Source organism: Channa argus, chromosome 3 (genome assembly GCF_033026475.1).
Source record: "Channa argus isolate prfri chromosome 3, Channa argus male v1.0, whole genome shotgun sequence".
In the NCBI taxonomy this organism is placed as follows: domain Eukaryota; kingdom Metazoa; phylum Chordata; class Actinopteri; order Anabantiformes; family Channidae; genus Channa; species Channa argus.
In genome coordinates, this window is record NC_090199.1 from 22,505,037 (window position 1) to 22,640,895 (window position 135,859).

The 135,859-nt window shown below is 39.7% G+C and overlaps 10 protein-coding genes across 13 annotated transcripts; 5 read left to right on the forward strand and 5 right to left on the reverse strand.

The window, feature by feature from the left end:
• Positions 1-2,499: 2,499 nt before the first annotated feature.
• On the forward strand, positions 2,500-21,148 carry hap1 (huntingtin associated protein 1; the record flags this gene model as incomplete). Its single annotated transcript, XM_067498016.1, has 15 exons — positions 2,500-2,812; positions 3,144-3,332; positions 11,403-11,479; positions 11,718-11,834; positions 11,913-12,007; positions 12,847-12,955; positions 13,187-13,265; positions 13,347-13,477; positions 13,663-13,737; positions 14,132-14,343; positions 16,636-16,854; positions 17,115-17,452; positions 17,758-17,946; positions 18,511-18,613; positions 19,473-21,148. Coding segments are annotated over 15 exons (2,661 nt in total), but the record flags the coding sequence as incomplete, so codon positions are not given.
• Positions 21,149-21,221: 73 nt separating this feature from the next.
• On the reverse strand, positions 21,222-22,466 carry LOC137123799 (uncharacterized). Its single transcript, XM_067498026.1, has 3 exons — positions 21,894-22,466; positions 21,555-21,816; positions 21,222-21,407 (listed from the first exon to the last, which is right to left on the reverse strand). The coding sequence occupies exons 2-3, from the start codon at positions 21,808-21,810 to the stop codon at positions 21,331-21,333; spliced, it is 333 nt and encodes a 110-aa protein (XP_067354127.1). The 5' UTR covers positions 21,811-21,816; positions 21,894-22,466; the 3' UTR covers positions 21,222-21,330.
• A 2,061-nt stretch (positions 22,467-24,527) lies between these two features.
• LOC137123795 (keratin, type I cytoskeletal 20-like) lies at positions 24,528-32,640 on the forward strand. Of its 3 annotated transcripts, none has more exons than XM_067498019.1 (9): positions 24,560-25,314; positions 25,892-26,020; positions 26,284-26,366; positions 26,597-26,753; positions 26,866-27,027; positions 27,146-27,271; positions 27,434-27,573; positions 27,669-27,730; positions 27,824-32,633. In XM_067498019.1, exons 1-9 carry the CDS (start codon positions 25,066-25,068, stop codon positions 27,952-27,954), a joined length of 1,239 nt encoding a protein of 412 aa, XP_067354120.1. In that variant the 5' UTR covers positions 24,560-25,065; the 3' UTR covers positions 27,955-32,633. The 3 variants fall into 3 exon arrangements, with proteins under 3 accessions (XP_067354122.1, XP_067354120.1, XP_067354119.1); XM_067498018.1 differs by having other exon boundaries at positions 24,586-25,314; positions 27,347-27,573; positions 27,824-32,627; XM_067498021.1 differs by lacking the exon at positions 27,146-27,271 and having other exon boundaries at positions 24,528-25,314; positions 27,824-32,640.
• Positions 32,641-33,711: 1,071 nt separating this feature from the next.
• On the forward strand, positions 33,712-35,929 carry krt15 (keratin 15). The gene is made up of 7 exons (XM_067498017.1): positions 33,712-34,274; positions 34,475-34,557; positions 34,667-34,823; positions 34,919-35,080; positions 35,185-35,310; positions 35,414-35,631; positions 35,715-35,929. The coding sequence occupies exons 1-7, from the start codon at positions 33,777-33,779 to the stop codon at positions 35,821-35,823; spliced, it is 1,353 nt and encodes a 450-aa protein (XP_067354118.1). The 5' UTR covers positions 33,712-33,776; the 3' UTR covers positions 35,824-35,929.
• A 1,509-nt stretch (positions 35,930-37,438) lies between these two features.
• krt98 (keratin 98) lies at positions 37,439-40,716 on the reverse strand. Its single transcript, XM_067498022.1, has 7 exons — positions 40,265-40,716; positions 39,774-39,856; positions 39,489-39,645; positions 38,771-38,932; positions 38,543-38,668; positions 37,769-38,300; positions 37,439-37,581 (listed from the first exon to the last, which is right to left on the reverse strand). The coding sequence occupies exons 1-6, from the start codon at positions 40,601-40,603 to the stop codon at positions 38,076-38,078; spliced, it is 1,092 nt and encodes a 363-aa protein (XP_067354123.1). The 5' UTR covers positions 40,604-40,716; the 3' UTR covers positions 37,439-37,581; positions 37,769-38,075.
• An 11,515-nt stretch (positions 40,717-52,231) lies between these two features.
• krt94 (keratin 94) lies at positions 52,232-55,434 on the forward strand. Its single transcript, XM_067498023.1, has 8 exons — positions 52,232-52,831; positions 53,173-53,255; positions 53,344-53,500; positions 53,632-53,793; positions 53,915-54,040; positions 54,704-54,924; positions 55,035-55,048; positions 55,157-55,434. Exons 1-8 carry the CDS (start codon positions 52,409-52,411, stop codon positions 55,204-55,206), a joined length of 1,236 nt encoding a protein of 411 aa, XP_067354124.1. The 5' UTR covers positions 52,232-52,408; the 3' UTR covers positions 55,207-55,434.
• A 5,283-nt stretch (positions 55,435-60,717) lies between these two features.
• LOC137123800 (stromal membrane-associated protein 1-like) lies at positions 60,718-69,242 on the reverse strand. 2 transcript variants are annotated; one of them, XM_067498028.1, is made up of 10 exons: positions 68,958-69,242; positions 68,356-68,489; positions 67,624-67,709; positions 67,437-67,512; positions 67,256-67,318; positions 67,064-67,139; positions 65,198-65,325; positions 63,908-64,145; positions 62,939-63,276; positions 60,718-61,397 (listed from the first exon to the last, which is right to left on the reverse strand). In XM_067498028.1, the coding sequence occupies exons 1-10, from the start codon at positions 69,073-69,075 to the stop codon at positions 61,263-61,265; spliced, it is 1,392 nt and encodes a 463-aa protein (XP_067354129.1). In that variant the 5' UTR covers positions 69,076-69,242; the 3' UTR covers positions 60,718-61,262. The 2 variants fall into 2 exon arrangements, with proteins under 2 accessions (XP_067354129.1, XP_067354128.1); XM_067498027.1 differs by having other exon boundaries at positions 67,419-67,512.
• A 209-nt stretch (positions 69,243-69,451) lies between these two features.
• Positions 69,452-74,146, reverse strand: cenpk (centromere protein K). Its single transcript, XM_067498029.1, has 10 exons — positions 74,065-74,146; positions 73,702-73,803; positions 73,552-73,608; positions 72,955-73,018; positions 72,386-72,432; positions 72,200-72,282; positions 71,956-72,054; positions 71,601-71,736; positions 71,431-71,484; positions 69,452-70,144 (listed from the first exon to the last, which is right to left on the reverse strand). Exons 1-10 carry the CDS (start codon positions 74,065-74,067, stop codon positions 69,989-69,991), a joined length of 801 nt encoding a protein of 266 aa, XP_067354130.1. The 5' UTR covers positions 74,068-74,146; the 3' UTR covers positions 69,452-69,988.
• Positions 74,147-78,798: 4,652 nt separating this feature from the next.
• On the reverse strand, positions 78,799-81,554 carry lbx1b (ladybird homeobox 1b). The gene is made up of 2 exons (XM_067499711.1): positions 80,766-81,554; positions 78,799-80,261 (listed from the first exon to the last, which is right to left on the reverse strand). The coding sequence occupies exons 1-2, from the start codon at positions 81,091-81,093 to the stop codon at positions 79,774-79,776; spliced, it is 816 nt and encodes a 271-aa protein (XP_067355812.1). The 5' UTR covers positions 81,094-81,554; the 3' UTR covers positions 78,799-79,773.
• Positions 81,555-118,695: 37,141 nt separating this feature from the next.
• Positions 118,696-131,318, forward strand: slc2a15b (solute carrier family 2 member 15b). Its single transcript, XM_067499637.1, has 12 exons — positions 118,696-118,788; positions 120,064-120,192; positions 121,373-121,533; positions 121,675-121,799; positions 122,229-122,374; positions 122,889-123,021; positions 123,198-123,385; positions 126,201-126,311; positions 126,821-126,922; positions 127,259-127,334; positions 128,540-128,667; positions 129,996-131,318. The coding sequence occupies exons 1-12, from the start codon at positions 118,744-118,746 to the stop codon at positions 130,221-130,223; spliced, it is 1,572 nt and encodes a 523-aa protein (XP_067355738.1). The 5' UTR covers positions 118,696-118,743; the 3' UTR covers positions 130,224-131,318.
• Positions 131,319-135,859: the final 4,541 nt, after the last annotated feature.

The following is a 135,859-nucleotide window of genomic DNA, read 5'->3' on the forward strand; positions in this document are numbered from 1 at the left end:
CATTTCACCTATATAACTCCTGGTTTTCTGCATAAATTGGTCAATATTATAAGGTCTTAAACGAAGTTTAAAATCTACAAACAATATTTCTAACTAATACAGTACAAACAATCATGATCATTTATGTCTTAATTTGACACACCCAGTAAACATACAGAGTGGTGCTGGAAAAAGAAATGGCAACAGTGTTTTAATAACTGGTTGAACCACCTTTGGCAGCAATAATCTTAAACATGCAGTTCCTGTAGCTGTGGATTACGTTTAGGATGAATTTTGGATCACTCTTTCTTGTAGAACTTCTTCAGCTCATCCATATTTGTATGATGTCTGGTGTACACAGCTCTCTTGAGGACATCTCTATTTGGTTGTTCTGTGCTCTGCCTGGGCTCTGCCAAACGATGGATTTTGTGTTTGAAGCCATTCAGTAGTAAATTTGCTTCAGTGGTTAGGGTAAATGTCTAGCTGCATCACCCTGCATCTTCTGAGCTTCAGCTTCCATTCTGTAAGATAATTTGATAAACATGGGAATGAATTTTCCTCTCCACATTGACAGTCAGTCCAGGGACCGCAAAGCAGCCCCAAATCACGAAGCTAGCTCTGCTGTTCCTCACTGTTGGGATGATGATGACGGATTATGGATGATGTTTATATGTTTGTACATTTTACTCTTTTTACACCATACGTTTTCTTCCCAAACAATTTAAACAATGTATTTTAGTATTATGTCCATTAGTATTGTGGAGCATCAAGGTGGTCTTTGCTGCTCCAATGCTACAATATTGTTTTTGGAGAGTATAGCTTCTTGGTTTCCTTCCATGGATACCATACCTGTTCATTGTTTTATCATATGGTTGACTCATGACTAGAGATGTTAACACTTCGACATATAGCCAGGATCGAACCACTGACCCTGTGGTCCATGGATGACTGGCTTACCAACTGAACGCCTTACCACCCCTGTTACCCTAACTGTGGACTAATAAATTCTGTAACGATTTCCTGCTAGTAATGACAAGCAGTTCACACTGCAGTTCACGCTGCTTGTGATTACCAAAGTGACACTGTTTGAGGGTTTTTATAAGTGACATCAAAAGTTTAGTGCTTTGCATTACTCTTTCCAGCATCTCTTTGTATTGATAAAAATTTAGTTTGATTGATGGCTTTATTAAAGACTTGAAAGATTAGAACCGTTTGTGTTTTATCGGCTTAGAAGTGTGTGTTTGCAGATAATAATGAGATTGGATCTTTAGATAACATTTCATCACCAACCTATGCAGAAAACCAGGAAACTGCAAACAGTGCAATAACTTTTTCTTGTAACTGTAGATGACTCACACTTAATGTTACATTATGTAAAACACTGTGTGAAACTGAATCAACTGAGCAGTGCAAGTCTTGACTGACATTCTGCATTATACAGAATAAAATAAAACATGCTCCTGCTGGCTATGGCTACTAGTGCTAACATTTCTGTTTGTAAATCACATAGCTAATGCTGCTGCACACTGTGTGTTTTATAAAGTGTTACAATAATGCCAAGGAACCTGATCGTGTGTGGCTGTGCAACTCTATCTTTGTGACCCTAAAACACAGAAAGACTACCAAGCCCAGCATTGTTTATAGTGAAAGGCTCTTTGAACAGACAAAAGGTTTGATGACGGGAGAGTTCAGATCCTTTGAAAAATAAATGAATCTAATTCACTTACATAATTAGATCTAGAAACGACTACTGGGTAAAAAGTTTGTTATTTTAAAAGTTAATTTTGTTATTTTAAATTTAATTTTAGGCATATACAGTTTAATGTGTTGTGAGGGCCGCTTCCAAACTTCCTGATTTTTTTTGCAAACATAAATTCAAAAACCGAGACGTGTTTTCTTTACGAATATAATGGACGTTTTCTTACAGTAAAATACTACAACAGTACACAAAACAGATCTGTTATTTATATAAAATACTAACGTTTTTTTTTTTTTTTGAGGCAGAATATAAAGCACAAGATATGTTTTTATCAGAGTACAAACATAGGTTTCACAAATAATTGAAAAATATTTGATGTATCACACAGTGAGCAATGTCAATTTTCAAATCAGCTGATAAAAGCGATATATAAGCGGCTATTTACCATTTATCAGTTGAGCTTGCAGCTCATATCAGTTTTATATACTTTATTTTCTGACCAGTGGTAGCTTTAATAAGTTGTCCATGTAAAAAAAATTCTAAGAGCTAACATTTGTACATTCTGATTGTCTGTGTTTATAACATTGGAAAAAGATTGGAAACTGCCCTTCTATTAAAGTTATAGAATATGAAACAAATTCCAGTACTTAGCAAAATAACTGGATTATGGTTATCAGAGACCCAGCACCTATAGTTTCTTAACAATTTTTGTTTCTTGTCTCTTTCTTCCACTATCACCCTTTTTATTTGTTCCCTTTTCTAGCTATAAACTCTTCAGCAGTCAGATCCAGATGCCCTGGAAGCCTGTAATTCCTCCCTGAGCCACCAGGGGGCCTCATTCCTACAGTGGGAGACACAGCCTTGAGTTTGCCTTCACCCTAAAACCTCCAGCCCTAGTCAAACTGTCCAACCCTGACTACCATCCTTCCTCATCTCCTCCTCCTGCTTTTCTTTCTCCTCCCTCCTGGCTCCCACAGGCCCACCTGGACACCCAGTCAGCCTTCTCCCTCCATGAGGGGTGGGGGGATGTGCCGGGGGCCCTGGATGTGGACCCCCAGCCTCTTCAGGTTGCTTCTCCTGAGAATCTCAGGGTTGTGGGACAACGTCCATGCCATGATGTGTCAACTTTAACAGGCAAGTCACAAAGGAGGAATACATTTTAACATACAAATAATAACTTCAATATAATAAAATAAGTTCACTTTATTCATTCTGCCTATGATTGTGTATAATATACATTTTGTTCACATTTATATTCACTTATAAGGCGAGAGAACCATGCAGGTTCATACACTTATCAGCAGAGGGCATTGCAACATTTTAGGTGAAATGTCCATCAAGTTGTGGTTGTTAAAGTGCTGCTTCCTTTCTTCCCCTTTTCTTTCCTCATACACTGACACATGCACCAAAACTATATACAAACACACAAAACACACATGTACATGCAAACCCTCCCACTGCTCAGACCTTTGCTCAGACCTGCCAGAGTTGGAGATTGTGAGCCTCCTATCTGAGGGTAAGCCCAACTACACTCTTCGAGCAGACAGCGTGTTTGGGTACGACTATGACGACTGGCTGCATGCTCCGTTATTGCCACCAGAAGTCGCTCTGGGACTTACAAATGAGCAGATTGAAGAGACGTTCAAGTACTTCTGTAAGTACTGTTTTATTTCAACTCACTGTAAAGTATTGCTTGTATTGATGGAATTACCAATGTCTAGAAATGAGCCCCTACTGAGTTTTGGTAAACCCTGGTAAGACTAAAATCAAATAGTTTCACCTCATGTAAGAACAAGTGCAAATTCAAATACTTGCTCACTCGTTCATATATTGATTTATTTATGCTGTATAGTTGTCTTTCTGCTGGTCTTCATGTTTTATAGCTGAGGAAAGATTACAGATATAACTCTTTGTTTTCATTTTCATCTATTGGGTTTAGGCTAACACCAGTGTATATTCACAGGGAAGTAAATATGTCCATGTAAGGATTGTCCCATTAGCTCACCTTATGGGCTTTATGTTTAGTCTTCCTTTGGCAAGTTATGCTTTTGCATGACGGAAGTTTGATGAAAGTAATATGTCACTTAAGATGGCTGCCCATGATCTTTGGTAAATACTTGAACACATTTCAAAACAAGGCATAAACAAGCTTCAAAGGTATTGTCCATGATTCTGGTGAATACCTGGTGATGTTTGAACTCAACAGCCAAATAAATACACCCCTCCTTTCAGTGCTCCTTCAGTAGCTATGCCTTCCAAATATGCACGCTCAGTGCCTTGGCAAAGTTAGTTGTGAGTTAATGAGACAGATTTAGATAACAGAGCTAACGCTTTCAAGGACACCCCACCCAGAAACTCCATTATTCCAGTACTGTAACCTTCTACATATCAACTACATCACTGTTTGTTGTGCAGATACTGTCGGACAGTTGGTGTAACATGAAGAAAACATATTGCTGAGTTTAAAAAGTTTGTGGACAATACCTTTTATTTTCTTTCCACATTTCACCAGAGCCTTTAGAGCAACTCTTCTCTAGAATCAATGGTCAATATTACAGTGCATTAATAACTAAAATATAGACTGTAATATCTATGGCTTTCTGCTGAAATTATTACATCCTGAACTATTCCCAGTTGACCCAATTTTTATATTTATAATTTGTTAATTTAAAAGTAATTTATCTAGCCAAAAAACCAAGTAATTCCACCATCTGAACTTTTAAAATTATAAATTATAATTTTACTTTTAGGTATGAAATTTTGTTTAGGAAAACAAGACAGTAGACAGTGTCACTTTGGGTATTACAAAACTGTAGTTGACATTTTACATTATTTCTGACATTTTCTACACTAAGGATTAATGCATCCATCTCTAAGCTTAACTACTTGTCCTATAGAGGGTATTCTGGACACGTTTGGCAGTTCAAATAATAATGAAAGTAATTGTTATTTAAAACCCTTATGATAACTAGTTTGTTTAATCAGTGGATAATTTTGCCTTTTTCTTCATTCTCATTTTTTTACACAAATTAACATGTATTGCGTGTGTGTGTTTATGTGTGTGCATGTGTGTGCTTGTGTGTGTGTCCCTTATGCCTAATCTTTCCTTATCTTTATCCTTCAAACATTTTTCCACATTTGTGAGCCACAGATGTCAAATGTCAGCAAGCTGATCAACCTGTTGTCAATTGGCTTACAAAGCAGTTTCCGCTTGAATGCCACAGATGGCACATCCCATTGGTCGATCTGACCTCCGATGACATTGTTGGCATGTCAGTTGCTGCAGCAACCCAGAAAGGGTTTATCATTAGATCCATAGCTTGTCTAGACTTGTAGGATAATTGGGAGGTTGTGTCATCCACATGTGAACTAATATAGATTTCCTTTTTAATCTGTACATGAGTAATCAATGTTTATTATTTTTAAGCAACTTCTCTAAACTGTATGGTCTGCTCTGAGCTTTAAAATGTTAATATGGGAGTGTTACTATAGTACTGTAGTATAAATACTGTACTGCGTCTCTTGTAATCATTAAGTCTATTAAATGTGTCTCTTTAGTATCAAACCAGGAAATTACTGTCGATCGGTAACATTGAACACACAGTGTGAGCGTCTGATTAAATTTTAAGCCTTATCTAAAATAACATTAAAGACGTGCAAAACCACCAATCCACAGCGATCAGTAAATGGAAGCTATCTACTCATCAAGGAAGCTCATGTGACTGGACGGTGACCATTGTTCTGCAGTATGTTTTGCTGTCTCTGTGGAGTAGATCCAATCTTTGATAAGTAATCTTGTTTTATGTATTAGATAAGAAATATGAGCAGTCCGTTCCGTTGTTGTGCAGTGCTGTATATTTGTAGATTTTGTAGATATTGTAACCTGAAATGACATTAGGTGGCTAGTGACCTTTCAGGGTGTTTCCTTAAACAAATATTTGCCAGTTTTCAGTTTGCACATTTGTACAACTTACATAGTTTCCATTATTGCCTCACATTGAGTTGGGTCAGTTGTTATTGAGATAAATTATGATTTTGTTAAAACTGTACTTTATTAACTGTGTTTTTCTAACAAATGGCCACTGCTAAATATGTTAGTGTTATGTACAAAAACTTTTGATTTAATAATTAAAGTAGCATTATTTCTAGAGAATATTGAAGGCAGTACTCCCTTATAACCTCTAATCCCTTGTGTGGCATGTTTATGTTGTTTTAGTACTACCCTGTTAACTTACAGGGGTTCTGCCATTAATCTAGAAGTGAGATTAAACAGTGTTTCAGGTGCTGCTTCAAAGATCGTTTTCCAAATGAACAGCACATGCAAAGCCACAGTGCAGGAAGAAATAGTATAGCACAGATGGCGTAAGTTGTGTCACCACTGTCTCTTGCTTGTGGCATTTGACTTGAAAATCAGTTTGTAGGTGAAAAAGTAATGAAGAGATTAACATTTAATTAGTAGAAAGTCCTCGGTCTGCTGTGCCAGCTGCAAGCACATGCAATATGGTGTAGAGTGACATGGCTCTGAAAACATTACTGGAAAATTCATTAGAAATGTATTTCTCATGACTGGATCTTGATTAGAATCAAAACAAAAGATGAAACACAGTGTTGTTTAAACCACAATATTCATTTATGTTTGCTTACAAAATAATACAATTATTGTTAAAATTTTCTAGAAACTGTGCAGGAATTGGACCCATTAAAGGAATTATTTGGACTTAATTATTCGTTTTAATTTTCACTCATATTTTCAGTATTACACAAAAGCAACTGTTTTTATAAAATGTGGACATATACAATCCTCATAATAATACCCAGTCAAAACACATACAGCCACACAGTATTTTGACTCCATCATCATCCATCCATCATTCATATCCATCAGACCCCTGTAATGTGGGTGTGGCTTTGCCTGCACCAGTATTACGCAGAGCCCTCTCCGTTTCTTGTGTGTATGTGGAGAATAAGAGCAACTATTGGCATGAGCAGAAGCTACCATCCCCCTCATTTCACAGGGGTAGGTGGGCTTTGTGCAGCATCTTCTCAAATTGCATCTGATTCTTAATTCTTTTTTATTTTTAATTATTGCCATAAGACACATAATACTGATGACAAATAAGGTCAACGTGATCAGTGTTAGCTTGCTTGGCTTGTGGTTTAGATTTGTGTTCCTCCTTCACCCCTCCTCCTCTTCGTTCCCTTCTCTTTTACCAAGTAGTCCAATGTGGCCAGGTGAATGGAGGCAGGCATGACGACAGATGGCCCTTCCAGTCTGAGGGATTATATATTAACACCAAGCAGCTCAGATTCTCTTGCACACATAAACATAGGCATACACACCCACTCACGTAGGCTGGCGGACCATTTTATCACATACACAGACCAGCAGAATGGTGCCAGAGACACAGATTGTGTGCCTCCGCATTGCTGACACTCAGTAAAAGCAGAAGGACACAGGATTTAACTGCTGGACGGAGAGATGGACGGCAGTTTTTCTGCAGTCGCCATGGAGGTTTGGAGCTCCTCAGCATCTGAGGAGGAGGAGGAAAAGACCATTTCCAGTCTTGTGGGTGAAGTAGTGGACGAAGAGAAGATATACCACAACAATTCCAAAAGCAATAATAATAACGACAGCCTTTGCAGTGAAGTGACACAAGGTGAGATATGCCTGATGAGGCAGATAAGAAAAGGCAGGTAGCATGTTGAGATGGATTACTTCTCTAAAGTGAGATGAAGTATGAAAGTATGAGGAAATATGAAATATTAAGGGAGTCTTCTGTTTAATAATATGTTGTTAAATGTTATATAGCTGTGTTTGCTTTGTTCTGTTTCGCATTGTCACAGGCTCTGTTATCTAAATGCTTTAATACTTTATAGCACAGTGCATGTACTGAAGGCATGGTCCTGTAAAGACACTCAGGGTACATCATGCATGATGACTAACAGGCAACAAAATGTTGCAGCTCATTTCATTAGACTCCCTCCTAATGAAAGTTCCCTGAGACACGTAACGTTTTTTAAATATATGAAGCTTGCAAGTTTCATCTTGGCTTGGTGGCCAAGGTGTCACTAAGCCTGTGTATTTGTCTGTGTGTGTGTGTGCCTGCGTGCATGCATGTGTAATCATAATAGGCAGTAGCACAATCACACCCTGTGTGCATGTAAGCAGTTGACATTGGCAGCATTTCACATTTGTTTTTTCTTGTACGGTGGATACTTTATGAAGGTCAGAGTTTTATGTTTTGGATATGCTTCCTTGCACTGCCTAACCCAATTAATTATGTTTTTAAATTTGAGTTGAACTAGGCTTTTATGCTTTTGCTTTTTTTTTTTTTTTTTTGGTTCAGAAGGATAAATCTGCAGGTACATGAACTTAGCGATTGGCCTAGTTTCAGTCCAGTGTCTTTATTATTAATGAATTGCATAGTACATTTTAATCAGTACGTGATAAATCCTGGAGGATCCAAATATGTTCCTTGGGTTTAGTACAGAGCATTTTGTATTGGCACAATTTAATCTTTTTTACATTATTTTTCAGAGTGATTCATGCTCCTGTAGTAATAATAATAATAATAGTGTTATTTATAAAGTACAAAGAGCTGTATGTAAAAAATCAGGTCAATATAAAATTGAAGAAAAGCACAAAGTAAATTACATAGATAGAATATACTATTTATACTAAAACAAGGATCTCACATCTCAGGAAAGGAAATTCGATAAAAATGTGTTTTCAGACGCGACTTAAAAGATGACACTGAGTCAGAGAGCCTGATTTCCTAAGGCAGGTTATTCCACATAGTGGAAAATACTCTATCCCACTTGGTTTTTAACCTTGAAGTCAGAACAGACAAGCCCTTCCTGACGCAACCCTCCCCAGTTTCTACCGGGCTTGGACTGGCACTGCATAGCTGGGGAATGATGGGAACGGGCTTTTAGGGTTCAGTCTGTTCAGTCTGTGCAACAGAATAATATGATCCACTCTGTCACATGCAGCACTTAAATCCAACAGCACTAGGATAGAGCAAAAGCCAGAGTCAGCATTAATTAGAAGGTCATTGATGATTATGTATGTGCATTTAACATTATAAAGGAGCTTACACTGAGCTGTTGCTTTAAAAGAGTAGTTAATGTGAGCAGGGAGTCTCCTCTGCTTGATGGAGTATACTTTGTTGGACATGTAGCTGATAATGCCATGGCTACTGTGACATTGATCCATTTTCACATATGCCTTAGCTGGATGTGGATGTCCATTGTGTTAATACCTTAATCGAGCCCTAATCAGTCATTTTAAGTTCTTGCCTAGCTACAAGTGAAGTGCGCACCTTCAGAACAATAAAGATCAATATTTTGCTTGGAGCTCATCCATGCCTGTCTAACCCCCACAACACAACAGACGTCATAAGTCAGCAATGTTTATCTATAGGAACAGTATTAGGCTAACAGTTGAGGATATCTGTCTGAATTTAGCTTAACCTAAACCCTAACACCTGTAGCTGGCATAGCCTCATCTCTTAATTTGATCTGATCTGTGCTCAGGCAATCAGGTCAAGAAGAAATAGAACAGGGATTTTGGCCTCTGACACTGGATGTACAATCTAGGTTCTTGCAGGTGGATATACAACAACACAATGTTATTTACTATACATGAGAAACACCCAGGAACTTATGAAACTATCCTTAAATGACAATGATAATTACAATATCATAAGACACAACCACTTGAACATCTACAGTACTATATTATTATTTTGTGTGTGTTCACATCATTGCTCACTCACAGGATATTGAAATCTTTTGACAGTCCTGTTCTTGACTTTGCTTTTAGCACATGTGCCACAATCTCTTTATGGTACAATAGGATTTGCTGAAGTTTAACTATTTTCTTATTATCCTTTGTTAAATAGATTGTTGATAATCGCACTAGCAGTCATTAGTTCTTAAGAAAACTTAAACTTAGGGATGTTCAAGATAGATGATTACTTCTATTAGAGATTATAACTCTTATTATAACCTTTTATACTGTAATATTTTAACAATGTCATAAAAAATGCTTTCAGAGTTGGGCTAATTCCTGAATTTGGAAATCAAGGCTTTTTATAAACACATGATGTTCGTCAGAAGATAGAGTTTGAGTTGTTGTTTTCACATGGTATGTTTTTGAGAACCTTTAGAGCTTGAGATGGTGTGAGAGTTAATTTTATGACTAAAAATCTAATTGGAATGACAGTATTGATGATCTGCAGTTTGAAAGCAAGGCTGGCCAACAGTGCTAGAGCAGATTCATTCTTCTATTGGAGAGTCAGTGTTCAAGTTTATTTAAGGGGAAAAAGAGATCTTTGGTACATAATTCCCATTGCTGTTTCCTGTTCTTTTTGATATTTGTCTGACATTCTCTAATGCTATTAATTTATTCACTATTATTTTATTTTCTCCTATCACTGTGTTTCCAGGCCAAATTCATGGACCTTAAACTTATTAATCTGCTATATGGCAACTTACCATCTTATTAGTCCAGCTAAGATTTCTAATGAAGTGGGGTTATACACTGATTTTGGTTTACAAGTATACATAATTGCAAGTGTATATATATATTCTGGATATCTAGCAACACGGAGGAATGTGGTGTTAAAACACATCTAAAAGCCAAGTATTCTACGTCAAAAGTACCTGTAGCAAACAAAATAATCATCACAATAATAATAATAATAATAATGAAAACAAGTATTTTACTTGTAAATAAAACTGTTGGCTGATAGAGGTATCAGTATCTTTGAATTCCGGCTCATATTTGGATAATTATCAAATAACAATAGTGTTTACGTTGTAATATTTGGCTCATATATAGTGCAGCAATGGCTTCAGATAAAAATCTGTCCATGTCACTATTAGATCAATCTGACTTGAGTACATGGTTAATTAATCCTTCACACCCTCTCCCCCTTATTGACTTCAAAGTGGACATGAAAAAAAATATTGTCCAGGATGTAAACAAATGTGTTATTGGCAGTCAGTGTTATCGCTTCCATGCTTTGTATATCCTGCTGGTGTCAGGTTAGCCTTGGCAGTACCACCTGTTGGAGCTATATTGGTATTTAGGAGAATGATGTCTTTATTGGTCTGGTTATCGGGGCTAAAAAGGATCAAGTTAAGAAGATTAGATCTGACTGACCACATGAAGACAATGTAATCGGTAGCTCTTGAAAACTTAAAGTGGAAATAAGACAATTAGAAGTCTGAAGGCTCTCATTCATGAAAAGGCTGCTATTTTTGGTCTGCTTATATTGTTAGTGTAGATAAAGATACATTGTTTACATGGTTTACATTATTATGTGATTTGAGTTTAAATTAGTTTTAAATATATAAAATTAATTTTATTAGACAAGAACATTTACAGAATAGCTAGCCTTTGTAGACAATCAGCAGTTCTGAATAAGTGATTGCTACATTAAGTCTTGGAACTGCACTAAGTGCTGAATTTTCTTTCTCTTATCTTTAGTATATGTAAAACTAGTTATCAAATGTAGTAGGCTGGTTTATTTAGTTTTTGGTTTTAAAATAAGCCACACTATTAAAAACTGAACCCATGACTATTTATTTTTTCTCATTACCTCTGTGTAATTCTAACCAGTTTGCGAGGCTTTGTTGTTCCAGGAATTATTTCTGAGCCATCTTCAGCTCTATCTGTTCCTCCATTCACTAAATGAGTCTCTCCCTCCTACCCTAGTGTTGTGCTCTGACAGAGTGGGCCAGGTCACCAAGACATATCACGACATTAAGGCTGTCACCCACCTGCTGGAGGAGGTAAGAGAGACACACAGCAGATGACCAGGATTAGAGGAGATTAAATTTATCTGCCTCAGTGACCATCACTGTGACCGTCACCCTCATTCAGTTCCTTTATTACAAATCAACATTGAAAATTTTTCAAAAACCATTCCTAGGATAAACCATAATTATATTACTACAAAACTTGAATTATAAATGTGTTATATTTTCACTGTTGAAAAAACACTAAATATTTGTAAAATATTTTTTGCAGAAAGAGCGGGATCTGGAGTTAGCAGCGCGGATTGGTCAGTCCCTCCTGAAGCAAAACCAAGAACTAACAGCACGCAATGAAATGCTGGATGAACAGCTTGAAATTGCAAAGGAGGAGGTATAAAAAGACCCCAATAAAAGACCATCGGTGTCATGTTCCAGTCCAGAATTCAAGGGATATTGTCTTCTTTTCTAGATCGCTCAACTTCGTCATGAGCTCTCAATGCGAGACGACCTCCTTCAGTTTTATGCGAGCACTGAGGAGATCGAGAATGCTGATTCAACCTCAGCGTGAGTGAAGCTCACACATTCACGTACATAGAGGGCAATAAATTTCCACTGGAAATATTGAGCCTAATGAAAATACAAAGTATGTAATTAGTTTTAAAAGCACAAAAAATAGAAATAGTCACTCAAAGAATATGATTACCTTCTGATAGTCAGCTGGTGGAGTAAATTCTGTCAGTATTTGCTTAATGAACTTTTTTCAACTGCAAGATCTGAAATTACCAGTGTAGTAAAATCTAATCTTCTGCCATAAAATGTAAAGAAATATGGAAATGGGTCATTTGTGCTGCAGTCTAACAAAAACCTTTGATTAAAGAGTAGACATTATGTATTTCATATTGATAAAATAAAAGCAATACCTAGCTGCTCTCACAGAGCCATGCTTTGATTTGCGCTACGGCTCAGTTCACTGAGTCTACAGTGTGTGTAATGTTATGTGCGTCAGAACCTCTCCACTGATCCTATCAGCATTTCCAGCTAAGCTTTCTGGTAAATTCCTTCCCTCCAGCAGTTAATCATTATAACATTACCAGTCAATATTCATTGTTTTTGCCACTTAAGCATACGTGTATTTATTATTTTTCTAGTGGCCATCTTTTTCCATCAGAATAAAGTCAGTTATTTATTCCAACTGTGCTGACCATTAGAATCAGAAAGAAGTTATTGTTATAGTTTAGACAATTTTCACATGTTGTTTTGAGTCAAACATAAGAGCCCTGGGAATTTATTTGTACAAGTGTATGAAATTAATTGATTTGTACTGTCAGCATATGTTGGAATATTTAGGACTAAATACAGTGTCAGGCTATGTCTAACACAGACACACTTTTTTGTCTTTTCAGAATAAAAAGGAATGAATCATGCAGTTCCATTAGCAACTTTGTCCAGTATGACTTCCTGCAGCAGAAACTGAAGGGTTTAGAGGAGGAAAACCACAAACTAAGACTAGAGGTTTGCAACGTTACACAGTTCTTTTACATAATAAAAGGAAAGGAAATCTTCATACAAGATATTAACTACTGAATATTTTTATGTTTCATCACAAACAAGTTAGGTTTATAAAGTCACACATAATGGAATAACTTACAGGACACCCATCAAATGTATTCTCCAGTATAACACAATGTAAAAGTTGAGTTTGTATCTTAGCCTTGCAATAAAATTTTGACATCAACACTGTAGGCCAGTGAGCTCACAGCAGAGACAACCAACTACGAGGAGCAAGAACAGGAGCTGATGATGGTGTGTGTGGAGGAGCTCTGTAAGTTTTAAACTCGTGTTGCGATATTAGTGAATAATGTAGCTTTAATTCAGGTGCATTTATAAGAGTTGTGTGTTTCAGCATCGGTCAATAAGCAGGTGGTTGACCTGTCAGAGGACCTGGCACGGAAACTAGAGGACTCTCTTCGACAGCAGGAGGAGATCAGTTCACTGCTTGCTCAGATTGTTGACCTGCAGGCCCGATGTAAAGTGGTGAGGGTCACGCACAAATTTTCCAGGCTAGGTATCTTTAGAGAAGTTATTGACTTTGCATAGAGTTCTGTAATAAATACCATTAAATACCTACCTTTTATTTAAAATGTTTCATGTTATTTCATTTTTGCCTGATGTCAAACCGTAGAACCACACTTTTAAGTTTACTGCCTCTGTCCCTCCAGCTCACCCATGAGAATGAGGAGCTGAACCAACACCTGACTGCCTCCCGTGAGAGCCAGCTAAAACTTAAATCAGAGGTAAGACACTTTCCGTTAAATATTCTCTGGGACTTTCACAGGAAGCTTGTGGAAGTGGATTTAAATCTTTGCATTATCGAACCTGCTTCATTTTCCTACCGAAAGACAGTCACCTGCAAAGCTGTTTCAAAGTACTTTCCTGGAATTAATTTGTGTGCATTTTTAAACCACAATATCCAGAAAGCAAAGAAATTGTAGAAACTGAAATGTGTAGTTTTTATTTTGTTTATGTTCATTGCCACCATATGATTTCTATTAACCTCTGCAAGCTGATACTGTACAGTACTTTGGCAAAAATATATATAACCTTGAAATAACTCTGTACAATTTTAGTGACAAATTCTACTGTATATGTTTTGCTTAGCAGTGACAATTTGTCTCCCACTGTACACAGTTCAAGGACCTGCAGGACAAATACTCAGAGTGTGAGGACATGCTCTGCGAGGCCCGAGAGGACATTAAAAACCTGCGAAACAAGTCCCTCCCCAACAGCACAGTGCAGCGCTACACTGCACTTGCCTCTGTGCTTCCAATGGACTCATTGGCTGCTGAGATAGAAGGCACCTTCCGCAAAGGCCTGGACACCCCAGCTCCCTCTGAATACAAGTGAGTCTGTGTGTGTGTGTGTGTGGGTGTGAGAGAGTGTGTTTAGGCTTGGGCTTGAATTTGTACACATGAATTTCAGGATTCAAAGTGCAACAAAATGAGCGCCAGAATATTTTTGTATATCAAATGTTTTTTCATGCTTAAATGCCGAGCTGGTTCTACCAGAGGACCATGTCATATTTTGTGATAATATTTGTTTGTATCACAATAAGCATGCACACAGACAGCAGAACATTGGCTATGCTGCAGCACTGCTTTGAGGTGTTTCATCTTGTCTACCTTGAACTGGCAAATATCCAAGTTGTCTACAGCTGTTTTATGCAAAGGAAAATTCATTCAATTCAGAAAGTTCACAGGACACAATGTTAATATTTCATTTAAGGTAATCCAAAGGTTAAACAAATGCTTTGAGGTAAAATAGGCTGCATATTCATTGGCCCAGGCAGTTCTTACTGTACTTCCATTAACTACTCATGTATGGTTATGATTTATGTTTTTCCAAATGTTTATACCAAGATTTAAGTTAAATGTGCTATTTGTTAGTGAGAAGGTTTTTAGGATCTCTATGTCCTTCAAACCATGGAACATTCTACTGCTGCAGAGTGGAGTAGCAGATAACAGATATCTTTCACAAAAAAAGCTAAATTATAAGATAAAGGGAAAAATCTTACGTTGATTATGTGCTTTTTTGCTCCAACTCAGTTTGATTGTCTTGGCTAAATTGTCCTTTGCAAGAGCCAACAGTTCCCTGGTGTATAGTGATCAGCTTTTACTTGTTGGTTGTCACTACGTCTTGCTTCTGGCACTTCTCTTGCATATCTTAATGCTCAGCTGTTCTTTTTTCTTTTCTAATTACCTTGAATTCATTCAAAATGTTTTTAAAAGCACCTTGGAGGTTTTTATTTTCTGTCTTGCTATGAGCGATATGGGATTCAGCAGCCTCCAAAACATTCTCCAGCCTTTTGATCTCATATCGACTGTGGCCGTGTGTCCTCTTTGAGCACAATGTGCAAACTTTTGTTTTCATACTCAAGTTTATGCTTTGGTGTTCCAAGCTCATGTCCACATGCTTGAATGTCTCAACCTGCCTTCGTAGAGTTGCTCATGGTCAGCTTCTGATTGGTTATGTTAGCTGATCCCAGCTCTTGTCTAAATGCGATTACTTCAGCATTTGCAGTTGGCCTGTATCCATGTTGATTGTGCTGTTTGGCAGTGCTTAGAGTATTGCTCCTATTGATAAATCTAAATATACGAGCAGTGTTAGTATTAGATTGAAAACCCAACGCACACTTGCAGTAATTGTATCTTAGTATTTTTCCAACTTGTTTTTGCCCCCTCATTTATTTATAATAGGGTGGTCAAAACATTAGAAACATCTGGTAATAAAATTCACTCCAGTCTGTCTGTGTTGAATTGCTTGTACAGATTGTACAGGTGTACCTAATGAAGTGAACAGGGCATTTCTCAGTGTTTTCTGGCTGGATACTCGGCTGTAATTGTGTTGAGTTTGCATACAGATTTATCTTAGTCAGATGACAAAATCTGACATTGTTTTTTTTTTTCTAGTTGGTCTTTTCGCCATGTTGACTGAGCAAAGAGGTTGTAGTTTATCATGTCAAAAAGCTAATGGGCAATTTTTATAGTTTGAATTGATTTGTTTTGGGGGCGATGGGTGCCCCCATTGATCTAAAAAACACAGACCCATGTTTTAAAGTGTTCAAAGTTAAAATCACAAAAGGAGCTAGCATACAGTGGGTTAATTGTAATCAGGGTGGGTGGACGTGAACTTTTAGCTAATAAACTTACTGTAATCTAACTCTACTTTGGATTGTACTTACAACTGGAGGGTGTGCGTCCCAATGAACACAGTGGCCACAGCACCCTTGCAAAGGCCCCTTTCTAAAAGCTACTGTACCACTTTCCTACTGTGGGTAAAAAAATGTACATCAGGTTAGTGTCTGTAGTCAGAAGATGGTACAAATTTGTCTATGTAACATATCTACAGTATGTGGTAGCTGACTGCGGGATGACTGTGGCAGAAGAAGAGCAGTCGCCAACTCCACGATCGCTGTGTCGGACAATGAGAAGCAGTGTAAAGTGCTTTGGATATCATTAAGGTAGAAAAGAGCTGGAAGGGTCTGTTTACCATTTAGTCTGACATAGCATCTCTGCATATAAGACAACACTCGATTAGGGATCACACTGTGAGTGATTGTTTTCTTCTAGAGACGCTAATAGTTAATTCATTTATACTGTGGTTTATTGACCACTCCAATTCCAATTTCTGGACAGGAATCACCCATGGCATGTGTTTGAAACAGTGAAGGTGGTGAACAAAACCGGGAGGCTGCGGTCTTTGTGCCACTCCCCGCAGCTGCCAGGTTCCAGTCCTGTGTCTGTCCGCTCCAGTTGTACCAGTACTCCTCAAACCAGCTACTATGGCTCTGACAATGCCAGCCTTACTCTGGAGGACAAGCCCAGCTCCAATAATGCTCAGAAGGATGACAATAGGTGTGTTCAAGTGTACGTGTATATATGTGTGTGTGTGTGTAAGTATGTGTGTGTATGTATATTTATATGTCAAACAGATTATTCATGTCACTTTTAAACCTCTCTGCATACAACATGGTATATTTGATGGCTTTAGAAACCTTAAGATCTACATGTAAAAATCTGGTTCTTGTGTGTTGATTCATGCATGTTTTATGACTGTATCTACTAAAAGTTCCGTGGGTGTAAAGCATTTGAAACATTGTCCATTCCCTTTACAGTGTTAGTGGGCCGAAGCGTCTAGGCCAGCCAGGGACACCGGGAGGCCAGGACCTTGAAGCTGCTCTGCGCAGCCTGTCGGTCCGTCAGCAGAACCACTCTTCTGAGCGGCCTTTCTTTGATGTGGAGCGTGAGCGTAAACTCCGTGCCTTGACTGCAAACTGTGAGGAGGATGAGGGCTCCAGTGGCTTTCTGACACCAAATGACAGCCTGGTCTCCAGCCTGTCAGCATCAACAGGCACCAACTACTCCAATGGCAGCTCACGGCATTCCTGTGGCTCCTCGAGAGGATCCAGGTCCTACCTGCCCGACCGTCTACGCATTGTCAAACCTCTGGAAGGTAAAATCTTTAGCACATCATTATTATTTTCTCGCAAAAGTAAAAAAACAACTTACAGTGTAACAGTCTATGTAAACCAAACTTTGTTACAAAATAATAAAATGTACCATATAAACATATGCAAAAGCAACTACCATTATGACTTTCCACATTAGACTTCACTCCTGGGTCACATACATACACAATTATTCACAGTTTGAATAATTGTTAAGGTTTAGATGAGAACAATAAGAAAGAAATCATAGTTATTTCTAATGTTACAGCGTTGTGTGACTATAGTTCTCTCCTAACTCTCAAACCATTAGGCTCGGTGACTCTGCACCAGTGGCAGCAGCTGGCCAAACCAAATCTTGGAGGCATCCTACATCCACGTCCGGGAGTTCTGACTAAAGACTTCAGGGAGCTTGAAGTTGATATCCAGCATGTCTACAGCCTGAACGACCTGGAGGAGGATGAACCTGACCTGTCTGGGCTCTCTGGAACACATGGCATGGGTAGGATACTTGTCGATACACTTGATACATGATGACCTCAAATACTGTAATTCCACTTTATTTCTTATACCTGTTTACTTCCCTTGGAAATCCATGTCTCCAAGCTTTAAAGAACACCTTCACTGATATCCGACTTGTTTCTTTTGGTTCTAGTTTGCCATTAAACTTCCCTCTGGCCTCCCTATATTAAATTATCCCTCTACGAAAAAACACCTCCAGATGACATCACTTGGAGGAACCTTCAGTACAGATTATGTCATCTTTTTGCTCACACTATGGAGTTTGTCATCATAGTCAACCTACTTTTCCAGTTATCCTCCAGATGGCATCATCTGAACTCCTAATGATGAAAAACTCCTCCAGGTGATGTCATGTGGAGGAATTTTTCAGCTAGAAGCAGAGAAATATTTTAACACAGGGAAGTCAGAGGGAAGTTTATTATCATATTGAAAATTGAAATTTTCAGGGTTGCATTTGCTTCATTAGCTCATAATTTCTCTTTGTATGTGTGTATTTTCCTTCATGCGTTGTTTAATGTGCTTTTCTCCCTCCATGACCTCACAGTCTCTCCATCCGGCTTCAACCTCCCTCAGACCTCTCCCACACATACCATAACCACCTGCCAAGTCCTCCAACCCTCCCTTCTCATCCCTTCCATCCCCTCTAGGTAAGAACTGTACCTACTGCACATACTGTAAATGTGAAATCTGCCACTGCCCTTGTATGTTTTCACAGCCCTGTCCAAATTGCATGTGATGGAACTGGAGTTATTGTAAACTGAACACCAAACCTGTGAGAAAGTATCTTTTGTTCATTAATCCACACCTTTCTTCTGCAGGGCCTCTTTGATTCCATAAAGGTAGATTTTCCAGATTTCCTCTTCTCCACCTTGCTGCTCTTCCCTTTTAAATTTCTGCTCCTTACTTCCACAGAAAACACCCATCAAGGCTCTTTCTTCAACTCTAGAAGAAGCCTTCAGGGCAAAGTAAGAGTTAGGGCTTGTGGATGCACTCTGAATGTTCAAGTATCATCTTTGCTATTGACAACAGAGGCATAGCAGTGTTACTGTTTAATTACATCTTTGTTTTTTGACTAAATGATCAAAAAGAAGAAGGTTGAGATGTGAAATATTAGTTAAGAACTATCTAAATTGGCTATAGCGTCCTCGTGGGAAAATCATGCTTGGTTCTTTTGTTAAATACAGTATATATCCTTCATTTTCTACTAACCCTTTATTTAAAGGTGTTGAGCTGGTGCATTTCCTCTTAGTTGTTTGTTGTGCCACCATATTCTAAGCTCACCATACTACATGTTTTAATGCCTCGTTTTCTTTTTAGGTTTTCATTTCAGCAAACCACCACCACAGATCTTGCACTGTTGCATCATCCACACTAACATCCTGTTTATCCATCTTACAGCAACGCTAACAACTGAACTAACTGAAACTTGTTTGCTGTTATTTGTGAACAAACCCGTTGCATGTGTGCTAAAAATAAAGCAGATCTGTTTTTATTTCCTGTTTGCAGCCTTCACTCTTTCAGCCTGCCATCTTGTCGGAACTGTGAGCACGTGAGCACTTCATCTCCATCCCACCAGCATCACTTTGGCGTTGGAGGCCAGACCAGCACCCCCACCACCACAAACACAACCACTTCATCACTGGGACTCCTGAAGCGGCTGCAAGAGTGCGGCATCTCAGCTTCTCCTTATCCCCACCACAACTTGCATTACAGCTGTAGTACAAAACCTTCATTTTTTACAGAAAAAGACAAAATTGGAGGCTCATCAGCAGACAAAGACGGAAGAGAAAGAAGGAATATTTTCAGTCTGAACTTGGTGGGGAAGCTTCAGAGGTTAGGGTTGCACAGAGTGGCAGCCTGGGGGATGCTGGGTCGTAATGGGAGAGAAAGAGAAACAGGAAGACATGCTTCGAAAGTCTGATGAGGGCTGGTCCACTACTTAACTCTTCTCTCTCATTCACCTTAGTGACTTTGCATCAAGCCATTTGATTCCCACTGTGCAGTTTAGGGCACACAGCACTTGTGGGCTAGACCCAAACATGGAGTCAGCATGCAGTACTATTGTTTTTTATGTCATCTACACTAGATATATTGTTGTTTTTGTGTCATCTTCATCTCAGGACTATCACCTGACCACCCGTCTGTTTGACTGACATGTTGCTTCTTTTTACATAAAAAAGAAATATTTTGAAGAAAGTAGTTTTTATACAGTTTGTTTTGAATGTCATTTTAGAGTTTCCCCTACAACTGGTTTAAAGAACCTCATCACCTGTCATTTTTTTATTTTAAAGTAGTTAAGTGAAACATCACTTATATGTATATTAGCAAATCATTTGAGAAAGTTAAAAGAAGACTATGTGCATTATAGTATTATTAGTTAAAACCACAAACCAAAACAATGTCACACTGAAATCTTTGAAATGCACTAAAAATGCCTGGGCTTCCTGCTCATTAGCTGCTACTCTGAGAAAAGCATGTACCATATATATAATAGGACTTGAGAAATCCACCAAGAAGCACTGCAATAACAATCTGCTCCAAATAAGGACAGATAATAAGCTAACTGAACTGAAAAATGTCAATATTGTTGACACCCTTAAGCTCACTGCCCCACAGATCACCACCTGCTTCCACACAGCACTAGCTGCTTATAGCTGCTTACATCATCTGTGACATGTCTGTCTTTGTGGACATTGTTATCTTCAGCCAAACCTCACCAAAAACAAATCAGGTTTTCTATGCTGCATTAAAGACAGTGAATCGGATTTTCAGAAGAAACATCTGTATTTACTGTTTTTGTGGACTGAAATTTTTGCTTGTACAAATCTGCTCTTATTTCATATTATCAGGAAATTTAAAACTGCTGGGATATAAATGAAATCAAAGTAATTTTGGAGGCATTGAGTGTGTGTTCGCCATGGTGGCGAGGGGATCTGTATTTAAAAACAAGTAGGGAGTAATAGTGGTCATAATAATTTTAACATCTGATCAATCAGCTGTAGCAAAATGGCATAGGATACCGTGGATTCAAAAGGGATGAAATCATAGACGGGTTATAATAATTTGTGTTAAATCAGCATTTCTCTGCACTACTGTTTGCTGTTGTCTGTTAGCACCACAGCTATGTTTGTCAGTGACTGTGTATAAATTGTACCACCTGTGAATAAATCTTTGCATTTTCATCCAGAACACTTTTGAATGTCTCACGGTGCACAACATATTATGAATGGAATAAAACAAATGTGACAGTTGGGATAAATCTGCAAAAAGTTTATTTATAAAGTTTCAGGAATTGTTAAACGTTGTGTATAAAATCAGAACACAATGCAGTAAAGTGTGAGCTCTCAGGCCGCTTATTCTCCTCTCATTCTGCATCCCGGCGCCCGAAGTCCACCCAGCCCTGGTAGTCCCGCGATGACATGCAATCTGAGTTCATCATCTCTGTGAACAAACCATTCCTAAATGAATCACACACAAGGGTTCAGTGCACCTCTCGGAGCATTTTTTTTTCACTCACTCACTCATTTATCAGATACTAAAGAAAATGAAAAAGCAACTTACAACTTAATACCCCAGCACGCGTCATACCTGAAATAGCTTGCATTATCTGTTTGGTCATAATTTCTCGGTTGTCCTCCGATATGTGAGTCTGTCTCTCCATTCGTGCAGAAACACTCTGAGGTGCCAGCTCCTGTCTGACAGATGGGTCTCTCGCCCTCTGCATCTTGCCCAGAAGCTGCTGCAATGTCCTTGTATTTTTGGCCTCTCCAGCTGCAGAGGATACAGGTGAGGAGGCTGCACTGGACACTAGCAGCGCAAACACCACAAGAACTTTCCCTGACATGTTAATCTATAAGGAAAAAGAAAGAATTTAGGGAAAATCAGGTGTACAAGTAATTACAACAATTCAAAAAGACATCACTGTACCTGTGAAGATGGGATGAGATGCGTTCACAACAAAGTCTGAGAGGCGTGATGCTTCTGGTGCAAATCTGGTGATTGTGAGCAGACTGGCTCTTTTATACCACATGTTTGCTGATAGAAATATGACCTTAAATCAAAGACTGATAACAATGTTCACTGTGGAGCATTTGATTGATTGAGAGACGGATGCATTGGGAGGATGTGCGTAAAGGAAACGACAGATCACCACATGGACAAACCCATTATTTTTGCTTTTTACTAACTGGGAAAGCGTTTTTTGTGCTCCAGTATCAATAAAACAAGTCAATGAATTTACATAAGAAATCCGATACTCTATTTTAGAGCCCTTTTAAACCAATACAAAAGATCTGATGTTCTGTGCAGCGACTGGATGAAAGACTTGGATTTACAGGCTGGTTTTCTGATGTTCTCAGTATATCGGGTGGCATCCTGTTCTTAAATCTCCACTCAAGCATTAACAGTTACAATCAAACAATTTACAGGCTTGGGAACAAGACAAAGCAAGCAAAGCATGTATGTTTTATTCCAAAACCAAAAAACATTGCAGTACGTACTGGACCATAGATACTCTATGGCGCTGATAACAACTGCTAATGGCCGTAGATGAATTGATGGCACTTGAAGGGGCTGCATTCAAGCTGATTTGGATCACACCATCTGCCAAATGACTAATTGTAAATTTGCATGCCTTTAACACTGAATGTGCGGTAGACACCTCTCACGTTGAAGAAATAGAATCTCATCTGAAAAAGACAGCATGTGTGTAATGTTGTGGTGAGGGTGACTAAAGCCTCCATTAAGGTCATACCTGTGAGCTGAACTTTCCAAGTGACGTACATGCTACCCTTTTAGTACAACATTAGAGCTATTTACATACTGTATGGATTTTCTACAGACGGTCCACTTCTTGTGTATCCTGGTCGACAAACTGTGACATGTGGCTCCTATGAAGCAGAAACACACCCTTTAAATATTTTCTACCAGGCTGTGTAAGGATCATGTGTCAACTGGGGCAATGATAGAGTTATGACGTGCCGCATTTTTTTGATTTGTGTAACAAATATGTGCGACAGCAACACAATGCAGAACAGACAATGTGCATATAGATGTCCATGTGCAGACTGTACATCAGGATGTTTAGACTAATGGTTAAAACTCTGCGGTCCTACAGAAAGTTTGTCTGTGCACCTGAGACCTGATCCTGCAGGCCACTGTAATGTTACAACTCATTCATTATATCTACAATAATAATCTAACAGTGTAAAGACAGTCACGTGTCTGATGATTTGACAATCATGCTCTCACTAAACTGACAAAACGCACTCATCAGGGAAATCTGGTAAACACTCCACACGACACACATTGTATACTACACTTTATCAGGACAAGCTTTCATTCCTGTTTTTTTGGTCTATTTTCACTGATGTTCACTTGTCTTTGATCCTGGACACTAACTTTTTAAGAGTTTTCTTTTATATGTAGGATGCTGAACCTGGAAGGCTGGTGAAAGGGTTCATCCTCATTGTTGTTTCTGCACCTGCTGTACAGGTCTTGATTGAGGTCTTGTGTCCAAAATGTAGACAGTAAAGGGACTTTTAAACACAAAAAAATGAAGTTTTACTGCAAGTCGCAGGACAAGTTAAAACAATATCAATATCAATTCTACTGGCATTAAAACTAAAACAATTGAGGAACGAAATTACTCCCTTGATTGTAATTCTAAACACAAATTTCTATTTTCAATATAGTTCTTATTCAGAGTAATGCTCTAAAAATTGATGTAATTTAACGCCCCTGACACACAAAATAGTGGCGTGCAAAGTTTTATCTTTCACTTTCCCCTGATGAGTGTGTGCTTCATGAAATTGGGATGTTTTTATCTGTATTTTAATCTTGTGTCAATCACTTTTAATTGTTTTCTTTGATTGCATGTTGGATAAAGCACAGGTGTGACATTGTATGTGTGTTTGTTTTGGTGGGGGTTGGGTATTGAATTTCTCTATCCTACAGAGACACATTTCCTAATTGACCCGTGAAAAACCCATAGCTCATTGGTTTAATCACTTTGCTTCACAGGAAAGACAGAAATATCTTCAGCTGTTCAAACAAGGCCGAGGGGAAGAACCAGTTTATAGTGGTTAGAAACATATTTTTCTTGCTGTTGCAGCTCTCTTTATGAGATCACTTTTACATCAGATTATACCTAAACAAGTGTATGAACGTGTTTTGGTGCAGTTTGATGCTGAGAGTTAATGGAGGTCTACTTAACACGATGCTAATGGTGGTACAGTGCAGCGACAGTGTGTCTGCTGTGCTCCTATTGAATCTCCATTGTATTAAAAAGTTGTTGATGGTGATGCACGCTGAGGACCAGGAAGCTGTGCACACTTGTCCTGTAGTTGCAGTGTGCAAACTGCAGAATTTACATCGATGGAGCGGAACAATATGTGCTATTTAATGCAATCCAATACATGGCTCTGCAGTAAGTTCTACTTTTACAGGGTTATAATTTCTTCTTAGGTTGAAACTGTAAGAAAGGTGTTGTGTTTGTGTTTACGGCTGAGGTCAAAGTGGTTAGTGGAGTCATACTGAAGGGCATCATAAGGAGAGTTGGTTCTAAGTTTCTGGCCAGTTCATTTATTTTAAATAGGGAGACAAAACATAAACCACCTCCATTACATAAGCCACTATTATTATTCATGCCAGGCTGAATAAGGCCGTAGTGGGACAAACCATGAGAAATTCTTTTGGATGAATCTTTTTACTTGTTAGTTGAGGGTTGTTTTACAGTATATCTTCTATTAGTGACATGTAATCACATGTAAAGAAATTTATGCTACGACTAAACATAAGTGACAATGAGAAAAAACTATTATCCGTGGGCTGTAGCCTATATAGTCTGGTTATCACAGCCAAACAACAAGCTGCCCAACTAGATATTCAACCTGTCTTCCACTGAACTAATTCTTCTGTACACACCTTTGTTGTGAAGAAAACTATTATCTGCATACCATACATTGTTCTGGCATAGGACCCAACAACTTTGGAGTCCTATAAAATGCCCAGCTGTGTCAGGCAGAGAAACTCCTCGTAGACTCTCCAGCTACGGTCAGCACCTGTAGGTCAGCTTCCATCTGCACACCCTTCTCTCGCCATGCTCAACCGTCAGAACAGTAGAGGCAGCTTCAGCACCCGGAGCATCTCCAGCACCAGCCCTGTCTCCCTCATTGAAAGAATGCGGTATGGAGGCCACGCACCCAGCGTGTACGGAGGTGCAGGAGGTTTCGGGACCCGCATCTCTCAGTCCCCCTCTGCATTCCTGCCATACCAGGATACTTCAATTATCGATGAGAAGCTGACCATGCAGAAACTGAATGACCGCCTGGCCTCCTATCTGGAAACGGTAGGTGCAGATGAACACAACAGTGCAGCTCTCCAACATTTTTGAGTAATATTGTAAATTTCTGCTTTTACATGGCTTTGTAGTCAAACATTGCTCCAGATACAGTTAAGAAAACTTGTCAATCATAAAAATTACTGTAGTAAAATTAATGAAACATATCACAAATAAAAACACACAGTACACAGCTTATAATAACTGTGCACACTGTGAATGAAGGACTGTATTCAAAATGTTACTGCATTCAAAACGCTGCAGGACTAGAGTCATTTTACATTTTGACTATGCCACTTTGTGATTTGCCACTGAATGCAACACAGAGTGTATGACCCCCTATTGTCTTAACAAAAAACTTGACATGAACTTCAGAGGTTGAGAAAATTATAGAAATTATTCAAATATATATATTTTTTAATTCACCAGAATTTGGCACCGCCTGTATAGATATACTTTGAATTAAGAAATCCAGGGGAAAAAATGACTTCTAAATAGCACCCACAGTTTATGAGCCAGAACTAAAGAGCTTCATATCTGGCAACATGTATCGTGGGCTGACGTCACCCTCTCCTTGTTTGTGCAGGTGCGCACCCTGGAGGAAGCCAACAGGAAGCTGGAGCTGCAGATCAGAGAGTTTTTTGAAAAGAAAACATCCATTGTTTCCAAGGACTTCAGCAGCTACTACAGCATCATCAGTGAGCTCCAGGATCAGGTACCTCACACATCTATCTTCTCCCCGTGCTTTGGTGCAGTTTGAGCTAAAGTACAGTATGTTTATGACAATATGACAATTCTAGACATAAACTACCAGCATTTACCATGTGCATGTCCCATGACAACTATGATGACAATGACAAAGTGTGAATTAACTGAAAGAGACTCTGAAACATTAACAAAGGACATCAAAGGAACAACATTAATACTGCAGAATACATGAATCCACTAAACACTCCTCCTCCTTTTGCTACTCTGTAGATCAAACACAGAACCTTAGAGAAGGAGAGGACACTCGTTCAGATTGCCAGTGCTCAAATGATTGCCGTTGACTTCTCGATGAAGTAGGTTCACAAACTTCTGCCTGGTGTTACAATTTCACGCCCAGAGCAATTAATTACAAAAAAGAACCACATTTAAATAAAGTATTGTTATATTTTTGTCGTGTATATCTTTGCGTGCCAAATCAACATGCAGACCCTGTGGCGACCCTGAACTCGCGGGATAAACCGAAAGAACAAAAAAAGTCCATAATGAGCACATGTAGTAACATTACTCATCACTTTTTTCGTAGATATGAGAACGAGCTGAACCAACATTTGATGCTGGAGGCTGATATGACTAATTACCGGAAGTTCCGGGACTCACTGACTCTCGAGATCAGTGACTTGGAGATACAGATAGAGGAACTGAATGAGGAGCGGCTGCTCTTGAAGAAGAAACAAGAGGAGGTGAGAGCGTCTGCAGGTTTCTACAGCACAAAAGTGATGGTGTTTGTCCAATGGCGCCATCTGTTGGTGATGGGAGCTATAACACTGTGCGTTGTCCATGTTCATGTTACAGGATATGGATAGCTTGAGGATCCAGAAGACTGGTAGTGTGAACGTAGAAGTGGAAAGTGCAAATTCTGTTGACCTGTCAAAGGTTCTGGCGGAAACGAGGGAGCAATACGAAGCTCTGCTGAAGAAGAACCAGACGGAGGCCGAAAAATGGTTCAAGTCTAAGGTGAGGAAGGACAGAAGGGTGCCTGAAATGTCCACGATAGCTCAGAACAAAAAATTAAAAGATTTAAAAATCTCAAATCAGTGCATTTAATAAAATTTCTGAGCATTCGTGTAAACAGGAGGAAACTCTGGAAACAAAACCCAGTACTGAAACATCAGAGGTGCAGACGTTTTATGCACAGCGGACAGACCTGAAAAGGACACTCCAGAATCGGAACATTGATTGGAACAGTGTCAACAGTGAGGTAGACCAAGTAACAGGATTAAAAACCATTATTCTGTAAGATTTCGCTTCAACGTCGTTCCCGCGTGTCCTGCAGATTCAGTGCCTGAAGAAGAATATGTACGAGGTTACCGCTCGAAACAGTGAAACGCTCAGTAAGCTGCAGGTTACTATCACCATGCAGGAGATGGAGCTGCAGAAACTGAAAAGCGCCATTGAGGACCAGCAAGCCGAGTACATCATGCTGCTGGACGTCAAGATGAGGCTGGAGCTGGAGATCGCAGAGTACAGGAGGCTGCTGAATGAGGAACATGTAGAAAAAAAGTGAGAGATGCAGTACTTCATGTATAAGCTGTAGACCGACACTTGCAGGAATTAAATATGTTTAAAATAATGTTCTGTTTCTCTGTGGTCACCAGAGAGGTGGTGCAGGAACAAGTGCAGCTATTGGAACAAGTGGAACAAGTGGAAGTAGTGGAAGGTAGAATCCCATTCACTCACCAACATACTGTAACGTGATATAATGTTGTCATTGTGCTCTGTGATGCATTGTGTTTGTCTTCCACCTGCACAGAGGTCAAACACAACGTGGAGAAACGAACCAAGATCATCTTTGAGGAGCTTGTTGATGGTGTGGTGGTGTCCCGCAATGTTGAAGTTAAAGTGGAGAATGTGAGCAACCACAATCAACTTAGTCTCATTTAATCATTCGCTGGAATCATGGTTGAGCTGGCTTAAAGGACGCCTTCACTGATTTTGAACGTGCCTCTTTCTGTTTTAGTGTTGGTAGGACATAAATGTACATAAATGCCATTAAACTTCCCACTGACTTTCCTATAATAAAATATCTCTCTAATAATCAACACAGTAGATGTGTAGTAAAAATCTAATAGCAGGATTAAGTATTACTTTAAGTACATTACTGTTTGCTCAAATAACACAGCTGTAAAAGGGACCAGATTGAGGTCAGTTTATGATCAGAACAAATGGTAAAAACAGGTTAGGAGCTCCTGTGTGTGAAAATCTTATAAAGCAAAATAAACTTTCTGCAGTAAGTGAGTAATTTAACTCATGACCACCAGGTGTCACCCGTTCTCTCTAAAAGTGCTGTGAGTCGTTTTGCAACTTACCTTATTTGACCTTAGTTAAGTGGAAACACACTGATGCAGCTCAGAAATGTTTAAACATGATTACTTTAACTTGGTCACATGTCAGTAAACACTGATCTGCAAACAGCACACGATACGGAAACGACAATGATGCTATTTTTAAACTTTGTATTAAAGAAAAAACCCTGGATGAGCTCTGCAAAGGCACATGCAGATACTAAACACTTGCACAGAGAGAATGCATGTAAATGTTCCAAAAGAACTCTTTGTGAAGTGAAGACTTGCCTCGGTGAGGTTCACAGGTCCATCTTGAGTCACCAAAGGCGTCTTCGTTTGGGTGGGGTGGATTCAGGCAAAGACGAGAGCTTCACTCATCCACACATCACTGACTCAGCAATGAGACTTTTTACAGCTTTTGTATTTGCTGCTATTAAATACTGTGAATCACAATGTTTCAGCAGCTTTCTGCAGGGAAGCAATTTCAAGTTTGGGCAAAGAAAACCAGATTCCCATCTGTTTTTTTTTTTTTTTTCTGTTACATCGACCTTACTCAGTAGCTTAGAAACTACTTTATGTGCATCACATGAATAAAAGGCCCATTACATAACCACAATGAAGTGCTTAGCTGTGTGCAGAGGCTCTTCATTAGCTCAGTTACATTAACAACAGAAGAGACATTGAAACTTGTTACATCTTACATATCTTTCTAAAGTTAAAAATAAAAGAATCGAATTTTCTGTTACTTTTTAGACCTATAAGTGTACCTTAACATCACAGGGTGTTGCATGAATTGTTTCTTGGTGTGAAGGGTGTGGCCATTACCTGCAGGGCAACCCAACAGAAACCAGTCTGGACCTGATATAGATAAAAAAAAAAAAAAAAAAAAGCACCAAAAAAATGCAAAGGCAGAGGATCTTTGTTGAAACCACCTGATTGTGCAGTGAGTCACCACAGCCCCAACTCCTGCTCGTACATAAGATATAAAGTGAGATATTGTTTTATGTTGGCTCATGTTTGATAGACACACACCCAGTTAGAATCACTTCAGGCTATTTTTCCTGTCACAGCACATTTCGAACATACTGTTCCAGTTGTGACCACAAGCTCTTCGTACTCTTGCTTGAATGGGCCTTTAACATACTGAGAATGAAAAGTGGTTGGGGTATGTGGCACCGTAAATGTGTCATAAAGGCTTATTGATATGGTTTTGGTCAAATGCTGTGCGAGTTGAACTCCCACTCACTACATATGCACTTCACACCATGTCACTCATTGAAGACCCAAATCAGTTAAGTCTGCGGTGAGGTTTAACTTTGTTCGAAACCTTATCTAAAGCTGAATTTTCCTTGAATGGAGCCATCAGTTGTTTGCAGTAGTAAGAGCATTTTAAATAAAAATGAATCGTTCATTCATACTTGCATACCTGCTTCACACAGAAACCACAGACACACCTTGATTATTACCAGCACACATACTATCACCCTTAATCACTCAGCTCACATGAAACCGCATCTGTTGATTTTGTGCTGAAGCAGAAGAGATTGCAGACTGTTGGTTTTTTGCAGGATGTTTTATTAACACTATTTTATATCTTAATATGGATTTTGTCAAATGCATTTAACCTGCCCTTGAATGATGCAAAATATGGGCTAATGTAGGAAACAAGAGGCTGGAGTAAAAATGGCTCAACTCAAACTATAAGCTGAGCCTGCCTACCTGCAGACTACAGCGGCCTCAAAGGAGCTTTTGTGCAATTTGTGGTTTGGGAGAAGGTTCCAGGTTAGAATCCTCCGCCTTTCTGTGTGGTGTTTTCCCTGTGCTTGCGTGGGTTTCCTCCAGGTACTCTGGAGCAATCTGCAGCTGCACAGCCTCATACACAGCAAAATGATACGCTGTGTGCACAGGTGATAGATGTACACAAACTCACCACACACTAAAAGTGCAAATATTGAGCAAAAGAAATTTTCTACTATCACTTCAAATCTTTTACTTAAGTAAATTTACTAACCAGATTATATGGATTTTATTTAAAGCAGAAAAGTAAAAGTACTCCACTAAGAACACAAACTATTTTAAACATGACAAAACATGTACAGTACTTAACGGGTCAAAGATCGCAGTCCAGGTTCCTCCCTCAGTCTGAAGACATGCATGTTAGGCTGACTGGTGACTTTATATTACCGTAGGTGTGAATGGTTGTGTGTGTGTGCATGTAGTGGTGGAAAGTACTTTGTTACTGTACTTGAGTAAGTTCTTAACATATCTTTACTTTACTAAAGTAGATTTAATTATGGCTATTCTTTCTTTTACTTCACTACATCTAGGAGCAAATAACTCTACTTTTTACTCCACTACATTTCTAATCAAAGTTGTGTGACAATCATGTCACTTTACACATTTCATAATAAACCACTTGAAAACAAATCGATAGAGAGACGAACATAGATATGTTTGACATTTTAACAGTACTCAAAGTGAGCTGGTACGCAGTAATTTTACTCTTTGGCTTCCTGAACTTGGACTTGCCGTTGCCTACCTCTTTTTCTCACTCGTCGTGAGTAGTTTAGAAATAAAACTGAAAAAAGCATCAGCTATTTAACCCATCATTTATGTCTATTACCATTAATTATCTAATGTCCCCCGAACATGAAGCAACACTGGCCCAAAGAGAAGGACAGAAAAATAAAAATAGTCAAGTACTTTTACTTTTGATACTGTAAGTAATACACAAACCATGTACTTACTTACTTTTACTTAAGTAGAAATTTCAGGTTGTAATTTTACTTTACCAGAGTTCATTATTGGTTGTTTGTTTGTTGTTTTACTGAAGTACAGTTTTTGAATACTTCATCCACCGCTGTGTGCCTGTATCTCTGTGTTGGCCTGGTCAGGTTGTAGCCCACCTCTCGCCCAATGACAGCTGGAATAGGCTCCAGCCCTTTACGACCCTAAACAGGATAGGTGGTTACAGATAAATATTAATAACTAATATAAATTGGTCATGTACTGTAAAAACTTTTTGAAATCCTTTATGATTAATTCTAGGCTGAAGAAACTCCAAACCTTTGCACCTTTAACACTGAAACAATTACTATGTTTTAATGCTCTAATGCTCTAATGCTTAAATGTGAATCAAAAACTGTTGCATGTCAAGTTATATGTTTTTGCAAGGACATTTGAGCAATTAGGACACCAATCACTGAGTGAAAGTAGGTGTTGATGAATTTCTAATTTCTTGCTATTTAGAACGCAAATTATTACAAAGGGAGGCAAATATCTTTTGAAGCTTTTAAAAAATTCAAGTTTGTAAGTCATCCACCTTATTATCTATTCTACGGGTTGATGAGGTGTCCTAATTGGACTACAGCAATATTTGCCTACAGCCTGAGGAAAACTGGCTCAGCTAACTGGCTGCTGCACATCATGTTTTGACAGCAACTAATTACTAAAAAAATTCTTCTTTTAAAGATGTAATACATTTCTGTTATCAAAAGGAATTATATCTTTGCAAAGTATAAAATGTTATAATTAGTCTGTGTTGAGTTGATTCTTTTGGATCAAAATTTTGTTTTTACTTTCAACATGAAAAAAAACTCACAATCTTTGTCAAAAAAATCAAAGTCAAGTGTGTTTCTCAGTGTTGCTGTGCAGTATGTGAGAACGCTCACCTGTCAACATATCATTGACAATTGTGCAACTAATTTTGGCCCTGCCTTGCAGTAAACTTTATACAAACTAACTCAACCAGAACACACACTAATAAAATGCTTTGTTTAAATGCCACCGCTATTGCCACAGCCTACAGCTTTCTGATTGCACAACATTAAAAACCTGCACATACAGTGTCGTGCGCTCACATTAACACCATCCCTTGCTTCTACTGTACAAAAGATACAAAGCAAGCTGAATATTTCAAACTGTACAAATTGTCTTGCTTCTGTAAAAATCAATTCTTACTTTGTTTGCTGACTTGTTATATAACTAAAATGTTTATCTACACTTGTGTGCTGCAGAAAATGTCTAGGGAACATGAGAAAGAGTACGGATCAGTGTGAATGGAGCAAAGCAACTTATAGTGAAGTGCAACTGAGCTGTACAGAGCTATACTGTACAGTGTGCACACACAAGAGCTTGGTGTGTTGGTGTGAAAAGGCATCTCCAGTGAGACAAAAATATCCTTAAAGTAATGAGCATCGAGAAAATAATTTATAACCATTTAGCAAGAGCATGAGATATGTTTGTGGTGTCAAAATGAGGAGCAGCAGTAGAAAGAAGCATGTGGTTTGCATTACTACAAGCTGTGTGTGTGTGTGTGTGTGCACCATCTGCAACAGTCATACACATATAGCAGCTCCCTGTTAAAGTAAACCACAAAAATGTCAATTAATAATTTTTTTTAATAATTGTCATAATGTCATTTTTAGAAAATACTCTCCTATTTATAAGAAAATAGCTGTAAATTTCAAGTTCAAGTTCAACTTGCATGCTGGAAAAAAATCAAGCAAAATTATCTGGGAGTCAGTAAAAGGTTCTAAGGAAATACTGCGGTAAAAGAAAAAGAAGCAAATGAGGTCTTGTTTGGGCATGATGCACATGCAAAAGAAAAAATGTCAAGACAAGAACATGCAGCCCCAAATGTGGTGAGCTTTCCAAAAATGCTGGCCGGGTCTCAACTGACATCACACATGTCCATCAAAACTAACTGACAACCCTGCAGGCTATAGCTGAGCTGACACCTGAGAGGATGTAAGATGTGAAAAACAACCAAACCTGTGAATTACAATAGAACCAATATTTAAAATATGACATTTAGAAGATCTATTACACTATTATTATGTTGCCTTAGCAACATAACAGTTTGACAGTCCAACTCTTAAACTATTCTACAAATTCAATAAAGACACATCACCTGTCAAACGTTAAACCTACTGGATCTAACTGAATAACTGACCTGAGCCTTACAGTAACGGGTGGGGCTGTTTTATAATTCAAAGTAAGTTCTGCAGAAATAAAAGATAAAGTTTTATGGGGATGCAAGTGCACATTGATTTGGAGCATGGTATGCAAGGTTGACTGGATTAATGAGTGGTTATGGTTTGTTTGAGGTTACTGGTAGTTATGAGGTTTGAATGAATTTAACAAGAGGATTATGTTTAATCCAGCTTTCTCTTCCTGCTCAGACTTTTTTTGAGCATTTTTGAGCAAAATGAGCCTGAAAGTTGTGTATGTGACGGGTGGGGCTGACCACCCTTTTTAGGTATTGCTCCTCCCTTGTGGCCTGCCTGGCCCCACCCACAACACTGGCAGCAACTCCTGCAGCAGCCTTGAACAGGATAAAAAGGAGAAGGGGGAAGAGTTGTGCATCTCAGCCCATCTCATTCTCTCCAGGCTAGGCAGATCTCCAGTGCAGACTTCACGATGTCCCTGTCACTACAAAGCAGCAGCATGTCATCCTATTCTGGTCGCTCCATGAGTGGTGGTGGAGGCTTTAATAGAAGCTTTGGTGGAGGCTTAGGTGGAGGAAGCATGGTACGAAGGGGATATGCTTCAAGTGTGCATGGTGGTGCAGGTGCCGGTGGAGGAAGAATCTCTGTTTCCACCTCTAGTTTCCGAGCTGGAGGTGGCGGAGGTGCTGGAGGTGCTGGAGGTGGTCTAGGTAGCAGTTTTAGTTATGGCCTGGGTGCGGCTGCTGGCTTCGGAGGTGGAAGTGATGACTTCACTGTTGGGACCAACGAGAAGGCCACCATGCAGAACCTGAACGACCGTCTGGCCAGCTACCTTGATAAGGTCCGAAAACTTGAGAAGGCCAATAGTGAGCTGGAGCTGAAGATCCGCCAGTTTTTGGAGACTAAGACCTCCCCTACTGCCCGTGACTACTCTCATTACGAGGCCACCATTGCTGAACTGCAGGGAAAGGTATGTCTCTGTATGACCTCTGAGAGCTGAGATTTGCATTGCAATTCAAAAAAAACAATGCATCTGTCAGATGAATAGGTTCAAAATGATACATTAAAACACAAAGTTAGTATAAAAAGCAATGCACACGATTACAGATTCCACAGCTGGAGGGCAAATTGTACTAATTATGCAATATGAAACATTTCTCAAACACCCAGATCCAGGATGCTACCTGTGTCAATGGAGGCATCTATCTGGCCATTGACAATGCAAAACTGGCAGCAGATGACTTCAGAACCAAGTAAGTGTCAAGATGAGAAAATTTGCCGACAAGCAACGAGTCATTTAGATTCTAAAGAGGTAGACGCTGATGTTGGGTTGTAAATGTGTGATCTCTTGTTCCCTGACAGGTATGAGAATGAACTTGCCATGCGTCAGTCAGTTGAAGCAGACATCGCCGGTCTAAAGAGACTGTTGGATGAGCTGACACTGGCCCGATCAGACCTGGAGATGCAGATAGAAGGTCTCAAGGAGGAGCTGATCTTCCTCAAAAAGAATCATGAGGAGGTGGGTAGTAAAGAGTGACAAGTCCTGAGTGAATCCGAATTTAAATTCACCAGCTTTTCAAATATCCACCTCTTAACAAACTGTATGTGCAACAGGAAATGGCCTCCATGAGGACCCACATGAGTGGGCAGATCAATGTGGAGGTGGAAGCAAGGCCGCAGCAAGACCTGAGCAGCATTATGGCTGAGATTCGCGAGCAGTACGAGAACATGGCTGCCAAGAGCCAGAAAGACCTTGAATCTTGGTTCCAGGCAAAGGTAAGACTGGGCCAAAACCATCGGTACTATGTAATTTCTCATTGTCTGCTTTGACCATTGATCTAAGGCGTGCGGTAAAACATGACACGGTTGTTCTCCTACAGACAGAGACGTTGAACAAGGAGGTCGTAGCTAGCACAGAAGTTCTTCAATCTACCAAGACAGAGATCACGGATCTCCGCCGCACAATGCAGGGCCTGGAGATCGAGCTACAGTCGCAACTCAGCATGGTAAGTGGAAAAAAATCTCTGCTCTTCTTTAGCTTTACACGATTTACGCATGGCACCCTCAGATTTTTTCTACACGTTTATTGTTCTTCTTTTTATCCTCCAGAAAGCAGCTCTGGAAGGCACTTTAGCTGACACAGAGGGACGTTTTTCAATGAAGCTCCAAGGGCTTCAGATGCAAGTGACACGCCTGGAAGAACAAATGATGCAGCTGCATGCCGACATGGAACGCCAGAACCAAGAGTACAACATGCTGCTCGACATCAAGACACGGCTGGAGATGGAGATTGCGGAATACAGGAGGCTGCTGGAAGGAGAGGGCAGGTAAGAGATGTGCAGAGGAGGATTTTGTCCTTTGAACTAACAGTCGGCTCCATAACTCACTGTACTTCTCTCCTCTTCTACAGCGGTAGTTATGGTGAGAGTTCAGTAAAATCAACCAAAACCAAGGTGGTAGTGGTCACAGAGGAAGTGAAGGATGGCAAAGTGGTGTCCCAAACGACTACAACCAAATAATCTGTCTCACACAGCAAAAGCAACAGAAGCCACACCTGAAGCTCAAGCTCTGAATCCAAACTTCCTTTGCATACACGTTTCAATGCAATAAAAGGTTTGCTGACTACTACCTTGTCCTGGTTGTTTCACTGATGTGTGTCTGTTTAATTTGAAATAATGACATCAGTATAAAGGTGAAGTTACTTGATTATAAACCAAAGATCTTATGAAAATATAAATTTCATCATCATTCTCAGAAAAACAAATTTCAGATCTATGAAACAATTGTTTTAACACTTATCTCTACATGTAACACCTGTTCAGAAAGGAATCATAATAACAGCTCCATAATAATAATAATATGTAATCATGTACAGTATAATATATCATATTATACTGTATAATATATTATATATTAAACGCTCTATGTGTAAAATGTTAAAGAAATATTATAATATAAAAAACATAAAAATATATCAAATTGGAACAAAGAGTAATAATACTCCTTCCTACTAACAGCGAGCTCAAAACTTAAATGGCACAGGCCACACAGTGTGCAGCAGTACAACACTGTATGAATGTATGTAGTAACTGCAGTGAGCCACTGGGCCCCTATAGCTACAGGGTTCAAACAAGGTTCAAACAAGTTCTCGATTTAAATCTACTTTATCCCAGAGAAATTGACTGAGGAGTTAATGGTATTTTACTCACACCTAATGCATGCTGGGACAGGCCCCATGTCCTATATTACAGTCACCAGCGCTACACTTATTGGTGTTTGGCCACGAGGGGGCAGAACATGTATACAATCATGATAAACTGGCAGCCACCCTTTCATACCAGAAAGTTGGATCTTGCACGGATTTGTCTCTGAAAAGTGAATCCTGCTTCACGCAAACTCATCCCTGGGCCTGCCAGCCTATCCCCTATACTTTGCCCTGAAATGACTCACATACATAAGACAGCTTTAATTTAACATAATAGCCCATTTGTCTTATCTTCTTTCTAAGATAAGGAGTAATTATTGACCTTGTTTGCTGTCTGTAACGTCCTGTGAATGTTTCTCCAAAAGGTTGTACTGGGCAACAGAGAATTTCTAAGCTCACAGCTCACTAAAAATTATCCATGGGGCAGAGGAACTGTAAAAAGTTTTAAAAACCGCAACATAATCATCCCTTGGAGCTACCAAAATCACCTTATTATTGCAAATGGTCTCTTAAGTGGCTTTTTAGCTTTGTTCATGCTAAAAGTTTGCAGTTCAAACAAACAAACCTCGCTGTGCTGCAGAGTGCGCTTTCTCACTAAGAGTGAATACTTCACATTACAAGCGCATGTGTTCAAACATGTTACTGCAGTGAAATACAGCTGTACCCCAAGACACAGTGCCATCACCTTGGGGCATGTCTACAGGTGAAGCATAGCACACCTCTCACAGCAGAAGCATGGTGCTGGCTTGGGTGTTGCGTAAGAGGCTTGGAACTGTCAACCAGGGAAACTTAAACTATGATTTATTCAGCCTGGTGTGACGTAACTCTTCAAGAATATGGCATAAGTAAGTTATTTCTCCCTGTGGGATAACAAGCATGAAAATGTAGAATATTATGTGCTTATTGTAGAATTACACAACACAAGAAACTTTAATTCAACTGCATAATCTTTATTGATTTTTTCTAATTGCTCCAGGTTTTCATACAATCTTATCCACATCAACAGTCTGACTGCTCTGCACCACCTTTCCGTCCACAACGGTCTCCACCACAGTGATAATCTTTGTGACCACTAGAGAAGATAGAAGAAACAACAATCATAAGCTACAATCATGCTACATCTGTTTAATCTTAAGTTAAATATCAAAATTTAAACAGCACATTCATGATAATATATATATATATATATATATATATATATATATATATATATATATATATATATATATATATATATATATATTGGAAAAATTGCCTACCTTGTTTCAAGCTGGTAATGGAGGGAAAATGAGAAGAGAGGGAAACATTAGTTTGAAATATAACATTTCTTCTTTACCATTTAGTGTTTTGATAGACTTTAGGGTACACATCACTAGTCCCCTTGGGGAAATCATCATAAACAACTCCTACATTCACACTACTAGTTAGGTGTCTTGTCTAGGGAAACTTTAACATAGGCAGAACTGAACCACTGATCCTGCAGGAACAGATAAGAGCTCCTCCTGGGCTTGAACCCAGGACCCCCTACTCACTAAGTGAAACTGTTCCCTAAACTGTTTCACTGTCTCACCTTTCATCTTCCCCATCCAACAACCTTCTGTACTCTGCAATCTCCAGCTCTAGTCGAGTCTTGAGGTCCAGCAGTATGTCATACTCCTGCTTGGTGCTGGCGATGTTGCCGTGGAGCTGGGACAGCTGAGACTCCAGGTGGGTGACCATGTTCTGGAGGTTTGCTAGCTGTGCTGTGTACCGTGCCTGAGTCTCTGCCAGGGTTCCCTCCAGAGACGCTTTCTATTAGGGACAGAGGATGAAGTTGTTAGTTCAGCAGGCAGACAGTGATTTTAAACCGTATCCTGTTTTTCTATGTACCATGTAAAACAATGAAGTAACACTCACAAACTACAGCGCCATCTTTAAGCCTGCAGTACCTCTGACCCTATCACCATACCCTAACCCTAATATAATATCTAACTTAAATCCACAGTGTTGTTACCAGCTGTAGTGTTGAGTTATAGCAGAATATGTTGACGCACCATGCTTAAATTAGACTGTAGATCAATCTGAAGCCTTTGGAGTGTGTTCTTCAGGTCTTTAATCTCTGTGTGGGATGATGCCAGACACTCTGTGTTTGTGATCACTTCCTGTTCCACTGCAGCAATCTGGGCAGAGACACAAAGTGACATATGTTAGCTAAGATCATTGGTAGATTACTGATGCATTTAGCTCTTTGAATATCACTCATCAAAGTTGCGACTTCTCACCTTGTTCTGGTACCATAATTCTAGTTCCTTGCGATTCTTGCCGATCACGCCCTCATAGTGTTCTCTGATCTCTGTCATGACCTGGTTCAGGTCTGTGGAGGGAGAAGCATCGACGGCCACGTTGACCTGGCCGCCCATCTGACTCCTCAGCAGAGCCACTTCCTGCAGGGGTCAAAGGGCCTTGATTAGTCTATGTCATCACTCAAACTAGTTTATTGTTTTTAGGAAACATTAGGTGCTTTGATTTGTGTTAAACTGAGTGTGGAGTTTCAGTGCGTTTAAACATGTGTGTGTTGGACTAACAATGAGCTAATGGAGGGAGAGAAGAATACATGGAAGTGTGATGGGGGAAGAGGTGTAGTGCTGGGAAAAGGGAAAAAGCGGCAGACCTGTTTATAAATATATTAACATTGTGTTTCCTCTGTGTTACCTGAGGATGTCTGTGTGTTCTGACAAATTTAGATTAGGCCACAATAGTTGGGTTTGACAAATGTTGACAACTTTGTCTTAGGCTAAATAGCTGCTGTGTGAAATGCCCTGCTGCTGAAAAGATGGATGGTGTTTAATGAGTCGCCAGTGTAGTAATGTACTTTTGGTCATGTGCATACATAGTGAGTAGGAACATATCATATGCTGAAATATGTAAAAACATCAGTTTTGCTGCAAATTTTGAACTGTTTAAGACTAGTGCACTTGTGCTGGATGTCCCCGACCTCACCTCTTCATGGTTCCTCTTGAGCATGATGAGCTCTTCCTTCAGGGTCTCATACTGACTCTCCAGATCCATCCTGGCCAGGTTCATATCATCCAGCAGCCTCTTCAGCCCTGCAGTGTCCGCCTCCACAGCCATCCTCATGGCCAGCTCAGTCTCATACCTGTGGGAGGAAGGTGGATGGACAGGTGAGAGAAGTTTCAGCAGGTCATTAAGATAAGAAGTTGCCAACTGGACAATAGGCAACACTTTAATGCACATGTAAAGTCAGGGCCAGAAACACACACTCACTTCATTTTGAAATCCTCAGCAGCCAGTCGTGCGTTGTCAGTGTCCAGCACTGTCTTAGCATTGAGCTTGGAGGCGATACGAATCTGAGAGGGAAACAAAAACAGAGGTTAAAACAAAATCAAACACTAAACACTATAAAGGTTTGTACTACATGTACATGTACTACAATGCTTTACTTCTACACCACATAGACCCTGATATAAATTTGCAGACTGTACACCTGCACCGTAGTCCTGTGAAATTAGCCCTGTGGCAGGATGTGAATGAAAATCACCACCTTCTTTGTTTTTGCTTTGATCTGCTTCCTGAAAAGAAAACCTACACCAACCTTTGCAATAATGGCTGTAATAATAATAATATTGACTCTTTTAATCATTCATCACAACCCTGCATGCTACATACCCAACTCTCTCCACAATGAATGTTAACAATAGAAAGATGAGAAACAAAACAGAAAAGCTGAAACTCATTCTGTGTTTCCTTCCTCTTACCTTGTCCTTCAGCTCATTAATAGTGGCGAAGTAGCTGGTGTAGTCACGGGAGATGACAGTTCTGCTCTGGTACCCCTCTCTGATCTGCTTGTCCAGGCGTTCGTTCTCCTTCTCCAGGGTGCGAACCTTCTCCAGGTAGGAGGCCAAGCGGTCATTCAGGTTCTGCATGGTGGCTTTCTCGTTGGTTCCAACGTGGAGGTCCAGGTTGTCAGTCAGATTGAAGCCTCCAGCAACAGGAGAGTAGCTCATCTGGGATGTGGAGATGCGGGTGCCATGACCACCTGCTCCACCGTAGACACTCATGGTCTTCTGGCCATATGATCTGCTGCTGTATGACATGGTGGAAGTGCTGGATCTGGACCAAGTAGGATTACTAGAGATGATCTGGAGTTAAATGCATCACGTTGGTCTCCTTGGTTATATAGCTGCTCCCCACAGCCAAGTGGGAAGGGCTAGGTGGTATTTGAAAAAGAAGAATGCGGCTGATGGGCTACCCCCCTACTCTTCTATGCGATCTCGCCATCAACATGGGTGTGGTAGGTAACCTTTTCAGGTCAGACTCGTGATTCCACATTTTATGTTTCTCAGTGGGTCTTTTCTTTTGATCTTTTACACAGCCCCATCACTTGAGCTGTTTGTAATCACAGACCTCCCGTTTGGCTTCTTTAAAGTAGATTTAGAGACACACAGAGTTTAAAAATATTACGTTACTATGTAAGAAACTGACATTCACTCAGCTTTATTGCTCACAGCAGTGACAGAAATGGCACATACCAGCAACATTTTCACCTTAGTGAAACTTGGGGCCAAAGCATGAGGGTGAAGCATTTATAAGATATCCAATGCTATATTTACTATGACAGCTTTCAGCAACATCTCCAAGTCAATATTAATACATATTTATAAAATAAAATTATATGAATGAATTAAAATTGTGTCCATCTGTTCTCCTTCAAGGTGTAAACAGTATGCATGGGTTCATAAAAAAACTAATTGCACTTCCTCCAGAGGCAAAAAAAAAAAAAAAAAAAAGACAGAGAAATGTGAGAATGACACAGTTTTGCATCTATATGTGTCAAAATATTTTAAATCCAAACACTTGGAAGCGTACGGTGCTAGAACGGTGCGCTTTAAGAGCTAAGTCAGATGCTACTGTAATTCACATTCATCTATCATAGCAAAGCGAACATGCTCAACACAAAAATCCTCTCATAACAGGCAAAGCAAATATGTGCTGTGTTAGTGTTGCTCTGCATGATTCTGGCACGTTCCTCTATTTTAGTTTGCTTGAAATTTGTCTCAACCATTTTCTGCAATTCTGTGCTCAGTTACTAATCTTCTTTGGTTCTTTACTTACATGAAATTTGCGAAAACGCAACAGTCTTAACACTGACACTGTCTACAGCATTATACATATCTGTGAGTACGTTTTTCAATGTGGGCCGGTGTCTGATAGCAAAAGTGCTTTTGAAATGTTTTAGGTTGTGGCAGAAACACTTCTCTGCATAGCATTTGCAATCATGATCAGATTGTGGGATAAAATTCCCTCTGCCTGATGAGTTTCTGATAAATGAATGTTGCTTCACTGGTTAAACTGCACGGCCTATTGTCACAAGCTTTTGTGGAACCTTTTGGAAATGTTGTGTAGGATTCTGAAGGTTGGATTTGACCTTAGAAATACTACTTCTATTGGTGTATAATTGTTACCCTTCATAACAGACACCCACCCAGATGCCAGCAGAAAAAGATCGATGACCAAATAATTCTTTGAACAACATACCAAAGCTGCCTGACTGTCTTCCTCCGTCACCACTGTACCAGTGTGTCACTCAGCAGTGTTGCTGATGTGCAGGGTGAGGTTGTTTCTGAAAGACGTCACTGAGCTATTTTTTAAACATTGTATTATTTGAAAAATATTCATCAGAGTCATGTCACCTATTTAATTACTAAGATGGTAGTACAACGACTTATTTGGTTTATGAGAATGAAGTTCTTGACATGAAACCTTTAGTTTTTGTATCTTCAAATTTAATCACACAAAGAGTTCATCAGTTAGCTAAAAGAGTAAACATTCGACCTGCTTGATTTGTTAATTTCTAGGTAATTCAATGTAGAATGTCTCCTTTTAATTTTCACACCACTTTATGAATAATGCACAAATTGCTCTTGACTCCTGAGGTCGATCCACTTGAAAGTAAATAAATGAACAACTGAGAGCCTTTAAATCAAGTTGTTATTCTTTAATATAGTTTAATACATTATTGAAAATCACGGCAACTTTTAATCGTCGTTTTTTTTCTTCCGTCCAGGCTGTTTGCCTGTCTCCTCTCTCTCTCTGTCGTTTTGCCAGGTATGATGAAAAAATCTGCTGGTGATACCTGGAAGTTGCTTATCTCCTCCCTGATTATATCTTGCTTGTTTGCTTCTTATTGCTCTTCTCTTCTTTTCTCTCTGCACTCTCCACACACCCTGACTGGTTGGGGCAGGTGGCCGCCCACCCTGAGACAAAGGGTATGATATGACATGCAGCAACGGTCCCCAGGATATCTCAAACACAGGGAAACATATTGTTTGCCTTGAATAGCCTACATGTTAAATGAAGCCAGAGCTATTTCTGTCCTAATAAGTGAAACTAGGATGGTTAGAATAGTTAATGTGAAGATTAGCCCGACCCCCCAGGGACATCGCAGGGCAGTATTCCCTGTTGCCTGTTGACACTGGAACGAGAATGAAAAACAGTTAGCTGCAGTTTTAGGCTCTTCCTGTCAAATAAAGCTTGAGATATAAAAACTAATCTGAATAATTCTCCATGTGAATAAACAGTTAAGTCAGCCTAATGTTTCAAGGTGATCGGGCCAAGTTATCTAAGTTTTATATTGTCTTTCAGGGCACTGTAAAATTGATAAACAAACAAACAAAATACAATTTTATCTTTACTAACTTCGGCCATTAACACATTTTTAAAGTAAAAGGGGGACTTAAAAATGATTTAGACACATTTTGACATGTCACACACATTCTGTGTGCTGGAATCATTATATCATACGGTCTGTTCTATTTAGGAGACAACATGTGCTCAAGGTCAAATCCATTCTCATTGACAGCATTACATACGTGTCTTCTGAGTGATGTCATTTCATCACGGTAATAATTTTGTTCTTCTAGGTTTTACAACCTCCTTTCCTCTGAGCCTTGTGGGCCCAACAGCCCTATAGTAATGCAGTAACCTGATATGCGGGACTGGCTTGTGAAGCAGCCTTCATCAGTGTACCTTAATCTCTTTGAATATTTTTCTCAGCTCTAGGTAGAAAACATCTTTTGTTCCTAGAAACACCTGAGACAAAAATGCTGTTCTGTCTGCCGTGTCTACGCCCCACTGACACCCTTAGATGTTACTAAAAACACCTTTTATTAGATAGATAAGGGATGTTAACATGTTAACATGTTATCATGTCGTAAGAGGCATTTTAGCTGTAGTAACAAAACTCTACTCATATATGAACAGTACACTTTTTGCGTGGCCATTTTTCCTGACTGTTCATAAGAAGTGCTTTTGATGTATGGTCTTGCACGTACACGTGAGTTTACATTGCCGTTCAGCAAAGTTGTGGACAGAATTAGATTAAATGACTTAAACAAATAAGGAGCCAATCCCAAAGAGTTGTGGTTCAACAAACTGACACTGGGACAGAAAACTTAGTGTGAAGGAACTTTCAGTGCTCATAAATGTCTACACTGTGCTTTTCAGGCTGCTTATTTTAACTATATACTGTATACAAACAGGGAATATTTATTAGAGCATGAGAAACATGGGCCTTTTTGCACGTGGAAGTGTTAAAATGATGAAAAAAACTGTCTTATTCACAACACAACACAGACCTATAACAGACAAATCCTGGAAAACAGACATTTCTGCAGATCACAATGAAAACACCCTGTAAGAGCAACACATGTCTGTAACTATCTACTTCCTGCTGTGTGACATGATGAATAGTTTTTAGTTTTAAATTGCCACTTAGTGATATTATTAAGTCAAACTCTGGATTATGTTGTCAAGTGTGTTTACAGTGCACAGTACAGAGCTTTCAGACGCTCTTCTCTTGTTTCAGCTTTGTTATGTTGCTGCCTGATATGACAGTTGCTTTTTTTAAATGTTTAAAATTCCAAATCTACACCCAGTACCCCATAATGACAAAGTGAAAAGAGAATTTTATAAAAATGTGTTGCAAAAGTGAATACTTATGACATGTAATATTTCTTTTTTTTTTCTTTCTGAGTGTAGATTAATGAGAAAAAACAATTGAATGATTGTGGTATCAGGCAGCAACAGACCAAGACTGAAGAAAGCAAAGGGGGTCTGAAAACCTGAGAGCACTGTAGAGATGCAAATGACCTAAAGGAAAGAATGCTGTAATGTAAAATGAAAAACGATGCAACACTGACCAATCCTGGCCAAGCACACACTCACCACCCACCACCCAGCATCAACTCTCCACTCCCACTTTATTTCACTGTACAGAACTCAGCACAGGGCTCAAAGCGGACACAAATTATCTGCTAATAAGAACATGAATGAATACATTGTGCTTCTGCCATTTTCACTCACTGCAGAAGCCCAAACGTCTTCAGCCATTTACACACAAACACACTGTACATTATGCGTGTGTGCATGTTGTACGGATACATACATGGGTTTTGATAGTCTGAGTCACAGAGAGAGGAAAAATGTGATGCTTGTGTGTGACTAAACACCTTGGAATTCACTGAAAATTAAATACACCCAGTTTTAAAATATGTTTGCATTAATACATTTCGTTGTTTTTATTACACAGACATTGTCGTGGTTTGAATATCATATTTCTCTTTGACTTTCCTTGTCTGTGTCAGTCTGATAGGTACGAAATATCTTATTCTCTTGCAGGAAAAAAACTCTCTCTCCCTTTTTGCAACTTTCCTAACCCCCCTGGGTGTGGCACGCTGATTCAGTGTGGCTGGCAAACACTCTGACTCCATAATAAGCAGTTTGTTCCCCCACTATCACTAGGTGGTGCACTTTAGCTGAACATCTCACCTGCACTGCTCAGACATTTGCTTCGGAGGAAGGGTGCGGCAGCGAGATAAACTGTTGCATTTCTCAACTCAACTTCAAAATTGTGTCCTAAAAATGTTACTTGTCACTGTTATGAATGTTGTGTAGGTTAGAAACATGACAGTTTTAGCAGTTTTGTTCCAAATGTAAACATCAAGACAGGGCTGCAACCGGCTCAAAGTTGCTCTCCTGTGTGCTCAGTACGCAGAGGGACGCTATAACAGGTGAGCTACACTTGCCTAGAACAAGGGAAATTATTCCTCAGTAATTATTTAGCTGCTTTATGAACAGCAGAACTACTGAGGAGTTACTAAAGGCACATACTTCAGGGATCTTTATTTTAAATTTGGTATTTATCCATGTATGTGTGAAATCTAATACATGTGACACCCTCCTATGGCATGTTTCATTAGCACTCACATGAATCAGTACTTTCTAAAGAAAAATCTGAGTACAAAGGCATAAATCACTTTTAGGCAGGGCCAGGCTGTCTACTGATGTATCGTTAGTCGCTCTGTTGGAAAGAGCTGAGCTGTTGACAAAGCAGACTTCTGTTTACTCATGCTAAAGAGGATCAATGGATGATTGAATCCATATGACCCATATACACCTGCTGCTACACACACACACACACACACACACACACAGGCACACACACACAGACACATTCACAGGTGTACTCCCACCTCCCACCTCAGCACATTTGTCGATGGGGTGTTTTCCGGGCAGGGCCTTTGTCAGGGATGTTGGGTGAGTGCAGTTAGAGTAGTGGAGCATGATGACACAGTGCCTGAGCAGGGGTGTGGTACATTCAGAGGAGGCCCCAAGGACCATGTTGCTCCATCGAGCTCACATCTCTGATTCATAGTTGCTTATTCAGCACAGACACTGCTGCCTGTGCACCATTGTATCTGTACGAATACGACCAAGACATTTCAAACAATTCTGAATATACGTTGTTGTCTTGGTTGTTGAGAAAGACAGATGACCTTTTTCACCTTTGGAACTGATTTACCAAACCTTATCAAACACTCACAGTGGAAAACCGTCCATTGTTAGCAAACTAAAATGTGCAAGGTTAGAAGAGTCAGCCTTGGTCAGCCGTGCAGTGAGAATGTGGCACAATGAGCTGCACAAATGTGCTGTTGGTCATGCTCCTTCCCGAGGACAGATTTAGCAGGAAACTTAGCACTTCATCAGCAACATAATCTTATTATTTAATTTCTTCATAGGTCATATTTTGTATGTAGACAGTCTAATGCTTTGAGCTAAATGTCCCCTCTGAGCACACTAATGTGCTCATGTTTATCATGTTACTTCAGTGTTTTACTATTCTAACATTTGCTAAAAGTAAAGGATCGTCAAATTGATTACTCATCCAGAGCAGCCACAAATCACTTAAGTTGCTTTTTATTCTCTGGTGAACGGTCCTCGCTACGTTGTAACAATCATGTAACATGAACAAAACTTTGTGTAAGTTATAGTGGCAAACCTTAAGTCACTGAAACACTAAAGAACAATTCATTTAAGTGATATTTTGACATGACAGTGATGTGCCAACTTGCTAAAGGAAGCTACCAGGTAATGAAAGACATGAGAACAGCGGCCAAATTGTATTCCCACTGCACACTGAAACTCATGACCCTGCACTCGCTTGCTCTCAGGTTCAGGAATCCAGACCATCCAGAACTTTAAACAATAGATGAGTTACAAGCATAAGTGGTGACACATTCACTTTACCATCCTCGTTGCTATGGTGACAAACAAATGAAGGATTATTTTGATACTGTTGTGAGTCTATTGTAACCTCAAGGTGATATGCTTAAAGGAAGAAACAGAACACTGGACTTCCTTTCATGCCTCCCTAAACCTTAAATTCTCTTTGTTTTTGTGTTGAATGGAACCATCCCTCTATTCTCTACAGATGAACGTAGGAAATTCATAACAGAACAGAACGGATGAAGTATTTAGCTGTGATTGCTGGAGGTAGTCTCACTGTTTCAGTTAACTGTGAGACTACTTCACAGTTAATATTTAATTCATGTTTTACTCATACCACTTAATATTTTTCCTTCCCTTTGAAAATCTCTACACTATGGTAATTGCAGCACAACACACTATAATTAACACAGCAATACATGATACACACAAGAATGAACATGTTTGTACCGTGAAAAGCAAAATCCATTCAGAAGCTTTCATGCTCTTCATGCACTGAAGTCAGTTATCTGCACACACTGTATCATCAGTTAGTCTGAAAAAAGAGAAGCGCTTAAAACTGTTTATGAAAATCTTATCTTTATTTTTGCTTCACGTCCCTCTGCAATAAGGGGGATTTGAAGTGGGCGGAACAGTATTTCTACTGAGTCATGCAGTTTATTAATCACAATGACTTAAAAAAACTCCCTCAAAACAGCAAGTGGAGACACTTCATGTTTGAGATAAAGTTAGAGGAAAAGCCTTCTAAGACTGATAGGATTTAATGGTGGATTCAGTGACTTAGCCGGTAGATATCAACTAATGTGTGTTTACTTTGAGTTCCTGGCAGTCTCACTGGGCCTGTTTGTTCTGATACACAGTCTGGTAGACTTCTCCTCTCTTCTTTACATTCTTTACAGCTAGACACAAAAGAGTGGCTTAATCTGGGTCTGCTCCCACGAGAAGCTGTAAACACATGTCTTCACATGTCTTAGTCACTGACCATAGTAATTACAATCTAACTGAAATGGTTGTATTGATGCTTCAAAAAAAAAAAAAAAAAAAAGAGAGATGAAACAGCAGCGTTGAGATTTCTGCCCAAGTTCATGAGTCATAGGGTTGGTTTTCTACTTGGACTGGACTCTCAGTCTTGAACTGGACTTGACCTCATTGTTCATTTTGCTATAACATGTTGTACATCCTTCACAAAAGTCTGTTTCATCCGACAGCCCAACCCTTCAGGTATTTGGCAATTCCTGACCCAGCACCTGTGCCAAGACTGAATCAGTTGCTCTGCAAAATTTCTTAATACAAGCAAAAATGTTTTTTGGAACTGTGAAGAATTATGGCATGTGCCCTCCATTGCAGATGACAAAGAGTGAATTTACCTGCATTTAAACATTTGCACAAACATTGCAAAAGTCTTCATGAGAAACCCAGTTGTGCCTTGCAAGGTTGTATGTACTTTCCCTCTTCAAACATCTTGTGGGAGTTTTTCTTCTTCTCAGTGAGAGTCTTAGTTTAAAGGACCAGACTGTTTTTATAATGTGAGATTATATAAAACAGTGACTGACGGCTGCATAAATAAACTCTATTATTACTTAAATGAAGCCAATAGCAACCTATGACCTAAAGACTGAACCTTTTGATCTTAACTCTAGATAGTATGTTTCGACTTACCGAGCCAAAAAAGACTATTGTAACTATTTGTTTCCTGTTATAAACGTGTTTCTTATTTTGCTTTGTTTCCTTTCTCTCCACATATAAGATATTACAAACAAAAATATAGACATGACTTTTGAGTTTGATATGAACTATGTAATATGAACTAAATGTAAAGCTATAAGCAACCAGTGGATTTCATCTCGGAAACAGTCTTGGCCAGGTGCATGGACTGCCTGGTTCTTTGCTGGATGACCAATTTCTGTGCCTGTCCAGGAAGTGTTCAATCAGTTGCAGACTTAGACTTCAAGAGAGACAGGGGCAAAAAGATCTAAAGGGCACCTGATCCATTCAGGGAGGTCCCATTAGTGGAGAAAAACAATGTGTTTGATAAGAAAATATGTACTACAGTGTAGGTTAGGTCAGACTGTTAAACAATGTGTGTTTAAAACTTTTTCCTGAACATTTAGGGCATTTATTTGATATACATTTAGAGTTACATTTTGAGAATAGGTGATAGCTGATAAATTATCAGGCATAAATCATGTGTGAGACTGAGAACAATGTGTATGCAACCACGTTACTTGTGCACAACAATGATAGCAACGCTTGATGCTTAAAAGTAAATCTTTGTGAGCAGTTGTTCTTAATCCTTGTACTCAAGGCCCCTGCCCTGCTTGTATGTTCAGCTAATCAGAAGGTTCCAGTCCCAAAGTCCATTTGTGAGTTCAGTACATAAACTCTTACACCATTTTATGTTTTAGAGGCACTTTTGAGCGTTTCAAGTCATCACAGTAAACTTATTAACTATAGAGAACTCAAATGCTCGAGAGGATTAACATGAAAAGAGCCAACATGGATGCTCCTGATTCTTAAAGTAAAAGTCCCATTTAGTTTTTTTTATGCACAAGTTATAGTAATCTGTGTTATATTTTGTAATAAAAAGTTAGTAACCCCTCTTTTAATCCTAGGTTTTTACTTTGCTATGAGAAAAAAAGATAAAGATGTGGTAATTACTAAATACTCTCTTTCTGCCTCCATATGATTTTAGATTGGAAGTTGCAGCCAGGTCCTGCTAATCATCAGTCCTTGATTAACTGATGATCAGCAAGTCTGCAGACTTCTATAAAAGCAGAAGTTTAGCGTTGTGGTAGTGATAACGCAATACCAAGACAGAAAAGCAATTGGTACTGAACATCAGTCTGGAAAGGATTAGAAAACTATTTCTAAACAATTTAGAGTTCAATGTTCTACAGTGAGAAAGATTATTCATAATTAAATTAAAAAGCATCCAACACAGTTGCCAATGTTTCCAGGAGTGAACCTCCCAGTACATTCACCCTAAGGTCAGGCCGTGCAACGCTCACAGAAAAAAAAAAAACCTAATAGCTCCATCTCAGACCCTGCAGGCCCCACTGAGTCCAGGACAGCACAATTAGAAGAAGACTGAACAAGTACAGCTTGTTGGGATAAGTTGTCAGGAGAAAGCCTCTTCTGTCTAAAAAGACATGTGAGCATGACCGTGGATCCTCTACATCTGAACAAACCACAAGACTGGAACACTGTCCTTTGGACGGATGAGGCTAAAATGGAGCTGTTCAGCCTTGATGTCCAGCACTATGTATGGCTAAAACTACACACAGAATTTCAGCGGTAACACCTCACACCCACTGTCAAGAACGTTGGTGGAGGGGTGATGATTTGGGCTCGCTTTGCAGCCACAGGACCTGGGCACCTTACAATCATTCAGTCGACCGTTGACTCCATGATACCAGAGATTCTAGAGGCAAATGTAAGGAAAATTATCCAAATCAGACCAGTAAAGCTACATGAGAATGGCTGACAAATAAAAGAATCAATAAACCTGAAATGCTGTGGCAGGACCTTAAGAGAGATTTGCACAGGTGAAGAGGTTAAACTATTGTCACGAGTGACACTGAGAGATAAAGAATACACAGTTCGAAACCCCAACGTAGACGCCTTAAATTCATTCCATTCAAATGAGGTTTGAATCAACAGCTATGGGGCCATACTTTGGAAAGACTGAAGATTTTTCGATTCTCTCACTTTTGTAATTTGCAACTCTTCTCTCTCTCTCATTTAGTAGACTAGTGCCCAAGTCTCATTAGAAATGTAGTATTTTTATCCAGCTGATCTGCAAAAATGAGTTGGAAAAATGATAAACATGTTTCCCAGAATGTTCAACTTTCTGTAAAATGCTGAACTTTTTAAACTAACTTGTTACCTACTTTTCTGCTGCGCTATTTGGGAGGTTAACTAAACTTAGCATTGTATTGAAGACCTTCACCACATACTTATGGCCTAGAAGTAATCCTCTAATTTGTCCACAAGTGCATGTAATCAAAATCTACATTTCTGAGGGGATTATGTAATACAGAAGAGTATGTAGAGAACAAACTCTGCTCAAACACACCCACACATCATAGACAAGAGGCATGAGTCATTTCTCCCTCTCACTGACCTCCCCCCTGATAACACAAGATGTTACCCCACAAGAGCACGGAAAGTGTCATGGTCCAAATGAGAAAAGGAGGACATGCACACAGAAAGACACACGTGCATGCACACATGCATGTGTGCAAACACCCGGCCAGCCACACATTAACCCTTACTTGAACACAAGAATCCCTTGAGATCCCTTTAGGCATTTTGTCTCATTTCTCTAAGGCCAACAAAATGAACATGCACACACACGTGCACACACAGGATACCGGGCCGAGAGGGGGTGTGGTGTGTGATATGGTGAACAATAGGGTAGTGACAAATTTCCTTAAACGAATTTGACTAAGAACACAAAGGCAATTCTGGCATTTAGTTCAAAGCTACAAGGTTGTTATGAAGCTGTCAGTCAGCAATGACTTTATTAATTACCAGCTCATTTGGTCTGGTGGACCGCAATGCCAGATTAAATCAGCAGGCAATTACTGAAAAGACTGAAAGTTAACCTGTCTGCTACTGTCTTCCTTTTTGTTCACAATAATTACAAATTAGTTCAAAAACAATGAAACCATCTTGATTATGTGTGTTGGTTAAAATACATAATGACTGTGACATTAAATGTTTCAGTGGATTCACTTTACTCACCTGCAATTTCATTCTGTCATGATGAGTAATTTTATCATGTGAAAAAAGGGAATGACAGGCTGAAAGATCTTGCTTGTGGAGTACTAGATATGAATGTTGACTTATGGTGGGACACTAAAACAATAACTCCACGCCTTTTCTATTTGCACTGGGACACAAAATGACTTGTGTGATTGAGAATAGGTCTAGCAGTGTTTGTTAAAACACACACATAAAAACTCATCCATGAAAACATACACACATACAGTAGAATCATGCACACACTCTGAGAGATCCCCACAGACCCCTAACACAGAAAAATAGAGGCAGAAACACAAACATTCCATAAACATTTCCTCACAGGCCTGGAAAGAAACTGAACCATGGTCCTTAAAAGAAAACAAATCGAGGTCCTGCCAAGCCCATGACTGTAAAAGAAAACTCCCTCCTTCCCTCTCCACCTCCCTCCTCTCAGCCAGGCCCGCCCAGGTCCAGCACTATATCAGGAGACTACCTCCCTCTATCAAGCTGCACAGTCCTGCTACAGTCCACAGCTGTATAACGGTCTTCTCTCCTCGTGTCCTCTCTGGAACAGTAGACAGTCAGACATCATGTACCCCCGCAGCACCTTAGGCAGTGGTTCAACCAGCGTCAGCAGAAAGAGCTACAGCTACACATCAAGTGCAGCTCCCCGGAAGGCTCACAGCATATCAGGGCTCTCCTTTGGTGGCCCCCGCATCTCCGCTGCCTCCGCGCGCACCGTTTCATCTGGGTATGGAGGAGGAATGGGCTATGGTAGTGGTGGCTTTGACCTGTCCTACGCCCTTGACCAGGGCTCTTCGCAACTGAATGAGAAGGCCACCATGCAGAACCTGAATGACCGTCTGGCTTCCTACCTGGACAAGGTCCGCTCTCTGGAGGCAGCCAATACCAAGCTGGAAAGGCAGATCAAGGAGTACTATGAGACAAAGGGTCCTGCAGCAGAGAGGGACTACAGCAACTACTGGGCCATAATCAATGACCTGAAGGACAAGGTATAGTGTGTGCTTAAAGCCTGTGTGTTCTTGAACACTGGACAAGGCAAATATTTGCAGTGCTGTAAATGATTATTAGGACTAGGTTTAAGAAGACAAAGTTAAAGACAGAAGTAAAGTTTGTTACGGAGATAATGTGCATGACAACATGACTAATCAGATGTGGCAGTAGGTCTGCAAAGCATGATGCTTGTGACGTGGGTGGAAGTAGGAAGTTGGTGTGTAATTCTGGCATTAGATCATCTTTAAAACCAGTCCATGCTACTGCCAAGCTCCACAATGAACTATTCCAGTGATACTTTTTCCTTCTCACTAATTCCTATTTTTGTTCCTCTCTCTAGATCGCCGCAGCCACCATTGGCAATGCCAATATCCTGCTCCAGATTGACAACTCCAAACTGGCTGCTGATGACTTCAAAACCAAGTAGGCATAAAGCTTTATACAGTCGTCAGCTTGGTAATGTCTACAAAATGAAAGATGTCTGATATCAGTGTTTGTCAACATTGGTCAGATTCGAGCATGAGTTGATGATGCGCCAGTCAGTTGAAGCTGACATCGCCAACCTGCGCCGCCTGCTTGACCAGACCACCCTGACAAAGGCTGACCTTGAGATGCAGATCGAAAGCCTGCAAGATGAGCTGGCCTACCTCAAGAAGAATCACGCAGAGGTAATTGATGTATTTCCTCTAGACCTATGGATCCCAGTCGTTATGACAAGAAGAAGCTGGCTTTGTCACAACTGTTTAAAACTCTGCACATAGTTCTTAATGCTAAGTCCTTTCTCCGCTTGGTTGTTTAGGAGCTGGAGGCACTGCGCTCTCAGCTTACTGGCACAGTCAATGTGGAGGTCGATGCCGCACCCCAGCAGGACCTCAACAAAGTCTTGGAGGAGATCCGCGCCCAGTATGAAGTTATCACAGACAAACATCGTCGTGAACATGAGTTGTGGTTTACTGAGAAGGTGAAAAACAATTCTCATAAATAAAGACACTGTGTCCCACATGTTGAAAATGACTGGGTTTACTCACCCAGCAGACAAGTAATCAGCAAGACTTCTAATTGCGTTTTTATTTTCCCTCTAGTCGGCACACCTGGCCAAAGAAGTGGCTGTTAACACAGAGACAATTCAGACGTCTAAGACAGAAATCACTGACCTGCGGCGCACACTGCAGGGCCTGGAGATCGAGCTGCAGTCTCAACTAAGCATGGTAAGGCAAAAAAAAAAAAAAGAAAGGACAGCAAAAGCAACGGTTCTCACTAAGCTTGCCTTATATGAACAAAAATCTTGGACTTGTCAAAGGGGAAATGGAGAAACAGACAGTGATAGAGGGTGAAGTGCAGAAGGAGAGTAGGGGAAGGAGGCTTTACTGAAGAATAAAGGGAGGGTGACAGAGATAAGAATGATGGGAGCTGTGGAGAAAGCGAGGGAGGAGCTCTTACTGAGAAAAAACAGTTCACAGACATCTGCTCAAATTCTGGAAGGTATAAAAGGGCTTGGAGATAACTGAAGGAATGCTTGACTGGAAGGCCCAAAATACTCATGTGTAATCTGTGCCCAACTGGAATCAATCATTCCTCACTCCCCAAGAAAGCTACACACAGCTCCTGTGCAACAGTGGAGGACACACATACCTTCAAAAGCCCATACATAGGCCTCTGCTAGTTATTCCTCTATAATGAAAGGGAAAACACAGACATGCTTTTGTGCCTATAACATATACAATTCAGGGTGTGGCTGTTGGTGACAGATTACAGCTTGAGATCACAAGAACTGCCACCAAAGATAGAGAAAACAAGTTTGCAAGCAAAAAATTTGTGATGTCATTTTTTTTGCAAGAATTGAGCAACTTTTTCTATTCACTCTGCAACAGAAAGGGGCTTTGGAGCACACGCTAGCAGATACAGAGGGTCGCTACAGTGCCATGCTCGCTGGTTTCCAGAACACGATCAACATGCTCGAAGCAGAGCTAGCCAACGTACGGAACAGCATTGAGCAGCAGGGTCAGGAATACAAGTTGCTTCTGGACATCAAGACCAGACTGGAGCAGGAGATCGCAACCTACAGGAGCCTGCTGGAAACAGAGGAGTCCAGGTAGACACATGAGCACTAGACCACAATGCACTTATTCACTGAAAGAATAACACAATTTGCAACTTAACTCATGTTTTTTCTAATTTCTTTGTCCTTCTCCCTCATTTCAGATCCGTTGGTACAGGTAAATGACAGCTCTACCTAAACCTTGAATAGCAACAGTGCAGGCAACAGTGCAACGTCGAGAAAGTTTCAATCATCGCCATCATGATTTTGTATGTTCTTTTAACAGGGGGCACAAAGACCACGGTTACAAGCACCACTGTGCGCACTTCCAGCTAGGATGCCTAACTGGCAGGACAAGCTGTTTTTAGACACACACATACACACTCAAACTAATAAAGGCTGTCACATGAGATGAGTAAAAACTGGGGAAAAAACTGGCATGTTGAAAGTGGAACCTGTTTGAAAACATGAAACATCATTTGATTTTGGGAAGAAGAAATGTCTGATATCCTGTATGTGTTTGTGTGACCTGTCTGAAAAATAAACCTGCTGGTGGATAAAGGAGTTGTGTTGTTGTTACGTTGCTGTTCTTGCCAAAAAACCATGTCCATGTTACTTTCCATAACATTGCTCTGTTTAAAGAGTTGTCATGGCAACTGTATTACATTCTGGGAGGTGGGATATAGGGTTGCGGAAATCTATGTTACGTAACAGTGCCTCTGTCAGGAAAAGGTGGACAATGGTTAACAGCTCCAGTGTGGAAAACGATATGATGCTGCTGCTCTTTAAAACGTGCACACAAAAAGAAGATAGCAGGAAAAGTGTATGTTGTGTAGCTGAGTGAAAGGCCTCAGGGCTTGCCGAAAGAGTTTATTTTTTTAAACAGGACACACCCGAAGGGTTGACTAATCTTTGCCCTGAAGGCTTTTCAACACAGTGTTACATGAAGTCCGTCTAACTCCTGTCACCTAGTAACAAGAACACACACGACTCGGGACAGAAACACTTGAGTGCAATGCAAACAGTGACTAACTGAACAAAGAGAGTCATTGTGGAAACAGGTGCTATCAATCCTGATCTTTGGCCCCTTTTATGATTGACAGCAAATGACCAATAAGCTTTTACTATAAATGTATTACTAAAGGTGGGGCTCGTTGTGTAAAAGAAAGGGAGAGGACTCTTATGTTGTTTTGTGTGTGTGTGTGTGTGTGTGTGTGAGACACACAGATCGAGAGAAATTGAAGACTTTGCGCTACAGGTCAGCAGTTACAGCGTCTAAAATTACAGTGAAATCCTGTGAAGAGCTCATAATTCTCAAATGATGGTGTAATGTTGGTTTTGGAGAAGAGAGGGAGATTACAAAGGATCAAATTGCAACATCCACCCCCCTCTGAGGAGCTTCACTCACCCATATTTGGACCCTTTTTTGTTGCACATGAGTGTGTATTCATCACTGTTACAAAGACAGTCGGTGACTAAACCCTTTCACTTATGCTTGTAATTTGATATAAAAAATCCAAAGCAGAGGTCGTAAAAGGTTTTTGCACTAACACTGGGCCATTTTCCCCAGTTCAGACTTTACCACACTTGGCCTGTCGAGAGCAAACTGTGCAAGAAATCCCTGAACTGATCTGATTACCAGCAAACCAATGTCAAACCTGACGAGTCCTTACAATGGTATCACCTTTAGACATTTTAGATGTATTAGCATGTTACACAATACTGTGTCTCTTCTCGTGTTTAAAATGTTCCATAACGTTGTTGCAACAGTGCTCTTATTCAGTGCAAAATTAATGAGATTATATTATTATACATGCACCCTGCTGCTCTGGATTCAGCACAGAAGTACACAAAGACAAACTTTGAATTTTAAAATAAATAGTTAATTCACATAGTCTTGTCAGCAATACTACTATGTAATACTTATTTGGCAAGAGTCACGAGAGAGTAGGTGCTGCATATGTATGAAGGTGAAAGCAGGGGATTTGTTAGCTTAGCTCAGGGAAAGACATCAAGCCTGATGTTGTCCAAACCTGGGAAAAAAAACTCCTTCCTGCACTGCTAAAAAATGAACCTTCCTTCATACCTTAAAAATGGGAGTGGCTAAATTATTTCCTCTAATTTGTAATACAGCCTCACCTTGACATTATGACTGTGGTCGTAAAACAATAAACAGGGGATTCTGATTTAGCAGATATTAGCAGTAGTCAGGTTAGTTATTGTTTGCAACATGAATAGTCAGACTGTCTGCACATGGCTGAACAAAGGAATATGACAGAAAATAGCAGCAAGTTGCCAACAGGCCTTTCTGTATGATCTCCCAGTTATGGCTGTCTGCCATTGAAGGCAAGCCTGAGGCAAGCAGATGGTGAGGTCATGGGAGAGGGAAAGAAGATGTTACTCAATTCATTGTCAAGAAACACTGTTCTATTAATAAAGTCCATTAAGTTCAATTAATGTCAGGATTAATGCTCCACCATGGAAGCCAGAGTCTTTGGATACTTGATGCTTTATGTCTCATGTCAAACCGTGTAAAGAACTTCCACACAATGTGTTTAACCCTTTCTTCTCAGGCAGCTGAATCTCTAGTCCATCCACTCTTTTACTTGTTTATTCTGTTCAGGGCCGTGGGGGGCTGGAGCATATCCCAGCTTTACTGGGAGTATTTCTTTCATTTTCTACTTTGGCTACACTACAATTCACAGGCAAATAAGATACTTTTACTTCACTACATTAATTTGATAACTGTAGTGTATCACATCAATAAAACAAAATACAGTATAATTAACACTTTATTGATTCTTGCAGTGATAGTCACAAGCTATGCGTTTAGATTTAAAAAGTAAGATCATTAAAACATCACTTAAGTTTGTTAAAATACGCTCCACTGCAACAGTAATTGTAAAATAATCTACTTTCACATAGAGTAAATGTCTTTAGTATTTTAAGTTTTTTGAGCTAATGCTTTTGTTCCTTTATCTATTACTTGATGTGAAAGTGTTTTACATTGCTCTACTCATCCTTTTACTTACAATAAGTAAATGATTGGAGTACTTACCCCACTGTACTTCCCTACCTTGTCAGTACTCAAAGTACTTCATGTTGCTTCACACTCAGCCCCAAACACCGAATAATAATATTTGAGAAACTGATCTCTTTAATTCAAGGATATAAAAATCCACACCAGAAAGCTATCTGCTGAAAGGCCTGCTGTATTACTAATTGGAATTTTACCAAAGTACATCAAGCTTTCAAAGCAGTAAAATGTTTAGTTAAGTATTAGTCGTGTCTGCAACAGCTAAAAGGGAGGCTTATGTCCGTATCAGCAGAAACACTCTGTTGCAGGGTCAGAAAGTCCATTAAGGGCCTGGGACAAGAAGAAACATTCTTCACTTGACTGGCGGACTCTATTCTGGAGGAGTGTTAGGTTTTACACACAAGCTGAGAGGAATGCCTACCCTCTTTGCTAAAGGTCTTGGATGATGAATGGCATCAGACCTTCCTGTGAAAGTTTACAAGCTGTGCCTGAGTTGAAGCAAGACACAGGAACACTTAGGTAGAGTGGAACAAAACCGAATGTTCAGGAGCTTTCAGGCCCTGCCAAGCGTGATACGGATGTGAGTTTTCATCTGTTTGCAGGGTTGTGAGTTTGGCCCAACTGAGCAAGCATGAACAGTCGCATAACGTACATTCCCACTGGTAGATCACTGACATTGAGAATCATCTCCTGGTGTCTGAAAGGTACTGTTATGGCTCAGGAAGTACAGACGGTCCCCACCGAACCTGGGGTTGGCAGTTTGATTCCCGCCTCCCTACTGTCCACATGTTGACGTGTCCTTGGGAAAGACACTGAACCCCAAGTTGTGCCTGGTGGGTCAGGCCAGTAGCTTGAATGATTCCTACTGCCCTGTTTGGGTGGGTGCGTGAATGTAAGCAACTGTAAAGTGCTTCGGGCTGAAAGGTGGGAGTTTAACAGGTAGGGCTAGTTTGAGGAAGCACCCACACATACAATCCAGGAGGCTGTAGACCTAGACACACCAACTCAGGAAGGGATTAGCAGTATTCCATAGTACATATACACTGCATGCCATCGTGAAAACGGCAGTTTATACAAAGGAGAGGTTTAATCCTCGAGCATTTTTCTGCAGTGACTGTAGAACAGAGTTTATCAAACGTCCTTCAGTTTTAAAGCTTACTTTATGCTGGGTGGATGTCTACTCATCCCAGCAAGAAGGGTGGAGAGTCCAAAATCTACAAAATTTTATGCATTTGGATTTGATGATTAAGATCCACACAATTCAGTAACTAGTCAGTGAAAGAACTACTGATGAAAACTGCTCAAAGGCAGAGTGAGGCACATTTTCCTACATAACGTCTACCGACTATAAACACATAGTATGACTCTGATTTTCCAAATTCTGTAAATTTGTGTGAATGTGCTTAAATGGCTCACAAAAAAACTTAAACAAAAGTGCATTCATTGCATAAAGCTATTAAAAGGAAACAGACGTTACAATAAAGTTAATGTTCTGTATTACATAACAAATGTTAGAAGGGAGCAATGGCTCTGCATCAAAACTAGCGATTTAGTACATAAAAGAAACTACAAATTAAATCAAATCAATCCATCAACAAAATAGAAATGAAAATTACAGAATGTGCATGTTGGTGACAAACAATAAACAGATATGACATTAAGTCACGGGCCACACACATTATGGGAAACTCCCTTTACTTATAAAACTCTGTCCAATAGCGCCACCAGGTGCTGGTTTCCTGTACATTTGTGTCATCTGGACGCAAATCCTCAGATTTGTTTTCTTCTGAAACTATTAAAAAAGACACATCATATTGCACATTCTGAGTCAAAATCCCTTTTATGAAACATGCTTAAAACATCAGAAGACCCAGTTTCTCAATGTTGCAGCATTTCACACTTCGTTAGTGTCTTTTCAGCATTGCACTAGCATCTAAAACAATGGAAAATGGCTAATTTAGAAAATGGTCAGGGTGTATGGTTATACAAATTCCAAATCCCCTTAAGGGAAATTTGTGTATTATAAAACTATCTTATATAAATAAAACTTGATTTGACTTGATACATGAGGGAGGAAAAAGTATGTCATTCTGATATCAGCTGACTTTAAAATCAATTTCTGACGTTACCACAGAGTTTTTAGACACTATACTAGGGAGTCAGTTCATAGTCTTGTCTAATTAATAAAACTTTTAGATTTGCAAAATATGTGCAAGCCCCATAACATTTCTGTCCTGCTGGCCTCTTCATATGGAACAATACTGCCATCCAGGGGGCAGGAGTAGTAATGCTTACAGTAGTCCTGATCTTTAAGTGGTGGTTTTTAATTTTCATTTAGACTGTGCTTCAATCTCACCAAAATATTTTCTTATCTGGTTCATTAATCAGTGTCTGGTGGTTTTTGGAATCACTTTCCAAAAGAGGATGTTTTGATCATATTGACAGGCAAGAGTTCCTCTCCATTGTTTCTGCTTAACAATGGATCTGTTATACAGGTTACTGATACACTAAAGTGCGTATCACTGTGCTGTATTAGTTTCAATGCTTAAGCACTAATCTGGATTGCATAGAAAAAAAGAGCCCATTGCCTCCTTCCATATTGATTTTAGATTTATTCTTCACTAAAAACCATGCAATGCTTTTACCTCTTTTCAAATGGCTACACTTGACTTATGTGCAAATAGAAATAAAACTAAAATCCCCTAGAGGGTTAAGATGACATAAAGCCCTCTGTAATAAACTTTAAAAATGTACCACCCACCTTAAACAAGTTTTCAAACAATTCTGCACCTGAATCATAGAAGCCAAAGAAAAGCAAATCATTTATTATCACCTTTATTTTATTGGGGAACCACAAGTACTTTAAAAGAAGGTTATACAGCTCTGTACATTTGGGAGCAGTACTGACAGACGTGATAGTCCTATATTCTCCCTTTAAATACTATTCATTTAAATGTTCTATAATCTCATAATGATACAGTGATACAATAAAAGCTTGTGTAACTGGTCCTGCAGCTTTTCTGATATGTCCATATTCATTTTTGTTGGGACTGTTATTTTCTTGTAATTTTTTCCAAAAAAGGAAAATAAAAGTTATGATCAAAAACTATACGACAGGCAGAAACTGCCAGGCTGTATTCCTGTAAGACTCCCAATTCACTCACACAATAGAGAGAAAGAGAGACAGAGAAAGGTTGAAGGAGAAAAGAAGAGATACAATTTTCATGTTCTGAAGGCTGGTCTGTGGTGGAAATGGGCATCAGTTCATGGTGAAGCGCAGAGACGCACAAGATGCTTTTTGCACGTTCTGCAACCTCGACTTTCACTTTGCCTGACCATCGACCCACTTGAAGGCTCACTTCCATAACTGTGTGCTCAGAGTCTGGCCAGATCCAGTGGCAGCCCAACCACCCATAGCTGACGGAGGCTGACCGAAGGCCAACTGACCACCCACACCATTCAGAGTCAATCCTGACATCTGCTGGTTCACCTGAGAAAGGTAAAGACAATATGAGTAAAGCTAGAGTAACGCTTGTGCATCAAATGTACGTTATGAACATTGGAGCATTGTGCACTGGTGTTTATGTGTCGCTCTGCAATTACACCACCTAACTGCTAGTTCGTGGTGGGGTTTCTACTGTGTGCCACTGTGTTGATGCTTTTTGCCCTTTAGTAATTTATTTTGGCTTTACTACGTCATCTGAGATATATACACACAGTTTTGTACACCCAGCTGAAGCTAAACCATTTCCAAGAAATCTTCACTTCGTGATGGTGACTAAACATTCTGCTTTTTATGAAACAACGTCAAAGTATGTTCTGATTCAGCTGTATGATCTTTTTGGAAGCTCAACATGCGGAAAATGATCGGCTGTGGCAACCCTGAACTCACGAGATACGCCGAAAGGACACACACACACACACACAAAAAAAGTGTTGTGTTGTGTTCTACTAACAGACGTTTCTAATACTTTGAAACATTACCAGCTTCAGGAAGTGAGGATCTATTGTAGGACTGTTGGATTAGACTGACTTAGTTTTAGCTGTAGATGTCCTTAATTAACAACTGAGTGAAAAATGATTAGTGTCTGCAACAGCAAGATTCGAACAGACACTTAAATTATACACATACAAATAAGTAATACTGGGTGTCACTATCATTTATCCTCTGTCATGTGATTCACTACTGGGTTGGTTACTTCTGGCAGGGCGAGGGGCGGGTTTGGGAGTGTGTGCTGCTCCAGACTCAGCTTTGAGATTATGCAGTTTGATTACATATAGTCATTGTATGCAGTACCTTTGGTATAGATTTGATGCCCAAAAAAAAAAAAAAAAAAAAAAAAAAAAATCTAAAGGAAAAAAAAACCCCAAAAAGGTTTTCAACTCTGGCGCCAAAACAAACAAAACAAAAAATTATCAAATTTAAAAGTCTAAAATGTACCTCGTCTAGAAAGTGTATTTTTTTAAGAAGATATTACACCAATGATTAGCTATGCGGATGTTGCTGTGTTTGCCCTTCTTATTGTGGTGTCAGTAAAAGATGGGTTTAAATCAAACATCTGTTGTCAGTGTTTGATTTCTACCTTCTGTTGTCCAGGAATAAACTCTAAAAGCATCTCAATACTATACTACATACTAATCTTGATAATATATTCTTTTCCCATGTTACTATAAATGAAGATACCTGTGTCATACTAACCAGAACTTATTCAATTTTAACCTGTTGCATGGCATGTAAGCTTTCAAAAAATGCCACAGACTTGCTGAGACCTGACAAGAACCTGCTTACTCAGTGCATTTGAGACAACCCCTGTTTTAAACCCCTGCTTGTGTTGCCACCTGCTATGTACACACCGTACAGTAAAGTACACAGTTGGGCAATGCACCTTCACAGCTGGGTGTGGTCTCATATCTGGAACAAACAACTCCTATCTAAAATAGCACACACATGAACGCACACTCCCCCAAAAGAGATGTGTTCAGTCATCTTGAGTCATCTTGCACTGCTGCAGTAACAAACTGTCTCCATACCTGACCCATGCTCCACTGAGCTTGCTGTCCAGGCTGGATGGCATACATGCCCTGAGCAGGCACCATGCCTGCAGGCATCGCACCGCCCTGTGGTCCCATCATCCTTGGTGCCATGCTCATTACACCAGCGGGGGGCGTATTCCCCATGAAGCCGTTGGGCATTGTCATTCCAACCATCATGCCTGGACTGGGCCCCATCATGGCTGCCCCGCTCTGAGCCATCATGGCACCCATGACGGTTGTGGGTGGCATGGCCGTGCCCATGCCAGGAAAGGGCTGATAACCAGCAGGGGCCTGCACAGGAAACTGCATCTGGGACGGGCCCATAAACATGCCAGCTGAGGAGGGAAGAAAGCATGCAAAACAGTAGGAAGAACATTAGGCACAGACATTTATTCATCACAGCATTTGAATGTGCCAGGTGATTTCCAGAACCTTTACAACTATTTGGCTCTTTGTATTTTAGGCAGAGATGTTTGGAAGCCTTGCTGGGACTGTGAAATATGCAAATGTATACATATTTCTTAAGACTCTGTTCTATAGGAAACTAATCTGACAAGAAAAATAGAAAAAAGCTTAAAAATCCTTAATCCACAATGTCTAAAAATATAAAATAAAAAAGATTTACAGGTAGAGATTTAATCGGTTACTGAAAAGAGCAGACAGTACTCACTAAATAACTGATGGAATGTTGGACTCAACAACTGGCTTTAAGTCTCTTGCTGATGACCTACATTTTTAAACTTTAAAATGAAGCCTATTATTTTAAGCTTATTAGGCTGGGATGTAAAAATATTAAAGGAGACTAAATGATTTTCAGAGTTTATTGTAAACTATGTCTTTTCAAACAAATTGTCATAAACAATTAGGCTATTAGTTCAAAATGACGACCATTAGAGTAACAGAATAAACCTTATTTAAAACCTAGGTAGTGTTTCACATCAGTGTCTATGTTATGGACTTTCTCACCAGCTGGGGCCTGCTGGGACATGCTGTTGGTTCCATAGAGGGACAGGATGGAGTCCTTAGACAGGGGCTTCTTGGCTGAATCTTCAGTTTTAGTGGTGCTGCTGCTGTCACTGAATAGGTCGAGATCTCCCTGCATTGACCCTGAGCCAGCTCCAGCTCCTGCTGCTCCTGCTGCTGCTCCTGCTCCTCCTGCTGCGGGAGCTTGTGTGGGAGTGCTGGCCACATTACTGGAGCTCACCTGGAGGGAAGGAGAAAGGCCGAGATGCAGAACATATACTGATAAAAAGTCATTAAATGGCATCTGTAATCATTCAATATCTATTACAAGCTCAAATCCAACCAGCGGTTTTTACTTGCTCAACACGTATATAAAATATCACTCAGTTAGCCTGAGAGAATGATGCTATACTGGCAAACAGCCATAAGGTGTTGTTTGCCAAATCTGACAGGATGGTTTCCACATTATATTCCTTTATGGCTGAATGATGATCTCCTACATATTTCATTCCAAGTAAAACGCTTGGTGGTAACTAAAGTACCTAGGATATTTTACTAGTACTACTTGTGCAATGACAAAATATATATTAACATCAAACTCATTTATATTTCTGGTGGTTTTCCACCTTTCCTATTGTCACTACAGTGAATAGGTTCAGATTCACTAAATGGGCAATATGAAATACGCTGTATTAGAGAAATGTTTCCATAACAGATTAAGACATTGTACTTGCTTGGTAGAAGTAGGGCAAAAACAGACGCCATATCCAGCAGAGCCATATTTATTCAGTAAACAGTACTAAAGCAAAGGCTGGACACAATACAACAGAATAAACTGCATAATAAAGGCAAATACTCAGTTGATGAATTGAAGGGTCAATTATTAAGAAATAACCAATAAATACTCTAATAATGAATTCTTATTCTTCTCATATTAAATCATTTTAAATTAAATGTTTGAATTGAAATTGATTGATTGATTAAAAGTTTGTTGTTGGTCAAACGAGCCAAACACTTTAGAGGTCAAATACATGCGTTCTAAAGACCTTGAAGTCTGCCATTAACAGCATTTTAATGCTGATTGATGATGTAATTCTAAATTTACATTTATGCAGTTATAATTGTTTTCTCTCCGTCAGCATTGGTGTTGCTGTCTTCTGGGCTGTTAATGTTGATGGCTCCTCTATGTTATACTTTATCAGAGCATGCTTAATTTCACTTTTACAATTAAATAACCGCAATCCTCAAAAATCTGTATTTAATGTAGACCAGGAAGCTCCTTCTTGGTTTTACCTGAGGAAACTGAGCTGCGGGCGTGGATGCCGGGAGGGGGTTGGATACCATGGGGCCAAATATATCCAGGTCATTGTTCTGGCTTGTGCTCATACTACCATTGTTAGTTGATGTAGCTGCCGGGGCATCTGTGAAAGAAGGGAGAAAACCGGTTTTTCTAGGTAGAAAGTCATGTACACCAATAGGAATAAACACAACAAAGACAACCTTAATACAAGACACTAATGATTTCCCAAACCTGATCTACCTGCACAGACCTTAAACAAATTATAAATAAAATCCTAATCAATCAGTTAAAGTGGTTCAAACCCAACAGAATTTACATTTGCTAATGTGGAATATGTGTTGTTTGTGCTCATTTAACTGCAGTACCCTCCTACTGCTGCAGAACTGCCCACACAGTGAGGATAACTGTGCAATAAAAAATTAATCAGCTCACCCTTATTAGCTTATTGGCCACAAAACAAATATAACAATAAACATGCCATCCAAATAATGCAAAGCCCCTCCAAGCCAATCAGTAACATAAATATTCATTAGTTATCTTCTTTAAAACTGTAAATGAGGATGCTGTAATGACATATTATTCCAAAGCACTCAACATTCAATTATCAGTGCCTAAACTCATTGAAAAGATTCGTGGAGGAGTACATGAATTAAAAGACAATAATGCATCGTTCTAAATCAAGACAGAAATATTCACATAACTCATACACTGCAAAACTATACTGAGTGACCTGGAAATTCATATCTTCAACAAAACAGTTTTTTTTTAGCAGTGACCTCTCTTTTTATGATGTGTCACTGCATATTATTCAACTATTTTGCCCTAATTTTATGTAATGTTTAACAGCGATCTTCTGAAAAACAAAAATACATATTCTGTCCAAATGCTACACCAAACAATGAAACAAGAAGTTACTCCTCAGCTGCCGAAGTCCCTGAGTGAGTCAGCACCTGCTTAACTTCCTCTAACAACCCCACAAAAATCCCTTTCAGTGGTCTAGTGATACAGTAGCAAGGCCAGTTTTATCGTTTGCATTAACACAAAAGTAGCAGGGACTGTTCTGTAAGCCTGAAGACAGAGACAGATCTGAACCACAACCTCAAAGTTAAGTGCATTTATCCCCCACTGTGGGGATACAGTGGTACACAATATTAGAAATTTCACAACACTGCATGCACATGCTTATGCCAGAAATAAAGAGAACCACTCATTTACACAGATCAGCCTCAGGGCTGTATACAGTCACCTGACAGATTTTCTCCCATATGATACAGGGTAGAGCCACACTTGAAATTGCTTTTTCTAGTTGTTGTTATTATTATTATTATTATTATTATTATTATTATTATTATCATTATCATTATTATTATTATTATTATTGTTGTTGTTGTTGTTTCCATCTATCGTACAATTGTTGGTGCCCAACTACTTTGGCACACTTTCAGCCAAAAACACGTCAAAACATTCGGCTTAAAAAAAAGGACATTATTGCTGGAATACAGCTTTTTATCATTTATACAATAAAACATGTTACTTTGATGGTGTCATTCACGACATCGTCAGCGACATCACATAATTGCATTTGATTGATGGCGTAATTGATTACATCATCCTTATATACAACCAGTATATGAGGAAGCAACATTTCTTTTTAGCTATTTCAGCAAAAACAGTTTTTTTCAGCTTTCCTTGAAAAATCCTTTCAGCACTGAAGCATTTTCCTTTTCCTTCGAGTTAGATCTGTTATTAAATCAATAAATAAGACAATTACCATCTAAAATTCAAGCTGATTTTGTAAACTGTTTTTCAGTCTGGAAATTCTTTCTTCAGATTTATTTTGTTTAACGCAAGAAACTCACCAAGGCCTAGTAGATTCACAGAGGGTTCTGGAGTCTTTACAGGACTGAGTTTGGGTGCTGGCCTGGTCTCTTCACTCTTCACAAAACAAAGAGGCACAGTAAAATAAGCCCAAGAATCAGTATGGGATACAAACAATGCAAAGAAGCAAGTTTATACAACTATTCATGAAGGAATATGCATGTGAGAGATACCTTGATGTAGGATGATGCCTTGCTCCCTCTGTCCGGCTCCCTCTCTTTCTTAGCATCTCTTGGCTGTAACAAGAAAAACACAAAAGTGAACAACGGGGTCACTAACAAAAATGAAAAACAGATGAATCTTCTATATACTAAAAAAAAAAAAAAAAAAAATTACATTTCTGTCAGTACATACACTGCTCCCATTGGTCACATTCTTGCTGTAATATTTCTTCTTCTCATATTTATCCCTGATGAAGAATTCCACTGCTCTGTGGTCAGAATTAAGGGAAAAGGTGGCAAAAACAGGCTAAATTCTATAATATTTAAACGAAATGTTACTTTTAGGATTTCTGTGCGTTTCTGCTGATAGTGAAAGATACTGGTCTGTTTGAGGTCTTCTGAAACTGTCTGGAAGGTTGGCCTCATAGAGCTTCCTGGCCTTGGTGTTACCCATATCCTGTATACTCTAGAAAGAGATAAAGAAAGGAGTGTTAATAGACAGAGCATATATTAATACAGAAATATTTGGAGCCACGGCACTAGTTTTATATTTCACCATTAATTTCCTACAATGGAATGATTTATAAGTTGCCAGACATTTAATCAGCTATAATTAGCTAACACAAATATTTATTTATTTAAGTTTATTTAAGTATGATAACGTCACTCAGACAATTGTTTAATCTGAAAATTAACCGGCAGAACACTCACTATACTTTCAAACTTACAATTCATAGCAGAAAGTCTGTGTACAAACTAGGGTCATGGCAGTTAAATGATGTGACCCCATCCTGGCAGGGAAGATCTGACAAATGATGCTCAAGCTGCATTATGGGAAAAAAAGGATTCAGCATAGAAGCTGAGCAATAGAAGGGTCTCAGATAGGATATCCTATTGTCAACGGTCACCTATTTTTTCCTGCCCGCCTCCCAAGAAGAATAAAATTTAATTTTTTTAAAGCCAAAATTTAATGTAGAAATGTACAGTTTATTACAGGGACACATAAGAGGACATGCGTTTGGACCTTATGTGCCAAAAACATATAGATTCACAGGGTAAAGCTGCATTTGCATGATTAAGAGAACTGAACCACATAAACAAGAAAACAGTACCTGGATCTGTTCTGAGGTCCATTGGTCCAGATTCACTGACTTCACTCTGGATATGTGTACTCCCAGGTTCCTGTGGATGCCAGCACATCGGATGCAGATAAATACTCCAAGATTCCAGGATGCCCATCTTGGACCTGATAAAGCAAGGAGATCAGATTATTAGTTAAAAACAGAGAGCTGCCTGATGAAATACATGAACATGCACGAACTTGCAGTGACTTAAAGTGCCAAGCAAAGGCTCAGCATTCTTTCCCAATGACTTAACATAAGAATACGACTCAAAGGTCTTTGAAAGAACTGCCACATTCTCTCCAACGCTGGTGAAACCCTACAACCCGGCTGAATGCAGCGGTGAAGGAAATGGACTGTGCGGAGCTTATGCAGATTTAGAGAAGTTAGCCTGCTAGTTAGCTACTTTGTTTAGCTTAATGTGAAAAATGTCAGCTGACTAGCCTGAGCCACTTAGCTACACACTTGCTAATTAGCTTGGCTAAAGCGAAGCAAAGCAAAATGCTATCTAGTTTGTCTGTGTTAGCCACGATTTTGGGTCAAATAGCTGTAATAATAAACAGGAGAAATGTTCGACAGTGTGAATGTCACACCTTTCGCCTCGCAGTCGGCGCAGTACTTGTTGTCTTCCTCTCTCAGCATTTTGGACAGGATGGCCTGGTGCTGCTCGTTGAGTTTCTGGGCCTTCTCTCTCTCCGAGCGGGTCGTCATGTTCACGGCTTTTATTGGTCTTTTTCAATTAAAACAACTCTACTGTAATCAGTCGTCAATTGAAAGTAGTTTCTGATAAAAGACCATAATCAGAGGAATGAACGCCACCGAGTGGGATAAGAAAACACCCGGAACCGGAATCCCTTCTCCGCCCACAGGAATTCTAGAGCTGACGCGGCGACCGGACACGATTGGTCGACCGTTCTGACGTCACCTGACGCGCAGTGAAGTCTTATATTTTTATCATTGATTCTTCAATTTAATCCATTTCCTCCCACTGATCATTTTTGCTTGGGAGGATTCCTACAGGTCACCTACATCAGAGAGGACCACTGATTATAATTCAAACAACACATATGTTGGGTTTATAAACTTTATTGAACATAAACAACACAAATATTTACACACACACACATATATATATATTCTACAAATTAAAGAACTTACATATATACAGTTTAGAATTGAGTTAATACTTAATTTATGATCAGTTTAAAGAACAGATAAATACCAACATTGAGCATTTCTGATTAAACATAGCAACCAAAAACAGCTATAAAAAGATGATCCCAAAAAAAAAAAAGATAAGTTGCCAAAAGAAGAATTTTCAACCCTCTTGAGTATAAATGTAAATGTATACAAAGCATTAAAACATTTACTTAATAAACATTGATATTCTGAGATGTTTTACTAAATGTGGTATAAAATAGATCCAAAAATGCTAAGATGAAGTCTAACTGGCAAACTTAGAAAATGCTAATTTTATAATGCACTACATCTGTGCCATGGACACTAGAAAGTGTTAGCCCCATTGATTTCCCAGCATAAGTCATCTTCATATTATCTTATACAAATATACATAATGGTAGTACTGTACAAGCACACTCAAATGTGATTGAGATGCACCACTGGTTTAGAAAAAGGTTTCCAAGCGGATCTTGAAGTTATTCTCTTGGTGTCTCACTGCAATTCCGTAGCGGAGCAGCATCTCTACATAGGGTGGCCAGAATGTGTCATCTATTGTTACATAGGGGTCGTGTGGACACATCAGGACCTTGTTCATAAGCACCTGCAGTGGTACAGAGGGCAGTGGTACAGAGGACAGGGGTACACTTATTAATAACAAAAGGTGATAGCATGCATCTACACAGAGATGGTTTTATTGGTTTTGAGTTGAATTTGGGGCTTTATCTGGTAATATACAGTAGAGATTTGACAAGGGCTCTGACACTTAAATATGGGATATATGTGCACATAATCATTTGGAATAGCCTAGGATGTTTATAGTATACAGTATGACCTACTTCTGATGATGAAAGGAGCTAAAGGTGCATTATTTTTATTATGTTAAGTTAGTGATTGTGTTAGGTTTGCATCCCCTGATATGAAAGGGCATGTAGGGGGGGGAGCAAACTTAACCTTACACCTCACCTTCAGTTAGGACAAATGTGCCTTTATCGTTAGAATTAAGAAAAATGGTCAAAGAGGACATAAAATCGTTATAGCAAAATAATAAAAATTATATTGCTGCAAAAGTTTGCACCCGGCTTTGTTTTACTTTTTTTGCCATTTCAAAATAAGGGAATGCTAACTTTTTACCTAACTGTATATACATATCAGGAAATAAGTGTATGTCCTCTGCTGGGAGACTGTATGTTTGTTGAACGGTGCAGACACACACTTTATCATTCTCATGTAAAATCTGACTATGCATGTATGTTTTCTTGTAATTCAACGATACAAAAAAAGGAATAATAGAGATGGGATAAATAAATAACTCTCTTCACTCCTGTGGGAGTTTCTCCAAAACAACATATTTGTGAACTGAACTCTGTTTCCACATCTTATTAATTTTATTTTTTTTAGCAGTTATAGCAGGAAAAACACACATTTAATAACACTAACAACAGCTCTATTACCAGTGACACACACAATGCCCAATATGGAGATAACCCGAACTGGTTCATATATAAAACAAACCACGCAGCTTTTATTAAATGAACTCTTTAGACGGCTGATTTTCTTGTTTTAGCAAAATGACTGCTTTAAAAAGGTCTATTAGGACCTGCATCCTTTAAAAGATACGGCCCATGAAGGTACATCCTCACAGTTAATAACACAGCCACTATGCTCAAAAACTGTTCTGTAAAGTCCCTATTTTAACAGCATTTCAATTGTCTGTCTGTGCCTGAAGCTGAGAAGCTCTTGACCCAAAGTCTGGAATTTTTGTGATCTATGTGAACTGGACTTTTGAGTATCGCCCTTAACTTGAAAGAATAATGATAAATGTTATGTTAATATAGTATTGTTTAAGCAAAAAGCATTAAAGCAGGTTATATGATGCATCAAACCCACCTCGAGAATTTCATTCAGTGAAATCAGGTCTGCATTTAACTCCTGTTCAATGTTCTAAAAATAAAATAAAACAAAAAAGGTAAAGAACACTGCAACAGTAACACAGCTCTCACATGAAAACTAGATACAGAAGCACTGACAATCATCAAACACAACATCTATCTGTTTACCTTCTTCTTCTTGTTTGAAATGGAATTATTCTGAGGAAGAGGAAGATGCTTTCCCAGGATGTTCCCTAGACACTCCATTAACCTCTCCTGGTAGTCCTTCATTTTCTGGAGTTTCTCCTTGGTGTCCTGCAGTATACTGTGTCGTGCGTCCCAACACAATGTTTAGAATTTCAAGATTTTGTTAAACAAATACATTGTTTAATTTTTCTTTGTAAACTGTATTTTGTTTTCATATTCATTCACCTTTACAGAAATCCAGTGTTTTCTTTCTTTTTCTAATAATTGTTACTTATCACATGCTTCGTGGCTGGAAATACACTGCATACCTTAAACTCCTCTTTGCCATCACACTTACCTATGCTCTGATAATACATTCTTTTCCATTTGAAGTCGTTCAACGTGATCACAGGCAGCTAACAGCACCTGTTTCTTCTCTTCCAGCCACTTCTGTTCACTAAAATGTATAAGCAGATAAAGGAAGAACATGTATTTGATTTATATCATCCTTAAGATAATGACTTTCTCATAAATGATTCATATGCCCTAGGGGTGGGCGGTAATTTAAAGAAAAGCCTTCAGTTAACTAAGAGGTTACTTACAGCTCTTTTGTTTCTCTCAGTTTGGCTTTTTTGGTTTCACAGCAAGAAACAACCATTTCAAGTTCAGAACACAGCTTGAGCATCTGTGGAAAACAAAGTAAGAAAATGCATGTTTTAGCTGGCAATGCCTTTATTTAGGCATGAAATAAAGGCATTTTTAATGCTGCAATTTCTACATAAACATACCTCCTCTTTACCAGCTTGAAGCAAAACTTCAGAATTTGCTGACAACACTGGATAGACCCAAATAAATTAATGCACAAATACACATTAAAAGTGCAAATCTTGTGATAAAAATAAAATAAAATACAGCAGATGTAAAAATGTGTTTCTAATTTGACAGTATAGAAATTGGATGTATATTGTTGTGTAAGCTGGAGATGTGTCTGCAGACACTTAAATGGGCAACATAAGTGCAGAGAGCACCCAATGCTGATTATTTAAATATGTCAAAGATTAAATTAAGTGGCCAACCACTACTACAGAAACACTTAGTTCACTTATTGTTCAGAGTTGTTACAAAGAGTTGCTCTGAGCTGATGTTTGACATTTTAAGCAGCAAATAAATAGTCTGCAGGTGCTGTAAAATGAGGGGAAATAGTTCTCTAGTCCTTTAGTTAGATGCAGTAAATATAATGTATTGTATGTGTGGAAAGCACTGCGAAGCGTAGCACTCATTTGTGATATTCGTACTTCAGGAGTAAATAACTACATTATCGTTACAACTTCTTTTACAGTGTTAACTGAGGACTTACATGTAGGCTCCACTGTCAGCCACTGCTTCAGTTCCGCTTCTGTGGCGATCAGTCGATTTACTGACTATTGGAGACAGAATAATTATAGTGAAAAACAAACTTAATAAAAAACAAGCAATACATTTACAAAAATAAAGTGATTTTATAATTAGTTGGTTACTGAGTTATTTACTTACAAATACTCATTTCATCAACAAATCAAAAATCAATTTGCTGGAATGCCAAGCCTGTGCTTAGTGGGTGATTCACATGCAACTATATTAACATCTCTGTGACTACAAAATGTTGTTGCTGCTACAAAGGATTTTAAGTTTTTCTTTATATACAACAGTAAGATACCAAATATTGTTGAGTTGCAGACAGTTGGCTGTATAAAACAAGACATTAGAATCCATCTACTTTGTGGTTATTTAAAATAGCAAATATGCATTAATATCTGCCATTTCTTGGATCAAACTATTCATTAAGAAAAGATTGTGCAGATTAATTGATAAATGTAAGTGGAAAACAACAATTTCAGGGTTTTTCCATATATTAGTAACAAAAGATAAAGCAAACAAACTGAAAAATCCAGAAACGAACATGTACATGTCTCACCTGCTCTTGTGGATTCTCACAAAAATCTGGTTCACACAGTATAATTTCATTCTGAAGCTGCAACACAAAGACACACAGTCTGCAGTTTGTACCTTTTATCAGTCGAAACGGTGGGTGAGTGTGGTTTGTCAGGTTAAAACACGAGTTTACCTTTTCCAGCAGAGCAAACTGATCCTCACACTGCTCTAGGAGCTCGGACAGAGCAGCCTGTGACAGCTCTGGTGCTTCCTGACAGTGCGGCTTCACCTCAGCCTGAACACGGAAACGCAAATTATCAAAAGGATGCTCATTTAGATTTGACTATGTTCAAGACACTGGGTTCAGCTCAGAAAAGTTGGTACAGTCAGTATATCGCTTAGCATCGGCCTTAAAATGCCTCCCGCCGGAGAAATGAAAACCTATTAACGTCAGCATGGGGGTTATATTATCGATAATAAATATGAAAACATCGCACCATATGTCTTCGTGACCATATATGAACTACAAAAATTATTCAACGACAAACCATCTTACCATAATTTGCAACCCCAATGTTCAGCAGACGATCCCAACACAAAGACACCTCCTTTTCAAAATACCGCCAACTATGATGACGTAACATGTGCGACAGAGTTGATAGACTGATGCTGCGCAGGACTGCGCATGTTCAGTGATTATCAGCTTAGGTCTGTGAAAAGAGTAAGAAAACTGAAAATGTGTCGTTCCCCAAGTTGCATCATTATAGATGGTTTAAATAAGACAAGTTAAGCAAATATACAAATATGAAAATATAAAATTTTGAGAAACCTTTCACTCTGCTGTATTTATTACTATTTTTTTTTACAGCAACGACAAACAATGTATGACGCATTACTAATAATAATGCACACTGTGAAACATATAGAGAATGTGAATACAACTGAGAAAAATGTAATCTAATTCTTGAACCTCATCCAGGTCTGAGGTTTAGGAGAAGACTGCTGCAGCCAATTTATAGGCTGGTGAGGGCACAGGTAAGCAGGTACCATGGGTCTAAAAGCTGGGGGAAAACTAATTATTAAATTATTATTATTATCATTATCATCATTATTACTGGTATTGTCACTGATTGAAACTGAAAAATGTGTCCGATCTGCCTACTACACTACACTCTTTTTTAAGACATAATGTAAACCAAGTTCATATGCAAATCAAACTCAGTTTGAGCAAGAATACACATTTACAAACGCATTTTCAAAACAAAACTCAACATGTTTTTAAGAATAAAGTAAAGCACATGAAACTACAAAAAATCCAAATCAACATGTTTTCTTTTTTGTTGCTTATTCTTTTACTAAATTGTAATAAGACACTCATTTTGATTTGTCTTTAACACATTCTATTTCTTAACATTACTAAATTGTAAATCTACCTAATCTATCAGCCTACCCAATCAAACCTAATGATGTCAATGCAAAGACAAATAAATAAATAAATAAATACTTACCCCACCAACCCCACCCCCACATACACACGCGCGCGCCTGCACGCACCACGGCTGGTTAACTGCTCACTGTAGTGGAGAACAGTGCTCCGTAAGCACCAGCAGGTGTCTCTGTTCATCTCTCCTCACTTGTAAAGCTGCAGACTGAAATTTAAAGCTTCTGAACATCTGCACCTCCCTCCTGCTGTCAATTTTTAAAAACCATATTACACAGTAGTTACGAAAAACAGTAATACTTTATAACAGTATTAATATTAATAGCTTCCATCATATGTTTTAAGTTGGCACCTGATTTAAAAAAATGGAATGGAAACCTTGTGTATGTATTTACTTACTATTTGGGTATATTAGGCATATTTATTCTACACAAAATGCAAAATGTAGTTTTTCATCAAGTACATCTGTTACATAACATTATGACCTGACCCCATAATTACCATTTTTCATTCTTGTCTACACAATCCCTGTGTATTTCTGTTCAGTAGTTTTTGAAAGCTATAGATGTGTAATTGTGTAACGACTGAGAGATTATATATATACCGATATATATATATATATATATATATATATATATATATAAAGAGAGAGAGAGAGAGAGAGAGAGAGAGAGAGAGAGAGAGAGAGAGAGAGATTTACATCCTTGATTCACATCCATTCTAAAAATTTGGCAATAGGCCTCAATCAATATTAGACTAGAAAAGGATGACCTGCTTATGCTTAACTACCTTTACAACAAGAATGACAAAAAGAATTGAGAATGGTTTAATCATTTCGATTACAGTTTTTTACAGAAGGGTCTCTTTTTATGAATATGTGAAAACTGTTTTGTTTTTGTGCAGCGTATTCAAATGTACGAATTTCATATATTAGCTAGAATAACTCGAAGCTGTTTTAGCATTTAAATCTCACAAAATCTGATTAACTTCCACAGTGTACAGTAGAAAATGCTCATTACACAAAAGCCAGTTTGCATTATTTTCTCCTCATTCTTTCTCTTAACAGCAGTCAGAAAAATTATTAAATTATTAACTATGTTTACGTGGTTTTATATGTTTTCAAACTACCTTCCAAACTCATAGCCTGAATTATTTGAATGATCAACTAGAATTTGATTAATATGCAAATTCCCCAACAAACTGTTCCATTTGAGCCTTCAGCGCAGCCTAATTAATCAACAGTTAAAGGAAATTAATACATACATCAATTCTGTCAGGAACATGCTTAGTTCAATCGCCCGTAAAATTGAAGTTTGAAGTATTAACTGGCTCCACAGGAAGGCTATGATTAAAACTCTACAATTCGGCTCTATTTAGATATATAGAGTGATTTAACTCCAGGCAAATATAAAATCATTTAAAGATCTTCATTTATACTCATTCAATAATAATAACAATAATAATAACAACAATAATAACAATGTTAAAAGTAGTAATACACTGAGAGGCTAGGCCTATAGATATACATTTTTTATTTTTTTATCCTATTTACTGGGGACATACTGGAAACAATTTATTAATTTAAATGCTTGTCTTTAATGCTGTCACTCGACCGGTGTCTCTGATATTAATTTACTCTTTGCACCTGAGACTGTTTTCCACAAGGTGCAAATAACAGAATAAAGAGAGAGGGGGGAGAGTGGGAGTAGAAAAAGGGGAGGGGATGTAAAGTGATGAAAAGAGAGAGGGCTGTACTATTGTTTCAGTAGGGACTCATGCATCAAACTTCAATTTTCCGGACGATTGAAGTAGTGATTTTTTCCATCTTCAAGTGAAATCCTGAAATACACTTAAGACCTCCAGATTAATTACCACGAAGTGGTCCCTCAGACTGTAGTATTACTTATCGCCAGGCCCGCCTGACAAGCTCTCATAAAATAAGCAAGTGAAATCCATAAACTTGGCCTGCCTTAACACCCTCTCCCTTCATAAATATGCTTGATTCCGAATAGGTTGCAGAAGACACACACAGACAAACACACACACACACACCTACACTCACAAAAACACACACACACACACACAAACATACAAATAGAAGACCAAAAGTTTTAAATTGACATGTTCACATTTGCAGGTCAGTTTAAAAATTGTTTACCTGAATTTTTCTCTGCTTGTAATTAAAAATATCGAGGGTTAATTATTAAACAGAACTTTCCCCGATATCAAATATAGCAAGTGCCATTTACCCATAATCCACTATTTGCATTAATAAACAGTATTGTAACAATTGATAATACTAATAATAAAACACCATAAAACAGATCTAACCATACTTAACACAATTTTAAATTTACGAATGTACAGTATTGGTCACCAATAATAACTTATGTAGAGATATTTTACTAAAACCATATTATGTGCCCATAGGAGAGGTTGTGGTGTAACAAATATTTAACCTATTGCTGCTTTTAACAACATTACAGTGTGTTATAAACCCTTTATTAAATGTTCATGAACTGCTAATAAATGTAAAATAGAGAGAGGGGGAGGTTAAAGAATTACTAAATGTTTTTGACAAATTTTCCTTTACAATGTTACAATAGCTTCAGTCATATAAAGTACTTACAGGCCTGTGAACATATTCAGGTTGCCTTGAATACCAAAAGTAGGGGGGGAAAGCAAACACTATAAAACAACTCACAAGAAGACAGCTCTACTTATCATTTCTCTCAACAAAGAGGGTTAAACAGGATTGAGTTCCACTTCTGGACACTCTCTCTTTCTCACATCACCATGTTTTCAGCTTCATTAAACTCCTTAAAGACAAAAGAAATAAAGAGGCAGAAGAAAAAAAAACGATGAGAAGAAAACAAACAAAGGGACTCCCTAACCAGACTCTGGCATAAATGTCTGAACTCTATGGCTCCCTGCTTAACATTAAAAACACTTTCAACAAAATCCATTTCTTGCTTAGAAAACGTTCTTGGACAGAAGTCAAACATATTATTCCAGAGCTAAAAAGCGGAGAAAGACAAGCGGCTCACAAAAAAGGGGCAGTTTCATTGTAATTCATTGACTTGTTCAAAACGCCAGGCAAAGAAAGGAGCTAGACATTAATAGCCGCAGATGCCCTCATGAAGAGAGAGTCTATGTAGGCATTATGGCCTTTGTTCGCACCCAGTTAAACTGTTTAAAAGGAGGGTTAACTCAATCCATCAAATTGTCTGAAATTGTGAGGAAATTTCAGAAACCATATGGCCTCCAAACGTTTGCGTCCTTTTTGTGCGGTGGGACACACTTGTCTCAGTATTGCTGCCTGCGGGGGACCGGCCCTGCTCCTTTGTGGCTCGTCCCATCAGGGAACGCTGCTCATTTGTCCCCACTTTTCATGCTTTACGCTCAAAATTACGGCCCAGTCCCACAGAACAAAAAAGGTCTATAAAGGCCCGGAGAAACTGGCCCAAAACTTTGTGTTTTTGTGGCATCCTGGTCTTCCCCCCCACCCCCCCGGACACCAGATTTGTGTTTCTCACATAAATTTTTGCCACGAATGGAGAAACACGTCTAAGGGTCAAGAAGGCACGATACGCATTTAGGATGTGAAAGGAGATGTGAGATTCCGGACTACAAAATGTTTAGAGCATCCTAGCAGAAAAAGGACACAATGGGACAAAATAGTGCAGTATAATACGCCTAAACAGACCGCTTTTGATAGGCCTACACAGCCAGATTTGGCGAAGAAAGCCTGTTTCTAAAATGATTTTTTGTTGTCTTCAATAGAAAAAAGCAGACTGTTATATCCATAATAAAAAGCTCGATATTCATTCAAGAATTGCAGCGTAAAAGAAATATTCAGAAAAGCCATTTTATTCCCATAGTAGCCTATGTACAATACAGTCTGTGCATTGGTTTTCAAATAATATCCTGATTTTAGAAAGGCACTTACAGGTGTACAAAACATAACAAATTTATAACTGTAAATCTATTGTACCAAAACAATAAATCTAAAAAGTAGCATATAGCTTGTCAAAATCACAATATTAATTGTTGCTTCTCGCCATCGCTCGAACAGTCCCATGAAACGCATAACTGTAACTGGAAATGTATCTTTCCCACCACCACCATCACCACCACCACCACCACCACCACCATCATCATCATTATCATCATCATCATCATTATCAACATCAACATCATCAACATGCACTGCAGCATCGGGACGCCAAATAAAGTCAAGGGTTACAGTCAGATGACGGCGAGGAGGAGGTGGAGGAGACGATCCGGCAGTAACGACGTGACTCAGTGGCGATTTGGCTCACAGAAAACACAAAGGCATTTAAATAAAATTGAAAAAAGTAAATATAAATAGATAATGATCACAAATCAAATCATGCATTTACATGCAAAGAATGTGAAAAACAGGAGCACTTTCGTTGTGGTGTGTGAGGATATAGGCCTTACAGGAAGGGCAAAGAAACAGGTGTGTGTGTGTGCGTGTGATTGTGTGTGTGTGTGTGTGTTAGCCTATATTGTCAAAAAAAAATAAATTACTCGCGTCATTTTAGACCATATTGCTTTGATTGCAAGTAGGAACAGTTTGCTAACGAATACATTGTAAAATACGACTGCATATTTCTTGATCTGTGTTCATGCTTCGCTATGAATAGGTCTATCTGTGCCGATATAAAAGTCATTACATTTTGGTACATGTTCTGAGATATTGTATACAATATAAGCAGTAAGTTACAAGTCCTCGGGAGGGTTTTTAAATCGTCTTTTTTGTGAGTGTTTCTCGAGCCCTCAGTCCCCCACTCTGCGCCATTAGTCATCCACATCAATCTCCACGTCCTCGTCCTCTGAGCACTCTTTACTAGTTGTGTGGTCTGAGAACGGAGACAGCGGCGATGTCCGCAGTTTTTGAGCCAGCTCGTGCTCCTGCTGGCCGCCCCGCGCGGGGGACTCGGCCCGCGGGTGGCCCAGTGTGCCATTGGCGCATTTCTCCAAGTCCGCCAGCTTGGCGAGCTTGTCCAATGGGACCTGCCCGATGGCCTTGGCCGACTCTACGTCGGCCTTCATCTCCTCAAGATCCCGTTTTAGCTTGGCCCTCCGGTTCTGAAACCACGTGATGACCTGCGCGTTCGTCAGGCCCAGCTGCTGCGCGATCTGGTCCCGGTCGGCTGGGGACAGATACTTCTGGTACAAGAAGCGCTTCTCCAGCTCGTAGATTTGGTGATTGGTGAAGGCCGTCCGAGACTTCCGACGCTTCTTCGGGGTGGTTCTCTGGCCAAACAGAGTCATCCCGTCCCGGCCTGTTAGGGAGAGAAGGAGGCTGAGTGAAAACCGCTGATAGTTGCAGGTGCAGGACTTGGTCCGTGCCGCTAAGGCAAAACTAACAATGAAAGTGATGCTTGTCTGTGAAGCAGTGAAGCCTCTAATCCATGTGGGAACAGGTCATTACTGGAATATTACACAGACACCAGTGGGAAATATTAAGCACCAGACACATAAGGCCCTAAAATATTAAAGAAAATGCGGGGGCGATTAATTTCGTTGAAGAAAAGCCGAGACAGTGAACACCTTTTTTTTTTTTTTTTAGATGAGACATTTTCTATACAAAATCTACATTGGTGAACGCAAAAGAAAAACAGCAATTACCTTTGAACAAGCACATCTAATACGAGCGCGCAATGCAAAGTGTAACAAAAATATAATTTTTTCCCATTGCAGGCCCCTAAAAAGAGAGGAAAACACTGCAAAACACAATCCGAAATGCTAGATTTAAAAAACGATGTATTTCGGGGATGTTTATTTACCTTCCGCAGCCTGTAAAACGCTGACTTCCAGCCCTTTGAAGGTCTTGCTTGCCAGCTCCTCCAGCGCGCAGAGCGGGGAGGTCTGGGTGAGGAGAGCCCGGCTGGACAGAGGGATGCTGGACGGACGGTGCTTCTCAGAGGACGAAATTAGATGAGCCGTGCCACAAATTGTGTAACTTCGTTTCACAGAAGGTTTGTTCAGGATGTCCTCGATACTGAAGGGGGTCAGAGGCTTGTTGGAGTTCGCAGGAGGCGGCAAGTGGTCCAGCGGACTTCGCCTCCTGTTTTCCACTGCATCACATTTGGCCACTTCTTTGGATGTCATCATTGGTTGTACGCAGAGTTTCTACGGGATTTCGATGAAATATTCAGGGAAACAAACGGGATGGGAAAAGTCACATAACAATTAGGAGGTAAAAAGACAATGCTGAGGACGGAGGAGAGAACGAAGAAAGGAAAATCTTATTCCAAAGTGGGATGTCTTCAAAGTGTCGGTCCTCGGGAGCAGCAAGTCCGCAGGAGTGAGATGCCTCCCTGAAAATGGCGAGGTCCAAAGAGTTGACGATTACTAACAAGTTATCATTGATTGGTAGGTAATCAATTATCTCCAGTGGCACTTTCGCCCTCTTCCCTTTCACTCTTTGACTATGTTGCAGTCCAGTGCGGGGCTTTTTGCGACTGGGGGTGTCCCATTAATTAGGACGCATGGCTGGAAAGAGGAGGAGCCCGGCGGAATTATAATGCTTTGTGCTCTTATCATCTTTGGTCTAATTTAGTCGTGTGGTGAGATACCAGAATAGGTATATGGGGTAAATGAGGGGAAGCAGAAAGAGGGAGTGAGAGAGAGAGAGAGAGAGAGAGAGAGCGAAAGAGAGGGAGAAAGAGGGAGAAGGTGGGAGAGAAATCACAATCCGTAGCCTATTTATGCGTATTTACACGTAAAACTTCAGTTTCAGTTCAGCAGGAGTTTCCAGTCTTTTATTTTAGTTGACGAAGCTCTAGAATGATGTTTTTTCTCGACCCAAAGCGTGGACCATCTTTTGTTTTATAAAGGTAATGTAGAGTTGGGCCATATATCAGCTCTGATGATACCTTCTCCGGGGCGGGAGAGAAGGAGCAGCATGCATCCCTCCCAGCAACGCCAAATCCAGGCCATAACTCAGGCGAAAGGGCTCCTTTTATATCATCCGAGAAATATTTCATCTCCTCTCAAATTCCCCCGCGTCCTCCAGGTTTGACATGATGGGTTTATTTTCGAGTCTGCTCTGAAAAATCGACGACAGCCTATTTACATAAGAAAACGAATTTATGAAGTAGGACAACTTGTTTATTTTCCTCAAAATGAAAAAAAAAATGCAAAGAGAAAATTGTTGTTTTTCATTCCATGACGTTTCATTTCGTCTTTATTGCACCAAAAATGTCTGTATATTACTCTAGGAAAGGGGGGAGAGTTTATTATGATTATGATTATTATTATTAATAATGTTGTTGTTGCATATGTTGTATATGTATATTTCCGCAGTGTTTTTGGGTGTGTGTTTGGGGTGATTTTATATTTATTTAGGCTACCTTTAATGAATGTCAGATGAGGGTGCTGTTAATAAAGCAGTTATTATAGTTTCCTCCCAGTGAAAATAAAACATCAAGACTGGAGATAAAGACGATAAAGTGCATAAATACGTCGTATTTTACTATTTAAATCTTTCTAGTAAATATATTAAATCGTCGTAAATGAGCAGTGTTTTATTAGTCACGTATGTTACCTTATATACAGGGTTCAGATGCTTATAGTGATCAACAAAAACAGCTGTGCTAAAAACGAGAAAAAAAAAGATTTAAAGACATTTGTTTATCTCTTATTGAGCCAACTGCAGAATAAGAGAAAAAGAGAAAAACATTCTTTCTTTCAACCTGATATTTAAATAATAACAAGTATGATACCAGTGTAACCAATTTGTTTCTGCTTTTTTAAAATGAAAAAAAAAAAAAAAGATTTTTCTCTGCAAAGAGTTTCTGAAGTGCACAGTTTAACTCCTCCAGGTAATGAAGGAAAAACAAAGCCAGGCAAAGTTTATATTTGTTGATGGGGGCGGTAGGGGGTGGAGGGGGTTAGATCTGATTTCAGAAGTAAGCGTCCATCTGATGTTTTGCTGACATACAAACTGCTACTTTTAATGTATTTTTTCACATTTCCAAGAACTCGTTTTCTAAATCTTTCCAACTTTTTTTTAAATATAGCAACCTCTGCTCACATAATCCCTTTCCATGATTTGGAAAGAAAAGATGACTTGAAATGACTGCAAACGACATATAAAAAATAATGCAATGTTGCAGGCTGATCCAGCCCCACTTCACAAAATATTGTCAAATGGGACTTTTAAACTTTCATTAATGCATACATTAGCATAATATGAGAGTAAACACGATTTAGCTGCAAAAAAAAAAAAAAAAAAAAGAAAAACTAGTAAATGACAGTTTAATTAAACATTAGTATTGTAGCCACTCTCAAAAACACTTTTTAGGAAATATTTAAAAAACCAAATAAGCATGTACAGCCTCATTTTAAGGGAAATTAGACAGGATGATATCTACACTATATTTCAGATGTGTCTGTCTCCAGCCAGCCGAGCTGTGGAGGATCATGGTGTTCAGCGCTGCACCGGCCTGTTTATTAAAGACAGATATTTGTAGTGGTGTGTCATCATCTCGGTGTCTGGCTTGCCAAGGTCAACGACACTGCCTGCCTCTCAGCTCTCCTTTAGCCAGGGAACTTAATCTGTTAAGCTACTAGACTGTGCAGCGGACGCTCTCTGGCAGGGGACAGTACACATACATCACTGAGTGACTGGAAAATTACTCCCTCTGATACACTGTTTACTCATTGTAGCTAATGAATGTTAAACATATGTAAGAAGATGCTGGTTGTCTTTGGAACATGAGGTGGATGTTTCTGATAGCTTGGAATCAAATTTATATCGGTAACAAGCCCCCACAATTTCTAGTTAACTATATTCCAGTAGTGTTTACAAGTATTTACAACATCCTATAATCTTTCACTCCTTGGACATTCATAAATATTTACTGAATACAATGGCTCTTTTCCTCCCAACCAGGTGTTGATTTAGGCCTTCCCCCCTGTGGTCTATTACCTTAAAGTGCTATCCTGCAATATGTCTTGGTGACCTCATGCAGCTGAAGACACAGCACTCACTGCAGGCTTAGATTGCAATCAGACAGCTGCAGGGGAAACTATCCACACTGTAGCCATTTTGTGAGACCCCAAAGATGGGTGTTGTGTCTCCCCTCTCCCAAAGGCCTACCTGTTATCTAACATGACACCAGATATAGATACACAGAAAAGGGGGCGATAGCCTGGCTCAGATCTGTCTCTCTGTTTGAAACATGTAGTGTATAAATCACATGTCATTACCAGAGGTCAGTGGCTGGCACACCATTGGATGGTTTTATCAAGGGCCAGTCTGGTTGGAGGAGAGTGGATTTATCTGGCAGTTGGATCTCTGGAGAGGCAGCCATATTTTATGGGACTAGAGGTGTAATAACAGGCCTCTGACAAATCCCTGACGGCCTGGCTCTTCCTGCCTTGCTGTGCACTGCCAGTGATGCTGGAACAGTGGATCATAAGCTACACCATTATCATGGTGATACATGTAAACTGCACTCTGCCGCTCAGCACACTGTTGTCTCTGGGGTTGGGAAGGTTTTGCTATGACTTTCATGTGTCTTAAAGGGTGACTTCACCCCTTGCTTTCTTATTTATTTTTTATAGTACCGATCGGAAGGCTAATGGAAGAAGGAATAAAGGTGCACCGTATAGTTACAAACACCATATAACCTCCAACACAGTTGTGACAAAACAATAAAATAAAACTCTATTAATTTGAACAGACTGAGGAGTTTTGCTGCCCCGGCCATGGTAGTTTGGTATCACCATTAGATTAGAGCTAATGGTGGTGGCTAATGGATAGTATTAGCAAACATTAGATGTATATTTCTGTGGACCAAATATCAATGACCCCTTTGACTTACAGTAAGACACACATGTACCTGTGTTACAAATTATTTTAGCATTCATTATTATCTAAGATGTAAGTGCTGTTAACAATTTAAATGTGATTTGTTAAGTGATTGGAGCATCACAAACAATAATCTCCAATGTGGTGTTGCGGCAGCACAAGTCCCAGAGTGGGATAATTCAAATCTAGATACCATGGCTAGCCTTGTGAGAGAATTTAAATAAAATTAAAAGAAGTATTTTATGTTATGCTATTTCTAAGAAACATTAGAAATAGCATAACGTACAATTACATCAAAATTGTATATGTAAAAAATATGAGCAAATTGAACAAATTGCAAAGGACTTATTTTGCAAAACAGACTATTTACCAGTATTATTTAGATTTTAGCTTTTTTGTAAAAAATATTCCTATTGTATAATATAGTTATCTTTTATGATCTTAATCTGCAACGCGAGTAAAATGATAGCTTAGAATATATTCTTTGAAATGTAGCGGAGTAAAAGAATAAGAGTATTTCATTATTATTTTATAATATTATTATATTTATTATTATTTAATTTGGGTGAACTTAGCCTTTAAATATAATTGATCATGTGTACTCTATCTCGAACCACAATTTTAAAAAAGACATACATAGTTGTGTTTAAGAAATTTTGAAAAATGATTGACTCACAGATTCCTTCCAATCACCACACTAGAAATAAACACAAAAGAACACAAAAACAAACTGAATTAGAAGTCATGACATTATTTCCATGCAAGGAAAAACAAAAACAGGTGCACAGTTCTCCAAGAAATACAAGAAGCGCAGAAGTTACCCCATGGGGAGTGCATTATGCAGAGTTAATCCCCTTAAAGAAACGTGTTCATGGGTCCTTGGCTGTAGTAATACAAAATATGCTCACAGCTATGGACTCTACAAAGAATCATTCACTCAATAAATAGTTTGACACCAAAGTTTTAATGCTATCAGTGTTGTAAGACTGTTTTTTTTTTAAAACTCAGGATTGAAAAACTGAACTGAAAGCCTTTATCACTGTGTCTTACCTGGTGAAGCAGTTGCTGCTCTCACACTCCTCTGCCAGCCAGCAACAGACTGGCTTCATGTCCCTGATCATACTGGTGTGGTTTGGGGCCTGTATGCTTGTAGTTGGCGCAGCCTGAACATAAGCATTGCTAATTTACAGAAAGCACACTTTGAAACTGCACATATGTGGCCATGGGAAATGAGGCTATACCACAATTTGACCATTAACCAGTCTCTGAAAAGGTTTCAGTTATCGGGCACTGGTCAGTTTTATTTATCGGTTTGCAATTTATTAGACAATACTACAACAATGCGCTTTTGATTAACACTTTCCCCTCTAATTCTCTCTGTTCTCAGTCTAACCCTCCCACCTGCACTTTGCACTAGAAATAATTTTAAATTTATTCAGCTTACTAATAAAATTAGGTTTAGTTCTTGGTTCAATGTTGTTGGTTTTATGAGTTTTAAATGAACTCAGTTAAAGTTGACCGACTTAAAGAATAAAAGTTTAAGATAATAAGTTAACTCAACAGTTTAATCACATGGACAGTCATTAAATCTTACGATTTTATGGGTAAAGAGTTAGTTCTTCATTTGGAGCTGCAGCTGTTATTGTACCAAAATTAGGACAAGACTTTGCTAAATCCTAAGTGGTTGAGACTAACCTTCATTGAGATTGCCATTATTTTTATTATTATGAAAAGATACAACTAAATGTATAACCAATTGAAAGACAAACACAGAACGTTGCCATCATGAAAGGGTTTAAACTACAGAAGTGGTTCAATTCTCAACTAATGCATACTGGGAGGTCTGCTAGTTATGTTTCTTTAAAACTAGACATTCTAAGTTGAATGAACTTCAAGTGACAAAACTTGCAGATTTGCACAAAGCTCTCAGAAAAGTGTAGTTGATTCCACGACATTCCTGTATGATGTTTTACAGTGCATGAATACCAAAACACACCAGATACCACTTCATTTGAATGGTCTCCCTTCTCATCTACACTTCAGCATAAAACACAGTAAGCAGTGACGCTGAAGGATTATGTTATTTGGAATGGGCAGGGTGGAAAAGATTATTCACTGCCTTTGGTAATAAAAACTGCCGGAGGAGAACTATGGAGAATTATAACAGTAATTCTTTCATTTGGGATGCTTTCCTTTCTTTTCTTTTTTTTTTTTTTTTACATTTTTGAATGCATAAAATTCCACGTGAGGATAAGGAGACATTAAGGTAGAACACAACAGATAAATCTAAAATGGCACATTCAGAAATACAAGCAGAACTTCTGTTGATTACCCATAAGTAAAGTTATAGATTATAATGGATTTTTTTAACCTGTTAACTGCGTTTTTTTGCACAGAGCAACTACCTGCTCAACCACTTATTAATGGGTTTAGAGGCATGTACTATCTGCCTTTGTGAACCAAATTCAAACATGTATTATGAATAAGATAAGACCACAGGGCCAGTCTAATTACATGAAGTTGGTTTGGTTTGTGTTAGTTCAATGCCCATAGGGGCCTTTCCTATAAGGCCACATGGGAACAAATGCCAACAGGTCAGCTGTTCTTTCTTGGAGAGAGGAATGCCTTTCTTTCTCCTCCTCGTTTCATCTTCCTCGTTCCTTGTTCCTTGTTCCCTTCATCCTTTTTCAATTCTTTTTCTTTCTTTTCTCTCTTTTTATCAAGTTGCAACACACAACAAACAAACACTCCCTCACACACACAAACACACAATGTTTTTGAGAGATGGCCTCTGTCTTTCAATTAGCCTGCAATGGCCCTCTTACAAGGCTGGCGTCTGGCGAGTTAGGCCCGCAGCAGATGCTGCTGTGGATTGGCCGTTCATCTGCAGCCTGCAGACTGTATTGAATAGTCATTAGGGTGGAGCTGACTATCCATGACAGAAGAAGTGGCTTTGTGTGGGAGGGGATGCTACAACATCAGGTTATCTTTATTCTCTTGTTCTCTGTGGGGTTTTTTACAGCTTTGAACGAAGGGGACTCTGATTAGGAGGATAAACAGATAATGAACGATGACCCTGCTTGACAGTCATCACCGGCGTGATATCATAAATGGCTGTTATGGTATGTGATATAATTTTGATTAGAGATAGAGAGGAGAAAGCAGTGAAGGGAAGAAGCACAGCCACAGATAGCCCCGACTCCCCATGGGCAGAGGAGACACGAGCCAGTCTGTTGCATTTGTGTATGATTTGTCAACTCTCAGTGTGTCCGTTCATGAAGCACCTGGCAACCCTGCACAGAGGAATATGGTTGCTGCCATGACCATACACCAACACGCACACAACCATATGCCCCCATTGTCATTCCAATGAGCTTGGACAACATTCACTTTCCCTTCCTTTGAGCAAACGCTATCAATACAAACCCCATGTGGAGGGGCTCGGGTCAAGAGGGAGACCCACTACAAAGTGGCCGCTGATACACAGAGACACAACCTCTCTCTCTCTCACACACACACACACACACGCACCCTGCAGCCTCAGTGTCCTCCTCCGCCCCCTCTTCTCCTGAACCCCCGTAGGCTGGACTGAGGAAATGTGAATTAGCTTCATCAATGCAGAGGTTAACATTGCGCAAAGATGATGTTGACCTCTTGTTGTATTCTTGGTTTGATGTCTTTCTCAGGGCCAAAAGCTTATGAATAAAAATGGCAAGGGGAGAGGTTGACAAAGGGATTTGTCTGACTAATGCCAAGGGAAAACCCCTCAGGGAAAGCCTGGTTAAGCCCAACACCACTGATTCCCCCCTGCAGTATTATCAATCATAGAGTGGCTCACACGGCGCTCTTATTGTTTTTGCCATAATTGCATCAGAATAGCTTTCGTTTGTCCCTAATGAAAAGTGTCTGCATTCATCATGCTAATGCAGTGACAACATAAATATTACAACCTATAGTGCCCTTCTAAACATGGGTCGATTCATTTGTGAAAGAAACATATTGACTGCTTGTGTTAAAAAAATCAGAGTACTTGTTCACCCAAATTGCTAAATTACATCTTCTCACCTACAGCTAGTGGCATGCAGCTTAGATGGTGAGTGTACACGTTTTGCTAAATCTGTTTCTAATAACTCACTATTGAAATAGATGGGACTTTTGTTTTGAAATCACATTTTTACTTTTATAAAATCAAGAAAAAATGCCTCAAACACTAATTGATCAACAAAACAGTCAAAATATTTCAAAGGGAAATATCTCTTTTCTTGAACTTTTTCCAGTGAGTTCACATTGAGGCCTTTGAAAGCTATTTTTTAATGCTTTGGGCTCCACAAATGAAATGAGATACACCTTAATTTTGCTGTTGTTGAGACAGAAATTGAATATTTAAAACCCTAAAAATAAATTGGTATGGTCATATTCAAATAGAAATAAATGGTAATATGTGTCTTTTTGTAACTTGAGTGAAATGGCACTTCAAACAATAAGGGAGAAATTAATCTAATGTGGTGAAAAAAATGTTATTTGTGCAGAATGAAATCAGTAAATGAGTGATTCCACAGAATCAGCACTAATTTTACAACCAATTTAAAAAGGATTTAATGGCATCCTCCATAAAAGTGTTAATGTTAATAACCATTGGGAATAACACAAACAACAGAAAACCTGGGGCGAGAGGGGTGAGGCAGGTTCTCAGCCTTTAACCCTGATGTAATTGAAAAACATATCAGTGGTGGTTGGTTACACAGCAATTCAAAATGCTTTGTTTAAGAGCAGCACTAAAAATGTGAACTGAGAGCTTGTTTCACAATCAAAATTAGCTTTTTGTGACATTTATATGTGTGTGTGTGATGCAGGTGCTTATCTTTGTCTCTGCACAAACAAATTAAAGACTGCTAACGCCCACACACACTCTCACACATTATATGCTCCACAGGGCCTGGGCCTGTCTTTATGAGTTTATTAAAAGTGTCTTGTTTCATATCATGCTCTCCCAGCACAAGAACCATATAGCCAATATATCACACTGTTATTGTATGTAATTAAGTCCCAAACTTGGTGTTACACAGCGCCTGGTGTGCATAAGTAAAATTGACCATTTTAATTGCAATAGGAAATATTTGCTTGCACTTTATCTAGTGTGAAAGACAGTATTACTCTTTTTAATATTAAAGAAGGAGGAGGGCTCGGAAAAGACGGCACAGGCATCAATTATACTAACAGTCTCCTTTAAAAATGAATGGTAATAAGGCACAACAGCTATTTACTTTGCTTTAATGCTGTGGAAAGTAGCTAGGAAGACCCCCCGCTTTCCTGCTGCTGCTGCCCAAAGCATTTTAAATCTTCCAACTTGTTACTCTGCAAAATACAACACTGCATTAAGAATTTAAGAGGTATGACTTCAGCCCAAATGATCTACCTTTTGCTTATTATCAGTGCAACGTAGTATCTGGTTTCTACTGCTCCTGACTGTCACGCACCTTCACTATATGTTTTATTATTGTGCAGGTAAAATACCACAGTATTCTCATCCATCTGTCCTCCTCTTAAATCTCATGCTCACTCTCTACGCTCCTCTATTTCCCTGTCTGTGCCTTTTCTTCTTCGTCTCAATACTGTGCAGCATTTGTCACAGCGAGCCCAATAACCTGCATCTCTCTTTCTCCCTAACAGATGAGTGTGGCCTGAAGGAGGAGGGCTGCCATTCATCCAGATCTGTGCCTGTTCCTGCCGTTTAAACCCGAGCAGGCTCGACTAATGCCCCTGCCTCACTCCTCTGCCACGCTGCTGCTTTATAGGCTTTGTTCGAGGCAGCTCCTTTATTTCCCCCTCTATCAATCTTTTTCATATTTTTCACCTCCTAATGCTTGTCCCCTCTTCTCACTCTCTCCTCACGGCAGCCTCATTTCTGTCTTCTCATCAGGTACTTCCACCTCTTTTCCCCTTCTCTTGTGCTTTCATTCACCTCTTTTACCTATCACATCCCTCCTTAGCAATTGCTTTCTCCATCTCCGTCTCCTCCTCCTTCCCTTGTAAAAAAACGGGGGTCTTAGACGAGAAGTCGGTGGCGTTGAGCCGAGGAGGACACACTCCACTTAGATAAATATCCCCATCGCTCTGAGCAGAGCCAGGGAGATTTATTCATCCGCCGAGCTGGCAGAAAATTGACTTGTTTCATGGGGGCAGGCTAGTGACGCATCGCCATGAGAGGCAAAGAGACAGGAGGGAGGGAGGCAGGGAAGAGGGGAGATGGTAGAGAGAAAGAATGATAAAGAGAGGAGGCACAAGGAGATGGAAAGAGAGGAAGGAGGGAAAGAAACACTGGAGAGAAAGGAGGGGGAAAAACAGGAAAAAGAGTAAAGCGATTTAGGGAGTGGGGAGGGAGAAAAACGATAAAGAGAGATGAGAGAGTGATGTCCCTCCCCTTGTACCAGAGGATAAAGCCAGTGGGGTGGTGAAACAGTGATGAGGGAAATGGTACAGCTGACATTTATATAAGAGGATATTGATGAAGCAGAGACAATAGCAGACTCAATCCACTCCCCCTCTGCCTCTTTTTCTTCCTTTCCTATGTTTACTACTTTTCACTCTTCCTCTGCTTGTCTTTTCTCCCCTGTCTCCTTCAACACTCTCTGTCGCTGGACTGACAAAGCACTGTTATTGGCCACTACATCCTCATTGAGAGAGAGGGGCCACAACCTTGGGTGACTTAAGATTACAGCCGCCAATGCATCACAGTGATAATCTCTTATTTTCTCTCTTCCTGCACCATCACCACATACACACTCTAGCCGGCATGCAGCAGAGCCATCCCTTAACGGAAAATAGTGTGTTTCTTATCGCATCCATGCTAACACAGCAAATAGAGAGGAGACGAATGCCGCCTCCCCTCTGCTTTTCTGAAGAGGTGTGTTGAATGGAGGTGTGTGCGTGTGTGTTTGGGCATGTGTGTATGTTTGTGGGTGTATTTGTGTGTGTGTTTACTTTGAATGTGTGTTTGTGTGTGTCAGTAAGTGCGAATGTGTTCTGGGAGCGATGGGGCGTGGAGGATTTCTGCTTGTATCAGCACACGGGCTGCACCGGGAGAGAGGTATACAGGGGGAAAAGATGGGGGAACTGGGAACCTGTGTGTGTATGTGTGTGAGAAAGAGAGAGACAGAGAGGTGAGGTGGGGGTGGCTAACAGGGAGTGAAGTATAATTTAGTCATACCAACGCTCAAGGCTCATGTCAACCTTGGATAGAGACCCAGGATGATAATTTGAATTGGGAATTAAGTCACCAATCAATGGTTATACTTATGCTGAATAAGTGGTTTATTAAGAGAAGAGAACTCAATCATCTGGTTGTGTGGGTATGTGTGTGTCAGCGCGTGCGTGTGTGTATGTGCGCATTTGCAGGTGCATCTATGAAAGTGTGAAAATTAGCATTCTCTTTTTCTGTATGACCACATCCAGATGTTTTATGGCATACAGTATTTGCTTGTCGGTGGAAAAAAGCTGATGACATATACTGACAAATACATCCTCGACACATAGAGACCTTCATCAAAAAGGTCCAACCTTCTGAAGCTCGATCCATGCTTCCTGCAGAAGGAAGCGCAAAACCCCGTGTTTGCAGCAATTACATCATCGTAGCCAGTGCAAGGGCCAATGTGGACCTGGCACAAGTCTCTCTGTTCTATAAACTCTGTGTCATGCTAGTGCATATGTTCTAATTAGTAATTTGCTTGTTTGTTGTTGGCCACCTTCCAGTACACTCTGATGATATGACCAATAACACAATGCATCTTAAAAAACATAAAAGCAAGCAGAAGTCAGCACACATACTGTACATTGTTTACATACTGAAACTGAAACTGTCAATTTTTGCCAAAGAATGCCAAAATTTGGCTTTGCCTTAGTTCAACAAACTAACCCTCCAAACTAAATGACAATATATTGTTTGTACCAGCTCTGCCCTAAAATGATTCATATGCTTACTGATATGCCCCCGTAAGTGGTTATTAAGGTACAAAAATGTACAAAAAGGTTCAAACAAGGAAAATATCATTGTTGAGGTTAAAAGATGAATGCTTGGTTTAGATCTTAGATTTAGATTTTTGTAAAAGCACCAACCACCTAATGGGTGACTACACCTAACTCGCCCACATCTACGCATGGCCCTGATGACTGATAATAACCTTTGAATGGCACGAAAACAAAGCAGGTACATACAATGGTGCCTCCAAAAAGTTTATAGTTTGTTTTTGGATGCAGTCACATTGGACGTAGCCTGACAACCTAATTTTATGTTAAATAAAGCATCACGATGTTCTCAGAAGCTTGTAAGCGTGGTGCAAGAGCATTGTTAACTTCTCTTCTGTCCATTTGTTTCCAAGATATGTTACAGACACACATTTAGCTGAACCATATGTGCTAACACTTGTGTGGTTAGCTGTTCATAGCAAACAGTGGCAAACACTGCACTGTCAGCAGAAATAGAGGAAAATGAAAACGTCCGGTTATTCTGATGTGGAAGAAACAACTGTTAACTGTTAACCCAATTTCTAATTTTGCATAATTCAGGATACATTTGCTTTTGTCAGGTTATGTATTTGTGGCAGTTCAATTAACAACAATTAAAATTAATTTTTAGCTATTGGGAGCTTTGTTTTTTCTTTTACTCAACTACAGGGATGTGACTATTAGTACCTAAAGTACACTCTATGGAGTACTAGGATTTATTTGAAATAGTAGTCGTTGTTCTTTGTACCCAGGATGGATCGTTCTTTATCCTCTGTATGTCTGTACAGATAATGTATATCTTAGGCCCGGGGATGCTTGATCAGTGATGCATCATAGGTTCATTGTGTATTTCAGGTGTCACAGACACCCTTGCCTTGGTGAACCAGCCAAGCGTAATCACTCAATGATTTGTATCCCAGTAGCAAAATTAATATAAGTTTTTTTTCAGACATACTGGCTTTGGTGCTATGTAGCCAATAGTTTGTGGACCCCTCTGAAATTTTTTTTTGCCTAGTGTGCCCTATGCCATAAACATAGACAACATCGTTGCTGTCATTATTCAGATACTTCCTTGTGTACTTTGTGCATGCCTGAAGGACTTACAAGGGTAACCACAAGGGGGCAAACTCGAGCCTAATCATCCCTGACTGACAACAGCATTTCTTCTTCTTGAGCTTCTGCCTCTCCACAATATAAACAAAAGCCATGGCAAAACTTATAAAGCTTATTTTGAGATCATGCCGACAAAATGACAAGGACAACATAAATGGTGGGCATGTAGATGCGGGCAGTTAAAAACAGGCTCAGTACGTTTTTTCCCAAAACTTTCCACTATTATCGTTTTGTCAGTGAGCATTATCAGTCATCCATGTTTAGTTATTTGAAGGTTGAATGATGTCAATTGGAATTTTTTCTGTTTTCCTCTAACCAAGAGACACTATGGAGATGGGGAATGCTGCTTCTACAGTAGAGGAGCTTGATATCTAAAGGCTCAACCTCTCCTTCCACTTTTGAATAATCTAGGACTCACAAGTCGATCTGAACACATTAAAGTGGTCTATTGGGATAATACAGTATTATGAGGTCTTTAACATACAATAAAGGATGACCATTAAGGGCTTTGTATGTTAGGAGAAGGGTCCATCCATCAATTATTGGTAAGTGCTTATCCTGCGCAGGGTGGCAAGGGGCTGGAACCTATCCTAGCTGTCATAGAGTGAAAGGCGGGGGAGACCCGGTACAGGTTGCCAGTCTATCTCAGGGTTAACACAGAGAGACATATACAGACAAACAAAACATTCACGCTGTAATTCACATAGTGCCGGCAATTTAGGTTCATCAGTTAGGCTATCATGGTTTCCTCTGGAAACCCTAGCAACCACTGGGAGAACATGCAAACTCCACGAAGAGAGTCACGCCCACCTGGGGATGCGTATGCAGAACCTTCTAGCTGTGAGGCTAAACACTCCACTACTTTGCTGTGCTGGGGGAAGGATTTTAGATCCTATTCTAGATTTATAGCAAACCATAGGAGAGAAGCTATTGATAGAGAAATAGGATTGATCCCTCTCGCTAATTCCAATAAGAATTCTCGTTGCGGCATTTCAAATTATTTTGAAGCTTTTTAGGGAGTTACTGGGATATTTTAATAGCAGGGAGTCGTAATAGTCCAGTTTTGAAGTAACAAATGCATTGACAAACTTTTCAGCATGAGAGATTTGTTTTATGTATCAGGTAAAGGACTTAACCAGGTCAAAAATATCTTTAAGGTTCCTCAAAGTAGTACTGCATGCCAACACTTCTTTCATCTAATAACCTATGTTTAGACAACATATCTCTGAGATAGAAATAGGCCTGAAAAATATAACTTCAAGTTTGTCTGAATTTCAAAGTAGGAAGTTAAAGGATATCAAGGCTTTTTATGTCGTTTAGACATGCTTGAAGTTTGACAGATTGGCTTGTTTCATTTGATTTCAGATAAATATATCTGGGTGGCATCTGCATAGCAATGGGTCTTTATACATTGCTTCCTAATAATGTTGGCAAAAGCAGATGTGAAAAGTATTCGTCCTAGAGCAGCACGGTGGTGGGGCAGTTAGTGCTGCCACCTTGTCCACAGTTCAAATCGACCTTTTGTTTGGAGTTTGCATGTTCTCCCTGTGCTTGCATGGGTTCCTCTCACAGTCCAAAGACCTGCAGGTTAATTGGCTCTAATTCTAAATGGCCATAGGTGTGAATGTGAGTGTGAACGGTTCCTTGTCTGTGTATGTCTCTCTGTGTTAGACCTGAGATAGACCGGCAACTGTTGCAGGTGTACCCAACATTTAGCCATCTGTGATAAGCTATTACAGATGGATGGATGATACTGCCCCATTCTCGTGAACGTGTCTTTTTAATTTCGGACTACATGCATAACCGGTCATGGTAGTACACACAGTCAGCAGCAAGTTCCCGAGACCTTGATTTCCAGTTCATTTCTGGCTGTTGTATGTCAGGCCATTTCTCTTTATTTTCCCATGTTTCCAGTCAGCAACCCACTAATAATGACAAATGCCTACAAAGTACTTTAAAAATTTAGATATAGAAACTTGGAATTACTGTCCAAAAGCTAATTGGAAGTACAATCCAATGTGACATAAACAATGAGCATTAAACATAATTGTAGTTTGTCTAAATGTTTGATTGTAAATGTAATGTTTGTCTAAACATTAGAATTTGGGGCTTTCTTGGATTCCATGGATTTTTTCCAATCAGTAATCAAATTCTTCGTAATTGTTGTGAATTCATTTTATAGACACAAAACAAATATTTTAAACACACACCGGTTTGAAATTTTAAAAAAGGGACTGTATGGTGTGTGTGTGTGTTTGTGTGTGTGTGTGTGTGTGTGTGTGCGTGTAATATCCACATAAGAGAGTGTTTGTACTTCTGGAGTCTGGGCAAATGTGTGTAAAAATGTGAGTGGCAGCCATGCTGGAGAGGCACTGTGACCTTCTCTCTCTGGACTGTAACTCAATCAGAGCTTAAGGCGTGACACCATAACCCTGTGTGGCAGGAAGCGGCCTGGCTGCACCACTCTGCTAATGCCTTCACTAACGGCCGTGACCGCAACACGCTCATACCCCCCTGGAAAACAAAGCCGCTTCACTGCCAGTCCCTTACGAATGAGAGATAAGCCTGTTTTTCACGATTCACCACAAAATGTGTGTTCAGGATGACAAGTTCACAGGTTACCAGCTCTCAGATTACATGTTCATTAAGGGAATTAATGATGCTTCTGTGGCAGCTGGATTAAGAGAGTATCTGCTTTCCTTGGAGGCATCCTCTCAAAACGTCCTGTAGAAACAACGTGTATTAACCATGATTATTTAAATGGCCTGCAAATGGACAGTGGCCACTTTAGAGAACATGAGCCTGGGTGTTGATTTTTCTCAGGCTATAAGTTGGCATTAGGTTAGGTCACCAACACTTGTAGATGTTTAGATAAGGGAAGCTAGCTAATTTGATTATGTGGAGTTCATCAATGACTATAACTTGTGGAGGCTGACTGTGTTTCAGCAGCTGCTGAGAGGAACCACACAGCTTATGTTGCTGTACTTACAAACACCTGCATGTTTACTGAGTGGGGTGTGTGTGTGTGTGTGTGTGTTTGTTACTAGAGTATGTAACACTGTCCTTATCCTGCCATTGTTTTGTGAGTGATTTTCCATTAATTTTAAGAACACAAAATAAAAATGTGTTCTATTTTAAAATGGGCAGTGAATATTTGGTTTATTTATTTCATCTAAGCAATTTGATGAAACAGCTGGACGCTGTATAGTTTCAAACAACTGTTACTCAAACAGGACATTTGTTAGGCACTATTTTCAGCAGTGGATTAATACACGTTTGAAACTTGTGTGAGTATTTGCAGCAGCAGGACTATGATACATGGTACAGATGAATAAGATATATCAGGCCTTTAACACTTCATTGTTAGTTTTAGTATTTTCATGGGATTTGGACCATTTAAAGACTTATCCTTTTAACCACTTAACTGTGACCCAATATTACTGAGTTGCTCTGTGTCAAATAAGCCATGAACTCCGCAGTTGGTAATTTTCATTGGTTGTTAATAAGCTCAGCCTGATATTCTGCACCACTTTTTCTTAGGTTTTTTTAGTTTAAATGTACACTGCGGTCGTCTTTCAAAATAATTATTTATTAATTGTTAATAAAGAACTTAGCTTCAACTGGAGACATTTATTTTAAAAAACGTTCTCTTTGATAATAAACGATTGAAACGGAGATTATCATCAATATTCACAAACCAATCCACCAACTCATTTAATGTTTAATGCAGTAAAAAAACTGTAGGCCTTCTGTAGGACTGCACTTTTAAATGCACATAGGTTGTGTATAAAAATAGATAATCATTCCTTTATATTCATACATGTGGTGAAACAGCTGCAGCTTTTCAAATGAGAGCAGCCCATTCTGATCACTTCTTTTTCTGAGTCCAAAATCGTGAGAGGGGACAAGGTCGTTTCAATGAGACCAACAATTTGCCTTGACCCGACTCGTAAACTCTGAGGTGCCGCGGTAAAAAATGTCAGAAATTCACGTTTGGAAGTGATGGAGAAGTCTGGTGTGCTGTGACGGTCTGAGCGGCCTCCCTGTGCTATTTCAGTCGCTCAGTTTTTTGGTGGATGCACATGCAAAGTTTTGAGTCAAGTTTCAAGTAGCAGAACAGAGAAACTATGTGGAGCTGTGCAGGCATTCACCAACACATGAACAGACATACACTCCACTGCTATGTGCTTTCTGATACTCATGTTTATTATCATGGCTGGTGTTGGGGAATGGGCTTAGAGGCAGGTCAGAGGTTGTGGCAGTGGGATTTCATGGCTAACACAGAGATTGAGCCACTTGCGAGAGACCGTGGCCTCTCAGAGGTGCAAAAACAAAGAGAACCCCAAATGGACACGCTGGACAAACACAGAGCAATAACCAGGGACAACATCAAAGAGAAAAGAGAAATTGTATGTGCATGGTGAAAGGTCCTCAGATACACACAAACCAAGAAATCTCTAATAAAACAGAAAAGAAGTGCATCCACCAGAGAAAAAATAAGTAAAAATGTTCGTATTATTTACTGTCCTTATTTTCTTAAACCCGTTCTCCCCCAGATTTGCATGTGTTTGAGCTCTCCATTTGTCTTTGGTGGTAAACACAATTTAATATTAGAATAAATTACAAATGGAAGACTGATGCCTGGGATAGATTTTTCTTGCGGGAAGTTCAGACTGCTCCAACATTAATGTCCTTTGCCACCATTGGAGGCATAAATCTCTTTTTCCCTCTTTTTGCCTTGAATCATATAGGGATATTGAATTACTCCGCTGCTCTGCACACATAGAGGCATTGTGCATTACACTGACTGATAAGCTGTCACCGGCAGTTTAACTTAGAGACATTCAAAGAGTAATACAGCAGTTGAGGATAAACTAACCCCAGTCCCCTTAGAGTAAGCTATGATGCTGTCACTGTGAAAAATACGACGAGGGCATTTCATATAACATGCAGCATCTGGCATCTGAAAACAGAGGAAAATACCTCTGAACAATGCTTGGTTTATGGCTGTTTTCATACTAGGCGACAGTTTTACCCTTGAACATAAGGGAAAGCTGGGTTCAGAGAACCAAAGTGCCATAAAGGGCTGATATACAAGCTTCACTGTAATCTTTTGACTCCGTAGGAAGGACTGTACCAGTTGTGAATCCGAAAATTATTCATATAAAAAATGCCCTTGGTTTTATTATCAAGTGATATTTTGATATTTCTCCTTTTTACAACATCACCACTGGTTATGTTCTGAGCTCACGTGCAAACCTTCTTAACCCTCCGATGAATCAGTCTTTTTTTTTTTTTACCTCTTTACCATATTTATGAGACCAGCTAAAGGGCCTTTTCATGCAATACAATCTGGGAACAACCATTAACGCTTGGTGTTGCAACAATGGGAGCAAGCCATCTCTCGCTCGTCATAGTTGGCATGACTGTGGGACTATCCATCATGGCAGGTTTGGCGGCAGTGAGTGATTCGTGGAGCTGTGTTTTTCCCTGAAGCTTCGAGGTGGTCCGTCCAATTCAACATCTGCATGAGAGACCCTGGCAGAGTAGCTGTGTGCAAGGCTGCTCCTGTTTGCATGTGTTTGTGTGTCTTGGTTGTTTTGGTGCTTGAGTGCTGCATTGTTACTGTCTGGGCCCCAAATGAGTGAGACTGGGAACAATATTACACCACTAAGAAAGCACATAGATTCATGGGGGAGGAATTGAGGAAGGATGGTTACACAGGTTTTATGTCTTATTTTGCTAGTATTTTTCAACTTCTAACGGTAAAAATCAATATTGAAATAAGGACAAAGGGTTGTCTTACTACAAGCCTTAGTGAAGACATATCTGGACTTATTCTAAATGTACAGACACATTAAGATATAATCATGTAAGAAAACCTGGAATAATTTTAGCTTGAAATGCAAATCTTCTTTTTTTGCACATGTAAACTAATCTTGGCAACAACAAGCTTAGTTACCAGGTTCTGGTACAAAATCAACGATATGTGACAGGTATGGAATGCTTATCTTTTGAATATTGCTGCCAAGGATTAATTCAGTATCTTTAAATCTAAGGTTCAGTGTGACAAAGAGCTGCTTAAAGGTACGGCCATAAAAATGTGATATAGCAAAGGACTGCCACTGACTGAGAGGCTGAAGGAGGACATAAACAAGACGGATGCCCGTCCCCTTTAATATAACATAAAGACTGAGCTGAAGAAAATAAAACAATCCGTTGTAATGAAATGCATTTACTGCAGCACAGGCTTGAAATCAGGCAGAAGTGAGCACAAATGTCAAAAGAGCTCTCCTGTTGAGCAGAGCGGCAGAATTAAGAGGCCTGATATCTAATCCATTTCCTGTGAAACCGACGGTGTAAAAGGACATCAAAGAGAGTTAAAGTGGATTCAGTGAGAGCTGTTGGAGTGGCAAGTTGGTGAAATATGGCACATTTGGTTTCTTCTCTCCCCCGGCACTGGGCCTTTAGAATAATTAGAGCCTAATTCTGTCTAATTAACGGACTCAATTACTCCTGAAGAAAGCTCATCAAAAAGATGGCGGGAAAGCAGAGAATGGTAGCGTTTTTTTCTTTAATTAATGAACTGAGTTGAATAACGGCCATGGAATTAAACATTTCCCCCAATGTGTATGAATTGCAAATTGGAGCATCGTTTTTTTTCCGAGACGGGAGCCCAGGGGCTAACGCTGCTGTCAAGTAGCTCTCTAAAAAGTCAAAGCGTCGATGCAGCACTAACAAATTACTTAAGATTACCATCTTTAGCACATGCGGAGGTCCTAACGAATAGCGATGAATTAATATGCCGTCTGTGTTCCTGAGCTCCCTTTGGCTATGAGTTTCACTGATCCTAAAAGAGCCAATAAACCAGGCACCAGCGTGAACTTTATGGAACACTTTTCTTCCTCTACAATTGGTTGTCTGTCGATTGCATATTTCACATCCTTGAGACGTTGATATAAGTCTTGTTAAATTACTCAGCTGAGATAGAGCTGTGCATACACGAGTGTTTTCAGGGGTTGAAAACTTTTTATGTGCTATCAGGGCCATGTGTGTGTGTCTATGTGTGTGTGCGCGCGCAAAGTGCTGTGCTGTGCTCAGCAGCTTTAAAGGCCCAAGGGTCGGCTAAGCTAACTCACTGCCTCAGCACTCTTTAGCTCAGCTCCTCAACACATTCGCTGAGGTACTGGGAAACAAACTTAAAGGCCCAATATTATCACCCATATGTAGACAAGGAGAACAACACAGCAGCAGAAGAGGTCTTTGCTGTAATATTCAGCATATTTTAGATTCTTTCGACTGAGGCATTTTTTCAATGATTGGTATCTGTGAAGATTAAGTACAGTTTTTAGCATATTTACAGATGTGTTTTAACTGTTGGTATTACTCTTTTTTATTTGCATTTTTGGGTACAAACAATGTGTGTGTGTGTGTGTGAGAGAGAGACAGAGAGAGAACAGAATTCTTTTGCTTACTCCCTTCCAGTCCCACTCCAGCTTGACAAAATTTTCCTCTTTGAGTTTTTAAAAGACAGAAAGGTGTCTCTGTACATTACTGAATCCCAGTCATCCTTCTTTGGCCAACCGTTTATTTATTGGCTGTGGTGCTCAAATAAAACATAATTGGTGGTGAATGCTTTCAGGAAAAAATTACATAGCCAGTAGTTAACTGCATTTTCTGCTGTTATGGTTTCATGCCATTAAAATCTCTTCAGTATAGTTCATTTTAATCATTGCTACCATTGAAGTTTCTCAATGGGCTATGTAAAAGAGCAGATAATGAACAGTGTTGCACAATTTGTGTAAACAGAATGCATATTCAGGAAGAAAATCAATAAGATTATGTTCCCTTTTGTGTACCACTACTGGGAGTTAAGATCTTTTTATTTGTTTTTAAATCTTTAAACAGTCTGGTCCCCCAATTTCCTCGCTGAGCTGCTTTTTCCCTTCAAGCCTTCCAGGCCCCTCAGGTCAGCTGATCAGCTTCTCCTGGAAATACCGAGGTCCAAGCGGAAGCTCAGGCTCAAAGGGGACAGAGCCTTTGCTGGTACTGTGCCTAAATTATGGAAGGCTCTACTTCTGCACATTAGCCAGGCCCCTTCATTGTCCATTTTTAAAACTAATCTAAAAACCCATTTTATTTCCTGGCTTTCAACCCAGCATGATACTCTGTTCCTGTTCTCTTTTTTTATTGTTTGTTTTTATTATTTTTATTATGTGTTGTTTTAAGTTATGTTTTAAAGTGTTTGTTTTGTTTTAAAGTGTTTGTGTTATTATTTGAATGACTATGTACAGCACTTTGGTCAATGTGGTTCTGTTAAAGTGCAATAAAGCAATAAAGTTGATTTGAGTACCAATGAAAATGTAAAGGTTACATTAATTAAACTATACAGATTTTTAAAAAGTAATTTCTTCTTCTTTTTCTTTTTCTTTTCTATTATTATTATTATTATTATTATTATTATTATTATTATTATTATTATTATTATTATTGATTTATATTCTTTTTAGAAAAAAAGAAGCAAAAAATCTAACAACTCTGATCCAATACAAAAATCCCTATAGAGCGGTGAAGGCCTTACCACTAAAAGGAGCATTCAAAAAAACTTTCAAAAACCTTTTTTTTTTTATAATTTCTGATGAGTAATACAAAATAATTTATTCATTGATTAATCAATAAATATAATTCCATCTATTATTCAAGATAATTTAAATCATTGTGAATTGAGATAAAATCAGTTTGACTCATTGTTCACATATTGTTTAAAACATTTTATACACTAAACAACGCATTGATCTGATTAATCAGTGACTTAAGTAATTGTGACTTTTAGCCCTCTTTCAATTTTTTCCTAACTGGTGCATCCAAAAACAAACCAAAAAAAATTACCTGAAAATTCTGAAATAAATATGCTTCTTTATATACTGTTGACTACGAAACAGAGTTACATTAGACTCATTGTAGTAATCGAGTTAGCTCTCTGGATGCTTTACTACTTTCCAAACAAAAAGACAAAATACATGGATGTGTGTTGCCTGGACACGATACAAAGAAAGAAAAGAAGAAAAAAAAGGGAAAAAAAAGATAAAACACTGTTAAACTTCTGAGGGGCATTTTGGGAGGTTTCTTCATTTGGTGTTAGATGTGCCATGACACGCCTTGTTTACATTTGGAATTGGGGAAAAAGGACTTTCAGATCATCCAATTAAAGTTGTACCCCTCCAGAGACCCAATGCCCTTCCTCTCCTCAGCTTATTGGGCAGCACCCACTGAGAAAAAGCATTTGACTGCATTAACACTAAATGAGGCCAACTCTGTTTTGTTCATTAAAGCGCCATTCTGAAGATGATAAAATTGACAATAGTCAGCAGCATGTATTTCCAAATTTGCTCTTTTAATTTGACATTTTTCATATTTTGGGAGATTGGTGGCGATAATTGAATACATTTATAAAAACAAAAACAGATATTGTTACGGTTCGACTAGCAGTATAAAAAAGATGTATGATAGCCCGCTATTTCAGCACTGTCTCCAATGATCATCGTTTAGGAGCACCTACTGTGTTTTTAATATCCTGTAAATCTAATTAAGAAGCAGTGCTGTGGTTTTGGGTTGTGTGCAAACAAGTATTGGCCCATGACACCATTGTGGATGCAGAAATTGAAATTAGAAACAAACTAAAACCAACAAATCTGAGCCCTCCTAATTGCATATGTCAAGGCATTAAAATCAATAACAAGGGTGTTTGTTAGTTTAATCACTTTCCACTCACTTTGTTTGAATTGTGGGGCTCATATCTGTGAACATCCCTCGTGTTATTTTAAAGCAGCTGAGGAAGCATTAGCAGGTAGACTGTTACAGTCAGAAAGAGCATTTCTCAGCCCACATTTAAAACATGGGAGAAAAAAATAAACCATACAGATGGCTGGGGTATCCCATCTGTTAAAGAAATGGTGCAATCTCAATCCTGAGGGTTGTTTTACTTTTAGACGGAATAGCATGTGGCAGGGCATAAACAGTATCGTAGCTTATAAAAGGCTTCACTGGTTTTACCATTTGTAATTAGCGAAAAATAGACACCAGTAATTCGCCCTCTCATAATAGTCTACAAGAAGTCATTAGTTCATCACATTAGTTTGTAAAGTTCAAAGATAATTCTTGGACGATGGAGAGAGCCGTACATAGCTCTGACTGATAATGGGGCTCCACCTAAATGTTTGTGTGTGTGACATGAGATGTTGATGAAGATGAAATGGCATGACATAGAAACCAGTTTGTAGTGGAAAGAATTTAACAAAATGTTCACTTGCTTCTTTGTTGTTTGCACCACAGAAGCAAAGACACACCAACAAGTTTACACACACACACACACACACACGCACACACACAAAGGGGCAGGTTCCACTGGGGGGCATCCATCTTATGGTAAGCACAGCTGAACCATTAACCTCATTAGTATAATGGTCACACATGAGTGGAATGCAGCTCCATGCTTCATGATGGCAAATTGATGCTGATACACTCCTAATGTTGCTTTGATAAATATAGGCAGGAACAGGGAACTCACACAAATTTGGTATACATCACTGTTAATGAAAAGTAGAAACTGCAGCCATTAAAGTCTTCTGGCTGCTGATGGAGGTCTGTTTACTGCCAGAAAACACGACTGGAGCATCTTGAGCTGCAGAGAAGATCCAAGTGGACAAGTCTGTTGTCATGGATTCAGTGAGGTTTTTACTTACCTGCTTGATTAAAACATGCACAGCACTCACATGACCTTCGTTGACTACTTCAAACAAACTCATAAACTTTTAAAACATACGAAATATGTCCACGCGCAAACAGAGTGACCTGTAAATCCTAAAAACACATAGAGATTCTTTGCTGCATTCGTAGCCTTTGGAAACCAACCTTGGTCCAGCATATTGAGTCAGAATAAGAGCCATAGTAAGACAGTCAGTGTGTCCACGGTGCAGTGGGCAGGCCGTCTGCCATGACGAGAAGCGTGTGTCTCAGGCTGCGTCCCAGTGTCCTGCAGGCACCCTGTTAAAAATGTCACTGCAGGGAACGAAATGGCCGCCCCGGGGCATCACAGCCCCCTTTTTTTCACGGAGATAGAACACAAATTGCATCCTGGCAGTCACGACGCTCTCCAAATGTTAGATTTCAGTATCATTTCCTCGGCGCAGTGGCCTCAGAGAAAATAAATAAAGAATATGTTTATAAATATAAATACATTCAGAGGCGGCAAAACGTGTCCGATAGGGCAGTAAATGATAACACAGCAGGGAGCCATGTGGAATGTGTGTTTATCCCTTTGGAAGGCAATGACCTCTATCCCTCCTGACATTTCCCCGCCGCCCATCCCCAGTCAACACCAATGGGGGTAGAGTGTGTATGTGTGTGTCTTACTACTTTACAAGAAGCTAACACAACGTGCCCCTGAGAGGTACCCTTTTCAGCCCGAACCATAAAAACCACCAGCTTCAGCAGCCTTTGGAATCATTCAGGATGAAACATCGGCAGTTCAGGATTAAATGTTTTTGATAAATCACTTTTATGAGAAATGCTTGGAAAACAAACCGGGGATAAACTGCAGTGGGCATCGGTGAGTGAATTGAAGGAGAAAAATGTCTCCACCGTATATGGGTAGACATGTTCATTAGTCTTGCTTACTAACATATGGCATGGGGATGAAACAGAGCTGCTCCTCCAATGAAAAGTGTAGTTTAAAGATGCTAAAGCACTCCCATCTTATACAAGTTCACAGCAGACAAACAAGGCACAAAAATGAGATAATATGAGAAAGAGAGAGAGAGAGAGAGAGAGAGAGAGAGGTGGGAAGTAGGTACAGGAAGTTCTTGCACCACTCCTCCTATTTGGCCTTTTGCCAAGGCTCCAGTTTGCGTTGGATCCCTAAAGCATTTGCATCACACATTCAAGCTGTTCCAACAGCCTGAGTGCTAACGGGCTAATGGGCTAATGGCTAATGGAAAGACTGCATCATGGGTGCAGGCTGCGCCTCGCCAAAGCTGCACGAAAACACAGACACGGCACCAACATGGCAGCAAAAACTGTGCTATCATTAATGAATCTGTGGGAATACCAGAATTAGATGCACAAACCTCCTTAGCTAACATCTGCTGAGCTAATTTTAATTATGCTAAAAAAGCCTATCAAAACAACATTGAAATGTGGCTCAGTTGATTCATTTACATGTTTACAGTCCCCAGTTTACTTTATTATTACTTCTCTAGCTGGAGGAGCAACCTGTAAACCTATTAACACCGGTTTTATCCTGGAAATGCTGATGAAAAAGAAACTAGCTTCCTTTTTGCTAGCACCCTAGCTACACTGGTTGTGTAATCTGTTAATAATCTGTTAATAACACTAATTTGTGTTGTGAAAGAAACTTATCCCTAGAAGACAATCAAACGAAAAATCTATTAAGAATTTACCACAATGTAGATGTGCGTTATTACAAAAAAAACCCCAGAAATTTTAGAATACAAATCCTAAAATGTGGTTTCTTTCTTCTTCTTATTGATCTATATAGATTGAATAATAATTTGATATTCATAAAGGTAGTGGTTAAAATATATAAAACTTTCAAAGGGATGCCTTTTAAGAAAGTGTGACTATATTTATCCCTGTTACACTGTATTTTGTGTGAAAATGATGTAGAAATCTTGTTATGGGTTTCAACACCTGATGTTTTTTTTTACAAAGAAATTAATATATAATCTAAAGGCCTGATTAAGCTTCTCATATTATTGAGGACAAAGTGTGTGCATGGTCCTAGTACCCTGCAAACTTTCCAAACATGTATATGTTATGTATTTTATGTAGGCTGTTAGTGTAGGTGAGTGAGATAACAGAATGCATTCAGTCATTCATTTTTTCCTTTATTCACTCATTCATGCATTCAGTTGATTCTCACTGCCCTGCAGTTACTGAGTGGACTGGTTAAGTTGTCAGTGGTGTAAACTACTGCTATCTAGTGGTGTGAGGATCCATTACACTGCAGGCAGAAGTACAGTAGTTGGTCTCACTGATGACCAGTCACCAACGCTTTACTGCACACTCTGATACTGTACATGTAAAATGGAGTATAGAGGTCTTGAGAAAGCTAGACTGAGCTCATCATTACATGTCCGATGGCTGTACGCAACTAGTATAAGTTGGCTGTGTTTACAACCAATCACACAAATAACACAACTGTCTGAAATAAAATGACATGGATTGCATTAGTACAAATGTATTACATGAAATATATATTTAAAAACCTGTAAAACTTAATTTTTAGTCAATTGTTTCTTCAAAAGGAGGCTGAAAAACTCAAGCAATTAGCTTCATGAGGGTGTTTCATGAGCTGTCCATCAGCCCTGACAACATACTCAAATAACCTTATAACTGTTCTTATATGTTGATGCAATCGCTGATAAAGATTGGTCTGTGGAAGTGCTTATTATCCTCCTTTACCACCGTAAAATGAGAAGACCAAAGTTACAAGTAAGTGTGTCTGATGTTTTTGTGTTCAGGTACAAACTGATTGAGAAATAAATGTTCAGGGCTTTGGACAAATGGACATGATTATTACTGCACAGATGCACTCACACTATCTTAGTGAAAATAATGTGAGCGATGTATAAATGAATAAATAATGATAGTTACGCACAACTGAGTCACAAACATGTTACTTTAAGGCACTTTTAGACTTTATGTGTTACTTCCATTCTGGTTGGTATTTATCACTCTAATTGTATTTAGTAATGATGCATACAAAATTTCATGGACATACTGTATCATGAACCATTGTATACTGCATCACTTCATGTCCTATTTTCATTGGTTGGTCACATTGTGAGAATTTCGTCTGGAATTTCTCAAACTGTCAGCACTGAGATTAATTTAGAATTTAGTCTCTGCTCATCAAAACTCCTCATCAGCTAGCTGTTGGTGTGTCTTTTCTCTGTCGATCAGTGATGGCAAATTTTTTAATAATTTGTCTCAGGCATTCCTGAATCACCCACTGTTTACAGGCATTGAGTCAGGGCACCACCAAATGATGGGGTGTAATTTGGAAGAATGTCATCCATTTTGTTTTTTGCAGATTTGAGACACTTTGCAACTCTGTGCCAATGGCCACTGAAGTTGTTCTAGTTTTTGTCTGAGCCTAAAGATTTTGTAGGCTTTGTTTGATTAAGTATCTGAGGAACAGACTCTTTCTGTAACAAACTCTCAGCACCTTCACCATCTCTGATACCCTCACATCTCCCAACCACCATCACTACACCCCCACCCGCAGTGACATCTCCATTGTCCCCCACCCTTCCTACCCCCCCACCCCCCCTGCTCTCTAACTGAAGTGTGGCGGGAATGAGTGATGAGGCAGTGTTTGGGTTAACGACAGGGACGGGGTGTTAAACCTGAAGTGTTTAATTAACCCCACAATGGGCCTGCCTGTCAGCCAGCGCCCATTCTCTCTTGATGGAGACTTCAGCTCGCATACACACACTCACAGACACACACACACACACATATGCATGCACATGCACACAGAAAATCAGAGGCAAGTGTGCACACTCATACAAATTCACATGAAAGCACTCAGGCACATAGGGCCTTGGAGACACACGTAATGGCAGGTGCGCGAACACATACACACGCACGTAGACACACATATATAATCGCACACACCAGCCCGCGAGGGGAGAGGACGAGGGGAGGGGAGTAAAGTGATAATGCTCCGCCACAAACGCAAGATTGCTTTTTTTTCTCCCTCTCCTTCTCTAAAGTCCATTTTCTGGGTCACTGCATTGCATTCATTACTGTCTTTGAAGACATTGGGCTGGGAAGGAATAATGCTTCCCTTTCACTCGCACTGAGAGAGTAGAGAGTTGTGAGCACTGGAGTCAGGGCCAGAGGCCTGGGAGGGAGGAGAGGAGGGTGGGGTAGCAGTAATATGTGACATCTTTATCTAGTTTTAATTTCAGTCATAAATATTGAATGCTTTATTTGCTCATCTGCAGCTGCCTCTACTCAGTCAGTGTTTGTGTCGCTTGTCTTTTCTTCGGCTCTGCCAGCAGACGCCATGTTTCTTATGTTGTAGCTCAGGGCCAAAGCAATAGGATTAGGTAACGATTTTTCCATTTTCAAATGAACTCTAAAATGGACTTTAGCCGATTGAAACACTAAAAACCCAGCTTTTGGATCCCCTCCAGATTGAATGAATATGAATGAAGCATGATTTAAAGTGCTCTTGACTCAGATCGACATCAACAGACAGGAAGGAGTGAGGCTATTGGCCGCTCTCTGAGAGGGTGACACTGACATAGCGAGCATTATGGGAGTCATCTCATCCCTCGTGTGAATCAATAGGTGCCATATGACAGTGGCTCACCCATCAAGTGGCACGGTGACTGGGGGTGCTGCTGGAAATTTGCTTAAAGCCTACACCAATTAACTTCAACATGACAGATTCAGGCAGCCAATGAGTGAGCGCTTTGCATTCTGCTGCCTGCCCGACTCTGTGGGTACAGAAGGGAAACCTCAGCTGTTAGACGGATGGTGGGCGGCTCTTGTGTGTCTCTCTGCACACACACAAACATCAACCCTTTGCACGTGCGTGTGTGTGGGAGGGGAGGCGGTGGTGAGGGGAGTAAATCTGCAGTGATTCAGGCCCTGCTCTCGCTCCTTAATGATGATGTCAATCTGTGAAAATGCACGCACACATTGGAGCTGTCAGGGCCTCATCAATCAGAGAGGGGTTTGTCAAAGGAGCCTGGGCCCAGATTAACGAGGCGGGGACAATGACGGCAGCCCATTTGCATAGAAAATTACCCTCATCTTTAGGAAAGTGATAGCACCAAGGAACAGGGGCTGATGGGGATGTCAGGGACGTTGTTGTGACAGTTATTGAGAAAAGAAAGCACTTTGAACTCTGTTTTTGTATTTAACTTGACTGTAGGAACCTAATTAAAGCAGCTGTTTGCAATACATTTTGTGACACTTACCCTTGAATACAAACAACAAACATGTTATACTTATTTCTGCTTTGATTAATAGATTTAATAGGTTTTATCAACGCAAATAAATGAAAGTGTTTCAGGACTTGCTATTAACGCTGCATTCCAGCTTCCCCACAGAGGTACAACACCAGCACAGTACTGTACACATATATCCCCCCTTCTGTCCATTTCCTTTCCTGCCCAAATGAGACAGTGATGAATCAAGTGGGTTTTAGCTCCGTTTTTATGAACTCCTCAAAGAATACACGCCGAGTGCATCTTTAGCCCCAGCTCCACCAAGTGCTCCTCCCTCCCCGCTCACTCCATTGTCAGGCAGAGGAGACAATGGTTAAAGCTACATATTAACTCAGCCTGTTGTTCTTAGCTATTGGGTACTACTGCCATCTGGCTCAGTTGGCTTCACTCTCTCTGACAGACAGGACAGTAAGGGTCAGGTCACCTGCAGGGACAGGCCAGAGTACATTAGGGTGTAATGGTTGCCAGTGTCTTTATGTGTGTGCGCGTGCGTGTGCGTGTGTGTGTGTGAATGAGGGTATCAAAGAGGGAATTGTTTCTGTTGATTATGTAGAGTTTGTGTGTGGTGTGGGAACCAGCATTCAAAGACACTTTGTGGATCTGAATATGTGTGTGCATTTGCTTTATTGGTGTGTATTGGATGGGTGTTTGTGCACTTGCATTTACATTTGCACCTGTGTAAGAAAATAAAGTGACTGTGTGTAGTTTGGGTCATTGTGTTTGTCCTTTCACCAGCAGAAGAGAAAGTGTGTGTGTGGTTTAGTGTGTGTGGTGGCAGGGGGGCTTCCTCACTGAGCGAGAGCAGGACAGTTAAGGTGTCACCACCATGATGGAGAGGGTCCTCCTTCGCAGGAGGCCAGCAGCTGCCAGGTTTTCAGCAGCTTGTGCCGAGGACTCCACAGAAGTTAGTAGTCAGAGGTTTAGGTGATGTGTGAAGAAAAAGCTGAAAACCACAAGATTTACAGCGGAGGTCAGAGGTCAAAGTGTGGAAGGTCACAAGGTGCAATCTCTCTCGCGCACACATGCAAACAATCATAAGCACTTCAGAAATCTAGTGGTGGTGTAATGCAGTTCATTCACCTTTTGTATTGACACCACAGGAATTTCCAGCCTAATTGTAGTTTTGTCCTTAACCTTATAGAGTCAGTTCACCCAAACTACTCTATAGCAGTGACCGCTGTAGATTACCCAGCATAAGCAAAATACTGTTAGAGATGCACATTGCTGCCAAGACTTTAGAAATACTTACCTCATAAGTCAAAGTGAGTCTCCAACTTCATTTAAAATGGTTGATTTTTTCCTTTTCTATTTTTTGCTCTGTTACATTACTTTTTTCTTTTTTTGATACTTAATGAGTGTTTTTAATTCGTGCTATAGACATACACTAGAAATGATGACACATTTTAGAAAAAACATTTCATTACCTGTATTTGGGGTTTCAGAGACTCCAGCTGAATTTAGGAGATTTTTACTAGCTTGATTCTGTTTTTACGCTTACTTCCCAAATCTCACAAATGTCCTTACTAGGAGAAATAACACTGCTTCATTGTTTTTTTACCTTCCTCAAATGTGTAGTTCATCTTGAGGGCAAGGGAAGGTTTACCATAACATAGTTTCTACAACTAGAGATTTAATGAATTCGGGGGAAAAGACAAAAATACACTCAGGTAAAATAATGCTACTAATAATAAGAATAAGAACAATGGTGTCTGTAGCAACCTGAAGAGTGAACAAATTATTCAGTCAAAATATCACAAGGGTTAAAGCTATTTTGTGCATTTTTAATAACATTAATTGTTTCCAGATTCTTTGATACTAAACAACTAACCGCTGAATCAGATGTGTATTGCCTCAATACTCAGTACTGAATATAGTATATTTTGCCATTTATGATACCACACTAAATACTAATTATTGTCTTCAGGATTTGTAATATAAAGTATATTAACTTAAATTCAGCTGATGTCCCGACCAGGATGCCCTTCCATTTTCACAGCTAGTGTATATATAATTGTATATACTATCCTGCACTGATCATTTTTTATATGTTTTAAACAAAACCTAGACTTGATGCATGAATCTTTTTTTTTTCTGTATTTCCAAGTTGACCTTTAAATCTTCTAAGAGAAAAGTATCTCCACAAACTGTATTTAAGGCCAGAATAAATAAACAGCCTCATTAATCACCTCTAGATCAGAGCAGACACTTTAACACCCTGACAGTTGACTTGGCATCCCCCCTTATTACACTGTCACGGACCAATAAACACCAGTGCCAGAGCCACTCCACCAATCAAACATCTGGCATCTGCAGGTCGTTAGAGATGACGACGAATCAGATCCCCGACTCTCACAGAGGAGGGGGAGTCGGCTCCATGCCCGGACCCTCCTAATCTCACCAATGGGAATGCAGCACTCCTTGTAATCCAATTAAAGGAGCGTAAGCGGTTTGTTAGACACTGTGTGTTAATGTAAGCACTATCCAATATACTCTGGGCTGGTAACAGCATGGCTGGGGATACACTTTGGTCTGTGGAACAGAGCAGTAGTATACAGCTGGAGGGGCTGCTGTGGTAATATCGGGATCAGCAGATTTCCATGGTATTTGCTTTGGCCTTTTGGAGTCTCATTTGTACCATCTCAAACCAGGCTTGTGAATACAGCGGAGGGGGGGGAGAAGGCCTACAGCAGTCAGAATGATAATACTGCTGACCTTTGGTTGTTCTTCTTCAGGGCCTGATGACGAAGACAAAAGAGGTGTTAGGACACGGAGAAGGAGAAATTTCACTGAGCGAGTCACTTAACAACACTGTATACCGTGTACAGTAGTTTAGGCCTGTTTCTGTGTATTGCCTATCATCAGTAACAGTAACTTCTGAAACAAGGACGCATGTAGACAACAAAACAACGGAGTGCGTCGGTTCCTTGATTGTGTGTTCTCATTGTTATTCACCCCACTCACTCTGTGAATGCACAGCCGTGCATCTTAATTGCATTTCCTAAGCAGCATTTAATAACTGTAGTTTCGTACCAGTCACTGCAGATGTAAAACCAAGTGTTCTCTCACACTGGCACCACCCATTTTCTCCGATCCGGCTGCTGCACGTGAACATGCTGCATCTGACACAGAGGAACTTAATCATATCTTCTTTTTTCTCTTTCTCAGATGCACCGAATTGAACTTAATTAGATGCTACATCACCTCAGTGAGGGGCTGCATGGAAAATCTTATTAAGAAAAAGCAGTGTGTTTCTCCAACGCTCGCTGATTCCTTTACATCCTGGCGTCTGTGGGAGAAAACCCCGCCGAGGCATATTCTCCAGCCCCTGTAACTAATGACGCCGTTGCCCAGATCTGACAGTGAGCTGTGTCTGTATATTGTGCTTAATATCATAATAATAATGAGAGCAAATTAGAACAATCAATTTCCATGGCTGGTTGTTGATTGGAGGAGGGGGCAGAAGTGACAGGGGGTGATCCATCATCCTCGGCCAGTCACATTAAGGAGAGCACTGTGGAGCAGGTGGGCTGGGCTGGGGGCCAGCAGCAGCCAATAGGAACGGGCGGGAGGGAAGGAGAAAGATCCATTACACCCAAATCAAGTGCTAATGTAGCTGTGAAGTGGGTAAAACACAGAGCAGAGGAGGAAGGGGAGGAGAGAGGGGATGATGCCGAGACGCACGACTAGTTCAAGTGGGCTCTTGAGTATGTGCTTAGTTTGCCACTTTGTCCATGCTTCCTTTAGTGGGAACCACCAATAATTTCAGTGAAACACCAGCTCCAGTCTGAACCAAACCTTACACAACCTAAACACAGCATTTTCACATTGGCATCATGAACTGAAGCTCACATCCCACAAGGGGTCACTAACATCTCACTTCTTTAGAGTTCATCAGCACAGTGAAACAGATGTATTACAAAGTCGTGATAATTGCAGCCATGGGCCAATATTCAGAATGTCAATATGCAGGTGAAAATGCCAATCCTCTGCCATTACCTGCTGACCTAACATATAGGAAGATAATTGTATGTGTGGTTGAGAAAATATTTAGCATGACACTGAAACATGAAACATGTAAACTGTGCCCAATGACCTTTCGAAAACACAGCCGTCTTTTAAATATTGTTTGCAGTCATCTGACCACATCAGAAAGTCTTAAGTATAAAAAAAGCACCAGAAAGTACTATTCCACCTTTTATCAGCTCTTATTGGGGTCTTTCTCTCTAATCCTATTTCTGCTAAACGATGGCATGGGGCGAGTATATTAGATTTCATCAGCAGCCATCAATCATGGCCGCACTTAACACGATCAGCTCCCCAGTTTATTCAGAGCGAACAATGGGGGACAGGCACGTCCCGCCTGCAATGGAGTAAATGAGGAATTTAAATACTGCACAAGAGACTACGGCGGCTCGGAGGGGGCTGACTGATTAAAGGCCACAATATCTGCTTTTCTAGGCAGATGATCTGTCAACTCGATGCAAGAGGAGTTTTATTGAAATAATGGGCTTCTAATGTGAGGTTATACTGCACTTGCAGCACACACAAATTCTTGTGAGGACACTGACTGTAGCTAAATGTCTTTGCAGTGCACGTGCACACACAAAACAGACACACACAGTCCAATATTCACATGAAGGAACTCACGTGCACATGCACAAGCACAGCATGCCCCACTGTCTGGTAATTTATCAAATGACATCTCATTCACTGTAGAGAGGAAATTAAATCATGTAGTTCCTGCACCTGATTATGAGACGTCCTTCTTGTAAATTTAAAGAGTTTCTTTTCACAACATTCTAATCTCTCTCTGCTTTCTCATCTTTGTGTTAATGAACAGATACAGCCAGCTCCTTAGGATGGTTATACAACATCCCTGTGGTGGAAAAGTTTAGATCACTGTGGGAAAGTCTGGGTGGACAAATCGAATGAGCAGAGAAATTACCACCCACAAGCCCACAAGTCACACATCCACTGTGTTGTCAAAGGGAAGGGACATCTGTATTAGTAAAGGAATGAATGTATAACAATTTACACATGTTTAATTGCAATTAAAGGGTAACATACAGTAAAATGACACATACTGTGAATACTGTAACTGTGTTATAGTAATTGGTGGGTAGGAAGTCTGAGGAGCAACAAAGTGTAGACCTGACATTCACTGAAATCCACCACGACTTTAAACTTTATTGATTTCCAACAATTCAACTAAACTGGTGGACCTGCTCTCAAAGGTCCTTTTTGTCTGATGCATCAAGAGGATTGGGGGTGTTTGTTGTTTCCTTAGTCTAATTTAAACCTAAATAACAACGGAAAGACTGAAGGACTATAAAATGATAATGGTTGTAATGATGAACATCTGCCCTTCATTTTGTTACCGTGCAGTCAACAGCATAAAAAGTCAAATATTTCAGCTGTACTGATGTGGCTCTGCTCTTCACTCTTCTTTTCTCACAAAACATTAACTTTGAAGTTTTATTTAAATATGTATTATGGTGCTGATATTTTGCAGCTTTTTCATGAGCGCAAAAAATGACATTCCTGAGTGTTAAAGCTCCACCTATTAATTGTTTTTAGGCAACAGGTGAGATGTGATAAGAACATTGATTTATGACTTGAATGACCAGATTCAGCTTAGACACTGTGTGTCTAAGCTGAATTCAGCTTTATTCAGCTCTTTACTGTCATTGGTTCACTCTTATTACTGTTTTTTATGAAATAAATCAAATCCCGATCTTGCTTTTTGTCTGAAATATTTGAAAATAAGTAGCTGTTTGCTAATGCTGCACTTTTAGTCCTCAGCCTTCCAGAAAGTTGCAGAATGCACATCTCTCTGATCTCAACAATGTGTCATGTGGACTTGAGCATCAGCAACCATTATGACTACGAACAGAGAGCTGGTTTCCACTACTTCATGCCATTACTTCCATTATGTTTAATAGATGAGTTTGTACTTTGAACATGAGCAGATCCTTTCTTCATCCACATATTGGTCTTTTTATAACTTTAATAAAGGTTCATCTAGGTCTCATTTGTCAAGTTCTATTATTTATATATAAGCGTTTTTACTCATCGTGTCTGTTCCTTTACTCAGCCCTCACCACTCATCTCCTGTATCCTACCATCCTTGTCAGCCGCTGGATTCTACCACTCATCCACCAGGCTGCATCATTGCCTCCATTCTGGGTATAAGTTAACAATTTACCTGCCTACTTATACTCCTTACTGCTTGATTACAATAAATGGTGCAGTTTTCTGATTTAAAATATCTTGCTTTTTCCCTATAGATAGCTCTGCGTTTCATGTTTTTACGACACGCACTTTGAAGTCAAAGGCCAAACAGAGTGGCCATTTAGAACTGTTTGTCCAAACACTTAATGGCACAGAACACATGTGGGAAAATATAGAGACACCTGCCACTTACATGTTCCCAAACCTTTGCTCACCTAAAAGTTGTGTCATCAGCCGCTGTGTTCTATGCTCTTTATATGCTGTTTATTTAAGTGTAAATGCAACTATAAAAGCTGAAATACTAAACTTGTGTCATCATTCTTTTGATCTTAACCAAATGTCTTTGATTGCACAAAAACAAATGAATTGGTCAATACTTTAGGAGGGGGCAGCATTTATGGCACTTTTTTGTGAGCTTGGTTGCGATGTTTAATTTTTGAAATTATTTTTTTAAACAAATAACTATCACTGAAACATCTTCACTGTATCTTTCATCAAAATGTCATTGAGAAGTAGTGTATCTACTTTTCTTTTATGCTGTTAACTGTGTCCCTATACAGCATAATTGATTTTTACACAAAAGCAGCATGATACCACAAACATTTCGGTGGTGGAAGTCATATGATACAAGCCATTGGACTTGTGTGATAGTCTCAATCGGGCTCGTTGTGTTAAAGTTATAGGAGCACAGGTCTGAAGGTTCATTGGTTGTGTATTGGGGGATACTATTGTAGGAGGAAATATCAGCAGGGAGGAAGAGCTGGAGCAACATCAAGCAGGTGAAATGATACCAGAAACACCCAGTGTTTAAGTACGTTCTGTATTTTTATGTACTGTGGACCTCAGCCTCATTTGTTCAATTGTGCAAACTGATTTATGAAACTTTTGTCATTTTGAAGCAAGTGAAAAATTATCTTAATCCACATTAATATTATGAGCTGCTTCCCTCATAAGGTCAATTGGTTGCTTTAAATTTGCATGATAAGAGTCATATGTGAAGCAGCAGACACTGTTACTAAAGACCATGAAGAGCTGAACGAACAGAAGCACATGCCAGGTCATGTGAAAGGAAGTGATCCAGATCATTGGTGTCCTGAATATATCTACATTAATGATCTGCGCTTTGTAACAACAAGACAAAACCTGTCCGTGTTCAAAGACAATCTTTGTGTTTTTTCCAGAAGTTTAATTGCGCTAGTTTAAATATTCAATGAGATTATTTGCAGAATGAAAGCCAGAAAATAATTTGTGGCAATAAAGTGTCAATACAGTGTTGTACTACACAATCTTTTTAACACTAAACATTTTGTAAAATCCTCCATAGCGTGCCATTTTAGTAAGAAGCAAAAGAAAATGTAAATTGAAGGTCAGCAACAGTTGTGTAAAGCTACAACTCACTGGAACCTACTGTATAAGGAAAAGCATCATACCTACAATGGCATTAAAACCTGCTATTTTAATTCTCAGTAGTGTAGTACAAGGCGTCTTTAACAAAAACAAATCTCAGATACACACAGAAACGGATTAGAGAAAAAAAAACAAATGTCTTGGCTAGAGAAGGATGGATCACCTTGAGTCAATCAAAAATTTTACAGGTTAACTTTCTAAACCTAAAAAGACGTTTACACCTCACCTTTGTTTACACCGAATCATGCGCCACTAGCAGCGGAGTGAGAATCAGGGCCTTCTTAGGGAGGCCTGTGACTGCTAGTGTCATTGAAAACTTTGCACACAGCTAGTGCTGTACATTGTTTAACTTTGGCTGGCCCTTGGGGGATCCTTCTTGACCTGGGGCCCCAAGCAGTTGCCTGCCTTGCCTGCTGGCAAAGAGCGCCTCTGCAGGGACCTGTTTATAATCTCTGGTGAATTATTGCCAGACTGTTGAAGCTACGTTTAACTCTCTTCACATCACACATTACACACAAGAATCATTAGCTGTGCCATTGGATGCCCACCTCAGACACCATATTGCTATATCTGAAACTACTGCCATTTTGGCCTTGATGTTCTAATGATTTTAAAAAAATTGCATGAGAGTCACCTAAAAGTTTCATTTATAAAAATACTCAAATGAGTCAAAATTATAATTAATCAATAATTTAATAAATGTAGAAAGTGCACTTATTTCCAATTTCTTATTTTCCAATTTTTTAAAATTAATTTTCCATATTTGCTCATTTATGTATGTAAGTAAATGCCCTGACTGACAGAGTTGCCCATTTATGTGAATGCACGAAATCTTGACTTGAATCTTTACAGAATTATTCTGCCAATCCAAGTCTGCCAGCTGCCCACATCAGGTTCCAGGTTCTTTGAAAGCTACTGTACTTAACTTTAGCAAAGTGTGTTTGGCCATTCTCCTACCAGCTCCTATCAGCTCCTATGATTGGAGGTTAGTTTCACATTTTTCACCCCACCCATCAACTCGACACGCCTCCAGTTGGGAAGTACAAATGAGGAAGCATGGTGAAGAGTTGTGAAAAGTTCTGTTGGTTTGCTGTTTCTCCCCTTAAACAAGTGGATCACACACAGGGATAATTATTCATGACTTAAATGGCGGAACACCTGTTACTGGAAAATGATGAAAAAATCATTGCGGTGAGTCAATCAACACTTAGAGATGATTGAAACAGGCTCAATTAATGGTTTTTACATTGGATTGTTGTTATAGAGGTGTTTTTTTCTGAACAAAGTAGATTTTATATATATATATATATATATATATATATATATATATATATATATATATATATATATATATTTTTTTTTTTTTTTTTTTTTTTTTTTTTTTTTCACAATTTCACACTTTTTTCTCCCATATTTTCTGTGAAACTCTGTGAGATCATCCTTAACAAGCCTTGACTTAAAACATGGGGCTGTACTATCTTCAGAACTGCCAAACAGTACAGATCAGTGTACTGTGTACAAGGTATTTGATGCAGCATCTGTGATCTCCATGTCTAAGGCAATACTTTGGCAGAGCTTTGACCAGTGTGAGGTAACATGGAAAGGGCACATCTAAGCGATAATAAGCTAAATTGCATCCTGAATGACCAGCATTGTCTGCTGTAAGCTGTTTTTATGTGTAACCATCTAACTCTCTCCATAATGGTTTTATTGACTTAATTAGGTTGCTTAAGCATCTTGTCTGCTACTGTTCAGATGGATCTCCTCTGTGTTAACAAAGATTCTGTAGGTTCCTTTCCCTCAAAACGTTCACTAGTAAATACAAGTCTTTAATCCTTGTTGAATCCATATGATGGGAAGTGGTTAAGGATGGGGTCACTGTCCGTTCATTTGCTACCCGTTTTCTACATCCCCCCTCCAACGGTGTGGTCATTATAATCCCACTGACTTTCTGCTTTGAAGGTCAGTTAGTCTCTGTGTGCTGGAATTCAGGATGGCAGCCAAGAGGGTAGCTTCAGGCCATTCCTAATAAAAATACAGCAGGCTGCCCTTGAAGACAGAGTGGGGCTCTTATGACTTAGGTGGTCAACAGACCAGTGTATTTAGATTTAGGTTTGTTTCTTTTACATTTATATAACTGAGTGGCCCTCTTTGCCACGAGAAGAGGGTTGTTGTTTTTTCTCAAAGTGGTACAAAGTCAGTCATGGCCTCACATGCAACACATTTATAATGCTATGTGATGTTTAATTCCGTACAGTATGATATTTAAAACATTGCATATGAACACAGTATTAGTCTTTAAACGTTATATTCTGTAGATCATAACTCTTTATGGGGTTTTATGTCAGAACACTCCACTGACACATACAGTATACACCTTTTAACCTAACAGTTACGTTTTTCAGTAAATAACCATTAGATAGGTTCTTAGGGACTTTTGTTACATTGCTTGATTGTTGTTTCCAGGACTCTTCAACTTTTCTTCAGCACCTTAAACACCTCACGAAATCACAGTTGGCGGTGGCTCTCCTGGCCTCGTTTGGGAGCTCCATGCTTTACGGCTACAATTTGGCAGTAGTAAACTCTCCTGCACAGGTTTGTGTCACCACCATCAATAACATTATCATCACTATTATCCTCACTGTCACTGCTGTCGCCCTAGTTCATGCTTTTTCTGAGAACCTCAAATATTCGCTGTTTAAATGAGCATCTAATGACATGTAACTTTCCCAAAGTACATGGACATAGTAAAGATCAGATTGTACTAAGTTGTCACATGGAGTCATATGGGCTTGTCTATCAAATGTAGAAGCTGCTTCGTGCCTCAGCATGTTACAGTTCTGTTGGTTTGATGTTGCTGTGGTAAAGTAACTAAGCTGGGAACTGTCTCAAATCTGATGCTAGTGAAATGTGTTGTTCGCATGCTGTTTATTAAACACCAACTCCATCCAACTCGAAGTAGGCTCAGAAACGTGGAGGATTGTGGTGCAATCTTTGTGTAACTTTCAGCCTAAACTCAGATTGCCGCTAACATGGTGAAGTAAAACCTTTGACCATGGTCCATGTGACTTACTGTAAGTGTCCTTTGTGGGATCCAATGCTGCGCGTCATCTGACATTAATTAGGCCTGTGTGCTCCAAATCAAATTTTCGTTCTGGCAGCAGTGATCTTGAGAGCAGTTTGTTAAAGAGTTTTTTATAGTGTCCCCTTTCCTTGTGTCTCAGTCGGTCGCTCTTAGGATGCAACTGGGGGGAAATTAGGAAAAATCAAGACGGTGCACTGAGTGATCGAATCAGCTTTCACTTGGACTTAAATTATGTGTTATGATAATTTTTGTTCGTTTGGAGTTTGTATTTGAACATGTACACACTGTCTTAATAAACATTATGATTGCACAGTTACTGTACCACTTATAGCACTGTTTTATGGAATGTATTATTTATGATCTCTCACCATTCAAATGGATGTCTCTCTGATGGTGGGGACTTCTAATCTAAAAATAGACCACTTGAATAAGGTCCATTAAAGCATTTCTTGAAACGGCAAGACTAATGTTTCTGAATGCTTGGCACCATGGGACATAACTATTTAGAATAACGAATAATTATCATAATGATTGCATGTTTTAAGGCCACTATTTTTATGTCCCAGGATTACAAAAGTGGCATATAAATAAATATGTGATATATGAATTGAATCGTCACATTTGTGTAAGTGTGTGTGTCAACTGATTTATGCTGGACAATATTAAAAGTATAATTTTTTATTCCACCAGTACATTAAACACTTCTACAATGAGACGATTATTGAAAGTTATAACTGGACTCCAGATGAGGAGTTTCTCACTGTCTTGCACTCCCTAACCGTAGCAATCTTTGCTATTGGTGGAATGATTGGAGCCCTGATGGTGGGCACGCTTGTTACCAAATATGGAAGGTTAGTGTGTGTATGGATGTTTTTTGGCTGTATAACACAGGCCCGAAGCTTTTTTATGATTGTAAAATGGCATCAGCCTGTGCTTCAGGCACACTGTACAACAAGGAAGTTTGAGAACGAGTAAACTGTGTTTCCAAACAGGAGAGGGACAGTGGTGAGATCCACTTTTCTGGTGTTTATAGGAGGAGCTCTTATGGGCTTCAGCAGAGAGTGCAGGATGCCTGCAATGGTGATTATTGGACGCTTCATCGTAGGATTACACTCAGGTAGGCCTGCCTGATCCCTTGATGACTAAAATAAAGTACAATATCTTGATTTTCATCACTTTCCTTGATATGACATGATAGAAAGTAAGTGCACTTCAAAAAAAAAAGTGACATTTTTGCAGATTAATAAATGCAAACTTGCAACAGAATATTAAACACTAATTACCTACTGTAGCTGCAGGTTTTGCAATTTGTCCTACAAGCAATAATGTTCTTTCATTTTTTGAAATTTGAACTGTGTTTCTAGCTGAATGTATGTCAGTAAGTAGTTAGGCACCAAAAAATGTACGGAAGACAAAAGTCATAATAATAATAATGGTAAATTAAATAAAGATTTGTAAAATACAAGATTGACAGCAACTATAAAATGCAATCTGATAATCTGTGTCTCTTTAAGCCCATGTTAAAGCATCTCTCTGTTTTTAATAGGAATCTCTTTCAGTGTGGTGCCCATGTACCTCAGTGAGATTGCCCCCAAGAACCTGCGAGGCTTCCTGGGCCTCATCCCTAGCATCCACATTTGTCTTGGAGTCTTTATTGCTCAGGTCCTGGGACTGCATGAACTCTTAGGAAAGGTACTCACAACAATCTGCAGAGGTCCACTTTCATGTGGATGGTCCTGGCAAGACTTTTCAGTAAAAGACAATCCAGTCTAAGGTAGCCCTCTCAGTCAATCAAGGCCTAATGTCTTTACAGGCCCCAGCTTCAAAATGGGTGAACGAGGGCCCATTAGAGCCCTAAAAACATCTAAAACAGAATAAACATCTGATGTGCCCCCTTTCAGAATTAACTTTGAAAGCAAGTACACCAGTGTATTGGTAGTGCACTATTATTAAGTACAGCTAGCACTTAAGCTTTCCCCTCCCCCTAATAATGTTTTTCTTTTTTCCTGTTTCATGATGGCACAGTGCAGTTTCCATCTGCTTGCTTAAATTTTACCAAAAACAACTGTAAAAAACAGGAGCTCTTTGCTTTTACATCCTTTTACCACATATATACACACAGTGAATTAGTGTTAGTAGTTGGAAAAGCAAAAACTGCTGATAAGCGTTGAGTAAAAATGCGGTAAGTTTGTTTTTTTCCTCACAGGAACAGCACTGGCCTGTGCTCCTGTCCCTTGTAGTGTGCCCAACTTTGGTCCAGCTTCTGCTGTTGCCATGGTTTCCGGAGAGTCCACGGTACCTCTTGATAGAGAAGGGAGATGTGCAAGCCACCATTGCAGGTTAGAAAGAAATTTTTTTGTATTCTTCTTTGCTAAATTTGGAGTAAAGACTGTGTCACCATTTAAATGCTCTATATAGTTTATTCCTGTTTTTTAACATTGACATTTGAAGATCATAAAGTAAAATCACATCCTAATTGTCTTTATTATTTTAAACTTTCCTTTCTGTCTTTTAGCCCTCAAGTGGTACCGAACTAAAGGAAACATCCAGGCAGAAGTTGAGGAGATGCAGGAGGAGCAACGCTCTCTGTCCTCCATCCAGACCATCTCGGTCTGGGGTCTGCTCATGGACCCCTGTGTCCGCTGGCAGGTCATCACTGTCGCGGTGGCCAACATTGGCATGCAGCTGTCTGGCATTGATGCGGTGAGTGAAAAAGGACAGTAAGTCTGGTGTTTGTTGGTTTGTGTTCACACTTTAGATAAGCAAAGTGTTTGCAGTTATTTTATAGGAGGTAGAGCTCATGATGGAACTGCTCCCAGCTGGACTCCTCCTATTTGCACCTCCTGTCTTTACATTACAGTCTCATACGCAGCCACCGAGTACCTGAGCAGGGGGCCGGCCGGACCATGGCTCATTATTTCCTTGTACCCTCTCTCACTGTTACTCCACATAAAAATGTTCACCCATTCACAAACCCTCAGACTTCTATCAATACAAACATAGTTTCCTGCAGAAAAATAAGAACTCGGATCATCATGGTCCCATTTTCAATTAATTCATCCATTTACCTTTAGTCCAGGTTGTACCTAAATACACATACACACATGAATTTAGACCAAAAGGTGTAGGGAAAAGATCATTCTTATTTTACCTACCTTCCTCAACTCAGGCAGCTCAAATATTAAGTCCACCAATCAAACCTTACCTTACTGTCCTCTCTTCTATATACATCCCAAGTCAAATTTTGACTACATTGTACTCTGATTAAGCTCTATCTTTTACATTTGCTTAATGAGCCACACATCTTCAAGTCATCACAAATGATCAAATACTGAAATAAAAACTGAAATACTTCACTTTTACATTAATTCTCACTTTTTAAACATACACACTTCTCTCATATTGGTCGTCTTTTTGGTGAACAGCTTTTTGAATATTTTAATTGTTGGCAATTTTGCATATCGTCACATTTTGGTAATTAAGTAAATACTAGACATTTTATAGCCTAAACTCAGTAAACAATATATTGAATGGTACCAGATAATAATGAACTCTTCTCATAACGCTTTTTGTAAAAGAAAAATAGATTTTGTGTTTTTTGTGATTTATTTCTGTATTTTCTCAAACCTCCACGCAGTATGTAATGTATGGTAGTACAAGTGAACAAAATGAGAAATATTTTCTAAAATTGGTGCCGGGTAACAAAGAATTTTACTGCTGAGTCTTTAATAAAATAAAACGTCTAACTGATACATTAACTAATGCATGACCACCAACCCAGTTCCTTTTACTTGAACCAACTCATTCTCTAAGTAAGAAAAACGGATAAACAATAGAAACTACTTTTTTACTGGTTTTTGTTTGCTGGGAATCTATCAAAATGAGAAGAAGCCATGCAAACAATATTTAAACATGGAAGACGCTGTTTAGGTTTTATTTAAAAAGGTCACAACATTTCAGCTCACTGCAAAGTGGACAGATTTAGCAAACTACTGTAACTCTTTACCTGAATGTTGCAGAGTGAACCAGTTTTCTCCAGTTGATGGTGCTTCATGCCCTTAAATTCCAAAACATTGAAGTAAACACATTTGTTTTTGCTCTCTGCATGAAGCTCATTCAAGGTTGTTCCTTTGCATTTGCACTTGGCGCTCTCTCTTCTTTTCAGGAGCAGTTATCAAGAGAAGTATAATGTTTGGTGACATTAGAAAGCAATATCTGCACTTTGTAGATGATGATGTCCTTTTGCTGTTGAATTATTTTTTATTTAAAAAAAAAAAGTCATCTATTTGGCCCAAGTTATCTAGTTTACAGTATTTTTTGACAGAGAATTAAAGCTAGATCTCAGGTTTCATTGACAAAGACAAAAATAATTATGAAGTGTAGATGCAGATTCTTTAAATTTCAAGGATTAGTGTGTTTAGACACATGCAAAGCCAATGTAAATGGAAGACTTTTGTAAATCCAGGTGTGCAAGAGGGATTACACCATTCAGCTGGAGCAGCTTGGTTTTGGCCTTGGTTTGTGGGGGTTCTTGGCTCAATGGGTAGATCATCAGGTTGGAATGCAGAAGGCCACAAGTTCGAATCACATCCCACCAGGTGCTGTTCGGGCGCAGCCACCAAGGTCCACCCTGGTGCCGGTCCTGAGCTTGAATGAAATGGAAAGGTTGTGGCAGGAAGGGCATCCAGCATAAAAAAAAAACCTCGTGCCTAATCAATGTGCAGAACACAATCTGCTGTGGCAACCCCCTGTAGGGAAGATATGCAGGGTGTTCTGCTAACCTACCACCACCTAAAGATTTGTTTGGAGTATGACTGTGGCTGGATGGAAAAAGACTAACAAACAATATAAGTGAAAAAGTAAAATGATTATTCCTAGCACAAAGAATCACCAGTGTGTTATTGGCCAAGGAGCCAAAGAATTGTTCATGTGTATTAATGCAAAATGAAAGTTCAGTTTTTGGTTGGACTTCAATTTCTGCTTTTAAGATGATTCATGTGCCCAAGACATTATAGCAAACTAGTTCCAATTCTTTGTTTTAAATTGCTAAATTGTATTTTCATGTTTTCTGCTTTTGTAGAGATGTGTCTATGCATACTTCTGTGCTGCAATGCTGATAAAATGCTATACGTATGGTTACTAAATCAACAAGACAGCGTTTAACTGCTCCAATCACGATCTTGTCCACACCTCATCAATGATGGATGTTGCATCAGCAAAGTGTGATTAATGAGAATACACAAATTAATTTCAAGGGGAGTACTTGTCAGGAATCCATGCTGATGAAACGCTGTATCTCAAATGCATGAATGATGGTCAGCCTGATGATAATGATCACTATGATGAATCACACGGAAGCACCAAATAAGCAGAGTGACTTTTTGGCTCGTCAAGAAAAAGAAAAAAATAAAGAAAAACAAACTTTGAGTTTTACAACATCTATCAGAGTATGTGTTTATTTGGCTGTAATCTGACATATTAATCATATAGCTAAACATAATTTCATTGTCAATTTCAGATCTGGTTCTACACAAATGATATATTTAAGAACGCAGGAATTCCAGACCCTCTTATTCAGTACACAACAGTGGGAACTGGTGCCATTGAGGTCATCTCTGGGATGTTCGGGGTGAGTAGAGATGATCACACTTTAATCATGCCACGATTACTTTATTAAGTCTCTATTGTTCGAAAGTATAACCCCAATTCCAAAAAAGTTGGGAAGCTGTGAAGACGTAAATAAAAAAAGAATGCAATTATTTTACTCACAAAAAAACATAAACAACATAAAACTAAAATATGGGTGGATGAGGTTTGCAAATAATTGAAGTCTGTTCTAGGGCTGCAGCACAAAACTATGCTGTATGTCTAAAACTTTTACTGACTTCATCATCCTCATTTTTGTTTTTACCTTAGTTGCTCATGTACCACGTACACCACATATTGATGCCAGATTTTGCCAAAAGGCAAATTACTGATGAGCCATGTACTACATGAAATACACGTAGGTGTCTGTAGTTTAGCACTGAACATGAGACCGGCTGAAGATCAGAGGATCACAAGTCAACTCGTTTCTAGCTGAATACTAATAAAGCCAGATAATCACAACAGGTCCTTCCTGCTTGTCTTTCTCGCAAGTGTTTCACTATCGAGCGCCTGGGCAGAAGACCTCTAATGATCGGTGGCTTCCTCTTCATGGGACTCTGCTGTGCTGGGATCACAGTGTCTGTCCTCCTCCAGGTACAGTGTCACCTAACATCCTACTGGTATCGAAGTATATTACATTCACTTGCTGTGAGTGCATACATTTTAATCATCATCATATATTTTCCAGAATTTACATAAACTGAAAACTGTGTTAAATTTATTCCCTCCAAAATTTGTATTTCACTTTAAAAAGTTATCTTCAGTAAACTATAGCCAACTGAGCAGAAAGAAGATATTTACAAGTAAATATCAGAAGCCTAAGACAGCACTAATTATGTCGCTAATTTATTACACACAATCAGAAGTACACATGTTCATTAGTGCTTACCAATGTTTCCAGCCTTGTGACTTGTGTTTGACCATTCACAGCCTCACATGCCTTTCATGCGTTACATCAGCGTGGGCTGCGTTGTTGGAATAATCGCTGGCTTCTGCATTGGTCCAGGTGAACACTCCAGCACTTATCCCCCCTCTGCATCTCAAGTAAAAAGTCTTTCAAACTCTTTAATTCAATGCTTCCAGCCACATTACCACAGTTGGAAAGCCCTGTGCGTAAAGTAACACTGCTCCCTGCTGGACAGTTGCGCAATGGCACCACTTTAAAAGTGTTAAAAGAAAAATAGAAAGAAAGAAGAGCTTCTCTACCTCCCCATTCCTCCCCTGTGTGTGAAGAGATATTGTATTTCATTAGTCTTGTAAATTAGGAAATCGTAACTAGACATCCTTTCCCACAGCCATTTGTACACTGGATGAGCTGAGTGGAGTGAATTAAGACGCAATAGTTTACAACACTGGGCGCCACGTTGAGTGGACCTGCGAGGATGATGAATTGGCACGAGTCTGGTTTTCAGGACGTCATCCGTCAAGTCGGCAAAATCTATACCTCAGCACGCGGACGAGGATTTCTGTTGCTGCAATTAGACTTTTAATGGCTCATTGTTCATAAGCTCGCTATGATGAATACGGTTTCCTTCAGATGAAACCTTGCATGCACAATGACAACCCCCATACATACCACAGATGTTGACAAATGGCCCAGTTATTGATTTGACGATATTAAACCTTCCTCTATGCAATTATCATGCACAGTTAATGAGAACATCATTCGGAAAGCTCATCATTAGAGCTTTTACTAATGCATATTTCTCCTCCATAGCTTTCACTTCTAACAATGAAGAATTATGGGTTTAAAGCTACGACAAAGCCTCATGCATCCTACATATCAAACTAATGAATTGCACCACCCTGACTGTGCTATTCTGTTTCTTCTGTTTGGCCAACCTGACAAACATCTACCTGTCTTGTCAATCTGTGATCACTGAGTAATAATGAACACATAATGAAGTACATGCAGAAAAGGGGTGTAAATGATGGCACTGGGGCTTGGGGAGAGCTTACCATTTGTTATATTATGCTCTGTTCATTTCTGAATAACTGACAGAGAAAAGTGCGGAGTGGGAATATTGATAAACGAATTGATGAGTGAAGACCCTGATGTTCATTTCACTACTCTCCATGGATTCATACATCTGCACTGAGTGATTAAATTATTTGTTTGACAGTTGCCTCAGTTAGATCGAAACAATAGATGAATATTGTCAAAACGTGTGTTTTGAAACCATAATAATGTGTTTTGTATCTTCTGTGTAGCTGGTGTTCCTTTCCTGATCACTGCAGAGCTGTTTAAGCAGTCACACAGACCAGCCGCCTACACTGTGGCCGGTTGTCTCAACTGGTTGTCCAACTTCACCATCGGCTTTGTCTTTCCATTCCTAGAGGTAAACCCTTATTTTATTTTTTTTCCCCTTTGTAGGTCCGGGTGTGAATGTGGGCATATAACATATTGAAATACAAGGTTTAGTTTATTCGAATCTCTGGCCTGTAGCCATTAATATGTCACTCTGTGGTGGCTCTACATGCAATGTCAGACGCAGGCGTAAAGTGATATGGACTGTCTGACTTTGAATAGAGTTGACTCCCCACTTACCATTAAAACTACCTATTAAAATCACACCCGTGCAGTCTGTCATTGGCCGCGGTGTTGTTCCAGGTGAACAGGCCCAAAGGACAAGTCTTGTGAAAAAGTGACAGAGAAAACATACAAGAATCTTGGACACACGTGATACACTGGTTGTCTTTGCGAGATTTGGTGATAAGCACTTGTACGTTTAAAGACATCATGTACTGCCAGGAGCTGTATTTTTCAATTCTAGTCTTTGTGCAGTGCTAGGATACGCATCCTGCCTGCACCAGCACTGTACTGACAGTGGTAACACGTCTAAAGAAACCTTTGGTAGAATGTGGTAGAACTTTACTCCTTTTATATTTTGTCAAACTCTCCTCATAAAAAGGTTCCCAACACTTTTCAATTTCTTCCTTTAAGCTGCACTAATCAATATTTTTATATTATTAATGGCTCCAATGTGTAAAGTGAAAAATGTTGCTTGAGATTACAATTCCACAGGTAAATATTGCAGAGCAGTTTTTCTCGGCTTTATGGCATATTTTAGTGTCTTTCCATTAGTTGTTTTGATTTTATGGCCCACAGCTTTAGTGTTTTGGTTTATTTTCACCATTCTCATCAAACTTGTTTCCAGCAGGAGCAGGCAGATGCTTTCTGTTATGATTTTTACTTAAAAAGCTCTGATAAAATCACTGTACAGTCTGTTCAGCATGAAAGGACAGGCAACAATAACAGTTTGTGAACATAGCAGAGCCTTAAGATGCTAAAAAAACAGATATTTTTCATAGGAGCTGGTGGAAACAAGACAGAAAGAAATGGGAATATTGAACTAAATGTCCATCGGGGACAGAAACACAACTTGAAATGAATGTTATTGTTGCCCCATATTTGCTGGTTGTGTCAGTAAGCAACTGTTTGCCAGCATTTTATCCATAACAACTTTATATGCAATAAATTGTTAATAATATAATGTATGTTGTATAAATACCATCATACTTTTTGTCAGAATCATGTTTATCTGTTGTTTTTGAGACTTGGCAAGCTTCAAGTCACTGTTGGAAACCATTTTAGCCCAGGAAGGTGTAGCTCTTCACAATCGACTCAGAATTTGTCTCCTTTGCTTTCCCGCTTTTCCCTCGATAGATTGCTACAGGTCCTTTCTGTTACCTGATCTTCTGTGCGGTCTGCTTGGCAGTGGCCATCTACACCTTCTTCATCATTCCTGAGACCAAGAACAAAACCTTTATGGAGATCAGCCAGATGTTCGCTGCAAAGAACAAGATCCAAAATAAAGAGTTATCCTCCATTGGTCAACTGAAATTGGATCTGATGAACGGCTACGGGACCCTTGGGCACCATGATGACAAATAAGAACCTAGGTGGAGGAAACAGGAGCTGGACCAATGTGGTATTGAGGGTTTCTTTTTAAAATTTTTAATGAAAAAATAACTTTAGCAGGTGGACACAGAAACCCTCTGCTTTATGTGAAAACCACCACTGCATACAGTCATAGTTTTAACAGTTCATTTTAAGTCTGGGTCCTGGACATCATGTGAGATAGAAGTCATGTGGTCATGTGTTACCAATCATCAGTGATATCTAAACCCTTTTCTGAGCATCTTGTAGCATTTTACAGGAGTTAGTGCTCTTGGATCATTAAATCTCTGTATCAGTTTCAGATATTTTCACACATCCCATGATTACTTTAATCTTTATTTTAGTGTTTAATCCCTGACTCTCTGTTTCTCAAGACAGAACCAAATATGTTTATATTTTCGTGGTATAGCAGCTTAAATCAGTGTAGGAAGCTCTAAAAAGATTTCTCTGATGTTCCCTTTACTGGTTTAAGGCCATGATTCATAATGTGAATAACACCATATTAACATACACTGACTGGCCAATTCATTAGGTACACCTGTACATTCTAATACAATCCAACACAGCAGCTTCTACTTTTACAAAGTTGAAACTGTCAGAAAGGTGATAATTCTACTCTCTGTTTATTATTGAGTGCAAAGTCTGTATTGGAGTAATACTGGAGTGCATCATATTAGGAGCTGGATGTTTTGGCCGCCGTATGAAAAACGACCACCTTTCTGACAGTTTCAAAACTGAGAAGTCATAATCTTGTAAACAAAGATTTTGTGGGAGAGCTGCTGCATTGAATTGTACCTAATAAAGTGGCCAGAGAATCTAAGAAATTGAGCTACTCTTTCTTTTTTTGCTTCTTCGGTTGGTATTTTAAGCTGGATATCCAGGCACACAAACCTATATGTACAACTTGTATAATTACAACCAAGCTTACAAAATAAGAGCAAAAAAAATCATCTTCATAAACAGCTTTCCGACTTCACCACTATGTACAATCAAATATAACGCTACCACAACACTTTGGTTCCTTTGGGGCCATTGTTTGGCCTCAGGCTCATTTAGCTCTTTAGTAATGCATCCTTTCCTGTATTAAGTCACAACAATGGTAAGTTGCCAGGTTGTAATAAATCCATGTGACAAAAATAAAGTTCTATGTTATGGTCAGACATGCACATCCACAGGTAAAATGTTAGTACTGTAAAGGAAATTAGCTTCGAATGAATGCAAGAGCTAAAAAAAAGTGTGAAAATGCTACTTTGATTAAATTATTAGTTTTATTTTAAAAGGTGTGCATTTGTGTAGTTTTTAATTCTTTTTTAAAGTGATTGATTGGAAGCTGATAACACAGGAAAATCCTGCATGTGATCTTTTGGCAGAGTAACATAAATATATTCTTGTTTACTTGAATACACCTTTTGATGCTCTGTACTCAACATGTAAATGAAGTATCTTTGAGTTAGAGTCTCACTAAGAGAGGTTATGACCATCTCCTAGTATTCTAGTCATTCGCCTCAAACTGTGAAATGTGATCATAGTGTGAAGAAGCTTAGTAAAATGTTGCACAGACATTGCACTGTTCTCTGAGTGTGTACAAGTGTCATCATGCTGACGGCTGCTCTCTGCCAGGCTTGCAAATTTGCCATGCCATGTGATGCGCTATGGTAAATTTTAGAGTCATACAGTATAATGAAAGATGGGAGGTGGTGCTCCTCTAGCTCCTATCTTTCCCCACTGCCTTTGGGCTGTCTGATCCATCTGTCAGCCCCTGCAGAAGGGCCCTGCAGACCCCCAACTGAGGCAGAATGGATAAATGTTGTCACAGGACCACGCCAGCGTTTGGAGACACCCGCCTATCATATCTAGATTGTTCTGGTGCAGCAGACTCGAGTGCTGCAGCAGCTTCAGAAATGGCTTCCTGTCACAGACAGAAAGGAAAAAAAGGTGAGACAAGCTTGGCTGAGGGAAGGTCAACCTTTGGAGTTGTTGATTTGCGCCTGAATGACAAATGGACAGAAGAGTTTAAAGTCCGGAGAGAGGACCGCAAACCGGCCACACAGCCCCTTGAGTGGCCGTCCATATGTAACGTCACGGCCAAACAAAGGGCTCCTCGTCGCTGGGACTACAGTATATTTCTGTGGATAATGCCACAGCATTGTGCACACGTGAAAACACACACTCACACGCAGGCTCACTCCGCCTCGGGCAGGCAGAGGCTATAAATCAAACAAATAGCATCACAGCCTGGCGAAGGAAGCATTCCAACAGATAAAATGTTCTCCCACACAACAAAGCCACACTCACTGCGTAATTAATTGCAACAAATTACCTCTTCCTCTCCCTGTCGGCCCCCACCTCGCCTCTTTTACGACACTGACAAGAGCACTACACGCTCCCTGCGCGCGCGTGTTGCGGGTGTGTATGCGCACGCGGAGCAGACTCCAGTGCGCATCACGGCACCGGTGCGTCCACACACACACATACACAGACACACACTCGGCCTGCACCCTTCATAAGTGCTTTAATGTGGCTTATTGCAGTGTGCGGTCCCTTTAGCCGTGGAAATATTCGCTTGACGGATGTGCTTTGTCTCCGGCGCTCCCCGGCGGAGGGCGGCTGTCAGGGAGGAGATGATAACATTAACAGGGAGGCAAGGCGATGACAAATGCCTGTTATCAGCGAACGAGGCCGGTGACAAATCGAACGGCAGCGCCCAGGCAGCCCCGGCGCGGCGTAATAAAAAAGAAGATGGATGGCACACCCAGGCAGGGCCCGCGTTAATGCGATTTCCACTGCTCTCCCTGACTCCCAATTAAGGCTGGGGGGATGTGAGGTGGGGGGCGGGCGAGGGAGAGAGAGAGTGAGAAAGAGAGAGAGAAAGAAAGTGAGCGCGCGCAGGAGAGAGAGAGAGAGGAGATAAGACGGAGATTGTGTGAGCGTGAGACGAAGTAGAGTAGATGAGGAGGATGAGAGGAGGGAAGACTGAAAGGGAGATGAGAGGGAAAAGAGTGCGGATGGGGCAGAAATGTGAAGGCAGGAAGGAGAAGTGAGGTATTGTCGATGTAAGGGCATGAGAAGAGGACAGATGTCGCTAAGCATGAGGCGAGTGACAGGAACTACGACAGAACATGCAGCATTATTGTCTGTAGAGCCAATCTGCCCCTCTCTCGTTTACTTGCATCTCGATGCGAGCCACACACCTCTCTCTTTACAGTAAGGTTATAAAGTGTCTGGGCGTATTCTGTTTCGACAGATCGAAGCTCTTGGATGAGTCCTAAATGCTCCTGAGGTCTCCTGTTGGCTCAGGATTCCACGGCTGCTCCCTAAATCAGCTCCTATAAAAACAGAGCTGACAGACAGCTCATGGCTTATAGGCAGACAGAGCTATAGAGATGAGCTACGACTCTGCCCACGATGACTGTTCCAACTCATCCTGTTCAAGGACCCAGATGTTATCTCTGTGCTAAAAGGATCAGTGCAAGATATTGAGAAATTGCCTCAGGATGAGAGGGCATCTGTGCCGAATACCCAAGAGCTGCTGTTTTGTCACTCTGACAGTGTTTTATAAAAGGCTGAGAAAGCTCAGAAGGCTGCAGGAGCAGGAGGCCATATATCTTTTGCTATTACATCCAGGCTAGGAAGAGAGGGTTGAAATGACAATGAAATATAGCCCCAGCTCAAAGGGAGAAAAAGAACAGGGTCTAAAGAGGGACGGCTGGGTCTCCTCAGGAGCCTGCAGGGGCTGTACTCCAAATCAGAGACAGATGCACAGCAGTCCCAGACACTAACCCTCTGCCATACTGCCAACACACAGAGGTGAAAGGGAGAAGATATGTGGCTCAGAGTGGGGAGTCCTTAGAGAGAACAGCCCCTCCATGCCTTTGCTGATATTAGTCTGAAAGAACAAGGAGAAATTAGAGCCCTGCAGGAGAAGGAGCGGGAGGCAGGGTGGGGGTGGTGGTAAAAGTCCAAACTCGGCAAGGATCCCTGCATCATTAAGTTGTCAAGTGGACGGGAGGTGCCGAAATATGACTTGGAGTTATTGCTGGGGCCGGGGCTGATGATATAAGAATTACAGTACATGGATCATAGCCGGATCGATAGGTAGACAAAGTCATTATGGAGGGGCTAGAGTTCAATGCCTCCCTGGGGCTGCAAGTGGGAACAGAGGGCTTATATTTATCACCATGGCAATGTGTAACGCACACAACACACAGGTGGGTAGCTCTGTAGTTATAGTTTGCTTGTTGGTCTTATTTCCAAAGCTATCCGTTGCAGAAGTATTGATTGTTTAAGTCTTCAGTGGGTGTGGAATTGGCTCTCTGCATGTTTGCCTTGGCCTGGTATTTGTCCATGTTTGTCAGCATGTTTGCACCCTGTGAAGGATGTCCATACATATGTGTGTTTACAGGTAAGCTAAATGTTCTGGTGCATGCACATCAATCAGCAGTGAACATTTGTCCTTCTTTGCTCTCTGTCTTTGCGGCACGGGCGAAACAGAGGGATGGGGAGCACAGGCAGGGCAGCATCGATCCTCTCTGTGCTGGGAGAAATTAGGCATGAAATTAAAGCTCCCATCAAAGGCCAGGGCCGGCACTGTCACCCTATCCGGGGCTATTCATAGGCCCAGGAGATGATGATGATGTCTCCATCACACTGATGATAACAGGACAGAGAGAAGAAACAGAGGGAGAGAGACAGAGGTAGAGAAGGAGAGTTTCTCCCCTCCATCCACGGTGCCACTGACCTGCCATCATTTATACTGCCAGGGCTCAAGTGCAAGGTTAGCGCCAGCATGAACACCCATAAATCATTGCTCTGCTGGACGGAGAGAGGCCGGGGTCGACGCCTCTCATGGCCAACCTCTGCTGATGAGAGAGTATTTATAGATCAGGATGGAGAAATGGAGGGAGGAAGAAAGAAAGGGAGGGATAAGAATTTTGGTGGCTTATAAATACAGATAGAAAGACAATTCTGATGCCTTCAAATACACATGTGCTTTAGCTTTGATTAAAAATGTAGCTTGTGCACAAGTGAAGTCGAATCTCTGCGACGCAAAGTCACTGAGCGCAAAGCTCTCAGAGAGTTGTGAAGAATTCAGGAAACAGTAGGGGGAGCCAATTAACCACACATCAGACCCCAAATGTTGAGTTAACTGCTCTTCTCACACTGACACTTTGACCTGGTGCAAGCAGCTAAGCTGCTTTTCACTTTAGTTACAACAAACAACCAAACAAGGGGAAATCAAAACAACCCAAAGCCAGGGTTTCATCAAAATGATCTGAAGTTTGAAAGCTTGTTATCAAATCCACAATTTGAAACTGACATTTTTCCTCCAGTTGCATTCTGTTGTGCACAGTCTCTGCCAAGCATAGTGTTTTGACAGCGGTACAGCAGACCCAGCATGGTGCTGTAATGACCAGTGGCTACTGACTGTCCGGGCTAAACACTGGTTACGGTCAACCACATGATGACTGGGTGTCCCTCTGTCACACTTTTTTCTCTTCAGCCCTTTGCACTCTGCTGGTTTGATGCACGGTATTCTACCTCTCCAGCAAAAATAAACTCTGGGCCCCTGCCAGATTTTGAAGAAAAAATTACTAAAAAAGATGGTTTTCAGGATTCCTGCAGATCCCATC

Coding starts and splice junctions, on each gene's coding strand:
- cenpk (XM_067498029.1), bottom strand. Junction 72,433..72,954: donor GCTGACAGTGGAGCCTACAT/GTAAGTCCTCAG, acceptor GGGTCTATCCAG/TGTTGTCAGCAAATTCTGAA. Junction 72,055..72,199: donor CTGAGAGAAACAAAAGAGCT/GTAAGTAACCTC, acceptor TATACATTTTAG/TGAACAGAAGTGGCTGGAAG.
- krt94 (XM_067498023.1), top strand. CDS start 52,409: ATGTACCCCCGCAGCACCTTAGGCAGTGGTTCAACCAGCGTCAGCAGA. Junction 53,256..53,343: donor GCTGATGACTTCAAAACCAA/GTAGGCATAAAG, acceptor AACATTGGTCAG/ATTCGAGCATGAGTTGATGA. Junction 54,041..54,703: donor TGCAGTCTCAACTAAGCATG/GTAAGGCAAAAA, acceptor ACTCTGCAACAG/AAAGGGGCTTTGGAGCACAC.
- LOC137123800 (XM_067498027.1), bottom strand. CDS start 69,075: ATGACGACCCGCTCGGAGAGAGAGAAGGCCCAGAAACTCAACGAGCAG. Junction 67,513..67,623: donor AGAAGACCTCAAACAGACCA/GTATCTTTCACT, acceptor TTCTGACCACAG/AGCAGTGGAATTCTTCATCA. Junction 65,326..67,063: donor TGTGAATCTACTAGGCCTTG/GTGAGTTTCTTG, acceptor CTTCTTTCACAG/ATGCCCCGGCAGCTACATCA.
- LOC137123795 (XM_067498018.1), top strand. CDS start 25,066: ATGCTCAACCGTCAGAACAGTAGAGGCAGCTTCAGCACCCGGAGCATC. Junction 26,367..26,596: donor GCCGTTGACTTCTCGATGAA/GTAGGTTCACAA, acceptor CTTTTTTCGTAG/ATATGAGAACGAGCTGAACC. Junction 27,574..27,668: donor GAGGAACATGTAGAAAAAAA/GTGAGAGATGCA, acceptor TGTGGTCACCAG/AGAGGTGGTGCAGGAACAAG.
- slc2a15b (XM_067499637.1), top strand. CDS start 118,744: ATGGCGGAACACCTGTTACTGGAAAATGATGAAAAAATCATTGCG. Junction 121,800..122,228: donor CATCGTAGGATTACACTCAG/GTAGGCCTGCCT, acceptor TGTTTTTAATAG/GAATCTCTTTCAGTGTGGTG. Junction 127,335..128,539: donor TGGCTTCTGCATTGGTCCAG/GTGAACACTCCA, acceptor TCTTCTGTGTAG/CTGGTGTTCCTTTCCTGATC.
- lbx1b (XM_067499711.1), bottom strand. CDS start 81,093: ATGATGACATCCAAAGAAGTGGCCAAATGTGATGCAGTGGAAAACAGG. Junction 80,262..80,765: donor CGTTTTACAGGCTGCGGAAG/GTAAATAAACAT, acceptor TCTCCCTAACAG/GCCGGGACGGGATGACTCTG.
- krt15 (XM_067498017.1), top strand. CDS start 33,777: ATGTCCCTGTCACTACAAAGCAGCAGCATGTCATCCTATTCTGGTCGC. Junction 34,824..34,918: donor TCAAAAAGAATCATGAGGAG/GTGGGTAGTAAA, acceptor TATGTGCAACAG/GAAATGGCCTCCATGAGGAC. Junction 35,632..35,714: donor CTGCTGGAAGGAGAGGGCAG/GTAAGAGATGTG, acceptor CCTCTTCTACAG/CGGTAGTTATGGTGAGAGTT.
- krt98 (XM_067498022.1), bottom strand. CDS start 40,603: ATGTCATACAGCAGCAGATCATATGGCCAGAAGACCATGAGTGTCTAC. Junction 38,933..39,488: donor TCAAGAGGAACCATGAAGAG/GTGAGGTCGGGG, acceptor TGACCCCTGCAG/GAAGTGGCTCTGCTGAGGAG. Junction 38,301..38,542: donor TACAGTCTAATTTAAGCATG/GTGCGTCAACAT, acceptor TGTCCCTAATAG/AAAGCGTCTCTGGAGGGAAC.
- LOC137123799 (XM_067498026.1), bottom strand. CDS start 21,810: ATGTCAGGGAAAGTTCTTGTGGTGTTTGCGCTGCTAGTGTCCAGTGCA. Junction 21,408..21,554: donor GATAATGCAAGCTATTTCAG/GTATGACGCGTG, acceptor GTTTGTTCACAG/AGATGATGAACTCAGATTGC.